This window comes from Globicephala melas, chromosome 1 (assembly GCF_963455315.2).
Source record: "Globicephala melas chromosome 1, mGloMel1.2, whole genome shotgun sequence".
Classification (NCBI taxonomy): domain Eukaryota; kingdom Metazoa; phylum Chordata; class Mammalia; order Artiodactyla; family Delphinidae; genus Globicephala; species Globicephala melas.
This window is the reverse complement of record NC_083314.1, coordinates 72,312,483-72,448,969: the sequence shown is the minus strand read 5'-3', so window position 1 is coordinate 72,448,969 and position 136,487 is coordinate 72,312,483. Positions and strand designations below refer to the sequence as shown.

General features: G+C 48.1%; 4 protein-coding genes and 1 pseudogene across 11 annotated transcripts; 2 read left to right on the top strand and 3 right to left on the bottom strand.

Moving 5' to 3' along the window:
• Positions 1–54,749: 54,749 nt before the first annotated feature.
• PIGM (phosphatidylinositol glycan anchor biosynthesis class M) lies at positions 54,750–68,513 on the bottom strand. 3 transcript variants are annotated; one of them, XR_009563618.1, is made up of 3 exons: positions 67,240–68,513; positions 57,439–58,530; positions 54,750–57,097 (listed from the first exon to the last, which is right to left on the bottom strand). XR_009563618.1 is itself a non-coding variant. In XM_060297609.1 (2 exons), exons 1-2 carry the CDS (start codon positions 68,406–68,408, stop codon positions 58,305–58,307), a joined length of 1,395 nt encoding a protein of 464 aa, XP_060153592.1. In that variant the 5' UTR covers positions 68,409–68,513; the 3' UTR covers positions 57,108–58,304. The 3 variants fall into 3 exon arrangements, 2 of the variants coding, with proteins under 2 accessions (XP_060153592.1, XP_030697801.1); XM_060297609.1 differs by lacking the exon at positions 54,750–57,097 and having other exon boundaries at positions 57,108–58,530; XM_030841941.2 differs by lacking the exons at positions 54,750–57,097; positions 57,439–58,530 and having other exon boundaries at positions 65,056–68,513.
• On the top strand, positions 67,883–123,900 carry KCNJ9 (potassium inwardly rectifying channel subfamily J member 9). Of its 4 annotated transcripts, none has more exons than XM_060297619.1 (4): positions 67,883–68,201; positions 100,413–100,520; positions 117,340–118,246; positions 120,881–123,900. In XM_060297619.1, exons 3-4 carry the CDS (start codon positions 117,397–117,399, stop codon positions 121,210–121,212), a joined length of 1,182 nt encoding a protein of 393 aa, XP_060153602.1. In that variant the 5' UTR covers positions 67,883–68,201; positions 100,413–100,520; positions 117,340–117,396; the 3' UTR covers positions 121,213–123,900. The 4 variants fall into 4 exon arrangements, with proteins under 4 accessions (XP_060153602.1, XP_060153605.1, XP_030698201.1 ...); XM_060297622.1 differs by lacking the exon at positions 67,883–68,201 and adding an exon at positions 97,329–97,455; XM_030842341.2 differs by lacking the exons at positions 67,883–68,201; positions 100,413–100,520 and adding an exon at positions 114,905–115,061.
• Positions 76,821–107,515, bottom strand: KCNJ10 (potassium inwardly rectifying channel subfamily J member 10). The gene is made up of 2 exons (XM_030841942.2): positions 107,345–107,515; positions 76,821–79,961 (listed from the first exon to the last, which is right to left on the bottom strand). Exon 2 carries the CDS (start codon positions 79,959–79,961, stop codon positions 78,822–78,824), a length of 1,140 nt encoding a protein of 379 aa, XP_030697802.1. The 5' UTR covers positions 107,345–107,515; the 3' UTR covers positions 76,821–78,821.
• LOC132594155 (mth938 domain-containing protein pseudogene) lies at positions 90,434–94,524 on the top strand (annotated as a pseudogene).
• Positions 123,901–124,587: 687 nt separating the features above from the next.
• On the bottom strand, positions 124,588–131,730 carry IGSF8 (immunoglobulin superfamily member 8). Of its 3 annotated transcripts, none has more exons than XM_030842339.2 (7): positions 131,470–131,730; positions 128,019–128,396; positions 126,851–127,312; positions 126,113–126,520; positions 125,487–125,900; positions 125,005–125,135; positions 124,588–124,843 (listed from the first exon to the last, which is right to left on the bottom strand). In XM_030842339.2, exons 1-6 carry the CDS (start codon positions 131,519–131,521, stop codon positions 125,020–125,022), a joined length of 1,830 nt encoding a protein of 609 aa, XP_030698199.1. In that variant the 5' UTR covers positions 131,522–131,730; the 3' UTR covers positions 124,588–124,843; positions 125,005–125,019. The 3 variants fall into 3 exon arrangements, with proteins under 3 accessions (XP_030698199.1, XP_060153584.1, XP_030698200.1); XM_060297601.1 differs by lacking the exon at positions 131,470–131,730 and adding an exon at positions 129,669–131,458; XM_030842340.2 differs by lacking the exon at positions 131,470–131,730 and adding an exon at positions 130,189–131,458.
• Positions 131,731–136,487: the final 4,757 nt, after the last annotated feature.

Genomic DNA, 136,487 nt, shown 5'->3' with positions numbered 1-136,487 from the left:
CTACTGAAGCCCACACTCTGAGCCTGTGAGCCACAACTACTGAGCCTGCGAGCCACAACTACTGAAGCCTGCGCACCTAGACCCTCTGCTCCACAACAAAGAGAAGCCACCACAATGAAAAGCCTGCGCACCACAACGAAGAGTAGCCCCTGCTCTCGCAACTAGAGAAAGCCCATGAGCAGCAACAATGACCCAACACAGTCCAAAAAAAAATAATTAATTAATTAATTTTTTTAAAAACAGAAAGAGGTTTAATGTGTGTGTGGGAGGGAGTGTGGGGGGTAAAGCCTGTAAAAGATAAAAGGGAAAGGAAGCAGAAATGCGCAAGGAGAGCCCGGGACCATGATGCTGAGCAGACAGTCTCCGCTAATTCAGCAGGGAGCTCTGCAGCGGAGCTCCCGCACCCTCACTGTGTGCAGTCATTGGCTAGGGCTGCCCAGGAAGTGCATGGGTGCTGCAGGTGCTGCAGATGGAGGCTGTCAGTTAACTGCATCCCTCACAGCTGAAGACAGGTTCTCTCTTGAAAGGAGATCCAGGGGCACCTTCACGGCTGCTGCAGTGAATATGCTGATCAGACAAAAGGTGACTGTGTGCAGATTGATTAAACTTGTCTCCATAAACAGTACATTATACTTATTGAGCAGAGGGAAATAATTTGCATCACTCCCTCCCCAGCCCCTACCCCACCCTCACTAAGCCCTTTCCAGTCCAGTGTGGAGAAAGCCCTTCTCCAAACATGATTTTCAAGTGGTCTGGAAATCTGATTTTTTATTCTGGCTCATGGATTGCGACCCAAATGCAACTCCATTTCCGTCTCTCACTGCCTCTTCAATCTTATTCAGTGGGGTGGTCTTCCCCTGAGGTTTCTGCTCTCAGTTCAGAAATGAGAACTTCTGTCCCATGTATTGGGTTGGCCCAAAAGTTCCTTCCATTTTTAACTAAAAATAAAAGACATATTTTTCATTTTCACCAAGAACTTTATTGAACAACATATTCACCAGTTTGTTCCACTGCCTTATGCCATTTTTCAGGCAACTTCATAATTCCATCTTCTCAAAACTTTTTATCTTTTTGAGCAAAGAACTGTTCCAGGAGACTTTTACAGTCTTCTGGGGAATTAAAATTTTTTCCATTAAGAGCATTTTGTAAAGGCCAAAATAAATGGAAATCCGAAGTTGCAATGTCTGGTGAATATGGTGGATGAATCAGAACTTCCCAGCCAAACTGTAACGGTTATTGCCTGGTCATCATGAAACATGCAGTCTTGCATTATCCTGATGGAAGTTTATGCGTTTTCTGTTGACTAATTCCAGATGCTTTCATCAAGTGCTTCTTTCAGTTAGTCTAATACAGATCAGTACTTTTTGGAATTAATTGTTTGGTTTTCCAGAAGGAGCTCATAACAGAGGACTCCCTTCCAATCCCACCATATACACAACATCACCTGCTTTGGATGAAGACCAGCCTTTGGTGTGGTTGGTGGTGGTTCATTTCGCTTGCCCCACGATCTCTTCTGCTCCACATTACTGTACGGTATCCACTTTTCATTGTCCGTCACAATCTGTTTTAAAAATGGGACGTTTTTGTTACTTTTCAGTAGAGAATCACATGTGGAAATATGGTCGAGAAGGTTTTTCTCGCTTAACTTATGTGGAACACAAACATCAAAGCGATGAACGTAACCAAGCTGGTGCAAATGATTCCCAATGTTTGATTTGGATATTTTAAGTATGTCGGCTATCTCCCGCGTGGTATAACGTTGACTGTTCTCAATTAATGTTTTGCTTTGATCGCTATCAACTTCAACTAGTCTACCCGACCGTGGAGCATCGTCCAGCGAGAAACCTCCAGCATGAAAATCCAAAAACCGCTTTTTACATTTTCGATCAGTCACAGCACCTTCTCCATACACTGCACAAATCTTTTTTTGGTAGAAAGGTTTCTACCTTTCTTGAAATAATAAAGGATAATATACCAGAAATGTTGCTTTTTTCTTCCATCTTCAATATTAAAATGAAATAATAATAATATTCTTTCTTTCTTGAAATAATAAAGGATAATATATATCCTTTATTATTAAAGGTATATAAAGGATAATATACCAAAAATGTTGCTTTTTTCTTCCATCTTCAATATTAAAATGGCTACACAAAAATTCACAAATATTCATAAGATTTTTTTAAATGCACGCTGAAATGACAGCTGTCACAACTGAATCTAACAAAATTGTTTCAAATGAAGTTAAAGACAACTAAGCGCTACTACAACCATCTTACGGAAAAAAAAAAAAAAAATGAAATTTTTGGCCAACGCAATAATATACCAAATTCCAAACTTAAACAGAATCAAGCAATCTCCCCTTGCCCTGGCTTGCGTCTGTTTCAGGCTGGAAGCTTACAGCAGGGCAATGGGGGAGGTCCTGCTCTCTGCTCAGCTTCCCCCTTCCTCCTTCTCCCCTCAGCTTGCCTCCCCAGTTCATGTTCCCCCTCCCCAGGAGGGTGGAGAGCTGGTAGAATTGTTCTTATCTGGCTGAGTGGCTTTGCGCTCTACGGGTCTGGCAGATGGTTAAGATGAACTCTTCTGAGGAGCAGTTTCGTGGGTTTTTACAGGTTTCTGCTGGTTCTTTCTCTCCTACTCTTGACCCAGGAAGGATGCATCTCTCTTCTGGGTGGTCCTTTTTTTTTTTTTTTTTTTTTGCGGTACACGGGCCTCTCACTGCTGTGGCCTCTCCCGTTGCAGAGCACAGGCTCCGGACGCACAGGCTCAGCAGCCATGGCTCACAGGCCCAGCCGCTCCACAGCATGTGGGATCTTCCCGGACCGGGGCACGAACCCGTGTCCTCACCACTGCACCACCAGGGAAGACCCTGGGTGGTCCTCTGAAAGTCCTTCCTCAGCTCCTGGACACCTGGCTGCACGTCTCATCTCCACCCCTCCAACTGTCCCCACTGTATGGTACCCAGGCCAACCAAACAGGCTGTGTCTCATAGGTGGTCCTCGGTTGCCCTCCAAAAACATTCCTGGCCCCTGACAGATTCCGAGATCTACAGCACATCGCCACACTCCTGGCTGCCTCGTGGGAGTCCCATCTCAGTCCACAGTTGTTTTTAATTCTCCGAGCCCTGATTTAGGCTCCGGTCCCCTTACTCTCACCTGCAGGCACACGCCCTCTCTCTGAAGTCCCCTCAGACATAAAATCATCTATCCTTTGAGGGATAAGGTGGGGACTGACAATAAAAGAACAGTTATTTCTAAAGAACTCTCTTTCTGGAATTCCGTGGTGGTACAGTGGTTAGGACTCTGAGCTTCCACTGCAGGGGGCACGGGTTTGATCCCTGGTCAGGGAACTAAGATCCCACAAGCTGCGTGGCACAGCCAAAAAAAAAGAGAGAGAGAGAAAAGAAATCTCTTTCCAATCTCCCTCTCTCAACTCTCCATCCATGGATGAGGGGGTTCCAGGAGAAGTGACACAGGTTCTCCTTCATTCTGGTTGCAAATTTCACAGGGGGAGGTCTCCCTCACGCTGCCTTTGATCTCTCCATTCCTGTCCCATAGACACCTCCGTGGAACCACGGCAGGGAGAGTTCCAGTTAACACATAGGGTCCCCTTACCACAGCCTATGACCCAGCTGACTTCTGCAGTGCTGTGGTGGACAGTTTCACGACTGTGCCCCTCCACCCTGAAGTTTGCACCTCTGCTTTTCTGCTTCAGGGCTATCTCTGCAGCAATGGAAGGGCATCAGCCCGGGTGCAATGCAGCCGGAAAGCGTAGGGAGTGTACAGACCCCAGAGGCAACCCCTGGAGCCCATAGAGTGCTGCGTTGGTGGATAAATGCCCCAGCCTCCCTGACCTTCCATGGGATAATTCTGGGGCTTGTTCTCCAGAGTTCTTCAGCAGACTGAGCCCGGTTGTCCACACCTTTTATGGGCTTTCCTCCCTTCCGCATCTCACGTTCCTCATTCATTTATGTTGGCTTCCTGGATCATCTCCCAGAAAATACTACCTCTACCCAAGTTCTTGTCAAAGGCCCTGCTTTGGGAGGAACCTAGATTAAGATACTATTATATATGATAAAGTAGTTCAGCCAGTCAAAGTTAGATGCCCTGTCTCCTCTGCCTGGGTTTTTAGGGGGCAAATAAGTTAATGAGAAATGAGTCTCGGGACTTCCCTGGCGGTCCAGTGGTTAAGATCCTATGCTCCCAATTCAGGGGACACAGGTTCGATCCCTGGTCGGGGAACTAAGATCCTGTGTGCCGCAGTATGCAGCCAATTCCCACACCAATTCTCCTGAGGTAACAGCCTTGGGAAACAGGGGCCGGTGAAAAGCTGGTCTTGTTCTGATGAAAGGATGGGGGGATAATAAAGGGTCAAACCTTTGATCAGATTTTCTCTTCAGCTTCTCATCAGGAACCGGGACCCACACAGCAGAGCCATTAGCAGATAAGTTCCAAATCAGTCACCTCCCTCCCACAGCAAAGCACATTGAGACCTGCACGTGTCTTCGGTTCCATCAAAGGGGCTGCGCCTGATACGTGGTTTACCTTCTTCCTTTCTTTTTCTTTTTTAAATGTCAGGGTTAAAAGAGTGATTATTCAGTTGAACTATGAAGGTGGCAGGTGAGAACCGAAATAGCCCGCAGACTGCTGAAGGGCACCCAGAGGAACCATTGTGAAACAGAGGAGAAAGGAGTGTTCCTTGTGAGGGACCAGTCTGGGCAGGACCCCCGGGGTGGGAGAGAGCAGAGCACACGGAGGCACAGATGGCAGCCTGACCAAGTGGGGCAAGAGTGAGGTGGCGAGGATCAGAGAGGGGGCGGCAGAGGTGCCCTGGAGACAGCTCACCTTAGAGCCTTGGAGACCTGCTCAAGAGCTTAGAAGTCATAGTCTCTCAAGAAGTTTACTTTGATAGGCAGGAGAAATAAAGGCTGGAGGTGAAGGGAAAACAGGGTAGAGGGAAAGTTTTATTACTGCTGATTTTTTGAAATTTTATTGAAGTATGCCTGCTTTACAATGTTGTGTTAATTGCTGCTGTACAGCAAAGTGATTCAGTTATACATATATATGCATTCTTTTTCCTATTCTTTCCCATTATGGTGTACCATAGATATTGAATATAGTTCCCTGTGCTATACAGTAGGACCTTGTTTTTTATGCTGTTGATTTTTTTTTTTTTTAATGGGAGAGATGTGAACATATTTAAATGCTGGGAAGAGAAGAAGCAAGTGGGGAGTGGAGCTGCAGGAAAGAAAGGAGATGGTCAGTGGAGCAAGGCCTCCCCCACCACCCCCAGAAATCGGGAGGGAACTGGGATTCAGAGGCCAGGAAGAAGGACCAGTCTTCTATTGCAAGATGGTCCTTCATTATAATAAGAAAAGATGATCAGAGATGCAGGTAGCATCTTCTTTGTCTGTGGCAAGAAGTTAAGGGGTGTCCTGTCAGGTGGTTTCAATTTTCTCTGTAAAGTGGAGGCAAAGTTATCTGCTGAAACTGAAGGTTGAGGTGAGTTTGGCAAAGGCAGGTATTTCAGGAGAATGGGCAAAGTCTGAAACAGATGAAGCGAGTCTGGGTCCAGGTGTCTCGGGACAGTCCCAGCTTAAGTCTGTTGTCCTGGCCTAATTATTAATCATGCTCCTTTTCACTCTTAGAAAGTATCCTGGTTTGTAGGGTAAGTTATGTGATTACCCTAAAACAGGAGCAAGATCTTAGAAAAAGAATCACAGTGAAATAGCTAAGCTTTAAGAGTTCAAAGCCACCCTTAGCTTTTCTGGTCAACAAATTGCCCTAAAGATCTGGAGACAGATAGTGGGCTGGGCAGGGGAAACGATGACGTATCTGGAACCAAACTGCTGGGTTTGGAGCCTTCGTCTGCAGAATGGGATCCTCACACCACCAGCTTTGTAGGGCGGTTGTGAAAATGAAGTGAGATGATGCCTGTAAAGTACTTAGCATAGAGCGGCACAGAGCGAGGGCTCGAAGAGTGTGAGTTGTGGTTGTTACGGAAGGTTGGTTAAGTGTCGAGATGGTGGGCCTGGGGATTGTGAAGACCTGGGACCCCTTCGTACTTGGCCAGGGTCTGTGGCTATGGAAGAGAATAGGTGGGAAGTCTCTAACAGAAGATACGTGAACAGGCTGATTTGAGACTGTTCTCTGGCAGCACCAATCAGCCCCTGATCTGAGGACACAGAGGGCTTTGCTGCCGGCAGGTTCAGCCCAGCTCGGTGCTTTCCATGCCACCTGCCTGCTCACCAGATCAGCCCGTTATGTACGCAGAGACGCAGCATGCTGGGCTGAGCCTTATTTTATTTTATTTTATTTTTTTGCCATTTGGCAGCTTGTGGTTTCTCAGTTCCCCGACCAGGGATTGAACCCTTGCCCCCTGCAGTGGAAGCGCGGAGCCCTAACCACTGGACCACTAGGGAATTCCCTGAGCCCCTTTAAAACACACTGCCTGATGACTCATTCCTTATCTTTTTTTTTTTTTTTTCTTTTTTTGCGGTATGCGGGCCTCACTGTTGTGGCCTCTCCCGTTGCAGAGCACAGGCTCCGGACGCGCAGGCTCAGCGGCCATGGCTCACGGGCCCAGCCACTCTGCAGCATGTGGGATCTTCCCGGACCAGGACACGAACCCGTGTCCCCTGCATCGGCAGGCGGACTCTCAACCACTGCGCCACCAGGGAAGCCCTCATTCCTTATCTCTTGGGCATCCAAATCTCAGAGTGGTTCCTATACCCACACCCTTCCCTCAACCTTCCTTGTGAGTACGATGCGTCTGCCCTTCTTTCCTAAAATTGACTCCCCGCCATATGCTCTGTTTATTGTTCTCACAGTGCAGGTTTTGTATCTTCTGCATCAGAATCACACAGAGGGCTGGTTACAATGCTGATTCCTTGGGCTCCACTCCAGACCCAGGGAATCACAACAGGGGTGGGACCTGGTAGTGGCTGTGAATCCACCTACTCATCCAGGTCCCCAGGGGATTCTGCTGTACGCTAAAGGTTGAGAATGCCCCACGCTGCCTGCTCTTGTGTTTTGCTGAAGCAGAGAGAAAGTTCCCCAGCCTGAGCTGCCTTTGTCTCTAATCACAAAATGTTTCTTTCCCAGTGAGTAGAGCTGTGAAACGCTGCCTTCTTGGGCTGGGCTTCCTAGAACATGAGATGGACTCTGGGGCCTCTGGATCTGTCCTCCTGGGAGTCCCCCCGGGCATTAGGAAGCACTGTGTCCAGGACTGCCAAGGGAAGCAGGTCCGGGCCAGAGCTTCAACCCAAGACGTGCGCCTGCATTTATTCCTTGACGTGCAGGATGCTGATGCAGAACTCGTTTGAAAATAGGAAAGAAAAAAAGTTCAGAACCTACTAATCTTGTCCAACCCCTTATTTTACAAAAAAAACACAAAAAACAAAAATAAAAACCAGGGGTCCAGGGGGTGGAGGGACTTCTCCGAGGCCACACGGTTGCCAAAACTCAGGTCCTCTGGTACCTTGGTGGCAGGACTTGATGAAACAAATTTGGGATGTAACACACTCTATCTGTGATGTCCCAACACAGAAAACCCTCAGTAAATGTTAGTATTGCTGGTGTCATTATTAATTTGTATTTGTATTCATTCGTTATTGTTCATTTCTATTTGAGACTGGAGGCGCTCAAAGAGAGCCCGACGGGAACAAAGTGGGGTGGCCTGAGGGAAGCCAGCTGGCCGCCCAGACAGCTCTGCACAGAATGACCCTTTTCTCAGCAAATTCAACACTGATCAGGTTCCAGCTCTCCACACCACCACAGGCTCAAAACTCCAGCTCATCAATGTCCCAGAGTCGATCAGAATCTGGGAGGCTGCCTCATCTTATCAGAGCTGTCATCAACTGATAGATAAAAGTAGCCACTCATCCTACAAATATTTAGGAAGTTCCAACGAAGTGGCAGAAACTGCAGGGCCCAGGGCTGTTTCCCTGAGCAGTCTTGTGACCATAATCTGACGTTACTACCCCCTCAGAGTTGCTGCTGTCAAGTAGAGAGCCATGTGGGTGGCCTCCCATGGCCAGGATAGAACACTGAAGCATGCAATTCGGATAGGACTGTGTTCCTGGCACTGGCTTATCTTTCTACCCTGCTTTCTTCTAATCTCATTTTCCTGATTGGTGTCTTATCTTGCCACATTGTATGCATTTTGTAAAACTTGTGCGAGTTTAGCCAAGCATACAGTTAGAGAGAATAGAAGACCACCCTCACTTCTGACACCAACTGCAAGTTTCAGGGATTTCCCCAAACCATCCTCAGGTTCAAAGATTTGCTAAAGGGATTCATAGAACACACTGAAAGCTTTTATTCTCACAGGTTAAAAATCAGCCTAGGGGGCTTCTCTGGTGGCGCAGTGGTTGGGGGTCCGCCTGCCAATGCAGGGGACGTGGGTTCGCGCCCCGGTCCGGGAGGATCCCGCGTGCCGCGGAGCGGCTGGGCCCGTGAGCCGTGGCCGCTGAGCCTGCGCGTCCGGAGCCTGTGCTCCGCAACGGGAGAGGCCACAGCGGTGAGAGGCCCGCGTACCGGAAAAAAAAAAAAAAAAATCAGTCTAGGGAGGAAGTGCAGAGGCCCAGGAAAAGTACCAAACATGTTCTCTCTCTATGGAATCCTAGGACAGTGTTACTCTTCTGGTCTCAGTGTGTGACAATACACACAGAGAATCTCGCCCAAGCCTTGGTGCCGGTTTTGTTGGGGCTTGATGACATACGGCCCTCATGACTGATCTTTAGCCTCTAGTCTTCCAAAGGTTGCGGGGAGAAGTAATACTGCATGGCCCAAAGCCCTCATCACACATCACATTGTTAGACGGTCTGGTGGCCAAGTCCCCATGCAAACGAAGACATGCTTATCAGACCTGATATTCCAAAGGTCTAAAGATCACTTCCAGTAACCAATGGCAAAAGCCAGACCTCTCTTTGGGAAAGTTAATTCTTCACGACACAATGTGTTAAATTCATTTTTCCAGCAAGGGGAGAAGGAAAGAAGGAATAAACCAACCAGTTAAATCGAATCAGTCCAGTCATGACCAGACTCCTGACTACAGTCCTCTATTGACAATAGGTGAGGGACCTCAGCAGTGACTCTAGCCCACAGCCTGAGCCGCTCTGTTGTGCTTCTTGTGGTACCCAGGGTTGGAAGAGGGAGCCGAGGGTGCTGCTCTGCCCTGAGTGAGGGGAGGAGAGACAGTGTCCTCTGAGGCCAGGGAAGGCAAGGAGATACTGATGAGACTGAGGTGGATTCAGACTTGGCCATCTTCTCACGTTACTAGGGAAGGGATTCCAGACGTAGTAGGCTAAGATGGGCACGTGTGCAGTAGAAGGGTGGGAGTCCTGGCAGCTTTGCAGAACTGTTTGGGAAGGATGCTGAGTCAAGGTCATAGTCGGCACTCAGGGTCCAGAGCCTCAGAGCCACTCTCACGAGCCTTCAGCCAGCACCCGGGCAAAGCAGCTGCCGTTTCTCCCCTGGTGCTCCAGGGAGTCCTGGGAGTTCAGGTTCCTGAAATGCCTCCACGCTGTGTGGTCGCAGGGTCCCCTTGGCAGAAAGGTATGCAGACCGTGTGACTGCCCACCCCAGTAGTCAGGGGAGAAGGCAATGCAGCCAGCTCTGGGGAGAAGGGCATCGGCAGACATGGGGAGAAATGGGGGCCAAGCTGAGGTTGTGGGGCTTCTTGTGGGTCTCTGGAGCTCATCTGCACCCGGGACTCCAGCTTCTGCCTCTCTACTCGTGTCCCTGTGTGTGCCTCGGTCAGGCTCTCCGCCTCTCTGCTCTCTCTCTAACACACACTGTCTTAGCTCGGGATCCCATAAGAAAATGCCACAGACTAGGAGGCTTAAATAACAGAAATGTAATTTCTCACAGTTCTGGGGGCTAGAAGTCCAAGATCAGGGTGCCCAAGGTAGGTTTCATCCTGAAGCCTCTTCTCTTCACTTGTAGGTGGCTGCCATCTCGATGTACCTTCACACGACCTTTTCTTTTTGCATGCCTAGAGAGAGAGAGAGAGAGAGGAGGGGAGGGGGAAGGGGTGGGGGAGGGGAAGGGAAGGGGGATGGGGGAGAGGGAGAGAGAGGGGGCTCTTGGTGTCTCTTCTTACAAAGGCACTTATCACATCATGAGGGCCCCACCCTCATGATCTCATCTAACCCTAATTACCTTCCAGAAACCCCCATCTTCCAATACCACCATATTGGGGGCTAGATCTTCAACTTATGAATTTGGGGTTTACACAAACATTCAGTCTATAACACACACCTTAAGGCCTATCCACAGGAGACAAGTTGCCTGTGTCTGAGGCCACAATCCAAATGGCTCAGACTTAGTGAGATCCCAGAAAAGTGGTTCTCTAAAGGGTCCACAGCATCTGTGACTGTAAAAAGAGGACCCATCTAACTGCTTATTTTCGTGTGACCTGAGGTTCCTCTCCCTCTACACATCTCCCTCCTCCAAGTTCCCCATGCTCTGTACCCAGCCTGGCGGGAGGAACACAGAGGAGTGAGATCTGACCCTGGCCAGCTTGCTGGGGCTCACAGCCCAGTTGGGGGACAAGACTTACCATCCACGGAGAGTGTCTCAGCCTCGCTTGTCTCTTTGGAGACACTGTTCTCAGCCTCGCAGGTGCAGTCCCCAGCATCCTGCTCTGACATCACCGGGAAGAGGAAGGAGACGGCTCCACCATGGGGAGCCACGTGGTTCCGCAGGGTGTCCCCATTGAGGTAGAAGGAGGATCGGAGGGGAGGAGCTCCACAGCTCGGCTGGTGGGTCTCAAGGTGAGCAGAGGACGGGACACAGGAACCGGGGCAGCACACAGTTGGAAGGGTCAGCAGGACCCCCCGGGCTCCTCCCTTAGGAACCCCTCCCCACATTCCCAGGGCGCCCCACTGCCCAGGCCCCTGGGGAGGGTTTCCCCGTCCTCCCCTTACCCCACACCCTGACCTCCAGCTGGGGACTCTGTTTCTGGACCCAGCCACGCTCAAGGGCCGCCTCGCACCAGTAAAGCCTGGAGTCTCCCCCCTCGGCTTCTGGGATGCAGAGTGATGCTAAGGAGATAGTATCTAGAAGACTATAGATATACATACATATATAATATATATAAATATATAAGACTATTTATATATATACATAAAACAGCAAAAGAGTGAAAACAACTAAAATATTTATTAATCAGGGACTGGTTAAATAATTACGGCCCAGCCATATAATGAAATATAACGTAGCCGTGAGAAAGAGGTATGTCCATAAATACCAAGTGGAGTGAGCCCAAAGATAAAGCGTTAGTGAAAGAAAATTCAAAGCAACATGTGAGGGCTTCCCTGGTGGCGCAGTGGTTGAGAGTCCGCCTGCCGATGCAGGGGACGCGGGTTCGTGCCCCCGTCCGGGAGGATCCCACGTGCCGCAGAGCGGCTGGGCCCGTGAGCCATGGCTGCTGAGCCTGCGCGTCCGGAGCCTGTGCTCCGCAGCGGGAGAGGCCACAGCAGTGAGAGGCCCGCGTACCGCAAAAAAAAAAAAAAAAAAAGCAACATGTGAACCCACGTGTACAGTGCACCTCCACCGTGTATAAAAAGGTATACACATATATATTCACACATCTATAAGTTTGCATATGCATATAAGATTTTTAGCATATAGTGGGTAGACTGGGTAACTCGTGGGCTAGGTCTGGGGAAAAACAGTTTTCACAATGCACTTCTTTGTTCTTTAAAAATTTTCTAACGTTTTTATCGCATTCACATTTTTTTTATTAAAAAAACTAGATAAAACAAAAGATTCTAACCTTTGTTTCCCATTTTCCATCCTTTCATAAACCCCTCCTGCCTGAATTACCTGAGTAGGGATCCGCTCCCTGCAGCAGGAGACCCTGAGGAGCTGAGTCTCTCATCGTACAAGGAGGGTGCTCAGGAGAAGGTAAGGAACAGACTCTGGGACCGAGAATCTGGGTGAGGGACTTCCCTGGTGGTCCACGGGTTAAGAATCTGCCTTCCAATGCAGGGGAGGCAAGTACAATCCCTGGTCGGGGAATTAAGATCCCACATGCCATGGGGCAACTGAGGCCACGCACTCTGGAGCCCGCGCGCCACAACTAGAGAGCCTGCACACCGCAAGGAACGATCCCCTAACGAAGATCCTGCGTGCCGCAACTAAGACCTGATTCAGCCAAATACATAAACAAATAAATACAAAAACAATTTTTTTTAAAGGTAAACATTAAAAAAAAAAAAGAATCCGGGCGACCTCAGCTTAGGCAGAGCAGGGTGAGTAAGCGAGAAGACTGACAGCTGACCATAGGCTTGCATTCTTGTTGGTGGCAGAAGACAGGAGAGACACAAAGCAGGGCTGGGCCAGAGTCCTTGGAGTTACAGGCCGAGGTCCCAGGTAATGCTGGAAGACACATAAGGTGAGCAGATACAGTCTTCACTCAGAGACAAAAAGAAGGGTTTTTTGCTGGCGTCATGCTCTCTCTCCAGTTATGGGAAAGATTTGTTCTGTCCTGTATGCTGAGCTGACAGCAGAGCTAGTAACGCATCTTCTAGCTCCTGTAGGCAAGGCTAGGACTTCCGTTGGTGGAGAGGCCTGGTGTGAATGGGAGAAAGTGGCTGAGAGAGAAAAGCAGAATGGGCCCAGGCACAGATGTTCGTCACTGCGCACTGGGAAGGAGGGGGTGGGTTCAAGGCCATTCGCAGGAGGGAAGAGACCTTGAGACCTCCCATGCCTTCAGACCTGGCATACGGCTCAGCACAGACGGGCACACAAGCTCCAGCTCAGCACCGTGAAGCCAGCCTTACGGACGGATTTAGAGTCAGGGGCTGTAGCAACCTCGGCGGGATGGTTGTCCCCTCAGACAGACATTTCTAGTCTGGGTGGTCAGAAGGGGACGTGAATACTGCCACACACACAGAAACAGCAAGGACATGAAACTAAAAACACACCAAACTTTCCATCACAGGGCTCTGCAGTGGAGAAAAGTGATGGGGGTTAGATTCGACCATAAGGACTTCCTGATGGAAAGAGAGATTCAACATGGGAATGGTGGATACAGGAGGATGAGTGGGCCCCCTTACTCCCTCTTCCTACACACATTTGGTAAGTACCAGCCCCCACTGCTTCCCCACCCCCAGTTGGTCATAGTTCCTGAGAAGCTTCATAGGAACATTTCCGCCCAGCATCTGGCCATCATGACTTTAGGGTGTCCACGGAGCCAGCTCATGGCATACCTCTCCCCACTCCCTATCCTCCCTGCTTCAGGAGGAATGAGGAAAGGAAGCCAGATGGGACTTAAATGACAACTGTCTCGTCCTCTAAGAAGCAGCAGGCAGGACAAGACTTGGGGTCGGGGTGGGGACTTTAGAAAGGATAACTGACTTTGATGTCAGTTATGAGGGTAAACGTGGGTCTTCATACAGGACAGCAGATCTGATGAGGTGGCTCTCAGCACGTGGAAAGGACTCTTCATCTCTTAGGAGCCTGGCTCCAACTTGGAGGTAAATGGACGACTGTAGTCACCTGGGTAACAGATGCTAGGATGGCATCCAAACAGACCAGGACCTAAGAAGGGAGGCAGATAAAGATGCCTAAACTATATCTTACAAGACAGATTCCTGGTACTTTTTTCTTTGTTTCCCTTTTGCTTACCCTAGCCTTTAGTAAATAGCTGTCTAAAGGTTTCAGGCCAGCTCAGTCGTGTGTTGAAGAGGAAGCAGAGCTCTCCAAAACCCAGCATGGTAGACACTGGGAGTGGTCACCAAGGAGAGCACCCAAGAGAAGGTGAAACTCAAAAGCCAAAAGAACCTCAGATCTGTGGCCCAGTTGGTCCACTCACCAGGAGATCCTTGTTCCAGGCCCAACTTCAGAGGTTCTGAGTTTTGTTACTATCACAGAAGGCAATATTTCCTTGTAATCTGAGCTGTAACTGGCTCTCTCCTCTTATGGGAAGGGGAGAGTCTCCCATTCCAAACCATCGTTTCCCAAGCTGACCCCAGAAAATACTTCATATGACTGTGTGAAAATACAGATTGCTTTTCGTTTTGAAGGACAGAGGATTCACTTATGATTATTTATCATGAGGCACTACATGAGCCTTGTACATCATTAGATGCATCTCATCAAGGCTGTTGATATTGTTTCCTTTTAACTTCTATTTGATGGTGTTCAATTTTCTGAGTTTTTGTCTCACTTAGTGTGGTCACGAGTAGAAACTCTTGCAAAATTGGTGTGGATAGGCAGAAGTTATAATACTGTTTACAAATCAGAGGGAGTAGAAGGCTACCTAGGTGGTAAAGTTTGAGTTGTTTTAGAGAAGCCCTTCTCAAGCACAACTCTCTTAGACGCACCCCCCGCCACCCCCCTCCCCGCACGCCCGCCACTGATTTCTTTTTGGTTGTCACTACTTTCCCCCAAGTTCTTCTTTAATATGCAAATACTGCTGGGAAGATAAGAGGAAACTACAGCATATCTCTGCTTAAAAACTGTTCTAATATATTTGTAAATGTTTAGGAAAAAAATGTAAATCTCCTTGGGTAAGCAGGATGAGATGAAGCTATGAGCTCATTTTGGTAAATGTGCAAGTTTAAGCATTTCAAGCAAAGAGATTTAAAGCAACCTAAGCTTCCAAGACCAGGAGTTAAGCGTCAAAGTATGGTAGCCAAAAAAATATTTTATCGACTGGAAGAGACTCTCATGGGACTCTTTACCATGAATGACCTAGAGAAAATAACATAAGGCAATTTTTTTCTCCTTCAATTTAACTCAGCAAAGATCTATTTCATTCTACTATATGTAGGACACTGTGCTAGGTGAAACTGGGGACACAAAATTGCATATAACAGTCCCCTTTCCCAGACAGTCTGCCATGCAGGACAAAATACATATGGAGACACAAAGCAAAGTGTCAGAGTACTGGGAGAGTTCAATGAAGGGAGGTAGCCCACCCAGTTGCAGGGCTCAGCAGGCATAGGAGGGATTTAGAGGCAGCTATAAGTAAAATAGATTGTATGTGAAGGAACTGACATAAACAAAGGCACGCAGATGGGAAATCACAATATATTTTAGGAAATGTCAGGTGGTCAGGTCTGGATGAATCATAAGGTAGGAATGGGAAGTTAGTTGAAGATGGGAGAGAACATTAGGGCCTCTGGGCAAGACCAAGGCAAGGGAAGTTTAGAGCCAATTTACAATGAGTCTTCCGTTCTTTCCCATTTCTGCTTCTGAGAGCTCATCCCTAACCACCCACTAGAACCATGATTCCTAGGCACACTTCCAGGATGCGCTTCTGGGGCACAGACGTCTCTCCACAAGGAGCTGAGTCTTTGGTTCTGCTCTTAGAAAGACTCACCTTCTCATGTAGCTTAGTGTTCTTCCTTCAGCCACTCTTCCCAGCCTCCTCCCATCTGCCATATCCCTAACCTCTCCACCAGCCTTGGCTAGTGGAGCAGGGTGGTGGATGCTGGCAGGGCAGGGGTAGGATGGTGAGGCTAGATGAGTTTTTAGGTCCCTTGTAAGAGGATAGAGGTGCCTCCTCTCGTTAGTGATTCTGGTCAGTCTCCTCTCTCCGCTCCCCCAAAATGAGAAGCAAAAGGCAGGAAGAAGGTTCCTCACAAGTCACCAGTTCCCTCAAGGAAGAGACACATGGAAGTCCCAGCAGGGTTATTCCCAGCGGCAAGCGACTAGGACACCAGGAGAAGCATGGCCACACTTGTCCCAGCAGCAGCCAGTGCTTCATATTTGATGGAGCAAAGGAGATGGTCTCTAGGAGCAGGGTGAGCTGACTACACAGACAGTGAGAAGAGGAAGTAGAAGACGTGTGGCCTCAGTGCAGCATTTTCCTTACATGATTATGAAAACAAAGTCCACTCCGTGTGGGCTGAACAGTGTTCCCCCAAGATGCCCACACCTTAATCCCGGAACCTGTGAGTGTTACATTGCATGGCAAAAGAAACTTTGCAGATGTGATTCAATTAAGAATCTTGAGATGGGGAGGTTATGCTGGGATTACTGGGAGGACCTGAGGCAATCACTAGGGTCCTTATGAAAGGGACTCAGTAGAAGTCAGCGTCAGAAGAAGGCCATGTGATGATGGACGTAGAGGGAAGCAGATCAGGGACAGAAGATGCTATATCACCAGCTTTTTAAAGATGCAGGAAGGGGGCCACAAAGCAAGGGATGCATCCATATTCCTTAGCAGATAGCAACTACTTTGGAGTATCACTATGAGGATTCAATGATTTAATACATGTAATAGTAGTTGTGCAATAAATGCCCGCTATTATAAATATCCTTGGATCTCTTAGAACCTCACTGTCCAATATGGCAGCCACAAGCCACATGCGACAACTGAGCACACAAAATGCGGCTGGTCTGAACTGAGGTGTGCCACAAGTGTGAAATATACCCAAATTTCAAAGACGTAGTCCAAAAAAAAAAGAATGTAAAATAATTCAATAATTATGACATGGATTACAGGCTGAAATGATAATATTTTGGGTATAGTGGATACATAAAATATATTATCAAAATTAATTTCCCCCGTTTCCCTTTCCCTGTATGTTACCTTTATATCAAAGTGGCTCTTAGAAACTTTACATTTCTGTGTGTGGCTCGCATTATGTTTCCACCTGACAGAGCGCTCTGAGTCTCTGAACCTTGCTGAAGAGAACACACAAAGGCAAGCCCTGAGCATTCAGGGAAAGCAGTAAGACACACTGACTTCTTTGCAAATGCCCCTGGCACTCATCTGCTTCCTCTTTTTTGTATCTTTATGATGCTGTCCAAGAGACATTCCTGGGAGCACCCTTAATTCTTGACTGCCAGGTCCAGCTAAACCAAGAGAGTAAGTTCAATTAGCCTCAGACACAGTGTGGGTCCCTGCCCCAGGGCAGAAGGAGGTAGTTGTCACTTTCTCTTTGAGACATCCAGTGAGCTCAGAGCACCATCCTCCAGTGTGGCTTAGCAGGAGCCTGTTGCCTCCATACCATACACTATTTTTTAATCCCTGCCATCTGCTCCAAAATGTTTACCCAACAGTCTGCCCCCGTTCTTGAAATTCCACAATTGGGGTGACTCTTTTGAATAGAAAACTTAACTCTGTCCAGAAACGGTGCATGGGTCTTACAACTGTCAAACCTCTGCAACCATCAGGGATTCAGCTTGTTTTCCTTTCTTCACCCTCACCCCAAGAGTGGCCGTAGACCAGAAAAAGGCCTCCCAGCTTCCTTCACCAGTTGTCCCTAAAGACATACACACAGCTGGGACTTCCCTGGTGGCACAGTGGATAAGACTCTGAGCTCACCATGCAGGGGGCCTGGGTTTGATCCCTGGTCAGGGAACTAGATCCCACATACATGCTGCAACTAAGAGTTTGCATGCCACAACTAAGAAGCCTGCAAGACACAACTAAGGAGCCCACATGCTGCAACTAAGACCCAGTGCAACCTAATTAATTAATTATTTTAAAAAGACATACACACAGCTGACCCCCATCCTAAAGGCTCTACTGCCAATCATTACACTGATAGTGATGGCAAAGGATGGCAAAAATAACAAAGTTTGGCAAGCTGCAAGGTCTCCAGAACCTTCCTCAAGTCCCACAGCTAGTCCCTGGATTATGGGGACTCAAGTGGACTCCAGTCCCTGCCCTCATTCATGAGTGTGGAGCTCACCACCCCATGCCTAAGGAGCACGTGGGCTCCTTTTCCCGAGAAGCCCCTTCCCCACTTTGTGGGCCTGAAGAGGCAGCAGGAGCAGACTCAGGGCCAAGTGGGCAGTTTGTACCTAAGAGGCCTTGAGACTGGGTGATGTGCACTTCACAGTCTCTCTGCCCATACCTCTGGATACTCTTCACAATCCTTATCAAATAGAATACCAGAGGGACTTCCCTGTTGAGCCAGTGGTTAAGAATCCACCTTTCAATGCGGGGGACATGGGTTCGATCCCTGGTCGGGGAACTAAGATCCCACATGCCGGGGCTTCCCTGGTGGCACAGTGGTTAAGAATGCAAATGCAGGGGACACGGGTTCGAGCCCTGGTCCGGGAAGATCCTACATACCACAGAGCAACTAAGCCCATGCACCACAACTACTGAGCCTGCGCTCTAGAGCCCGGAAGCCACAACTACTGAGTCCACGTGCTACAACTACTGAAGCCCGTGTGTCTAGAGTCTGTGCTCTGCAACAAGACCACCACAATGAGAAGCCCACACACCGCAACGAAGAGTAGCCTCCACTCGCCACAACCAGAGAAAGCCTGCACACATCAACAAAGACCCAATGCAGCCAAAAATAAATAAATAGAATAAATTAATTAAAGAAAATAAGATCCCACATGCCATGGACCAACTAAACCCATGCACCATAACTACTGAGCCCACGCTATCTGGAGCCCACATGCCACAACTAGCGAGCCTGCGTGCTACAACTACTAAGCCCGCCCGCCGCAATGAAGAGCCTGGGCACTGCAACGAAAGATCCCACATGCCGCCATGAAGATCCCGTGTGCCGCAACTAAGGCCCAATGCAGCCAAATATATAAATAAATAAAATTTTAAAAAAAATTACCATATATCTAGCAATTCTACTTTTGGGTATATACCCAAAAGAATTGAAAGCAGGGACTCAGACAGGTATTTGTTCACCCATGTTCAAAGCATGTGAATTGTGGCATTATTCACAATAGCCAAAAGGTAAAAGAAACCCACCAATGATGAATAGATAAGCAAAACGTGGTATATACATACAACGAAATATCAGTCAGTCTTAAAAAAGGAAGGATATTCTGACACCTGCCACAACATGAATGAACCTTGAGGACATTATGTTTAGTGAAAAAAGCCAGTTATAAAAGGACGACCATTGTATGATTCCACTTATATGGCTAGAGTAGTCAGTTTCTGAGACAGAAATTAGATTATAGGTTTCCAGGGCACAGGGAGGGGGTAATGGGTACTTCTTGCTTAATGGGTACAGAGCTTTAATTGGGGAAGATGAGAAAGTCCTGGAGATGGCTGCCAGCAATGTGAATGCACTTAATGTCACTGAACTGTATACTTAAAAGTGATTAAATGCGTAAATTTTATGTTATAGATATTTTACCACAATAAACAATACCTCTAATTAAGAGAAAAAATAATCTGTATTTCTACAACATCTCTAACCAGAGCCAGATTATGATCAAATATGCCTCCAAATCTCGTCACCTTCCCTAGTGGAGGACCCTCTACCAGAGAATACCCCCAGGCCCCTCTCGGACCCTCCAGGCACTGTGCCCAAGGGTGGGCTTCACTTAGATGTTTCTCTGTCTCTTATTGGAAGTTGTGGGCTGCCTGAGAACACATGTTCTCATGAATCCACAGGGCAAGCCTGAAGCTTGGGGCAGGAAGTTTGGGTCTGGGCATGTTTGCAAGCACATTTGGCTACATACCTGACCACACAGACTTTGTTAGTTATAAAGCTGATATTTTTATCTCCATCTTCTAACTGCTGATACTCTGACTTGGTTGGTTCAGAACTCAAGCAGGGAAGAGAGAGGTGTTACTCATTGACCACCTAAAATCCCAGCACTGCCAGTATTAGACAGGAGGCCAAGGCCAGGATTTTCTACTGGACCTAGGTTTCAGCAGTCTTAGCGAGGGAAGGTATATGCTGGTTATCAAGCTATTGTGTGTAGGTTCCAAATCTACCCTTTCATATTTGTTTTGTGATGCTGAGTACTTTCCAAATTATGTTTCTCCTTTGCTGGCTTGCAGCTGTTAGGTTCTGCCAGGAGGGATGCTAGAGAGAGACTGGAAGGCAGGAGTAGGGAAGATGCTCTTCCTATTGGCTTGCACCTCCTGGCAGGTGGGCCCAGCAACAGCCCTTCATCCAAGCAGCAAGTCAACCTGGTACAGCTTCTTTCCACACTCCCAGGACAAGCCTCATGACTCCACCTCAGAGGTACCAACATGAGCCAGACAGCACCCCCTCCTCAGAGGTCTGAGCCAGCTCTGCTGCTTCCTTGAAAAACAGAGGTAGTCAAAGTGGGACTTTACTCTGAGGTTAAGGCTCAGCACTGTGGGCCTCTCCTCCAAGCTTATAGGTCCTGGTAACACTGACCTCACCCCTCATCCCCCAGCCATAAAGGTAGATGTTTCCTGCACTTATTTTCTTTCTTACCTCACTATTCCTTTTTTTTTTTTTTTTTTTAAATTTTTTTAGTCCTCTAGTAACTATTTGACCAATCTCTTACATTAAATATTTTCTGTTAGGATACCTAGCATGGCTGCTGTTTTCCTGACTGGGCCCTGATTATTTTGGGGGGTTAAGGTCTGTGGCAGATAGACCCTTAGGGTGATCCTTATGACCCCTGTCCCCTGGTGTCCAGGTCCTGCATAATCCCCTCCCCTTGAGTGTGGGCAGGACCTGTGATTTGCTTCCAGCCCATAGAACATGGCAAATTGAAGGAAATTTGCAGAGGTAATTAGGGTCCTCAAACTGCTGACTCTGAGTAAATAAAAAGGGAGATCATCTGAGATGGGCCTGACCTAATCAGGTAAAAGCCCCTAAGAGAGGCCTAGGCCTTCTCTGAGGTCAGAAAGACACTCCTTACTGACTTGATAAAGTAAGAGCTGTCTTAAAGAGGCCCATACGGCAAAGAACTCAGAACGGGGCCCTCAGTCCTATGACCACAAGGTAATGAAATCTGCCAACAAGTGGAATGAGCTCAGAAGCAGATGGTCCCCCGGTTGAGCCTCCAGATGAAAACACAGCCCAGTTGAAACCTTGATTGCAATCTTGGGAGACCCTGAGCAGAAGACTCTGCTAAACCACACCTGGACTCCAGACCCACAGAAACTGTGAGCTAATATATATGTGTGTGTTCTTAAGCTGCTCATGTGGTGATCTGTTATGTGGCCATAGAAAACTAATACCATGTCTTCAGACTTTGTATGCGGCAAATCAAACATAGTGTTAAAATTACCCATGAAAATCCTTTAGGAGAGCTGACACTCGCAGCTAGATTTTTTTCTTCTACCCTGGAATTTATGGTACCAGTTGAAGTAGGTGGCTTTCATTTAGGGACCATGTGGTTCCAAACTATATGTGTTTTTTAAACATGAGAATCACACTCAGCATACTAAGATATTCATGCAAGAAAACTGAGATTTATGAAAATGAAAGCCAATTTGTGTCTCCCTCTCACCCTCATTCTGTGGTACATATTCATTGAATCTGAAATAGCACATGGAAATTCTCTTACTATGTAAAGTATTCTCTTGCTCAGTATATAGTTGGACTTATTTAACTTCAACGAGTATATGATGTAATTCTTCTTTATTTGAGTTTTTGTGTTTGCATGGTTAAATTAATAAGACATTTGTGTTAAATTTTGGAGAAGCTTCTTTTACAATTTAAGACCCCTAGTTTAGCTAAGACTCTACTGAGTAGAGTAGATAATAATCCATTAATAAGAGAAATGAAAACACTCTCTCGGGAGGTAGCTGCAGCAGAACAAGAAATACTTCTTTCGGTGCTCTGTGTAAGACGGCCATATAAAGACCGAGGACACCCTCTACCTCTACCCAGTCCAGAAATAATGATACTGATAAACAGCACGTCTGTCACAAAAACAATCCGTATCTTGGAACTAGGCAAAAGAGATATTTAAAGTGTTCTTCCGGTGCAGTGCTGAGCTTGGTTTCTATTGATTAGGTTATTTTGCAATACTTAAGAAGTTAACTTGTAGTTTTTGTCGACTAAAAACTGTGAAAAATTTATTGTCGAATAGAACAGATAACCCCAAATGTTACAGTTTATTGCCCTATAACACTTTAAAACATTTTGTGTCTAAATTTAACCCAGCAATCTTAACCTAACATTTCTTTATTAAATTGCCTATCTATACATCTGCATATTCAGTTTCTCAAATGTTCTTTGAACAAGCTTTGACATCTTACTGGTTTCCACATTAATTCATGAGATAGTTGAATAAAATTTTTGACATGATTCATTTCATATATGCATGAGAGTTAGGCTTTTATCATTTTGAAAATTATACTTTGACCGGGGTCCAAAGAAGAGTGCCAGCCACACTCCAGAAACTTCAATGCGTTTACAGTAGACGAAGTTCAGTGGGACTAGACTGAAGAAAAACTTCAGGGTGATTTTTCCCCTCTGTTTCCTGAAGAAGAGAACTTCCATCATCACCTAGTTCTGTAACAACAGAAGGGAAAATCTTGAGACACTCCCAGTTTGAGAGGCAAATGCTGGAGACAAGGGCAGGCCCTGGTACAGTCTGGAAAGGGATCAGAGGGAGTACTTCTGAGCTCTGTAGCATAGTAACTTCCTGAGAAGCCAGGCTTAAAAGCCCAGGCATGAACAACTACTTCAAACAAAAAGCAGCAGCAGCAATGAAGAGACATCTTCCAAAGCAACATGAATCCCGTCTGGTTTCCATGTAGCATCACCATCAACAAGGCTGTGTAGGGACGGGTCTGGGCCAATCCCTAGAGTCAAAATAGCAAGTATTTATAAATATTAGCAAACACTTAAACTGAAAGTAGATTTCCATCTTTGCCAAGCATGAGGTTTTTTTCTCACACCAACCAAATCGCTGATTCTCTGATGCCAGCTGGTTGCCCCACAATTCATTACTGACACTAAGTACACAGAGCCCATGCAGACTCCTCAGGTTTCAGGCCTCAGTCCCTGAAACACCAGCCTCAAGACTGGGGTCTGTCCAACACGTCTGTCCAACCTGACCACAAAGTCAGGGGTTCCCACAACCCACCCCCATTCCCACCAGGTTCCATGATTGGCTAGAACAACTCACAGAACTCAGGAAAAATCTACATTTATTATTACAGTTTATGTTGAATTAATCAAACAAGGAGGTCATCAGACTGAGATGGCTCTAATGTCATGGCAGGCTATGTAAACAAACCAAAACCTAAGCCTGGAAATGCCTTCAGGTTACGAAATGAAAGCTTAAGGACACCCGATCACAAACAGCCAATCAGGCTTTAAGCTACAGCCAATCAAATAATTCCCTTTCTTTGGCACCTCCTCTAAGTCACTCCCTGAGCTCGTACAGGCGGAAAGCACCTGACCTCTTCAGGTTTGGCATTGCCCCATTCCAATGGATTTTTTTGCTCAAACTCTTAAAACTTATAAAATGTTTCATTTTATCTTTTATCTTTATAAAGCACACAAATGAACAGTCAGATGAGGGGATACGTAGGATGAGTCCAGAAGATTCCCGAGTACAGGAGCCTCTGTCCCCATGGATTTGGAATGTGCCACCTTCTCTGGTTGTGTTTGCCAACTGGGCAGCTCCCTGAACCATGTAATTAAGGGTTTTTGTGGAGGTTTTATTATACAGACATGATTGATTAATCACTGGCCATTGGTAATTAACTCAACTTTAACCCTTCTTCCCTCCCAGGAGGTTGGGTGGAAGACAGTGAGAGGGGGCAGAGTGGGGCTGAAAGTTCCAAGTGTTTAATCCTGCCTTGTTCTTTCTGGCATCAACCCCCATCCTGAAGCTATCTAGGGGCTGGCCAAGAGTCACATTATTAGCATGAACTTAGTTGAAAGGGGCCCCTTATGATTATGGGAAGATGCTCTTATCACCTCTATCACTTGGGAAATTCCATGGGTTTTAGGTCTCTGCCAGGAATCAGGGACAAACATCAAATAGTTTTTTCTTATTATACCTCAATAAGGGATCCAGATAAATTCATCAGGAAGTCAAACACATTAGTTGTGACATGATATATCTAAATAAGTTATATTTCCCTTTGAAGTGACAAAGATTCTTATATTTGATCCAACTATATATTGTCCACAAGAGGCACATCCAAAACAAAGTGACTCGGTATGTTTAAAAATAAAAAGATGGGAAAAGATATATTTAGAAAAGGAAAATTATAGTCCTAAACTATTAAACAAAATAAAAAATAATTAATGAAGACCAAGATCTGGAATGAAGATATGTTTGTCATAAACCTTTAGTTTCTGAATAATAAGAGGAAAATGACTGAAAAACAATTGCTGTGGAGACTTTGTCAGTTCTTAACTGATCAAGTAAACAAACATAAAGATGTCGAACCTCTGACAAAACGCATTGCTGAGATACATTTAGCAAATATGAAAAAAATAAAAGAGAATACACTCTCTTTTTCAGTGTCTACAGAATATTTTAAAAAATGGATTGTGGGGCTTCCCTGGTGGCGCAGTGGTTGAGAGTCCGTCTGCCGATGCAGGGGACACGGGTTCGTGCCCTGGTCCGGGAAGATCCTACACGCAGCAGAGCGGCTAGGCCCATGATCCATGGCCGCTGAGCCTGCGCATCCGGAGCCTGTGCTCCACAACGGGAGAGGCCACAACAGTGATAGACCCGTGTACCGCAAAAAGAAAAAGTTTTAAAAAAGGATTGTGTGCTGGAGAGGGTGTGGAGAAAAGGGAACCCTCCTGCACTGTTTGTGGGAAGGTAAATTGATACAGCCACTATGGAGAACAGTATGGAGGTTCCTTAAAATCTAAAAATAGAACTACCATACGACCCAGCAATCCCACTACTGGGCATATACCCTGAGAAAACCATAATTCAAAAAGATACATGTACCCCAATGTTCACTGCAGCATTATTTACAATAGCCAGGACATGGAAGTAACCTAAATGGCCATCGACAGATGAATGGATAAAGAAGATGTGGCACATATATACAATGGAATATTACACAGCCATAAAAAGGAATGAAATTGAGTTATTTGTAATGAGGTGGATGGACCTAGTGTCTGTCATACAGAGTGAAGTAAGTCAGAAAGAGAAAAACAAATACCATAGGCTAACGCACATGTATGGAATCTAAGAAAAATGGAACTGATGATCCTAGTGGCAGGGCAGGAATAAAGACGCAAATGTAGAGAATGGACTTGAGGACACAGCAGGGGAAGGGGAAGCCGGGACGAAGTGAGAGAGTAGCGCTGACATATATACACTACCAAATGTAAAATGGATGGCTAGTGGGAAGCTGCTGCATAGCACAGGGAGATCAGCTCTATGCTTTGTGACCACCTAGAGGGGTGGGATAGGGAAGGTGAGAGGGATGCTCAAGAGGGAGGGGATATGGGGATATATGTATACATATAGCTGATTCACTTTGTTGTACAGCAGAAACTAACACAACATTGTAAAGCAATTATACTCTAGTAAAGATATTTTAAAAAATGGATGTGTATTAAACCACCAAAAAACTCTAACAAAATTCCAAACCCAGAAATTACACATGGCTATACCCTTTACCACATACAATAAACTAGAAATTGGAAAAATCTGTAACCAAAAGAATGTCTGACTACTTGGTATGGAAAAAATTTTCAAAATAATCCATGGATCAAAGAGGATACCTAAACCACAATTTAAAGAACGCTTCAAAAATAATGATAATAACAATACCACATATTAACACCAAGAGGAGACAGCCAAATCTGTAATCAGAGGCTATTTCAAAGTAGCCAATAAAAATAGTAATTAACATTTGTTGAGCACTTACTATGTGACAGACACTGCACTAAGCACTTTTACATGTAGTTTCTCAATTATTCCTCATAACCAATCTGAAAGGCTTTTATTAATATTATCAAATAAGAAAGTAAAAATATATGAAGTAAGCACATAATGCAAGAAGTTAAAAAGAAGAACATTAAAGTTTAAAAAACAGAAGAAATAGGGAATTCCCTGGCTCTCCAATGGTTAGGACTCCATGCTTTCACTGTCGAGGGCACAGGTTCAATCCCTGGTTGGGGAACTAAGATCCCATAAGCTAAATGGCGCAGCTAAAAATAAATAAATAAATAAATAAAATAAGATAAAAAACAGAAGAAATAAATTAATAAAGCCAAATGATGACATTAATTAGAAACCTATGAAAGAACAGAATTGATAAATAAGCCCCAGAGGGTGTACAGAACAGAAGCTGTTGTGCCTGTCCCAATGCCCAGGGCATCATCACTTTTGCGTCTTCCAAAGGAATTCCAGTGTCAGTATCTGCATCCCTTTGTATGACAGATTTTTTTTTTTTTTTTTTTGCTGTACGCGGGCCTCTCACTGTTGTGGCCTCTCCCGTTGCAGAGCACAGGCTCCGGACGCGCAGGCTCAGCGGCCATGGCTCATGGGCCTAGCCACTCTGCTGCACGTGGGATCTTCCCAGACCGGGGCACGAACCCGTGTCGCCTGCATTGGCAAGTGGACTCTCAACCACTGCGCCACCAGGGAAGGCCCCTGTATGACAGCTTTTTCTAAGACTGTGGGAGGCCTTTCTGCTTGTGCCCAAGACAGGCTTAAGTGCCAGGGAATGAACACCCTGACACTCACAACCCACCCCATTTCTACACACAGTAACCCTCAACCAATAACGGTCAGGAGCTGTGTGTGTAAATACCTCCACGCCACCGCACGTCCTGCGGGATCCCCCTGAGGCATGCCTTTATTCCCGAATTCCCCAGGGTCACGTTCCCGTCCCCACAGCAGTGGCTGGCTGAAAACTCATCCCTTATTGGCTGACTTCCTTCCCCTGGGTCACCTCCCTGCTCCCCTCTAGTGTTCTCTTGCATCAACCAAATAAACTCCTTGAACTCAAATCCTTCTCAAAGGGAAACCTAAACTGTACATTGAATAAATATCCAAAACAAACAAAGTCTTGTACCCATAGAGGGAGAAAAAATTACACCAAATTAAAAATGATATTTTATAGCCACAGATCAAAACTAAATATTATAACCACACATAGAGAGACTAAATTTTTTTAAAAATCTATATAAAACTTCATGCCAACTTATTTGAAAATCTTCATGAAATGGTAAATGTATGGGAAACTAAAAATTATCAAAATTGGCTCAAGAGAATGTAGAAGGTCTGAAAAGACTAACAAACATGGAACAAATTGGAAATCATTGCCAAAGAATCCATCCTCCAAATGTGGTAGGTCTAGATGTAATCTTTTAACATGACCAAAAAACATATATTTCAAACCAACAGCTAGTTGTTCATGCTAACAAAAAATATCTACCATATTAATAGTAGATGAACTAGATTTCAAGTCAAAAATCTGACTAAAATAGCACCAAAAAGAGAAAATTACAGACTAACTTGATTTATGAATATAGATGCAAAAATCCTGAATAAAATATTAGCCAATTAAACGCAGCAGTGTGTTAAAAGAATAATGCACTGTGATCAAGTAGGTTTATTTTTATAAGACTACAAGGACTAAAATTAGAATATCTATTAATATGTTATTACCCATAAGGAGAAAAATAAAAAGATTAACTCAATACAGTAAAAACATCATTTTCTGATATTAAAAGAGGAAAACCTAAATAGACTGGAGATGAAAATATATGTATTTAATAGAAGAGGGAATATCCATTTCAAACCACTAGACAATGTTGTTATATAAAGGCAAAACATTAGAGACTTTCCCAATAAAGTAAGGAGTAAGATAACAATAGTTGCTATTGTCATTGTTATATGACTTTGTTGCAACTGTATGCAATAGGACAGAAAAAAGATATAAATGTATAGCTATCAGAAAGAGAGAAGTCTTTGCTGCAGTTCACATAGTTGCCTACCTGTAAAACCCAAGAATATTGTGAAAATAAAGACCACCCAAATGAAAACAAATTGGAAGCTATTTATTCAGAGCTTGGTTTAGGGGGGAAGTCAGTCACATTCACTTGGGTTTGGTGGAACTCAAATGCCAGCAGGAAAGCTTTACAGTGAAAAAAATAAAAAAACAAAAACGGGAGAGGGGAGGTTTCAAGTATGCTCAGATAGGAGGTTGTCGGCATGGGGACACTGAAGCCAGGCTAACTAGATTCATCCTATGTGATTGATTTGGGGAGCATATTTGACTTTCTCTGGTTGGTCCCGAGCTGGAATTGTAGCCGAAATTCCACCTCTGTACACTGGTACCAAACTGAACCTTGGAGACAGAGTTTTGGTGAAGTAGAAAAGAATAACTTTATTGTTTGCCAGGCAAAGGGAGTCACAGTGGGCTAATTAATAATGCCCTCAAAACTGACCTGGAGGGTGTAGTGAGGAGTTTTATAGTAATGGTTCAAAGAGGAGGGCATGATCAGCTTGTGGACATTCTTCTGATTGGTTGGTGGTGAGGTAATTGGGAGCCAGCATCATCAACCTGGTTCCAACCGGTCTGGGGTCTCTGTGCTAGTGGGCAGCAGACAGTTAACTTCTTCCAGCCGGTGGGGGTTTCAGTATCTGCAAAACAGCCCAAAGGTATTGTTATGTATCTCCCTTGAGGCAGAACCGGGACCCTGCCCCAAAGCTGCACTATTGTTTCTTGTCTGCTCCTCCCTTGTCTCTGCATCCCCTCCCTTCCCTGATTAGCAACTCTTTGAACCTGCCCTTTGAAATTCAGAGAAGGTCATGGAGGCTGAATGAAGCCTATCTTCTACAAAAAAGAAACAGGGACACAGAAAGGCTTTTGTGCCAAGGAGCCCCACAGGGTCCTGCTCAATTACAGAATCAGGAGCAAAAATTTGGGGAACTGGCCACCATTGACCAAGTCCTGACTTTTCTGGTCTGACTGCTGCAGAGTCTGGCTTGACTTTCCAGGTTGGTTGCTACAAAGGTTATGGGTCAGAGTGTTATGGTCATCTATGGTCTGACCATTTCCATTTGTATATTTTTTTTCTTTTCTTTCCTTTTTTTTTTTTGGCTGCTTCAGATCTTCGTTGCTGCACATGGGCTTTCTCTAGTTGCGGTGAGTGGGGGCTACTCCTCATTGTGGTGCGCGGGCTTCTCATTGCGGTGGCTTCTCTTGTTGCAGAGCACGGGAGCTAGGTGCGTGGGCTTCAGTAGTTGCAGCACATGGGCTCACTAGTTGTGGTGAACGGGCTCTAAGGTGCGCAGGCTTCAGTAGTTGTGGGACACAGGCTTAGTTGCTCCATGGCACGTGGGATCTTCTCAGACCAGGAAGATCCCTGCATTGGCAGGCGGATTCTTAAACACTGCACCACCAGGGAAGTCCCCCATTTGTATATTTAGTCTCTTAATATCAACCAAAAAATAAATGAAAATGAACCACAAAATAAGGTAATGAAGTATAGTTGTAACCTAGATTTCTGCAACCAGAATATCTTGAAGTCATCAGCCTTCTTGGATTACCTTTCTCTACAATTCAAAGAAAACAGTTCTGTCCTCCATCCCATGTAGAAAATCCAGGGTCCCTCTGAAACAGGAGGGAAGGGGGCAGGGCACAATCTTTATAAGAATGACATAGCCCAAGGACATAACGTAAACTGATTAGAACCAAATATGTCCAAGATGGTCCAAGTTGACTTCCACTAGACCTTGAGCCTCAGTATGCACTCAGTGTAACATACCCACAGGCACCTTGGCAGTTCCAAGGCCGACCATCAAAGATCAAAAAGTCTGCAGTGGCCCAATTCCCAGAAACCTCCTCCCCTACCCCAAAATAGCTGGAATACTCCTCCCACTCATTAGCCTGTGAAATTACTCACCCCTATAAAAACTGACAACCCTGTACCCTGGGGCCGCTCTTGCCTTCTGAGATGGCCCACACTCTGTCTGTGGAGTGTGTTTCTCTCTAAATAAATCCACTTCTTACCTATCACTTTGCCTCTCACCGAATTCTTTCTGTGATGAGACATCAAAAACCTGAGCTTCACTAAGTCCTGAGACCAGACGTGTGATCTCAGTTAAAAGACCATGGGTTCAGGCTTCCCTGGTGGTGCAGTGGTTAAGAATCTGCCTGCCAATGCAGGGGACATGGGTTTGAACCCTGGTCCGGGAAGATCCCACATGCCGCAGAGCAACTAAGCCCATGTGCCACAACTACTAAGCCTCCACTCTAGAACCCACGAGCCACAACTACTGAAGCCCGCGTGCCTAGAGCCCATGCTCCACAACAAAAGAAGCCACCGCAATGAGAAGCCCACGCACTGCAACGAAGAGTAGCCCCCACTCACCACAACCAGAGAAAAGCCTGTGCAGCAACAAAGACCCAACACAGCCAAAAATAAAATAAATAAAATTAAAAAAAAAAAAGACTATGGGTTCAAGTCCCAATCTCTTAGTTACACGATTTCACTTCCAATTAAATAATATTCTCAGGGGACTTTGTATTTCTCCTGGTTACCTCTTGCTGTAACTCCTGGACTTCACCAGGTTCTTAGTCTTTGCTGGGGCTTCCCTGGTGGCATAGTGGTTAAGAATCCGCCTGCCAGTGCAGGAAACATGGGTTCGAGCCCCGGTCCGGGAAGATCGCACATGCGCAGAGCAGCTAAGCCCATGTGCCACAACTACTGAGCCTGCGAGCCACAACTACTGAGCCCATGTGCCACAACTACTGAATCCCGCAGACCTAGGGTCCATGCTCCTCAACAAAAGAAACCACCTTAATGAGAGGCCTGCACACTGCAATAAAGAGTAGCCCCCACTCACTGCAACTAAAAAGAAAGCCCACGTGCAGCAACAAAGACCCAATGCAGACAAAAATAAATAAATAAATAAATTTATTTTAAAAAAAGTATACGAACTGATATAAGGAAAAATTATATTGAGGAATATAATAAAAGCTTTGAGAGAGATGTACCATATTTCCTGGATGGTAAAATGCAGTATTGTGAAAATGTCAGTGATTTTATATTAACTTACAAATTTAATACAATTTTAATCAAAATCACAAATGAATTTTTTGTGTGCAAACTGACTGATTTATCATAAATTGTATCAAGAAGAATAACAGATGAGAATAATTAACAAAACATTTTGAGAGGTATATGCGTTGTCACATATTAAAATATGTTACAGTGTTAAAATCTAATTTCATAGCCTTGTTACATGAATATGCAGATACCAGTGGAATCTAATGAAAAGTTCCATCAGTTAGAATTAGGTTCAACTGCAATGACCAATAAAAACAACGTAACAATGATTTATACAAAATAGAAGTTTATTCTTCTCTCGTTTATTAGAAATCTAGAGATAAGCAATCCACAGCTGATAGAAAGTCATCAAGACCCCTTCAGACACCAAGACTCCTCCTATTTTACAATAATGCTCAGCAAGTAACTTCTACTTATGGTCCAAAATGGCTGCCAGAGTGCTTGTCATCACATTTACATTACAGTTGTCAGAAAGCAGGAAAAGATCTAAAGAAGAGCATGGCCCTTTTCATTCAGGACACATCCTGAAATTTACAAACAAAATTCCCCTTATATATCAATGACCAGAACATAGCCACCTGACCACGCCTATCAGGAAAGGATGCTGGGAAACATAGTTTTGATTTAGGGGAATCAGGTGTCCAGCTAAATTAGAAAGTTTTATTACTAAAGATGAAGGGGAAAAGGGATATTGGGGTGTCTCTGGCAGCAAAGCACAGACCAACATACATGTGAGCATTTAATATAATCTAGTATAATGTCGAGGTGGCACTTACAATCAATAGAGAAAGGTGGATTATCTGATAAAGGGTGTTGAGATATTTGGCTAGCCTTTAGGAGAAAAGTTAAACTAAAGCTCCACCTCATTCCTTATATCAAAATAAATTCCAAAAGGAATAAAGAATTGAACATTTTAAAAAATGAAATCATAAAAGGACTAGACAAAAACTCAAAATCATGGTTTTGAAACTTCTTTTAAACTATAACATCAAATGTAGAATCCATAAAGGAAAAGACAGACAAATCTGACTGCATGAAAATTTAAAGCATCTCTTGGTCCCAAAACACCATAGCTAAAAGTAAATGCAAGTGACAAATTAGAACAAAATGTCTGCAATATACAAAATTTTACTTATCAAATGTAAATACCTTTCACTTCATCTTAGCTTCCTTTACCCCTAATGCTCACCAATACATTTAAGGGGAAAACAGATTTATAAATACCTATCATGGGCTTCCCTGGTGGCACAGTGGTTGAGAATCCTCTTGCCAATGCAGGGGACATGGGTTCGAGCCCTGGTCCGGGAATCCCACATGCCATGGAGCAGCTAAGCCCGTGCACCACAACTACTGAGGCTGCGAGCCACAACTACTGAGCCCACGTGCCACAACTACTGAAGCCCACGCACCTAGAGCCTGTGCTCCTCAACGAGAGAAGCCACCACAATGAGAAGCCCGCGCACCGCAACCAAGAGTAGCCCCCGCTCGCTGCAACTAGAGAGAGCCTGTGCACAACAACAAAGACCCAAAACAGACAAAAATAAATAAATAAAATAAATTTATTTTTCAAATAAATAAATAGTTATCATTACAGTATAAAATATGTATTTCAAAGATGTGGACAGGCAAAGGTGAAATAAAAAGCAACCACGAACTAATGTGCAACACTGATCCTTAAGTTCAAAATGTGGATGAAGACTGTCCTGGATTTACACCATGCATTTCCTGGATTTATGCCATGGGTTGCCTCTCAGCAGTGTTCAATCAGACTTGTAGACATTTGACCAGATCATGGCCCATGAATTTTAACCAGAGATAAAATTTGATCAAATCTATCAGTCTTGATTTTCAGTTTTTAAAAAATATTTATGTCAGCCATTTGTCTACATAAAGTACATAAGGAACAGTAGACTGTTAGGCTGAGATCAAATATGTAGATGATATCATATCTGGGGGAGGGCACAGTGAGTTGAATAGTGTCCCCAGAATTCATAGCAACCTGGAATCTCAAAGTGTATCCTCAAAATATGCAGATGTAATTAATTAACTCCTCCATTTATTGTGAATTTAAAAGAAAATAAGTGTAAGACAAAAAGTGTAGTTAATTAGTAGGAGAGATTACACTAAGGTCCATAGATGCAGGAGGTTCTCATTGGGATGTCCTCATCATTAAAGCGGGGAGGGGATGTGAATATCATTGAGTTGGAAGAATTAGCACTTAGGCCTAGGTCTGGGTACTATTTAGCCCCAAACAGTATGGTATTTCCTTAAAGAAAGGAGCAAGAGTCCAACTGCACAGCCTTGGCAGCCCTGGTCAGCTGGATGAGAAGGGCTGAGGCCTCAGGGGTCAGGGTGGATGGGCAACTGAAGATCACAGACTCCCATCACAGAGGAGAAAGCCCAAGAACAGAGAGGAGTCTGGAGGGCATGTCGGTGATGGGAGAGGTGTGTGGATATTGGAACGGTCTAAGAAGCGAGCTCAACAGCTTCAGGGTCCAGCTAGGACGTGATTAATAAGGCATGTGGCAACTTGAAATACTAACCCAAGGGCACATAAATCTGGCCCACCTGTATCACCAGCTGCCTTGCCTGTCTGAAAAAAGATTGTGAATAACTCAGGGTCATACGCAGTTTTTATATTCAATACATTCTGCATGGAAAGTATTCAATTCATAAATGATGATAATGCAAAACCTTCCCACCTTCATCGGAGGCAGAAACCAGTGGCCACAGGACCAGGAGGACTGGGTGCCCAACATTATTAATAACACTAGGCCTGGAAGAGATTTATACCAGGTTCCTAGATTCAGAGAATTTACTTGATTAAGATGGTTCCAATCAAGTCTCAATTAATTCCAGTTGATAATGTGGATTATTCCCTTTGTGGATCACGAAGAGTTTTTTTTCTTTTTTCATTCTAGGCAGACTTTTCCCTATCATCCCAGCAGAACATTTGTGAAATGATGCCTCTGTTCAAGGAACCCAAAGTAATTTAATTAGTAACTAAAAAAATGCAATACAAGAAGTTTAAAAAAATCTGCTGGGAAAAAAGATCTATCTGCTAAAAAGAAAAAATGGAAAGAGAGTATAATAGTGAGAAATGATAATAATATTACTCTGTTTATAGCTTTTGATAGAGTAACTCTACTTTCAAAGCGTGCCTCTCTCACGGTTTGGGTCTTCGAGTCTGTGTGACAGAGATGGGGTGGGGCTTATACTGTTTTCACTCTTTCCTAGCTTTGAATATGGGTTCATTCTCTTTCCGTGAAGAAGCAGTGCTATTGCAGACACCGTCAATTACCCTCCAGTCTTTCTGGGGAATCTCCATTTAATTGGGAGAGTTGTGTGCTTCCCTTTCAGGGACACTGGCTGTAAATTTCTCTGGCTTTGGGACTCTCCAGGACTGGGTAGGGTGAGTGAGACATCACCTTAGGTATTGTCAAATTTAAGGAACTGCCGAAAAACTCAGTAGTCAAGATAAATAATATTTTAATGCAATAATTTTAAAAATCTTATACCAATGCCCTCCAACCCATTGTGAACCAAATATCAAAATTTGGAGACAGGATCAGTATTATTAATTTTCCCTTTGGGCTCCAGGCTCCAGTATGGCTCTATAGGACACTGCTCTGGTAGTCAGCAGCTGGACCCCAAAAGGAGCCTTCCCTCTCTGCCCCCAACCCAATCTAGGGAGTATTTTCTGAGGCCTGATCTCCCATAACATTTGGGGTGTCCAGTTCTCCATGTAAATGTCCCAGCAGATGATTCTGGGCCTGATGGCGGCCCTGTACTTATGTGCTATGACCATGGTTTCTGGTCCCAATCAGGTACATACAATTTCTTTAGGCCCCTCTTCTGAGTTACAGTCATAAAGAGGCACCTGGAAAAGGATAGTTGAACTTGGGGCTGTCTTAGAAAATCTAGACTGAATGGTTTTACTTGGCAGTAGAGATTAAGCTTGAAACTTGGCCCCATGCCCACCGTTTTGACCCCTTTCCTCTAAGTGACAGGAAGATAGAGGTGGAATGGAGATTCCTTTATGCCAGAAGAAGAGGTAGATGGGATCTCCCTGGGAGAGCTCTGGCCTGGTCCTCTCCTCCAGGTTCCACAACACCCCAGCACCCAAATGCCAAGGACTCAGTGGGGAGGTCACACATGCTTCCATTCCAATCCTGGAGAGTCCATAGCTTTGGATGGGTCTTTCTTCATCACTCTATCCCCAGCAAACCCCTCGCACCTCCAGATCTGGTTCTGCTTGAGTCACCTGGACCCTTTGGCATAACAGACCCCTGAGTGTTGATCCTTGAGGACATATGGGACCGTCATCAGTGATGTCAGAGATGTCCATACTGATTGGATGAACAGGGAAAGCCACAGAGAAGAGGAAGGAGTCTTTCCCCTTCCCTTGTTTTCCTTTCTTTCCTGTGCTCACAGTCTTGAGGGGTGTTGCAGTGAGTCAGCAACAGAACTTGAATGGCCCATACCTTCTAGCAGAGCCAAATCCTGGGCAAATCAGTAGTGGATGTCCAACCAGCCCTACCACCTTACCCACCCCTCCCCCAATTTTCCTTTGCCACCTTCTCCTTATATCCAGTAGAATTCGGGTAGCTTCTCCAAACCAGAAGAAAAGTTTGAGGTCAGCATCTTAGGATCTCACCACCAAATACATGTAGTGGCCCAGTGGGAGATGGAAGCTGGGTTCTTAGGACAATGCAGAGCTTGGCTGGCCCACACTACACTCTCCTTTGGTGATTGATGAATGAATGTTTGGCCCTTGCAGCTCTAATCTGCTCTAAGTGAGGCCTAAACATACCCAGATGTGGGCTTCCCTGGTGGCGCAGTGGTTGAGAGTCCGCCTGCCGATGCAGGGGACACGGGTTCGTGCCCCGGTCCGGGAAGATCCCACATGCCGCGGAGTGGCTGGGCCCGTGAGCCATGGCCGCTGAGCCTGCGCGTCTGGAGCCTGTGCTCCGCAATGGGAGAGGCCACAACAGTGAGAGGCCCGCGTACCGCAAAAAAAAAAAAACAAAAAACAAAAAAAAACATACCCAGATGTACCCAGGAGAGGAAGTATTGAGACCCTAAGGAATACCATGTATGGCCTGAGAGACGTCTCCACAACGCAGCAGAGGAAACAGGCCTCCAGTCTCCCCTGCTCATCTATGGGAAATAACCACCACACATGGGTCAACCCTTGCCAGTTTGTGAATTGGTTTCACAACCATTAACACATTTGTTCCTCACAATAATCTGTGAGGTCATCAGTGGCAGAAACCAAGAGGGAAGAGAAGCACAAGCTATTATTTATTGAACTGAACACTTGCTGTGTGCCAGACGCCACGGCTGGCACTGGGAACACAGGACAGGAGACCAAGTCCTAACCCCAGGCAGCTTTAGCCACTCCTCACCTCACCCCAGTCTATCACCAGGTTCTGGCACATTTGCCTCCCAAACACTGCTCAGATCCACCTGCTTCTCATCGCTGCCACCGCCCTGCTTCAGCTAGCAGTGACCCCAACAGGATAAGTGCTAACCCAGTCTCCCCATGGCCACCTTTGCTTGCCCTTGTTGAATTTTCTACTTTGCAGCCAGAGGACATCTATCACCATGCAAATCTGATCATATTATCTACTTGATTAACATTTCAATAGCCTCCCAGTGCTCTTGCAGTATGAACCAAAACTCTTAGTATGACCTCCAGACCCCACAAGGTCATCCCTTCTCCACCTATCCAGAAAAGGCTCACGCCAGGCTCCCTTGGTCTGTTCCTTCTGGCCACATGGGTCTTCTATCAGATCCCCGAAACACCACGCTCCCTCTGACACAGGACCTTTACACAGGCTGTCTTCTCTGCCTGACATGCTCTCTCCTCCTCTTCAAACTCCCCTGCCCCACCACACACACCTTATTTATGTGCCCTGTCCTACCCTTTAGATTATTGCTCTTCTGTCAAAGGAAGCTTTCCTGACCTCCCAGATTAGAGCAAGGGTGCAGTGATGGTAATTTTATGCATCAATTTGGAGGCTGTTTTTGGATGAGATTAACGTTTAAATTGGTGAATTCTAGGTAAAGCAGATTGCCCTCCATTATGTAGGTAAGCCTCATATAATCAGCTGAAGGCCTGAATAGAACAAAAAGACCAGCCTCTCCAAACCAGAGAGAATTCTCCAGGAGTCTGTCTGCAGACTTCACCCGTACATTGGCTCTCCACCTGCCAACCTTGAGACTGGAACTGCACAATCGGCTCTCCTTGGTCTCTAGCCTTCCAGCCCACACTGCAGTTTTGGACTTGCCAGCCTCCATAATCCCATGAGCCAATTCTTGATAATAAAGCTCTTTCTACATATATATTTAAATGTCTATATCTCTATCTATATTACAATTCTAACACCACTTCCAACGTGTGTGGTTTTCTCCATAACACCAAGCGATTTATTCTGACATTATCTACTCAGAGACAGCATCAGATCCCATAGGTCAAGGGCTCAGTCTCACAAGACTGTCCCCCACAACACACACATACACATTTCAGGTACCAACTGCAAGTCCAGATTGTCACCTGTGCTTCTGGTCAACCAGCTATAGCTCAGACGTTCCCACAACTCCTTCCTCAGGTTCCATTAATTTGTTACAGTGCCCCACAGAACTCAAACATTTTACTTACTAGATTACCAGTTTATTATAAAGGCTATAACTCAGAAACAGCCTGAAGAGATGTGTAAGGCAAAGCATGAGGAAAGTATAGAAGCTCTATGCCCTCTCCAGGAATGGAGCATGACACTCTCCCCAAACCTCCATGTGTTCACCAAGCTGGAAGTTCTCAGAACCCAGTACTTTTGGGGTTTTATGGAGGCTTCATTACGTAGTCATGATTGATTAAATCATTGGCCATTGATTGAACTCAACCTCCCTCCCCTCTCCCCTCCCTGGAGGTCAGGAGGTGGAACTGGAAGGCAACCAGGCCCCATCCATAGGTCACCTGGGGGCTTTATCTCATTAACAAAAGACACCTTTATCTTTCTTATCACAGGAAAGTCCAAGGGTTTTAGAAGCTGCATGCCAGGTACAGGAATGAAGACCAAATATCAAGGGGCAGGGGGCTAAATTAGGAGCTTGGGATTAACAGATACACACTACTGCATACATATTTATTTTTATTTATTTATCTATTTGGCTGCACGGGTCTTAGTTGCAGAACGCAGACCTTTGTTGCCAGGTGCGGGATCTTCGTTGCAGCATGCGGGATCTTTAGTTGCAGCAGATGAACTCTTAGTTGCGGCATGTGGGAGCTAGTTCCCTGACGAGGGATCGAACCTGGGCCCCCTGTAGTGGGAGCGTGAAGTCTTAGCCACTGGACCACCAGGAAAGTCCCATACTATATATAAAATAGTCAAACAACAAGGTCCTACAGCACAGGGAGCTATATTCATTATCTTGTAATAACCTATAATGGAAAAGGATCTTTAATATATGTATTTTATATATATATATATATATATAAAACTGAATCACTTTGCTGTACACCAAAAACTAACACAATATTGTAAATCAACTATACTTCAATTAAAAAAGAAAATTTTTAAAAACCACCTATATCTCTATCATTTATCTATCTCTCATCTGTCTATCCATCCTATTGGTTCTGCTTCTCGGAGAACCCCGACTAACACAGAAACCTCCTAGGAGCTCTCATAGTGTAGTGTTTCTATCCATCATAGCACGATTCTTCAGTTAACATAGACTCTAATTTCCATGACTGCACAGCTGGTGCCCATTTTCCCCTTACCTTTGCATCTCGAGTGCCTTACTCTGTTTCCGGCTTACCAAGTTAGGCTCCTGGTAAATATGTATTTAATACCTAATGAATACGAACAGAACTTTCACTCATGGAGCTTACAGTCTAGTAGGAAAAGACGGCAAATGAGACAATTTCAGTGCTCTATGACGAGCAGTTACTTTCAGCTCCAAATGCCATAACAGCTTGGAGGTGCAGGTCCTAACCCAAGCTATGGGGAAGGAATAAGTCGCAAAAGTCTCTCTGAAGGAGGGGACACGAGCTGTGCCTTAAAGGACAAATAAGGGTTAATCATGAGAAGCAGAGAAAGGAAATGTGCTAGGCAGGAGTAACAGCGCGTGCCAAGACTCCAGGCATGAGAGCCCTTATGGGAAACGGACAAGCCTGACGCGGGACCTTTGGATGCAGGGCTAGTGTGCTCGTGTATTATCCCAAAGGTGAGGGGGCTGTCGAGGTAGGCGTGACATGCTCGCTTTGTACTTTAATCAGATCGCGTGGAAGATGGATTGCAGCCTGGGAGGGAATGGAGTCAGGGAGCTCTGCTGGAAGGCTTTGCCCTAACCCAGAGGAGAGGTTGTGACCACCAGGGTTGAGGTGGTGTTAGCGCTGATGCTGAGAAGGACCAATCTGAGCTAGAGGCAGAGCAGATGGGACTTGGGAACCCAGGGGAAACAGGGCAGGAGGAAAGAATGACTCCAATTTCTGGGCTGGGCAGCTGGGAAGTACAGAAGGGGCGAGTATGAGGTCATGGGTGGGGGAGGAGGAGGGAACTGAGGGGAGTTGGGAATAAGCTGTGTTTGAAATTTGAGTCACATGGGAGGGAATTAACATTTGTTGAGCAGCTGCCATATCCCAGATCCTGCGCTGGGTGGTTTTCGTTGATCGTCTCAGTTATTCTCTGTAACTGGCCCTTTAAGAGTCGAGTGTGTGGTTTGGGAGCAAGGTCTCACTTTGAACTCACAACCACACATGGGTCATATCTCCGTCTCACAGAAAGAAACCCGGAAAGGTCAGGTTCCTTCCCCAAGGCCGCAGAGCGGGGAAGTGGCAGAGCCAGGATTAGAACAGAGGCTCCGTCTCCCAGGAGAGGGCTCGTCCCCCATCCCAGGCTGCCAGTTGAACCCCACATTGCCAGTTCCGTAGTGGAGAAGGCCTGAGGCCTGTTCTTGGGAAAACCACAGGTATATGTGGGGTAACTCCCGTCTCTCCTTTCCTGTCCTCCCCATAGGGCTGGCGTCTCCCCGACTGAGCCAATCTTGCTTCCCTGCTGCCCGTGACCTCTGACTTCCCACCCCACCCCCAAGGCTGGATAAAGGCCAGCAGCGATATTCCTCGGAAGATCCCTGGCAGCACATCACACACGCGGGCCTTAAAATGACCACACAGGATTGGAATCTTTTTTTTTTTTTTTTTTTTTTTTTTTTTGCGGTACGCGGGCCTCTCACTGCTGTGGCCTCTCCCGTTGCGGAGCACAGGCTCTGGACGTGCAGGCTCAGCGGCCATGGCTCACGGGCCCAGCCGCTCCACAGCATGTGGGATCTTCCCGGACCAGGGCACGAACCCGTGTCCCCTGCATCAGCAGGCGGACTCTCAACTACTGCGCCACCAGGGAAGCCTGGAATCTTACTCTGTATTTGGAATCAGGAAAAAATCAGGGAAAGTCACCGCTTTGAGCTCAGCTCCAAGGAAAAGGTGTGGTGTTGGGAAGGAGGACATTTGTCCTGGCGGGGTGGGGAGGGAGTTGGGGGGGGAGGTGGGCGGCGCTGGGAATTGGCAATCAATTTCCCAGGCTTTTGGAGCTACGGCCAGGTTATATGATTCCTTAATCTTCTCCTTAACAGCTCCTGGGGGTCAAATGCAAACCGCCCAGTGACTCTGGCCCCAGACCCCCCAGGCGGGCCAGGAGGAGCAGCCCCTCACCATGACAACCCACCTCACCCCGTAGGAAACAGGGGAACAGAAAGTGGTCTCTGAGCCTGGAACGGAAAGGGGAAGGAGAATGCATTCTGTGGAACATACTCACAGAACACCACAGGCCTCACATAACTCAAAACCATCGGCACAGAAGCGAGGCGCCAGAGGCAGGGGCCTCGGGAATGATGAAAGGTGAATGGGAGAACCCTAGAGAATACTTCAGCACTTCCACAGAATGTGAGGGCCTTCAGGGTTCTATTTCTTGTGCAACTCCTTCACTGTGTAGAGGAGAAAAGCAATTCCTAGAAAAGCGAATAGATTTATCCAAGGCCACGCAGCTGAGAACAGAGGCAGGATCAGGCCCAGAACTACAGAGTCCAGGGTCCTAGTCCCTGAGAAGGGTGGATCCCTTCCTCCCACCTGTCGGCTGCTCTGAACCCTGAGCTCTTGGGCCTGCTTGTGCAGGATGCCCACCCCCATCAACCCCAATGAGTCTGGAGTGGGGAAAACAACGACCCAGGGCTGACATTCACTACCATCCTCTGGAGCCTTCCTGGGGGCCAGTGAAGTGCAGGGACCAGAGGGCCAGCCCTTCTTGGAAAAAGGGAGAAGCAGGCACTGAGTGGCGATTAAGGTAATTAAAGCTCTAAGCACATTCCACGCCACACAGAATAAAGGATGCGGGCGTGCGGGCGCCTGGCTGTTCAACCCCCTCCCCAGTCGCACCCCCAGCCTGACTCTGCAGCCTCAGTGACAAGGGTGTCCCTGCCCTTCCTGGAAGCTTGCACACCTGAGTCCAGTCACTTTGGGGTCTGCTGTTCTCTTCCTCTCGCCCCCAGAACAGGCTGATGCCAGGTCCCCAGGCCCTTGGTCCACCTGGCACTAGGATGGTACAGGGGGCTGCACTGAGTGTGGCTCCCCGACCAGCGGTCCCACCAACCCTCTCACCTTCCCAGCCCCACCTGGGAGGTTGGCTATTTGCATTTTGCTGGGGGAGGAACAGAAGCAATTTGAGGACCAGTTCACGGTCCCAGGGCTTGTGAACCAGACTAAAGATTATGGGCATCAGAAAAGGGAGAGAAGGATGGGTGTGTGCAGGAGGGGTCCGAGGTGACTGAGAGGCAGAGGGGGGCTTCTAGTCTACTCTCTTAGCTTATTGTTTCCTACTTGGAATTGCCTCCTAACAGGCTCCCCTGTCTCCGGCTCCCGTGCCCTCACCTCTCCCGACTCAGTCTTTGTATAATTCAAACCTGACTGTGTCGCTACCTTGAGGAAATCTTGCAGTAACTCCCCCACTGTTAGCAGGGGGAGCCTGGCTCTTGGGCAGAGCCTGAAGCCCTGCCTCTCTGCATGCTTAGTTCTCCTCAATCCCCATCCCGTCCCCTAAGCTCAGCCTTACGCAGCGTAGGCAGGCCCCAGCACCCTGTGTTCTATGGCATCAGGGCCACTCACGCCCTTCCCTCCTCACTTGGCTTGCTCCTGCTTGCCCTGGGAGACTCACCTTCCCAGCCAGGCCTGCCCTGCTCTGCCCTGCACACACCTCACAACTCCTGCCACCCTGCTGGGCAGACTTCTAGTCCAGCAATTGTCACTGTGTGCCAATGGTCTATTTGCTTTTTTTTCCCCCACCTTTGAGCTGCCTGAAGGCAGGGACCATATGTTACTCATCTGTGTACCCAGGCCTGGCTCCATAAAGGCTGAAAGATGAAACCATAAATGAACACAGAAATGAATGTGGTAGTAACACTTCCCCCTGCCTCCCACCAGAGCCAGCCTAGTGAACGGACCTAGGAGAGGCCAGAGGGTGAGAGCTGCCTTGGTGACCTCAGTGGTGGTCAAATAACCATCACCGAGTCCTGGGATCCTGACATGATGGATGGACCTGTTCGTTCTCCACACCCCACGAGGCTCACAGTGTTTTCCGGGATGGGAGGGGCTGCTGGCGCCTGCCCAACGCCACCTGGTGGGCAGAATCTGCACTGCATTCCCCACCCAGGAGCCAAGCAAGCTTCCCCCACTACCAGCCTGCCCCACTCCCCTCCCCTCCTGGGGGAACGCCCTCGAAGGCCCCAGCCCCGATCGGGCAGCCTAGAGGGTACAGGCACCACCCCCAGGATGCCAGGCAGTAGGGCGTGGAGTGTCTGAGCACAGTGTCACTGGCTGGAGAGGGAAGGCTGGAAGAAGAACCTCCCCTTCTTGCCCGCCGCCAAGAGTTCCTCTGCGTCAACCAGCAAGGCTTGCAATTCACCCGGGAGGTGGTCTCCTGTATCCTCTGAAGTCCAGGTAGAGACACCTGCTTGGAAACCTCAGAGCTCCTCCAACGGTCACTGCCCGAGGAGGGAAAAGTCGATTCAAGCTACTAGTTTGTCTGAAGCACTGTTCTCCTCTCCGCACCCCCACCCCCAGCCTGTATGAGAGGAAACGTCCAGTTCCCCACCCTGTGCCCACCAGTCCAGATGTGTGATGTCATACAGATTGCAAGGCGTTTTGGAGACCACAGCAAGGGGTAAAACGGTCCATTTATGAAGATTTGGGAGGCAGGTCAGAGGCTAGAAGCTCCTGGCTGTGAGGTCAGGAAGGTCTTTGTATGACCAGTTTTGTCATTTAAAATAATTCGTAGACGCCCACGCCACCTCCTTTACAGTCAGTCCGAGCCCACATGGGCTCAGACTTCTTCACCCGATGTCCACCTCAGGCCCCAGGCCAGTGTTTGCCCTCCGGACAGGGATTCTCCTCCTCCAACTTTCTCCCTCTCACCCAACAGTCAATTTAGGACTCTCAGAATTTGGAAGTATAACTCAGGGTTACATTACAACTTTCGTGGACCCTAGGCAATTTGGTCTTTGTTGGCCCCTTGTTCCGTTAAAAAAAATTGTAAATTATATTTCACAACTGTCAGTATAAAAACAAATGTAATCTAGGCTGGATTCATTATTGTATATTCATTGTAATTATATTTATTTTTTATTTTGATTTCAAAAGAAATTAAATTCAAATCATGTTCATGAGCTCCCCCCCCCCCCCAGCAAATATCGCGGCCCCTAGACACTGTGATTCCCGTGCCTATAGTGGTTAAATCGGGCTCCTCAGGACTGAAGCCCGAACTGCACAGGTGCGCAAACCGGCCTTTTCACCGGGGCGCCCACGCCTGCGCCCTCTGTCGGCAGCGGCCCCAGCGGACATCGAGGAAGCCCAAGTTGCTTTTTTTTAAGGGACCAGTGACCGTGACTCTAATGGCCTCTCTGCTTCTCCCTGAATACCATGGGCACCCTTCAAAGTAGCCAGAACATCATGAGTCTCATCATACCAGTCCTTGAACTGTTTGGTTCCATGATCCAGGGGTTTCTCTGACTCTGGATTATGGAGCACGTGGAGTTGCAATGGGATTCTATCATAATAAAATTGCATCTCCTTGCAAATTACTATTTGAAATCTTAGGAATTCTGAGAAACAGAAGTTAAATGTTAGTGTAAGGTGGATTTCCATAGGAAGGTAAAATGAAATTTACATACATGTGAGGAAGAGATCCACAACACTTTGAATTATTCTTTCAATTAATAATTATCAAAGCAAAGAATATCATAAGGCCACAGATCCATGAATTCCCATTTCATTAAAGCCTCCACTTGGCAGCCTCCACAGCTAGTCAGTGAATGTGAAAGTTCCCAACCAAAATCCTGCCAAATCAGTTGAGTCAAAGCATTAAATCTGTGGCTGAAAAGTTATGAAACCATTTATATTTATTTATTAAATGATGTTTTGACTGCATTAACAGAATCATTAGTTAAGCACATCCTTTGTTTCAATTTGCCAGACTTGTTCTGGATTACTTTTGTAAGCCGAACAAATAGAATGAAAAGTAAATTTAAAAATAAACTGAACTATTTGGCATGATAGATCATTAAGTGAAGAATTGTTTTGCATTTCATCAGTTTTCTAAATTCACATGGTGACATATCAAGTTTCCCCGAGTAGGGAGGAAAGATTAGAACCAGCATGTCCTGTTTTACATAAATAATTATATTGTGTTATGAAATTGTGAAACTCAGAGAACTACTTAGCCTCTTAAGTCCCAGTTCCCACATTTTTTAAATGGAAGCTTGGACTAGTCTGTAGTTTTCAAACGATTTTAGCTATAAAAACATTTCTATCAAGTGAAATAATCATAGTTAATAATAACAGGTAATGTTTGTGTTTTCACTTTTCGTCCTCACAACACCGTATGACCACTGTCCAATTTATATTGCAGTTGAAGAAACAGAGGCCAGAAGAGGTTAGCTAACATACTCAAGGTCACACAGCTAACCACAGAGCTAGAATTCAAACCCAGTTCTCTCAACCTCAAGTCTCATGCTCTTTAATCATTTGAAGCCCTCTCTGTGAAGCAAAGAGGGAGGCTTTGCTGACTGAAGAGCAAGTGGGGGCTCCCCAGAGCCCCACTAACTCTACTTCTCATCCTAGGAGTTCAGTTTAGGAAGTGCCTGTTTTTTTCCTTTAAAAAAAAAAAATTCAACTAAGAGTTTTGCCTTTATATCTGGTCAAATAACTAAAAAAAATTTTCATCATGATTAAAACAGATTTTTAAATTCTCATAGCTCTCTTTGGTCATCCGGTCCCACGTCGTCGCCCCTCCCCCCCAGCTCCCCCATCTGCCTTCTTCAATAGATTCAGGGATTCCCAGGAGTCTGCAGACCCGCAATTAAGAAATTCAAGTAAAATTCAGGTGGAGACCGTATACAGAATATATGGCATATAGTGACATCTACTGGTAAATTGTGGTATTGCATTCAACTTCCTCTTACCGGAAATGAGGATCCCACGGCTAAATTCTACCCAGTTGCAGATGTAAATCAAAATAGGAGAAATTTCTGTCATACAGAGAAAGCAAGGGGGAGAGCTTGGAATTTCCAAGCACAGTTAAAAGTTCGAGTTATGGTCCTGACTTTGCAATCAATACGTTTGGTGCCTTAGCTCCAGGACCTCACCTTGAATCACCTGGGCTTTACCATTGTGCCCCCAAAGCACTAAGGGCACCCCAAGGGGCCATGTCAGAGAGGCAGAGCCAAGAGAGTGTGGCTCCTCTCCTCCTCCTAATCTAGGCACTTCTCTTTTTATCTCTTCATATGCTAATTTTTAAAATAATATTCTGTTTTCAAAAAGAATTCCACATCTCTTTTCAAAAGTTTCTCAAAATTCTGTTTGTACTCTAAAGAACTGGTCAACTTATGTCGGCATTTACTGTGCCTACCACATTTTAAGGTCCTGTACTAACTCTTTATGAGCTACAACATAGGAGTCCCAGCCCGCTTCTCTTAAAGAGCTTACAGGGACTTCCCTGGTGGTGCAGTGGTTAAGAATCAGCCTGCCAATGCAGGGGGCACGGGTTTGATCCCTGGTCCAGGGATCCCACATGCCGCAGAGCACTTAAGCCCGTCCACCGCAATTACTGAGCCTGCGCTCTGGAGCCCACGAGCCACAACTACTGAACCTGCATGCCATAACTACTGAAGCCCGTGGGCCATGCTCTGCAACTGGAGAAGCCCGCGTACTGCAACGAAGAATAGCCCCCGCTCACGGCAACTAGAGAAAGCCTGCGGGCAGCAACGAAGACCCAGCGCAGTCAAAAATAAATAAATAAAATAATTCTTAAAAAATAAAGAACTTACAATACGATTGTGGAATAAAACAAGCACATAATCTGTTCCTTCCTTAACTAAGCATTTTTGTCAAACCAATTAGGATATTTTTTCCATGTGATCAGAGAGAGAATTCTTTTTATAGTCAATCTTGCTGGAAGGCGTCTTTGCTATAAAATGAGTGTTTCAGGAGTCTCTTGGGAAGAAACCGTTATGGACTTGAGATCCACTGTCATTACTATGTAACAGTGTTCCTTCTCATGGGAAGTGTATCAGATTAGAGACTTGGCCAGTAGTGTGTTTTTCTTAAGCAAAGTACATAAGGCTCTGAGGTTCCCAACCCAGACAACAGGCTATATACCTGCAAATTTCCCATTCAAAGTCCATCTTCATTTTGTAATCAAGTTGTTTGATTTTTAAACAGTTCTATTAAAGAATAGGGAGCAATGTACTACTCAATGATCCAAATAAGGTAATAATATTATGAATTATTAGTGTTGATTAAGTACTCACTCTGGCCCAGAAATTGTTCTAAGAGCATTAACTTATTTTATCCTCACAAAATCCCTAAAAACTACATTTTCTTCTTATCATCATTTTACAGAGGAGGAAACTGAGGCACAGAGTCATTAAATAACAAGGAAGTTACCATTGTCTGACACCACTGATCCAGACTTCCTGCCCTTAGGGAAGTTATAAAAGGGAGTCAGACTAGCTCCATCCTCCCCGCTAGCCCACTGGCTACTCTCAGAGGCCTTGCTGTGGGCCCCCTGCTGCACCCAGCTCTGGGCTGTGGTATTATCTGGACAGATGAAGAATCCCTCCTTCTGTCCAGGGCCAGCAGTGGCATGGGCAGTGCCTGAATATTGCTTAGCATTGTGTTCAATAAGGAAAAGGAAATTTAGAAAGAGAGAGTCAAGTTTTTGGACTGTCTCTATCTCTTAGCATCCTGTATAAGTCTATATTCGATAAGATTAGATTGATCAGATCTAATCCTCCTTTAGATTAGACAAAGAGGATTATCTAATCCTTTTCAAGTTGGGTCCCCTTGGATGACATTTAAGGCAAAAAGATGAGCGTTTCAGGACTCTAATGGGCATTAAAAAATCAGAATTATTTTACTTTCCCCTTTTTCCTCTATCGAAGAAAATCCAAGAAGTACTTGACTGTAATATGTATAGTTTCCAGATCTTGGTTGAAGATGAGATTTTCTTTTCGAGACTCTGAGAACTCTCTGCAAGACTACCTTCCCTACTCTACCCTACCCTGGCCTTGCAAGGAAAAAGACCCCCAAACCAACTACAGCCAAGCCCTGTGGGCACCGTAGGATAACTCTCAAAGGGAAGTGTTCTCACCTTTTAATTATCTTCCCAACAGCAGGAATGATCAGCTGGAAACTCCCAATCATAACTCACTGACATCGTAGAGCTGCTGAATAGACAGGTCTGCTCTGATAGATACATTATGTGTCAAGCAAGGAACAAAGAAACCCATCATCACTGTGTTTTCACCCTTCTTGTAATATGTATAATTAATCTTCTTTTGGAAAGGTGCATATAAATTTCAATGCAACTTGCTTAAGAATAATAAAGTCACAGTTCGCTACTCCCATTTGTTTCTCAGGAGAAAGGGGAAAACTTTAACTTCATGATGAGTATTAAGGGGACTTCAGGCCCATAATGAGATCTCCCCAAAGGGGAGGCATCTCTGATATGTTAGGTCCTTAAAACAATAAAAAAAAAAAAATCTATGTGATCCCAAGACAGCCCCATCCTTCACACACTGACTAAGAAGCCTTAGGTGACATTGAACAAGGAGGCACATATCTCAGGATTTCAGGATTAGCGAGATGGATTCCCCTTAACAGCAAATGAAAACAGCAGGCACAGAATTTCTGGAAATGAAGAGTATTAAGGACATTGTCTAACAACCTCCCATCCAGTGTATTTTTCCCTTCCACAATATCCTTGGCATATGGTCGGCCCTCCTTTTTGTTGTCCAGAAACTGAGGAAAAGGCTATCTAACTCAACATTAGAGACAAATGCTTATCTCCTGAGTGACTATAAATCCCAGGCAGCCTTCAGGCAGTAACCTGCTGAATAGGCTACAATATTCTCAAAGTGTGGACTGGAACACAGAAGCTGCCTCTCCATCTCTGTCCTCCACGCCACGGGGCTCTGAGAGACCTCATAGATGCCCAGCAGGCCCACTTTTCAATCTGAGAGTCAATGCAAGTGAAATAGGTAGTGTTTCCAGTCCAAAATGACAGTCTGAGTCAATAAATTTAACACTGTCCCTTCATAATTCCCAGATGAAGTGACTTCTGGGGCAGAAGAGGACACTCAGTGCCTCAGTGTGACATGGACCAGTGATGAGATGAGGAATTTGTGGAGGGTGGCACCAGATTCGAACCCCACAACCTCCTTGAGAAGAGGACAGATGCTGGAGTTACCTCAAGGAGGGGCAGGTAGCCAGAGGTAGGCCCAAAGCTTGTTCGCGGCACAGAAAGCATGAGAATGGAGCAGAGGTACTGATGAGGTCTGCTCTTGGTGCGGGCCACCATGCTAGTTGGAGAGATACAGCTGCCCTTTCAGCCTCAGCGGCCACAGAAGGAGCCCTTGAGTCAGAGGTGAGACTGGCTGCCCTTGGCCACCTCTCTCTCACCCTCACACACCATGAAATGTCTAAGGTGATTAAAGTCAAGAAGATGTAAACTTGTTTCCTTTGCTGAAGGGACACATAATCTCTAACAGAACATCTATCCTTTCCCATATTGGACAAGGACAGACCTTCTTCTTTAAGGATGAGAACATGGGGGGAAATTACCAGATATAGAAATAAAAGGGCCACTATGAGGAGTGCCAGGTAAATTCAATAAAATAAGGCTCATGAGGGTATACTCTAAGCAAACATTGAATGTCAAAGATAAAGAAAAAAGGCCTATAGCCATCCAGGTAGAAAGCAAAACCAACGGGCTATTTATACTGAAAAGCAGCAGATCTCTGCTTTGGAAACTTAAATGCAAAAATGTCATTCGGTAGCTGAACAGATGATTCATTTGTGTAATGGAAGAAGATACTGCAGGGAAAATAAGTGTGCTTCAGCTATACCTTGGGCACAGAGGACTCACACTCATAATATGGGGCAAAAGGGATTTCATAAAAATACAGTATGATTCTATACATGTAAGGATCAAAAATAGTCAAACTAAACACTGTATTATTAAGGATACAAATCTCAGAAGTAAAACTATAAACAAGAAAGTGAGATTACATTAACTCAAAATTCAGGATAATGGTTCCATTTGGGGAACAATTAGAAGGATGCCTGGAAACTTTGGGGTGTTGGTGAAGTTCTGTTGATATTCCTTAGGCCAGTGGTAGCTTCATGGGTGTTTGCTTTATTATTACCCTTTAAATTGTACAAATACATGTTGTACACTATGCTGTATATATAACATGTTTCAAATAAAAATTAGGAAAAAAAATACATCTAAAATAGAAAATAAAGAAAATGTATAAATGAAAAATTAACATTTTTAAGAGTTAAAGAATGTACCAGTTAATGCAATTTTTAAAAATTAAGCATGGGCAGAAGTAGGAATATTATATAAAGTATATGTTAAGAAAAAAATCTGATAGAGCACCAAAAAGAGAAGAGAGGAAGACTACAACGGATGAATCTCATTTGTGAAAACAGATGAAAAATTCCTAATAGTTTTTTTAAAAAATAGGAAATTAGACTAAGAGGCATATTATTAAGGCTAATCTGGTACTGTTAGGTACTGTTAGACTTTATAATAAAAATATGCAAATGGTTTGACACTAGAAAATGTCTTATACTGAATTCAGAGAAAAGTCTCAGGATAATAACAGTAGATGCCAAAAAGTCATTCAGTCAAATTCAACACATTTTACTTATATTAATAAAAAATCAGAACATCACAGAACTATAAAAATATACATCTTTGAAGTCAAACACTAGGGGCATTCCTACTAAAATCCAATATAATATAAAGATGTCTGCTATCACGACCATTATTCAAAATTATTAGGAAGTTTTAGGCAAGTGTAATAAGGTAAGAAAAAAGAATAAAGAAGTATACATATTGGAAAGACAATTATAATTTTTTGCATGATGATATAATTATTTGAAATATCAATAAAGAAAATTAACAGAAAAATGATTAGTACTAATGAGAGAGTTTTTGTGTTGTGTTCAATTGCAAAATAAATGTACAAAAATTAATAGTAACGATCATAACCTCAAACGCCTTCAGGCAGACAATAAAAATGAATGACGCAGACTGGTGGGGACCTTCTGTGACTATAGGAGACAACAGCTTCCCAGCTCCCAGTTCATTTTTTTTTTTTTCCTGGACGCAGGCCTTCTCACTGTTGTGGCCCCTCCCGTTGCGGACCACAGGCTCCGGATGCGCAGGCTCAGCAGCCATGGCTCACGGGCCCAGCCTCTCCGCGGCATGTGGGATCCTCCCGGACCGGGGCACGAACCCGTGTCCCCTGCATCGGCAGGCAGACTCTCAACCACTGCGCCACCAGGGAAGCCCTCCCAGTTCATTTTTATCAAGAAAGAAAGTGACCACAGAGTTGCTAGATATTCTGATTTTTCAAGAGAATTTGGAAAATTATATTTTTGTATAAAATTTTCTGATTTTTTATGTATATAACTAATTCAAAAATTACATGAACCAAATATATCCATAGTCTAGATATGACCATGGGCCTCCAGTGTGCAACTTTTTTTGTTTGTTTGTTTTTGTTTTTGTTTCTTGCGGTACGCGGGCCTCTCACTGCTGTGGCCTACTCCTGTTGCGGAGTGCAGGCTCAGCGGCCATGGCTCACGGGCCCAGCCGCTCCGCGGCACGTGGGAGCCTCCCGGACCGGGGCACGAACCCATGTCCCCTGCATCGGCAGGCGGACTCTCAACCACTGCGCCACCAGGAAAGCCCCCGTGTGCAACTTTTGATCAGCATTTTCCTATATAGCTATTCTGCAAATATAATGGAGGGAAATGTGAAATGGAACAAAAATTGATTTAACTTTTCAATAGCTCACCATTTGAAATAAATAAAACAAAATTTCTACTTCTAACAGCACACCAAATAAAGCCCGGAGGATAAAGATTTAAATGTAACATAAGAAACATAACAAGCACTAGAAAAAATATAAAGCTGAATATTTATATAATCTTGGTGTGGGGAAGGCTTTCTAAAACTAACGATAAATAGAGAAATTATAAAAGAAAAGTCTGACCTTGATTACATGTACTTTTTAAATATTTCAGGTCTCAAAAACTAAAAAGCTGGTGGCAGACTAGGAAAAATATTTAAAACACAAAGGATCAATATCTCTTACATAGAAAGACTGGTCTTACAAATCAGTAACAAGCACCTTCAGAAAATATCAAGCACAGGATGTGGAAAAGCAAGTTGCAAAATAAGAAATGCCAACAGCCGATGAATATATGGTAACATCCCATGTCACTAGTAATCAAAGAAATACAAATAAAACCAGTGACTCAATGCCATTTTCCCCTACTGACTTGACAAAGATTTTTTTAAATTGTTTTTGAGGTCCAGTATTGACAAAGACATTTATTGTTGGTAGAGGTATTTTTGAATACAACTTGTAGAAAAATCTGGCAATATGTGTCAGAATGCTTTAACTCAGCAAGTCCATTCCTGGAGGTTTAGCCTAAGGAACTAAGAATATATACAATAATTCAGTTGCAAAAATGTCATTACTGATATAATAGCAGAACCCCCAAATAAACAAAAAACAGAACAATGCAAACACTAATTGAGAAATAGCTAAATTAGTACATTCACACTGGGAAATTCTTGGCAGTCAATTTAAAGTCTGAAGAAGTCCTGAAAAAATATTTATTATTATTGAAAGATATTCACAATACATTGCTAAGAGTTTTGTTTTTTATTTTTGGTTCCTTTTTGGGGGGGAGGGATATGTCTTTTAAGTCTCCTTTATCTATTTATTTTTTTAAATTTTTATTGGAGTATGTTGTGTTAGTCTCTGCTGTACAGCAAAGTGAATCAATTATACATATACGTAAAGCCACTCTTTTTTAGATTTCCTTGCTAAGGGTTTTTTAAATTTATTTTTAATTACATTTAAAACATAAAATTAAGTCTATTTTTATTTTAGATTAGTGTGACTCCAAACTACACAATGTATGTACAGAGATCAGAAAGGATATATCTCAAGATATCAACAGTAGTACTAACAGAGGTTATCTCTGGATAGTGAGCTTATGATTATTGTGTTCCAAATTTCCTTTTTATTTTTTTATTTATTGTTTTTTATTTTATTATTTTATTTTTTTGGCCGTGTTGGGTCTTCATTGCTGTGCATGGGCTTTCTGTAGTTGCGTTGAAAAGGCTTCTCATTGCAGTGGCTTCTCTTGTTGCAGAGCACAAGCTCTAGGTGTGCAGGCTTCATTAGTTGTGGCATGTGGGCTCAGTAGTTGTGGTTCGCAGGCTCTAGTAGCTCTGGTTCGCAGGCGCACAGGCTTAGTTGCTCCGCAGCATGTGGGATCTTCCCGGACCAGGGCTCAAACCCGCGTCCCCTGCATTGGCAAGCGGATTCTTAACCACTGTGCCACCAGGGAAGCCCCAAACTTCCTTTTTTAACATTTTGTTTTTCTATAATGAATATCTTGTTTTCATAACAAGGGGGAAAGCTTTATTTTTAATTAAAAAATAAGGAAACCTGGGGGTACCAGGTAGACTAATTGATTATTATAGTTACATAGTTATGAGTATTAGAAGGAGCTAGATAGAGTTCACATAGTTCAGTTTGCTGTGTGTGTGTGTAAATATGTATACTGTATATAATCATCAGGCTCACCTTTCTACGTATGTTTTGGTTAGACTGCTTTTTTTTAATAAATTTATTTTATTTATTTATTTTTGGCTGCATTGGGCCTTTGTTGCTGCACGCGCTCTTTCTCTAGTTGCGGCAAGTGGGGGCTACTCTTCGTTGCGGCGTGCGGGCTTCTCGTTGCAGTGGCTTCTCTTGTTGCGGAGCATGGGCTCTAGGCATGCGGGCTTCAGTAGTTGTGGCACATGGGCTCAGTAGTTGTGGCTCGCGGGCTCTAGAGCACAGGCTCAGTAGTTGTGGCGCACGGGCTTAGCTGCTCCGTGGCATGTGGGATCTTCCCGTGCCAGGGCTTGAACCCATGTCCCCTGCATTGGCAGGAGGATTCTCAACCACTGCACCACCAGGGAAGCCCTAGACTGCTTTTAAAATAAAGTCATTTGCTAAACGTTGGTAAAGAGAGCCACCCCAGAAATATGCAAAATGCCATAATAGAGCTTAGGCAGGATTTAATGTAACACTCTGAAAAATTAGAATTTATTGCCAATAATCCACAAAGTGGATTTTCTGCATGTGGTTTATTAGAGTTGCCTATAAGAACCTGGTTTATCCCCAGTAACTTAATGGACCTTAGACAAATATTTACAGGCCCAGAGAGAGATTTACTGGCAGACTTGGCCTTCCTGCCAGGCCTAGTTAACAGTGAATTCCTGCCAATCCCTCAAACACACATAAAGAATCTAGAAATATCTTGCCGATGATTTAGGCAAGGAAAAGTGTGGAGCTGTGAAGGTCTGACATTTACCAGATAAATCTGTAGTGTATTCATAAACAATGCAAGTGTCCAAAATAAACTAAGTGGGACATGTAGAACGTACAAATTAAAAGCCTGCACTTTAAAAACAAAATGGCATTTCTCTGACCTCACCGACCACTCCCTGTCTCCATTGCCTGTTGCTGCTCAGCTAGACTTTCTAATGTGACAGTGCCCAGGGCTCGGTCTTAGGTACCTCCCAAGTGACCTCACCCTGCCCCTTGTTGTAAGTAAAGCCTGTAATCTGGTGGCTCCCAGATGTACATCCAGCGGCCCCCATGCTTCCCCATTAAGACATCTGACCCCTCAAACTTGACACGAGATTGATCGATTGCAAACTCCATCTTCCTCCCTAAATCTGCTCCTTCTCTCAGTCTTCACAGCTCAGTAAAGGACATTACTGCCCTTTTAGTTGCTCCAGCCAAAAGCCTAGGATGTGATTTGGATTTCCCTCTTCTTCTCCCTGACCTCAGTTCCATCAGCAAGTCCTGTCAATTCTCTCTCCAAAATACAAAAATACATGCTGAATCCACCCCCTTCTCACCCTCTCCAGTACCTACCCCTTGATTCAAACCACCATCGCCTCTCATCCGGATGATTGCAATAACGTCCAAGTTGGTCTTTCTAGAATCCTTTCTCTATCACCAAACTGAATTTTTTAAATGTAATTTATATGTGTTTAAATCCCTCCAGTGGCTTTCTATTGTACCTAGGAAGAAAAAACCTGAACTGCCCACAAAGGCCCACAAGTTCTGTGAACGCCCTTCCTCTACTCCCATCTCCTTGCAAATTATTCTCTAGCTACAAGGGCCTTCTTTCTATTTCTGGGATTCCAAGTTCATCCTACCAGAGGGCCATTGCACTGTTTGTTTCCTTTGCCTCAAAGTTCTCCCACCCCATTCCCATTCATCAGTTTTTAAAACAGTAGGAAATTAATAATATGCATTGAGGGCACATAGTGGTAACTGTCAAATAGAAGACCTGGGTACTTGTCTCCCATTAGTTTCAAGGTATAACACCTACCCCAAACCAATAGTGATAAGGACTGCAGTCAGCAATAACTGAGGAAATACCTTGGCTCACGGTTTCCTCTTCTCTAGGACCAGTACCAACAGTTAGCTTCTCTCTTGGAAATTTAAAACCTAGACCCAGAGATCTGCAGACTGGAGGTCACTGGAGCTGGTCACCAGCTGTGGAAGTCCCCAGACTGCCCAGCTTCTTGTGTTCCCAGATTTTCTTGTTCAGCTCTTTCTTTGGAGTTTATGAACTATCCAGTACACTTCAAATAAGTCCCTTGGCTAACATTTGTTTCTGTAACTTACACCTGAATTTTGGCTAAAATAATGAAGGACTCCATCTTAATTGCCTACTCCGCTTCCTAGAACTCAGCCTCACAGAATTCTTCTTTTACAGGTGACTATTGACTAACCCAGGACATCCTTGGAACCCAAAATCAGCACTGATGTTGGCATACTTGGACAAGTTAATATTCATCCTGTCCCCTCTGATACATACGTGCATACACACACACACACACAAACACACACACACACACACACGCTCCTGAATTCTCTCCAGGTCCTCTCATCATTCTTTCGCCGGCATCCCTGAGCATGGACTCTGCTCTGCCTTGATGTTTGCTCACAGCTCATCTCTCCACTGCATGCTTGTACATGTACATGAAGGGGCCTCATGCAAACACAGCAATAAATCTGAACTTTAAGAAGGAAACATCTCTCTCCTAAGGGGAATTCACTTCCCTTGCCTTTTCTGGTTAATCTTCTTTCTATTTCCTTTTCCCCAGTAGTTATATTTTCATCACCAGGGGAGTGGGCTTCACTTTTTGGAGGTCAAGGACCCCTTTGATGAAGTCTACAGACATTTCCCACAAATAAATGCACACCATCCCCCTGCGCACACACACACAATTTTGCGTACAACAAAAGTTATTAGATTCCTGATTGAGAACTTCACTCGGAATAGTACTTCTGTGACATTCCACAACCCCATTCACACACGCACCACTAATTCCTACCCTTCTCTACCAATGACTCATCCATGCCTCTGCTGCCGGAGATACTGATAAATTGAACGTGGTTCCTCCCTTCTAGAGTTTATTCTGCTGTAGGAAAAAAAAGCATGCAAAGCATCCTTAACAATTATAGGCAGTTAAACTCATGAGTCATCAGAAGCTTCCCCCTTTAGAACACTTCCCCACGACAAACATTTTAAAATTTCCTAGATTACAGTTTATCTCACACAAGTTACATTTTAAATGCTTTCCTTCAATGAGGAGGCACTCTTGGACCCTGGCTGAGAGCAGGAAACAGCCATGTCTTATCAGCAGCACACTTAGCAAGAATTTCTTAGATGGGTTATTTCCTGGGAAGATTACCACAGTTATTCATCTCATCCTTTTTTTTTGTTGACAATTTCAGAAGGTGACATTTTTGACCTTGTTCCCAGATTCTAGGGATGTTGTCAGTTTGAAACCTGCAGCTTCTTATATAGTGACTCTACCTTCTAATCAGAAAAGAGGACTGAAAATGTTGGAGTTTTCTGGGTTGCCTTCTCCAAGCTAAATTAGAGTCTGCTGAGGAGACGAAAAGTTGGAAAAGAGAAGAAAGATGGAATGAAGAAAGACTGGGTGAATGCAGTAGAGAAAGAACCATAAGATCGGAGGCAGCTCAGGGACTGGGCAGAAGAGTCTTGTTTTCTCATTAAAGCCGGTAGCTCACGATTGGCTTCAAGCCCCTAAGACATCTCTTCAGCCCGGTTAGCCTCCTAGCAGATGCATTTACTTCGTTTGATTTCTTGCTTTTCAGTAGAGTCAACATGGTCTAGAGTGGGGTTTCTCAACCTCGGCTCTGTTGACATTTGGGGCCAGAAAAGTCTTTGTTGTCAGCACTGTCCTGTACATTGTAAGATGTCTAGCAGCATCACTGGCCTGTACCCAGTACAGTACCCAGTACATGCCCAGCACCCAGTAGATGCCAGTAACATCTCCCAGTTGTGGCCACCAAAAATGTCCCCAGAGTGGAGGGCAAAGCTGCCCCTGGCTGAGAATCACTCAATAGAGGGCAGTTGCAGAGTCAGATTTAGGTTCCAACTCTAGCTCCATCCCTTACAAGCCTATGACCTTAAAAAAATATATATTTACTTGAGTCTGTTTTCTTGTCCACAAATAATACTTATATTAAAAAGTTGTTTTGAGGGCTTCCCTGGTGGCGCAGTGGTTGAGAGTCCGCCTGCCGATGCAGGGGACACGGGTTCGTGCCCCGGTCCGGGAAGATCCCACGTGCCATGGAGCGGCTGGGCCCGTGAGCCATGGCCGCTGAGCCTGCGCGTCCAGAGCCTGTGCTCCACAACGGGAGAGGCCACAACAGTGAGAGGCCCGTGTACTGCAAAAAAAAAAAAAAAAAAGTTGTTTTGAGAATGGAATGAAACGTGTGAAAACCACACATTATTATTATTAAGTTCCCAACAGGTATTCAATTAGCATTTGTTCCCTCCCCATTCCAGCTTCATTTATTTAACAAATATTTATTGAGAATTTATGCTGTATACTAAGGATACAAGCACAAAACAATTCTTGTCCTCCACAAGGTAACCAACTCTGAGAGAAGACAGATACGCAAACAACTATACTAGACCAAGTGCATTACTAAAGTTTACCAATCTTACAACTCTAGCCCTATGTTTCTTTCTTTCCTTGATAGTTAATGTCTCTCCATAAGCTCACCTTGCATGCCTCCTGGTAGAGGAAGAGGCCTGTGAGTTGGGTCTTAAGAAAATGAATGGTAGTTCATCTGAAGAACAGGAGAAGCACACGTGGCAGAGAGACATCATGGGCAAAGGCTTAATAGTGCAGTGATTTCGGGAAACTATGTATTATCCCGCGGGCTGGAGTGAGGCTGAGTAGGAGAAACTGGCACAAGATGGAGGATGCTACAGAATTTAGACTTTTTCTCGCAGGTCACACCTGGAGTCCTCTGGGCTGCTTTTATCGGGATGGTGACAAGATCAGTCTGCTTCGGAAAGCATACTCTGGCACCAGTGGGGAGGATAAATGAGAGGTGCAGTAAAGGGTGGGAGAGATGGGAAGCACGAGGACCAGTCAGGAGCCAGATGAGAGATGATGAGGGCCTGAACTGTAGAATGGCGAGATGCCAGCAGGCTCCAGGTACATTACAAGGTAGAGCTGACAGGAATCAGTGACTGATGAGATGGGAAGGCAGGTGGCAAGGGACGAAGAAGTAATAGGAGGTGATTATAAGATCCTAGCTTAGAAAATCAGGTGGATACCGAGGGCATTGAGAAATGACAGGCACCCAGAAACTGCTCCCTTTCTTTTTCGCAGCTGCCTCCATTGACACTGGGCAAAGAAGCTCACTTTCCCCAGTTCCCACTTGACAGATTCATGTACAACTCAATTCAACAAACCTAGGAAAGTATGTGGCACACCTAGCAGCTTGATGACATGGGTTACTCCCGTTCATCTTTGCTTGGTTCTGGGAAAGCCCGAGGAAAGTAATATCAATGACTAAGAAATAATCACTATCCCTAGGGAACTCACAGTCTAGCTAGCTCAGACACACAAATGGGAAATTACTGTGCAATGTTATCCACTCTATATAATAGAGGTACTAAATTAGAGAATGTTTCATTAAGGTAATCATTAAACTGAACAGGAGGGACTTCCCTGGTGGTCCAGTGGTCAAGACTCCACACTCCCAATGCAGGGGGCCCAGGTTCGATCCCTGGTCGGGGAAATAGATCCTGCATGATGCAACGAAGATCCCGCATGCGGCAATGAAGATCCCGCAAGCCGCAACTGAGAAGAAGAGCAGAAAAATAAATAAATATCTAACAAATATATATAGCTGAATTAGGAGCTGGTAAGAGAGACAAGGGGATGAGAAGGACGTTTTAGCCAAAGAAACGGCAGATGCAAAGGCATGAAGAGGTGATGTGATTTGGTATAACTGTAGGGTGGGGTGAGGTAGATGAAGCTGGAGATATAGGCCAGAGCCCCAACATGAAAGGTCGTGGGAGCTAAGCTAAAGAGGATCAAAAGTATAATCAATCACCTAGTGATTTAAGCAAGGGAGTTTCAAAGAAAGCCCTCAATATTTACTCAGTATAAAGGAAAACAGGTAAGGTAACAAACATCTCAGTACGTAGCGTTAAAAGATAAACCAAAGCATATTAAAACTTTTAAGATTATTTGAGCAAAAATTGATTCGAATTGGGCAGCATCAAACTGGAAGTGGTTAGGAGGGCTCCACCGACAGGAGCTAGGGAAGAGACTTTTATAGGGAAGAGGTAGAAGCAAAGCAAAAATTATTTGATTGGCTATAGCCGTTGCATTATTTAGAAAACCTACTTGGTTGTTCATGACTTGTTGTCCCTAGGTTTCGGTTTCTTAACCTTTGAGAGGTTAAGGTTTTTTTAACCTTTACAAGCTTAGGTTTTGGCTTGCTTATGCAGGCTGCTAAGGTATTGGAACCATCTCGGTCTAATGGCCTCCTTGTTTAATTAGTTTAACACTAGTATGCACCATGTTGTCTGCTAGCTTTGTCAAATGGATGGATTAGTGAAATGCTCCCAATTACTTTATGTATTTGCTCTAGCCATTGTCACACTGAATTATAATCACTTTTCTATCTGTGTCCTCTATTAGACACTGTGAGTTCCTTGAAGCAAGGACTGTTGTCATAATCATCCTCATACCCACAGCCTAGCTGAGTGTCTGGAACAAAGTAAACCCTTAGGAAACGTTTACTAAATGAACGAATGAATGATCTGTTGGAAAACTTTTCCCCAAACTTCCTACCTTCTAGGGTCAGTATCTAAATGACAAGCGTAGTACAGAGAATGGAGTAGTAAATTTTGCTCCAGAAGATATGGGTTCTGGTCCCGTCTCACGTACTAATTCTGACCTTGGGCAGAGTGCATATATTCTAAACCTTAGGCTTCTCATCTGTAAAAATGGATTTAAGACAATCCTCAACATCTCAAAGTAACATGTGAATGTACCTTGTAACACTGCTCAACTTAGTTGTTTATATATATTTCATCTTCCTTACAAATTAACATGTGCTCAAACGTCAGGAAAAACAGGTTGAGCTCAAAGTTATTCTATTACAGGCCAATAAAAATACTAATGTTGATTGTATTTCTCAACTAGCATTCATGTTCTACTGGATACGGTGAATTAGATTCTGGGTGAGCCTTGCTCACTCCAACCAATTATACTCCCCTTCCTGCTGTTCTTTAAACATGCCAAGCTCTTTCCTATCTCACCTTTGCACTGCCTTCCACTCAGTAAGGTATGCTCTTCCCCAGAGAGCTGCATGAATGTCATGTCTTCGTTCTTTCAGGTCTCTGCTCAAATGCCACCTCAAGATGCCGTCCCCAACGGCTTTATCTACAACAGCACCCACACCTCTCCTCACTGCCATCACTACTTCCTTAGCTTACCTTATTTTTCTTTATGGCAATCGCCACAATCATGTGTTTGCTTCTTCTTTGCCTCCCGTGGAAATGTAAGCTCCATGAAGACAGAGTCTTTGCCTCACTCAGAGCTGCATCCACATTGCCCAGAACAATGTCTGCCACATAGAAGATACTCGGGGCCTTTTGTTAAATGATTGACATTTGGTAAACAAATGAAGCCTTTCACTGTGATCACCTGCATCATATGGAATTAAGGAGGACTTGCAAAATATAGAATTAGAATCAGAAGACCTACTCTTTTCTAAGAGTAGGCCTACAAGCTGTGTGGCCTTAGAAAGTCACTTGCTTCTGAGCCTCGATTTTCTTATCTGTAAAATAGGAATAGTAATACCTTCTACTGCCCCATTTTACAAATCACAGGATTGTGGTGGAACTTAATGAGGTCTCATATGGAATTTTATTACATTAATGCTTCTGTCCTTACTGTCAACTCTTCAAGAGCGTGGACCTTTTCTTACTCATCTATTATAGGACTTGGCATAGGCCTGGATTTATAAATAATCACCCAAAGAATAGAGAGCAAAGAAGGTTAAAAATTCCCTTTGTGAAATCACTGAGCTTCAAACATTCATGATCCAAATTATCTTTAAATAGTCACTCTAAGTGTCATTTCATTTTATATGGCAGACATAACAATTAGCAAAGTGTCTGAGCAGCTAGAAATATTCCCATTTAGCCTGGTTTTTTTTTAGGATAATGAATATGAATGCTGTTTTGACGAAATGAATGGTTCCCCTGGATCAGCGCTGAATAAATGCTTGTGCTATTCTGATGACTCTGATCTAGGCAGAGGACATGTGCTTCCATCAACAGAGAACCAACCCTTGAATGACCCCTCAACACAATGGAAAAAAGAAGTGCTGTGTAACTTAGGGGCAAGAGCCAAACCTCCACTGCGTAGAGCCAGCCAATGTATGACAGGAATGCACAAACACAAAATTGTCAAGCCAGAACTAGACATTTAAAAAACCTGTGCATACATTTTCACGTATAACTACTATCTTCTCAGAGAACCAAAGTTTAGAATAAAGTTTATATTAACAGAAGGAATAAAGTTTATATTAACAGGTAGTTAAAACAATTATTTAGAAGGGATAAAGGAATAAAGTTTAGAAGGAATAAAGTTTATATTGACAGGTAGTTAAGACAATTATTTTGCATAAATGCAGGTTCTTTTCCTAAATCCTAGTAAATTGGGAGGAAAAGGCTTAAGCCTAAGTTCCAAAATGAGCTCCTTCCTTAAAGGCTTGTAAACAGATATTAAAGCTGGGGAGGTGATAGGGAATGGCTTGTCCTGGGCCAGCATAAGCACTTTGGGTTTATTAACTCATTTAATTCTTACAAACAGTTCTATGAGTATTACATTATCATCCTCATTTCACAGATGGAATACTATTTCATCTAGATAAAAGAATTTTGTTCAAGGTCACACGCTGGGATTTGAACCTAAACTATATGAATCTGTGTTCTCTTATGCTATACTATCAGTATAGGACATGAGTTTTAACTGTATGAATGCACACTGCAGAAGGTACATTGTAGAGCAAGAGAAATTTAACAATAATCATTTGGAAATCATGGTCACATAATTTCCATAGGTTGATTTACAAATAGATGGGCTAACATGTGGTTCAGCAAATCGGCTTCTTAGACCAGGCTATGGAGGGAAAGGGCATTGCAAAGTCAGCAGTAACAAAAAAATTATACAATTTGGTGAGAGGGTTTGATTGTGGGAGGGGGTTATTAAAGGTCTGGAATTATTAAAGAGAAAAGTCTGGGGATGACAGAAACTTGCACAACTGCAAGGGACTGCCCCTCAAGCAAATACCTAAAAGATTAAGGACAAATTGATTGGCAAGACATTTGTTAGAGTGGTGATGAGTTTCATTTATTTTGCCACAATCTTTAATCACTGCAACTGGGCACTTTAGAAGAATCCAAAACCTAATATAGTGGAAAGAGTATGACATTTAGTAAGGCAAAATTTGCTTCAAATTCTAGCCCTGTCACTTATTTGTGCCTTTGAGCCTCTTTGTTCACCTTTGAAATCGAAATACAAATATCAACTCTAAAGTGCTGCTGTGAAAACAAAATGAAACCATATGTGGTGGAATAGGTACCCCAACTCATATAGTCATGAAAAGCCAGAACTTATAATCAAGATTTAAAATCAGTTAATCACCTGTTGTTGGAGGAGAGGGGTAGGTGTTAAGAATCTAAACGTGGGACTTCCCTGGTGGTGCAGTGGTTAAGAATCCGCCTGCCAAATCAGGGGACACGGGTTTGAGCCCTGGTCTGGGAAGATCCCACATGCCATGGAGCAACTAAGCCTGTGCGCCACAACTACTGAGCCTGTGCTCTAGAGCCCGTGAGCCACAACTACTGAGCCCACGTGCCACAACTACTAAAGCCCGTGCGCCTAGAGCCCATGCTCCGCAACAGAGAAGCCACAGCAATGAGAAGCCCGCGCACCGCAATGAATACCGAAAACAGCCAAAAATAAATTAATTTTTTTAAAAAATGAATCTAAACATGGGGAGTTCCCTGGTGGCCTAGTGGTTAGGATTCCGGGCTTTCACTGTCATGGCCGGGGTTCAATCCTTGGCTGGGGAACTGAGATCCCGCAAGCCGTGCGGTGTAGACAAAAAAAAAAAAAAAAAAGAATCTAAACATATATAATCTTTTATTTGGAAAACTTATTAGGGATGATTACCACCCTGTATTTTCTTAGGAGGGAGACAGAAAGATTTGCACAAAAAAACTGTTTGTTCAACTTTGATGGAAGGTAAATCCCTTTAGTTCTCACTTTGTTCTAAAGATCAGGGAGGGCTTCCCCGGTGGCGCAGTGGTTGAGAGTCCGCCTGTCGATGCAGGGAACACGAGTTCGTGTCCCAGTCCGGGAAGATCCCAGATGCCACAGAGCGGCTGGGCCCGTGCGCCACAACTACTGAGCCTGCGCGTCCGGAGCCCGTGCTCCGCAACGGGAGAGGCCACAGCAGTATACCGCAAAAAAAAAAAAAAAAAGATCAGGGAAAGTTCCAAACTTCTTAATCATAGATTATTTATAATCTCTTTCTTTCATGGAATCTTTGAGATCCAAGAATGTCTATTCTTTAAACACAAAATAATTGGAGAGATTTGAAAATGGACAGGATGTTAAAATTATATTAGATAACAATATACTAGTTTTGTAAGAAAAGACTTTTTAGGAGATGCACGCTGATGTATTTAGTGCCGAAGTTCAATGCTGTTTGCAACATTGCATGGTTCAGAAAAAAATTATATATAAATAAATAAAAATTATATAAATAAAGCAAACATGGCAAAATGTTAATTGTTGAACTTAGATAGTAGGCATATGGGTAATGTTTAAAATTGTTCATAGTAGAGCATTAGGGGGAAAAGAAACAAACAAGAGGTTGCGTTTAGGGACTGTCCCATGTGAAATTTTCCATTTTTTCCGTTTCCACTCATTGCATAGATGGTTGAGGTAAGGGTGGTTAGAATAGAAACAGCTGGAGAAATAACAATATATTCAGCCACAGGTCAACTAACTAAAAGACAAGTCCTACAAAACTTTTGAAACAATGTTATGTCACTTACAGAGTCATTCAGCTATATAAGTCAGTAACTGAAACAACATGGTTTTAACAAAGAGATTAGCCTTTCCAATGGACCTAATCTAGGGACTTTATCTAGGGATATTTAGGGACCACATTTTGAAGACATTAAGGCAAGTACAGAAGAAAATAAGTAATGCAGTCCCTCTGTTTAGAACACAGACCATCTTAAGAACCATGCTTCATATGCTAATAATTAATGCTTATCTGTAAATGGGTATATTGATCTTAAGAGGTGGCATAAGAACAAAAAGAATCATATAGGAAATAAGCCAAAGTGCTATGCAATTTTAAAGTGTTATTACAAGATGAATAAAGAAATCAAAGGACTGCAAGTGAAAAGAAGACAAAAAGAGATTTTACAAAACTGGAACACAAAAATAAATGAAAAAAATTAAAAAACCCAAGAGACCAAATGAAATCATTTCTTGAGTTAATTTACTAAATGTCTCACAGCATATAAGCTATAAAATACTACTCTCTGCATCTTTTTTTTTTTTTTTTTTTTTGGTAGTACGCGGGCCTCTCACTGTTGCGGCCTCTCCCGCTGCGGGGCACAGGCTCCGTACGCGCAGGCTCAGCGGCCATGGCTCACGAGCCCAGCTGCTCCGCAGCATGTAGGATCTTTCTGGACCGGGGCACGAAGCCGCATCCCCTGCATCGGCAGGCAGACTCTCAACCACTGCGCCACCAGGGAAGCCCTCTCTGCATCTTTTAAGAAACACCTGCAGTTCTTTGGTAGAGAATTTCTTGGAAGGCAGGATCTGCAGTTCCCTCCAAATATCCCAACAGAACTCCACCGACTTCTAAGAATGTTAAGGGAGTGATCTAAAACATGCAAAATGTTTAACGTCTTATGACGCATTTACAATGTGAACATCTGTGTGATAGAATATTATTCAGCAATTTCAATGTAAGTAGGAAGAGTAAAGCACAACAAAGAATGTTAAAGTAAAAAAATAATAATAATAAGGAAATGAATAAGTAAGTACACTTGTGACTATTAAAAGACTAGTCAGGGGGGCTTCCCTGGTGGCGCAGTGGTTGAGAGTCCGCCTGCCAATGCAGGAGACACGGGTTCGTGCCCCGGTCTGGGAGGATCCCACATGCCGCGGAGTGGCTGCGCCTGTGAGCCATGGCCGCTAAGGCTGCGCGTCCGGAGGCTGTGCTCCACAACGGGAGAGGCCACAACAGTGAGAGGCCCGTGTACTGCAAAAAAAAAAAAAAAATTAGTCAGGGATACCAAAAAGACAATTATAATGAGATGTTGGAATTCTATTTCTGTTTCCATTTTCCCACTAGTTCTACCAGAAAAATTTTTTTTAAATTATCATTATAAAGGAATGAAGGGAAAAGAATGGTAAGAATGCCTTGGCTGGAAGGCCACTAATGAACAATCACATACAAAGAGCCCTTAAGATAATACCTAAAGTGGGATATGAATAAAGATGTTATAATCAAGGTCACCGTCCTCAACAATTAATTGTCTCTGCTCTTTTCACCCTAACAGCAATCCATGCAAAGGCACCCATTCATCCCTTCTTTCCAATGGTGGGTCCTAAAAGGTATCCATCTAAGAAGTGCTGCCAGTAATAGCATTCTTAATTGTGACCTGCCTACAGACATCTTATTCTCAGAGGCTTTTTAGGCCTGAACTGACATGAAATATACTACTTCTCTGGAGGTTTTTGTTTTTCTGTTTAACTGTGAAAGAACAATGTTGTTAAATTACTCATCTTTTAATATCAAAATCATAAGCTCACTCACTGCTAATGCATTTTAGAGTGTTAGGGAGTCTCCACCTAGATAGGCTATTTTTTTTTAATTTTTTTAACTTGCTTGTTTGAAACTCACAAAGCATTTTTTCCTAGAAATATTATAGTAAAAAGGTAAATGGATCTGGCCACCAAAGCCTCATTTCCACAATCTCTCCCTCAATTTCCTGGTCTAAAAGTCTAATGGCTATTAGGATGCTTCTTATGCTTTCCGGGAGCCTTCTATGCAGGCCTCCATTCCTATCACGGAATTTTCACAAGTAAGGTATTTGTAAGCTGGGAAATGCCTTATTAACAATTTAATACTTTACCACCTAAAACCTACTAATCATTTTTACAACACTGATAACATTTGATTAACTTAAACTCTAAGTGAAAAATGTTTTTTAGCAATCTGCAAATTAAAAACAAAGGGATAAAAGCGAGTTCTAAAATGTCCTTACAGTGTGTGACCTCAAACATATAAAGCAAGATGCTATTTTAAAATATGTTGAAAAGTTTAAAGATGGATGAATTTAAATTTAATCCTTTTTGTAAAAAACCAAACAGCAGTCTATTACCACTGGGACTAAGCACTGAAAAACTAAGTTATAAAACAAGTACATGAAACATGACTACAATTTAAATTCTTTGGATTCTTTATCTTCTAAGCCCCCACTTTTAATACAGAATTAACTTTTCCAACCTAAGCACAGCATCATTATTTAACACTTCATATCTAAAAGCTGTACTTTAGGAACATTTTATGAGTTTTCAGTTATCAAGAAAGCTTCAGAACGAAAAAGTGGGAGTTAAAAGATAAAACAGCTTCAGATAGTACAAAAGATAAGACAGCTTCAGAGAGTACCACAGTATAAATACTGGCTTAGAATTTTATGTTTTTTGACTTTATGTTTCCTCTATTTTCCACAAAAACCTTTTAGCATCTGATAATTTCATCAGCCCTTCTGTTTTTTTAATTGCTTTTTAATTTAGCCTAATAATTTTTTTTGGCTGCGTTGGGTCTTCACTGGGCGCAGGCTTTCTCTAGTTGTGGTGCACGGGCTTCTCATTGCGGTGGCTCCTCTTGTTGTGGAGCACAGGCTCTAGGCGCATGGGCTTCGATAGTTGTGGTTCATGGGCTCTAGAGCGCAGGCTCAGTAGTTGTGGCACACGGGCTTAGTTGCTCCGCGGCATGTGGGATCTTCCCGGACCAGGGCTCGAACCCGTGTCCCCTGCATTGGCAGGCGGATTCTTAACCACTGAGCCACCAGGGAAGCCCCAGCTCTTCTGTATTCAAACTAGTAACCTTTACTTCCCATCATGTCCCAGATAAATGAGTCCTGAGATTTCCTAAAGGGCGGACCTCAGTTACTGAGTCCCCTTTATAAGGCAAATATTCATTTAAATTTGTTGGAATAGGGTTTTATGCTCTAAACCGAAGTTTCACTAGAGTGCTTAGGATGTTCAAAAAAATTCTTTCCAAAGCTCTCTTTGGTCCATTCAGAACAATCAGAATGGAAGTTGCAGAAGAACTGGAGCATCTATCAGTCATATTTGGTTCTGTCTGTCAGGGGTTCCTCCTTGTAATGGGAAATGATTTGAATGAGGATGGAACAGTTGATAAGGAGGAAGAACAAACCAGCTAACCAGATAAGCAGAAAGGTGTTCTTTCCTTGAAACTCAAGAACATAAGCAGGAGCCAGCCATAAGGCCTGCCCTATGAACCATAACATCAGGAGAACCACAGCTCTTCTCCAAGGCATTCTCACTAGTGGCATCACAAGAGGCAGGAGGCAGAGGTACCAAAGAAAGTACTGGGAGGTGCAGACTTTGTTAAATGTCACAAAAATAGACGTATGAAGAAAACAACAAAAGGCAAGGTCTCTGTAATAAGCGAAAGACACTGCTGAAAGCAAGATGAATTGTGGCAGGAATGCAGCAATTCCCAGGGTAAAACTCCACTTGCTCTCTGCGGTCAAATACAGCATGTAGAAGTATGGAGAGAAGTTGTGACGGATATCCCGCCTGGTCAGGTGATAAAGGTAGGTGTGCTCCAAAAACTCCCAACCATATTTGTAGTAAAAACCGAAGCTCAGGGCAAAAAACGTGAGTCCAGCAACGGCTACGAAGAGCAGCACAGCCCGATTACACAGCCTCTTCATGAATTCATACAGACGAGCCTGGGAAGAAGACCGGGATTGACGGAGGCCTTCGTCACTGTCGCGTTCCGGAAGCAAGTGGAGTGCTATGGGAAGGATATAGGTCACCGGATACATCTTCAAATGCACGGCGAAACCATAGAATACAGCGGCACACGCGACGAGCCTTTTTTCTATTAGGTACAGGGTCATAAGCACCAGGGAGGAGACGATTGAGTCCGCATTGCCTCGGCTGGACACCGCCATAGGTAGGGGGTTAAGAAGCCAAAAGACACAGTAACCGCAAGCCTGGCGGCGACCCAGCCCCTTAAGAAGCAGTAGCCGGTATACGAGGTAGGCGGTGAGGAGGTCGAAGCTGACGAAGAGGAACTTTCCAAAGACTTCACTGAGATAGATGTTGGGAGTGAGGAACCACCCCAGCAGCGGAGTGTAACGGTACGTCGCCCTCAGGTAAGGGGAGCGCCCTTCCGTGACGAAACGCGCGGCGTCGGTGAAGACCTGGTAGTCGATGTCTGTATACCTCACGAGCAGGGTCCGGTCCTGGAAGAGCCCATAGAAAACCAGGGCCACTCGGGCAAGGAAGGCCACACCAAATACCCCGGCGGGGGACACCCACAGGTTCAGGAACCACTCTCCCGAGGGCGTGGTCGGGCTCATGATCTGACTGCACCACAGCAGCTCAGTCCCCAGCTCTAAACTGCCTTGGAAGTTCTAACCCTCGCTGCAGTTCCTTGCTTCAGGCTGCCGGCACTACCCCTACCAGCTAGACTGCCAACCGAAACAACTGCGGGACGACAACTTCCGGCAGGAAGGCCCGCCCCCGTCCTGTTTCCGGTCGCACGCAAGGCACTGGGTTCTTAGTGGCCCCAGAGGGAGAATTACCTTCCTTCTGGACAGGCTATCTCGCGTCCTCTCCACCTCCGGCGGGGGCGGGGTTTCCGGTCCGGCGACTTCAGTTTGCCCGGAAGACCGGCGCTGGGAGGTATTTTTACGGAGCCGGGCGAGTGTTACTTGTGGGTGACCCACTACTTCCCCCGCCTCAACTCCAGTTGATGGAGACTGACCCCTGAAGCGGAACGAGCTTCGAGCTTCATCCCTCAGGCCTGGGCCGGTGACCCGAGAGTGAAAAAAAAATAGGAGTGAAGGAAAAATAAACCTGTGATGGTTTCTCATGCTTTACCTCGCCAGCTCGTGCGTAATACCGGGGGGGGGGGGTTTGTGGACTCCGGGGGCGGGGGCCCGAGCTAGGATGAATTGAAGGGGGCCCAGAGTGTGTGCGATATTTGGGACATACTTGTATTTTGAAATTATTCGTTGTTTATCTAAATTTCAATTTTACTGGGCATCCTGTATTTTATCCCGCAAACCTTGATGGAGGGATGGGAAGGGAGAACAGGAAGCTTCGTAGGGTTCCTAAACTATATCACGCCCTCATGCCTCAGTGTCATTGTACTTGCTATTCTTTCTGTCAACGTTACCTTCCCCTCCGCAGTCACTACGTAACCCTTCAGGCCTCGGCTCAAGTGTTAACTCCTAAAAGTATATCCTGGCTCTCAGCTCACTTTTTCATCATGCACTGCGATATAGATGCCTTTCCGCTAACTGAGGGTAAACGAACAGAGGCCGAAGGGCTGTAAGCTCTAGAAAATCACTCACACAGAAGCCCCTGCCCTTCTATGTAAATGTAGAGTCCTGTCTATTGACTGCCCTCCCATTGCTCCAAAATTCCCTTTTGGAATGACCATCCCTATATTATAGCATTTGTCAGTGATAACTTTTTTGTTTCATTTTCCTAGTTTTCTGTCAGGGCATTTTGAGTTCTTTGAGAACAGAGATTATCTTGTTTTCTGTACCTCAGTATATAACACATTACCAGACACAGGAGGCATTCTGTACAAGTTGAATTGATTTTTGAGGTTCCTCTTACCAGGATACCTCTGGAGTGGCATCTTTGGGGTGCTCCCAACTCCCAGTCCTTTCCTCTTTCAAATATCCTTTATCTATTTCAAGTTCTTCCCCCTTCACCTATCCCACTCCAACCATACTCCCATGAATTTGTCACCAAGGACTCTAACCCATTAGCTCTTTCCCTTCTGTGGGCACTTATTGAACTTACAGTCTGCAATTCAGAATTTCATAATTTATTTTAGATTGTATTCATAACCCTTTCAATGAGATTGTAGGGTTTTTGAGGTTAGGGGTTATAGCTTATCCTTAATTTTTAAAAATTACTCATAATTTATTGCAGTCTTAGGCACATGGTACATGTTCAGTAACTACTGACTTACTTGATTTTACAGATTGATCCTGCTTCCTAGGGGACGTCTTCTAAACTAGCATCTACTAGAGTAGATGACTCCATCCAGTCTGAACATGCAGCTCCCAGGACTACCCTCCATTCATCCATCATACAATTTACATTCATCCTTTGTATGAACCAAGTTAATCTCACACATTCCATATTCATATTCTGATATCTCTTTGTCTTTATCTGTACCTTGGTATAAGTATATGCCTTATGTTGATAATTACTTTTAACCATTTTTTTTGCAGTACAGTAGCCATATATACAGTGGCAGCACATCATCATTCAAATAATGATGATGATTTCTTTTTTTTAATGCTATTCTCACATTTAGAAATCAAATCTTAAAGATTCATGAAAGCTATAGTTTTTTTTTTTTAATTTACTTATTTTATTTATTTATTTATGGCTGTGTTGGGTCTTTGTTGCGCACAGGCTTTCTCTACTTGTGGCGAGCGGGGGGGCTACTCTTCATTGTGGTGTGCGGGCACCTCACTGCGGTGGCTTCTGTTGTTGCAGAGCAGGGACTCTAGGCACGAGGGCTTCAGTAGTTGTGGCTCGCGGGCTCTAGAGCGCAGGCTCAGTAGTTGTGGTGCACGGGCTTAGTTGCTCCATGGCATGTGGGATCTTCCTGGACCAGGGCTCGAACCCAGGTCCCCTGCGTTAGCAGGCGGATTCTTAACCACTGCGCCACCAGGGAAGTCCATGATGATGATTTCTAATAGCCAGCTTTGTTGAGAACTTATTTGCAGTGTGTCAGTCACTGTGCTAAATACTTAACCATGTAAGGTAGATATTCCCACCTTCACAAATGAAATCAAGGCTTATGGAGATTAAGTAATTTTCCGAAGTCACATAGTCAACTAGTGGCAGAGCTGGAACTCAAAAGCAGGTCTCTCTGGCCCAGAGTATTCTTAACTACTATGTGGCTAACCTGCAAATAAAATGTTGATGATGAATCTAATTTCCCTCTCTGCCTCCTCTCATTGATCTCTTGTTTGAATCTTTCTGATATTTTCTGTCACTGTGGTTCTATATATTTATTCTTTTCTTCTGCCAGTGATAGATAAGTGAGGGTTAGTCCCAGAAGGTAGAGAATATGGGAGGTAGATATCAGAGGATTAATTAAGTGAGGGTTCCTCTGGTTGGGTTGGTTTAGGTAGTATGACAGAAAGGCCTCAGCTAATTTGTCCCTATAGAGCCTACCTAGTAAATTGGTGAGAGGCACCAAATTTGGGCAAATAAGGAAACAGCAACTAATCAAAAGAAACGAAGCTTGGATCAAAATGAGATGTAGATAGTGTTTGTGGGACTGAAGAGGGGACGGGAGTCCAGTAAAATTAACTGGACGTGGTGTGCCAACTACTGTTACTATTTCTAGGCGAGACAGAAGTATCACGGGGTCTAAGGACGCCATATTGAGCTTTTTGCATTGGGTGTAGGGGTTCTGTTTTCTCACTTCTCCCTGAAAGGGCTGCATTTTTTCAAATGCTCAACTGCTCATTACCTCTTGAATTATTACTTACAGCCCTTCCCCATTCTCCCTTTCACTGTCTGTCTCTAGGTTTCCATTCTTTTAGAGCCCGTGGCTAGGGAAGGCACACACATGCATACCTCATCCCTAGCATCCTTAGCCAGGACCTTGGCCTTGGTCACTATGCCGTATATGCTGTCATTACCTTTTTAGATCCATTCGCCATCTCTTCTGCCCTGTTCTGTGCATCATCACGCAGTCTCCCTTGCCCTCTGGCTTCTCATTAGAACAAGCCAGTGGCAGGCACTAGCAGATCTTCGGCAGTGGCTGAGTTCCTCTACCTAAGGCCAAGGCTCCTGCTAAAGCTGTAGCCGTCTCCCTTCAGAAACTCTCACCAGGTTTCAATGATGGTCCCTTCAGCTTTAATACCGGTAAAGGCTTCCTACCGTTGCAAGTCCCTGGGTGCTTCACAAGCCCTTGTTGGTGTATTGACCCTGCCCACACCTTTGTAAATACTCCCTTCATTAAGTCCTGTCCAGTTAGCTCTTTGAGTGTACCATCTCCTTCCTGCTGGCACTGTAATTCAATCACCTTCTTTTTTCTTTTTCTACATCTTGCTTATATTTCCTGCTTTGTAATTTCTTTTGAATCTATCCCTAATTCTTTTTGGGCTCAGCATCCTGCACCTTAGTCCAGACTTCAACAACTCAATTTGATAACAGTATTGACACCTGTACTCAACTAGGATCTGTGGCAATTACCTTTCCCCTAAGGTTTTGCAAGTCTCTTAACTGGTTTAGTGTCTCATGTCTCTCAGTTCTACTGCCAGATTGTTATTCATAAACTACTATAATTAGATGCTTTCCTTTCTCAAACATCTTCAATAGCTCCCAAGCCTGTGGAAAAAAATAATAATTTAGACTGACATTTAATCCCTCCATGACCCAGCCTTTTCAACCTGTTCACCTAGAAAGCCCTCTGTTCTAGGTTTTTTCAACTTAATTTTTATTTTATATTGGGGTATAGTTGATTTACAATGTTGTGTTAGTTTCAGATGTACAGCAAAGTAGTTCAGTTATACATATACATGGATCCATTCTTTTTCAGATTCTTGTCCCATATAGGTTATTACAGAATATTGAGAGAGTTCCCTGTGCTATACAGTAGGTCCTTGTTGATTATATTCTAATATAATGGTTAGATGGTTAATCTCTTAAATATGCCTTTTGCTTTCTTACTGTGGTACTTTTGCCTGTGCTGTCCCACCTACAAAGAATCCTATTTCTCATCACTTATTTGTATACTGTTTGTCTCTCAATGCTAGGCTCAAACCTGAACTCTCTGGACTCTTCCTAAATCTTAACTAGTGGAAATGATCTCTCCCCAAAAACGTTGGTGTTTATTGTCTGTTCTATTTTTTTAAACAGTTAATTTTGTCATGCCTTATGAAATATGTTGTCTAAATCTTTTACGGTTATTTAACCAAAATACCACCTCCACTGCATACTACCTGTGTGAACTGTAGGGAAATTCCTTCCCTCTCTATTTTCTTCCTTTCCTTCCTTCTACATTTATTGAGCATCATACATGCAGGTGCTGTGCTAAGTGCCCAGCTGTACTGGTGACCCAACACTGACAGGAATCCCAGTTACAGTTACATGGCACTTAAACTCTAGTGAGTGAGGCAGACATTAGTCAAATAAATTCGCAAGTAATATAAACTTGCATCTGTGACAGGTGTAATGAAAGAGGGGTACATGATGCAATCACAGCTTTTAACAGGGTTTGGTCTGAGATGGGCATACTGAGAGTTAACTTGGGAGTTGGCAGGCAGTACAGAGAGCTCCCCAGAAGGAATAGCAGGTATAAAGCCAAAAAAAACCTGTGTGTACCTTGCTGGCGTGTGTCATGTCTTCTGTTTCTTTGTCACTTGAATGGTACATTTCATGTAATAGGAACTCAGTTGATTTTTCTTGAATCCTGTGTCAAATGTGTTCTAACCAGACCTCTTAGATTGATACCATCCCTTGCCTAGTGCCTATCCCTGGGGAATGTTTTCCACAGAGATCTCACTGTTTAGAACATGTTGTTAATGGCATATCTGGCCCTAATGTATGCTACTTGTTATTTTATCTTATTTTCTTCACAAGTTGGCAAGTTTCTTCATATGTTATGGGACTCTATATTTCACATATCTTATATATCTCTCATGTCCTATGACTCATCCCTAAAAAACAGTGTTTCCCAAATGTTGTAGATAAGTATTTACTGATGATGGTAAGAGACCCAATTTTCTCCCTCTGTCCTTTCATTTCTGGGGAACAAGAGTCAGTGACCATAGGGGTCTGTTACTTCAATTCAGGGCTGGATATTGATAGCCAGGCCTTTTTCAGGCTATTGATAGATAAGAGTAGAAGAGAAACCCACTTCTTTGAGAACTGGGCCAGGAAATGCCCAGTGATTAAATGAATAGGCATATAGAGGCTTGAGGATATATAAGGAACGACCTGCACTGTAGTGTGGCAGGGACGTTGGGTGCATGATCACTGGCTGAAAGGGACAGTGCCTGGGTTCCAAAGCAACTTGACTTTCCTGGATTAACCTGAGCCAATTTTCAGATGTCTAGGTCTTAACTTTTTTTGTAATCCTTTAAAAACTGAGTTTAAAAGGTATTTGCTACAGGACTCTGAAGTTAATGGGGGGAGGTGTGAGAAGGGAGTTGGGGGAATGCATGATAGCACCAAAGGGGAAAGGCCTGGCTGTGTGGTCAGAAGCTCTTCCAGCACAGCTCAGTTCCACCCTCCTTTCCCAAAGGTAGGTCAGTGAGTTCAGGCCTTAGTAACAGGATTAGTTTTGTTTTGTTTTGTTTTGAACTTTTTTTTTTTTTATTTTTTTTCTTTGGCTGTGTTGGATCTTCGTTGCTGCGCGAGGGCCTTCTCTAGTTGCGGCAAGCGGGGGCTGCTCTTCATAGCGGTGCGCGGGCTTCTCATTGCGGTGGCTTCTCTTGTTGCGGAGCACGGGCTCTAGGCACGCGGGCTTCAGTAGTTTTGGCACATGGGCTCAGTAGTTGTGGGTCACGGGCTCTAGAGAGCAGGCTCAGTAGTTGTGGTGCACGGGTTTAGCTGCTCCTTGGCATGTGGGATCTTCCTAGACCAGGGATCGAACCCGTGTCCCCCGCATTCGCAGGCGGATTCTCAACCACTACGCTACCAGGGAAGTCCCCAGGATTAGTTTTGATTTCTAAAAGAAGCTAGAGTGAAGAACAGATTCAGCCATTTTATTTAGTAACTTGTTCTGAACAGACAAGAATAAAATAAACCAAAATAACTCACATGTCTTTTTTCCTAGGTCCATTTGACCTGGTTTAGTCTTTAATGCAATGAATGGAAAAACCATCCCTAGATATTTCTGCTTCAGTAGAGTTGGCCATTACTGAGCCGGAGCCCAGGCTAACTTTACAGCAAAGGTAGTGTGTTATTTTACAAATAAGCTAGGTTAACTAGCAAGGGTAAAGGACCATGGTAGCAGCCTTGGGAGGGAGCAGTGTCCCTGGCTTGTAGCAATAGTATAACTGGCTTCCTTTCTCTTCTCAGGCCTCAGAGAGAAATCCCTGGATGGTCTTCTTAGCTGACAGGTTGGGGTAGGAGGTTGGGCAGGTAATGAGGTGAAGCACAGAGTAGGGATTTCAGAAGCCTCTCCCCATCCCCTAGGGCAGCTGGTACCCGCACTCCTCATTTTCATACAGAGATACAAAGCTAAAGCGCCACGCCCTCCCCCATGCTCAGATGCCAGGATTGGGACTCTTCTAGCATAGAGGGCATTCTCTTTGGGCTGCTTGCAACCATACAGAAAGCTGATCCTCTGCCTTGGGAGTATCTTGGGCCCAACAGCTCTTTAGTCCTGGCATTTAGATTCTAGAGTTGAGGCTTCCCTTTAGTGCCTCCCGCACACTGAAGTGTTCAGCTTCTTAGTTGAATAGCCATCACCTCCCGGGGCTGGAGCTGCAGTTGCCCCACCCCTGTGGAAGAAGGGGAAATACAGTGTACCTTAAGAGAGGGAAACAGGATTTTTCTTTTTAAGTGCTACAGTCACAGGACACTGCTGGGGATGGGAGCGCACAGCCTAAGTAGTAGGTTCTCCTAGATTTCCTCAGATGGAGTGTCTCCCTCCTCATGTTCCTCTTATCTCCCCTCTTCCTGGTCCTGTCAGCAGCACAGGGTTTGTCAGAAACCTCATTGGAAGCCTCTTTATTTCTGAAGAGCAGCTTCCACCCCTCCCTTTCCTGTCATCAAACCTGAAAGCCTTAGTCAGGTATCTCACTTCCATGTTGAAACCAGGATCACTGGCTGTAAGTCTGGGAATCTGGGGAGTCCTACCCCCAAACCAGAGCAAGATATCTGCCCCCATGCTAAGCTCTCTGAATACTTTCTTTCTGTACATTCAGTATATTTGGTCCTATATACATCTATATACATCTCTCTACATATATATATATATATATATATATTATCTGTTTCTCTTTCTTAGATAAACCTTTCATTTATATATCATAGCTTAATTCCCTGAGCCTCCACCTACCTCTTACCTGCTAGCCCAAGTAACACTCAAGGGTTTCATTGATTTCACCAGATCCCGCAGCACCACCCTTCCTCATCTGCATACCCTGAGTATCCTCCCCCATCAGTTGTGTTGCCTGTCCTCTGAAATCTCCTCCCTTAAGATCTGTGCCCAGTGCTCTCCTGAATTCCAAGTCCATGGTTGGTGTGGTCAGGGATCCCATTTCTCATCAGACCTGGCTGCTTCGAAAGCTTGCCTGATAGCCTGAAAGATGATTTCAGCTCAGAGGAGAGGGGGGCTGTAGTCTAAAGGACCACTTAGGGTTGAGGGAGGGGGCATTGCTCTCTGATGGGGCTTATGGGAGAATAAGCCAGGTTGTATTAAGAGGAGAGTATGATTTAAAGTGCAATTTAAAGGAAAGTGTGGAATCATGCAGGAGAATCAAAAAGGTTAAGTCAGAAAGTGTTCTCGTTTTGTTATCCAAGAATCTGAGGATTCTGGAGGCTTGGAATAGACAGCAGGGGAATGGGAAGAGAGTGTTTCCCTCAGGAGGGAAGCAGCTCTGTGCAGAAGAAACTTGATGGAAGCAGCTCTGTGCAGAAGAAACTTGATGGAGGATAACTTGCTAATGGATAAGAAGACACACACACACACACACACACACACACACACACACACACACACACACACACACACACACACACACACACACACACACACACACACACACACACACACACACACACACACACACACACACACACGTTGAAAGAAATCAAGTGAGTCTAACATTTGAATAAAGTTGAGAGCCCAGAAGCTGGCTCTTTGCCTTCTGTTCTCTGTCTCAGATTTTCAAGTTGTTCCGGTTCTTGTTTTCTTGAGAGCTAGGTAGTAATGGTGGGGTTTACAGTAAGTAGGGAATGAAGGGTCTTCATCTTCAAGATATAGTTAGTTGAGTTCAAGGAGAGATCAATATAAGAGGATCTTGTGCAGTTGTATAAATGGTGACCATGGGTCCAGCCTCCAAATTTCATGGGTTTCTCTGTGAGGCTCTGCACACAGATGCAGGTACTCATTCTGGATAAATGTGTACCTTATAACAACTGGCTGGTCCACCTTAAATAAACTGCCACTTGATTCATACAGGGACTCTGTGCCAAACCATTTGGGGTGGGGGAGAGTGTCCCTTGGTACCTAAATGAGAACAGGAAGCACTCTTGGGATTTGGAGCTTTAGAGCAAGTTCTGGTGCCCATACACCCTTCCTGACCCCATACCACAGTCCCCATCAGGGAACAAGGAGTGGCCTGAGTCTGATCTCGTAAAGTATGCCTTTTAACTTGCCTGAAACTGGCTTCATAGCAGAGGAGAGGAGAGATGAGACTGATATTCATTTTATACTGTCTCAGGAATGGCTGAGGGAGACCATGGTTATTTGATCAGGAGGTATAATTTCCTTCCCTCCCAGCACTGCCTAACAAAACAGCTGGCACTTTTCAGAAGGGCACTGGGAGGGGTAACAGTGTGAATAGTGTCTGCCAGCCACAGAGTCCTGCCTCTGCCCAAACCTTAACAAAGCACTGCCAATTCCCAGAAGCTCTATACAGCAGTCTGGAAATCGGAGAATGTACTCATCCCATTTGGTTGGTTTAACTTTCCTGGGGACTCTGTGCCCTGTGAGTCTAGTCTTAGTGGTAAGAGAGGAAGGCCCTTGCATTTTCTCCCCCTTCCTCCGAAGTTGGGTTTAGGTGAGAGTGGACTGGGCAGGAAAGAATCATAGAGAAGCCAGGGACAGTGTAATCTGGAACACCATTTCCAGACCTTTCTGTGGGGCCTGGGCGTTGGACTTTTTCCAGGGGAACATATTGGGGAAGGTCATTACTTTCATGGGACACAGGGAAACAGATCCCCCCAGGGCTGCCTGGAGGCCAGGTTCAAGGTTTTAGACAATAGCTCTGCATTAGTCACCCCACAATGAAGAGTTCAGTATTCAGGTCAGGAGCAGGTGTGGTGGCTGTGCCTGTGTGCTTTATATCTCCCGGGTCAACTTCAGTTCTCTGGGAGCAGAGGCATCTATGTGGGAACTGGGTATCCTAAGAAAGTGTCCACTTGAGAAACTAGAAAGAGGAGAACAATGGGGACCAAGGTCCCAGGTTATAGTCAGGAGTTGCCAACAGAAATTAACTACACCATGAAAAACCCTGGCTTCTTTCAACAGGTTTTGGTAGAGACTTCAGAATAAAATGATTCTGGACTCCTATATTTCTGAGGGCACAAACCCCAAAGGGACCATCAGAGAGAGAGTCTAGCCTTAGGGAACTTGCTAAGTGGAAAGATAGGGAGGGGACTCCAGCCTCAAAGCACCAAACTTTCTGGTGGTGGTGGTGAGAGGTGGCGGGGTGGGGGGAGCCTATCCATCCAACTGCATGGTCCTCCTAATGTGAGTCTCCAGGCATGGCTGAGGCCTTCTAAGCCACTTCAGCCTAATCTTCCCTCTCCTTCCCCCATCCTGGCTTAAGGGACGTGTGCATCTTGGGGTGGAAGTGCGGTGAGGTGAAGGGAACAACGGGAGGAAGTCCAGTTGGCCTAGACTACTACAGGCCAACTGGGTTAAAGAAGAGGGAGCGGAGAAGGGTGCTTCTGGGGCTGTCCAGTAAGCCTGGGTAATATCCCTCACCCAGGATGCCAAAAGAGGAAAAGAGACCAGAAGTACGGGGAGGTGGGGAACCAAGCCATCAGACATTGCTGATGCGCACACTAATGGCACTGCCCTCCTTCTCATCCTGCTCCCTTAATGACTCCTCCAACTTGAGCTTTTCAGGGTCTCTGTAGCGTACACTGGTGTCGCGGAGGCCACTCGGAGAGGCTACTTTCACAACTTGGTCAAAAAGGCTAAAGTCTGCTATGTATTTGCCACTGGCTGACAGCGAGATGGCGGGTGTGAACTCGTAGCCCCAAAGGATCTCCTCCGGCAGATAGGAAGTGCGCACCTGGCAGGTGGCGCTGGTGGATTCCACTGTCCCACTTAGGATCAGCACCAGCTCGAAGTCACCCTCCCCACTGCGGAGGGGCAGGTCTTTCAAGGGACTGGTCTCATCCACCACGTGGTAGAAGGTAAGGGGCAGGATGAGGAAGGGGCTGTCAGAAGCCGTGTCCACTTGGAAAGTCACATTGACCTGGTTGAGCCGGATGTTCTCACCCTCCTTTGTCTGGTGGGTCTGAAGCAGCTTGCCTGTCACCTGGCAGCCAATGAGGAGGCTCTTACGCATGTTGGCGACTCGGATCATAAGACAGGGCTTTCCATTGTGTGCAGCTACAACCGCATGCTGGCTGAAACGGATGGTCTCCGCCCGCTTCTTGGGCCGGGCAATCTTTGCCAGGAAGGTACCCGTGATGAAGATTTCCAGGATGGTGGTGAGCACCAGCTGGGCAATAAGAAGCACGATGGCCAGTGGGCACTCCTCACTGATGTAGCGGAAGCCATAGCCAATGGTGGTCTGGGACTCAAGGGAGAAGAGGAAGGCCCCGGTGAGCGTGTGCACCTGTACCACACAGGGGGTATGGTTGGCTGGGGGTCCCAGCTCCAGCAGGTCCCCATGGGCTACAGCTACCAGATACCACACCACACCAAAGAGGAACCAGGTGCCTGCAAAGGTTGCAGAGAAAAGCAGAAGCTTGTAGCGCCACTGCATGTCAATGAAGGTTGTCCACAGGTCCTTGAGGTAGAGGAAGCGCTTGTCAGCAATGTGCTCCATTCTCACATTGCTGCGGCCATCTTTTGTCAGGACTCTCCTCCGTCGTATCCCTGGGCCCATTAGGGGCCGGCTTTCTGTCTGAGTGGTTTGGCTGTAATACACCTTGGCAACCGACGTCATCTGCAGAGAGCAAGACAGCATAATGAGCGGTATTGCAAAAATCCAGCAACTCCCAGCCACCACCCAATGGGAAGGGAGAAGAAACATTCATTTTAGTGCCACTGATTTGTCCTCTTATTAGCAAATGTTTACTGAGCACTTGCTATATGCCAGGCACTGTAGTGCAAGATGCTGGAAGGTCAAAGATGAATCTGACGGCATCCTTGCTCGCCAAGAACTCACAGCATAGTGAGAAAGATTCATGTTCAGTAAGCAAACAATTGCAGTACAGTCTGACATTTGTAATTCTTAGGAGAAGCAGAGAAGAAAGAGTAATAAGCTCACAGTTCCTTGAAGGTGGGAGTGAGACTAATGGTCTACTGGTCTCCATTCACCACAAAACCAGTTCCGTGAAGATCTCTAATTCTGAAATAGGATCCCTCCCCACCCTCAAGAATGGCAGCAGCAAGAAAGACTATCCTGTTGAACTCCTTCCAAGCCAGTCCCCCTTAACACACACATGCCCTTAATTTCTCCATTCTCTCCCCTACCTCCACGTCAGTACTCACTGGTGATACAAAGATATTCGCCTGGCTCAGAAGATAGCAGAAACTACCCATTCTTCTGCCCCTTAAGACGTTCTCTAAGCACCCTGCCCATTTCGCTATTAGTATTATCATTGTCATTATCATTATTATTGTCATCATCTATTTGCATCATCTGGGGAAATTAGGTCCGGGTTAGGGTCTGGGGTGGTGTTGGGAAGAGCACAGACAGAACTGAGCAAAAATAAACAAGTGAGGGTGGGGGCTTCCCTGGTGGCGCAGTGGTTAAGAATCTGCCAATGCAGGGGACACGGGTTCGAGCCCTGGTCCAGGAAGATCCCACGTGCCGCAGAGCAACTAAGCCCATGTGCCACAACTACTGAGCCTGCGCTCTGGAGCCCGCGAGCCACAACTACTGAAGCCCGCGTGCCTAGAGCCCGTGCTCAGCAGCAAGAGAAGCCACTGCAATGAGAAGCCCGCGCACCACAGTGAAGAGTAGTCCCTGCTCTCCGCAACTAGAGAAAGCCCATGCGCAGCAATGAAGACCCAATGCAGCCAAAAATAAATAAATAAATTTATTAAATAAATAAATAAACAAGCGATGGTGGAGGAAAAACATCAAACTGAAGCCTCTTGGCAGCACAGGAACATTTTCCCAAGGACTGGGAGAAATGCCAGGTTGTAGGTGGCAAAATTGTCTTGACTGAGTGAAGTAGAAGAGTTAGGAGTGTATGTTAGTTTGTGGCTATGTCTGCACAAGTTCAAATTCAGGATTGCTATTTACTCTGATAGTAGAAAGTGGGACAAGGCTCTGAAATAGGAGACAACTCACTTAATACAAAGTGCCTGGCACCCCTGCCCAAGGAATAACTTGTACTTTTCCATCAGAGAAAGAATTGCAATCACTTGAGCCCTTGGACTCTGGATCTGATGGCCAGACCTTCTGGGAAGGAGCAGGTGACCTCTGGGGAATTTTAGTTCTTCTTGGAGAACACAGAGTGGCTCATCACGTTCTCCATTCCGAAAAGTCTATACCACTGCATTTTATCATTCTCCTTCACCCTGCCCTTATTCTGTATTCCCATGGCCTTACCCCTGGGAAACTCTAAATTATTTGGGTCCATTCATATATCCACCCAAGCAGACACTAAATTGGAAACCACCAACAGACGAGAATCCCAGAATATTCAGAGGCAACCTGGAGCCCATTTTACACCACGCACTTGGAACTTCCATACACATGAGACTTCTTGGCCAGAACTGGATGCCATCCACTTCCCAATATCCTTGGCTACTTTCAAGCAAGAGGGAGGCTTTGTAATTCTGAAGTTTGAAGAATTCTTATTTAGAGCCCAAGTGAAGCCCCATTCAGTACTCAATAGTAGTAATATTAATAAAAGAAACAACCACCACAAAGCTTGCATCTATGTACCATTCAAAGTTTACACATTAGCATGCCTTCTCCTTTGACCCTCAAACTCGCGAAAAGATGTGAAACCTCTACAGGAGATTTTGAGGAACAGGGGAATCTAAAACAGATTCTAGAGAACAAAGGAAGTGCTGGAAAGTTGTGGATAAGTGAGCATAATTTTAATTTTCAAAAAGAAAAATGAAGTACATTTCACAAACTACAGACAAACAGATAAGGTATCAACCACAGGCAAGATTCTAGAATGGAACATTAAGAAAGTGAATTCTTGGGCAGAGTGGGGGAAAGGTAGTTATCAGTAGGATCCAGTCTGGGGTCACTAAGAACAAGTAACATCACATCACGCTAACTTAATTTCCTTTTATGACAAGGTTACTAAATTGGCAGATCAGAGAAATGCAACAGAGAAAGTGCATCTAAGCAAGATTTTGACAAGATCTCAAGTTAGGTCCTTGGGGATACGACAGAGAAAAATGAACAGAATGCTTCTCTAATTAGGTGACTTAAAAAATCAGGGCTTCCCTGGTGGCGCAGTGGTTGAGAGTCCGCCTGCCGATGCAGGGGACACGGGTTCGTGCCCCGGTCCAGGAGAATCCCACATTCCGTGGAGCGGCTGGGCCCGTGAGCCATGGCCGCTGAGCCTGCGCGTCCGGAGCCTGTGCTCCACAACGGGAGAGGCCGCAACGGTGAGAGGCCCGCGTACCGCAAAAAAAATAAATAAATAAAAATAAAAAATCACTGTTGCTGGTGAGCGGATCATGATAGCCTGGAATCAGTTTTCTAGCAATGTACCACAGAGCATTATCTTTGGCCTTGCCCTAGTCGATGGTCTTAACACTAATTTTATTCAAAAATATGGAACACATGGCCATCAGTTATGCAGATGACACAGAGCTGGGACGGACTGCAAATGAAAGGTCTGAGGCAGAATTAGGATCCAAAAGGAGCAGAGGAGTGGGCCAAATCGAGCAAAAAGGATAAATGTTTGATTACATTTGGGTCCAAAAATTACCTGAGCAAGTTCTGCGTTGGAAAGATGTGATCTCGTAAGCAGAACCATGAAAATGAAATTAGGCATTTTAACAGAAAGTAATCCAGTGTGAGTTATCTACATGTTTTGGTTGCCAAAAAAAGCAATGCAATCTTAAGCTGCTTTAGTTGAATTAAAGTATCTAGAATAAAATAAGGATTCAGTTGATTCTGCTCTGTTGATCCCACATCTGCAGTATTGAGTCTCAAGGAGCAATCAGGACATGAAAGGATTCAGAACCAAATCATATGAGACGTGTTTGAAGGAAACGGGGAACTTTACTTGGGAGGAGAGACGATCTGAGGGATATGAAGGCTATGTGAGAATATTTGGTTTGAAGGGCTGCCATGTGAACAAAGGTTTGGATTTGTTCTTTGAGCTCCAAGGGGAACAACCAGGACCAGTGAGCTCAAACCACTGAAAAAAGATTCCAGACTGATATGAAGAACATTGTAACAAATGTAGAAAGAGCATCTCAAAAGGTAGAGAGTACCCTGTCCCCAGTGGTGTTCAAGGACAGGTTGGACGAGCGCTTTGCAGAGATTCTAGAGAGGAGATTAAAGTTTTGGGTGGGAAGGTTAAAGATTGTTTTTAAGTTTCCAACTACATTCATAGAGGATCAAGATGCCTGCCTCCTCCCCATCTCTACCCCGCCCCTTCTACCATGACATCCAGAGATCCCACATCAAAGCCCTAGCTTTGTTTGTGCCGAAGAGAGACTCTATATCTGGGGAAATGGAAGCTCTTGGGGCCCAAGGAAAGTCTTGCTTATCGTTCCCAAGATAATAGTCTATGATTATATATCATTTTACAGTTTATGAAACATGTAATTTGACCCCCACACCATGAGGTAAGTAGGAAAGGCATCATTAGAAACTAAGGTTCAGAGAGATTTGCTCCAAGTAGTTTTGGAACCAGAACCCAGGTCTTCTGGCTTCTGATCCAGAACTTTTAAATTGTAGCAACTGCTTCTGTGCATCCCAGGTTCATTCTCACAGTCTCTTGTTTTCAGGAGGTGCCTCTGTGGTCCCCTGTATAGAGGATCACAGCTGAGACAGAGAAGACAGAGCCCGGAGCTTCCAGAGCCCAGCGTTAAGGCTACAGATTCGGGGCACTGGAGATTTTGGTACTGGCTAGACCTCTTTGTTGCGATTGCCACCTCCAGCTGTGTGCCTGCTGTTGCCAGCCTTTGTATCTGCCTCCTCCGGCTATTATCTGCTGCACCTCCCAGAGCCAGGCAGCTTTGTTCTCCCCGGTAGTGAGAGTCAGCAGCAGATAAACAATCAGCCACACTCCACCCCCCCGGGCCCCTGGGAAGGGAGCAGGCCCGAGTTCTGGAAATGGTTTGTTGCTGCCCCACCTGAAACACACAAACTCTCTCCTCTAGAGGGTGCTGTTTCCCCCAAAACAGTCCCAGCCAGATACCAGGGACAGGAGCTGAAGAATTCTGAAAACAAAAGCAGCCTCTGAGTGGTCAGAAGAGAAACAGACACAATCACCTTCTTTCTCCTCTAAAAATTAAACTAACGAGTCCCTAAAACAAATGCCAGACACACCTACAGTGATGTCCAGCAGGTTCCCTCAGCAAATACCTCTCCCTCCTTCTGCTTCCTGCCTGCAGACTGACCTAGAGCTTTCTTTACCTGAGTCATTTGTTCTCCAGAATGAATGGATTTATCAGAGCCCTTCTTGAGGACAGGACTGCTCTGCAGTACAGACACTCCTCTTGTGAGTAAAACTGATCCCCGGCTCCCCACTGCTCTGAGCATGGCACTCAAGGCCCTTCATGATTTGGTCTCTGCCTCCTTCTCGGCTTTGGTCTTGCCACTCTTCCACACGTATCGTAGACTCCAGCTCCACAAAGCACCTCGCTGTTCATCCCTTCTACCTTTGGACCCGCTTTTGCACTGGACCCGCTCCGTGCCCACCTGATGACCTCCAGCTTATCTTTCAAAACTCACTCAAGTGTTAGTTGCCCCTTTGGAAGCCTCCCTGACCCTCGAAGAAACAGCTCATCTCCTCTACCTCCCCGCCCCCAGCATGGGTTTACTAAGCATGGTTTGTACACATTCCTATTTTCAAACATCGTCGTGCTTTGCAATGGTTTGTTTACCACTGTTTGCCATCTGTGAGTTCTCAATTTAAGCCCACAGACTGTGAACGTCACCTGTTTCCCCAGTACCAAGTGCAGTTTGTTAAGAAAGTCTGAGTAAAGGGATGACTGGAAGCCTGATTTAGAGAGACAGAGGCCTGAGTCAGAGCTGCAGCCTTGGTCTGCCTCACGGACTCTGCTCATGTGCAAATGTTTGCGATTTCTTTTTTCTGAAGGTGGGAGAGAGCAAGCCCCAAGGCACTGGTCCCAGCTCCCTCTGGGTTCGCTGTCCCCTTTGCTGGAAGATGAAGGAGGAAAACAAGCCTTGCTTGGGAATAGCTGTGGGCATAGGGGCAAACTCTGTCAAATTGAGTGACCAGAAAGGATGCTTCAGCCCCTCCGCGGGGCAGTGGTGGAGGGGGCAGGTTAGAGCTGTGCACCTTCTCCTGAAACCTGTCAGGCTGGGGTAGGGAGGGGTGGTGGGCAGGGAAGCAGCCCTGAGCAGAGAGCTTTATCTGTTCTCTCTGTGGCAAGAGCAACCTGAATGAAGAAGCTTTGGAGCACGAATCCTAAATGCATCCACCTCCACGTGTGAATGAACCCTTTCTTCTCTACCCCTGCCTCTCTTTCGTTTCCTAAATAGTTAACAGTGCCATCATCCTTTGAAAATCTAGGGATTATCTCAAACTCCCCTCCTTCCTCATCTCATCTCAATATTCACTGGATGCCACGAGCTGTGGGTTACTTGTGTCTCTTCCCCTTCATTTCACTGTCTTACTTTAGGTCCTTCACACCTTTTTGCTGAATCATCAGCCTCCTACACATCTCCTGTCTCTATTCTTTCTCTCCCCAAATCCTTCCTACGCTACTACTGGATCACTCTTCCCCAGTTACACCTCTGATCACAAATCAGTACACATGTATCCACTTCACAAAGCACTTTCACATTTTATTCTCACGGAATTCCTATAAGGTATTAAGATGACAATCCTTAGTTTATGAATGAAGAAACTGAAGCTCCGAGAGACGATGTGACTTGGTAAATCGAGACCTTCGGCCTCCCAAACCTCTCTGCCTCCAAACTCCACTTGTCATTATACTGTAACTATCTCCAAAATCCTTCCCCAACTCAATCCCTTCGACCTTTGGGTTTAGGTTTGACAGATAATGTGTCCACTAGCCATCAAAGAGAAGCCAAACTCAGTCTGACACAGTTGCATGGTCTGCTTCTACACCTCATTCCGGCCTTATTTCCTGCCTCATCTCTCCTATGGCAAACTTCAGACAAACCAACTGTCCCCTGCTCCCTGTCGCATACACCCATGCTTTCCTGCCTTCACGTGATTGTTCATGCTCTTCTCTTTTCCCGACCTCCCTTTCTCCTTGTCTCTACATAGCCATGATATCTTTCAGAGCCCAGTTCAAATGACTCCTCTTCCAGGAAGCCTTCTCTGATCCGCATAGCCTTAAGTAAGGCCTCTCTTTTCTGAATATATGTATTATATATATCTCCATCTATATCTCTTACGGCACATCTACTTGGTATAGCATGTGTCTTCTACTACAAAGAAGCTTCTTAAAATAAGGATTCAGCCATAACACGTTTTGATGAGTCTGATATACGACTAACACAATGTATGACACAGAGTAGGTGCTCAAGAAGTAGTTTATGAGTGAATAAATGAGCAGAAGGGGGCTCCCAAATCACTCCAGGTGTAGGGGCCAATCTAAGAGCACTGGGAACGGACTCCATCCTCCAGGAGGACTAAGGATATGTGGAAGCTCTTGGCCTGGGTACAACAGATGGAACTTCACTCTGGTCCAGGGCCTCTCTCCCTCTGGGGCCTTCTCACTCCCCCTTCTTGTTTGTGTCTTCTCTTGATTTTTCTTACGACGTTTTCTCTTTTTCCTTGTATCCACAGAAACCCCACTAACTAATTATAGACACTAATAGATACACAAACAAACCAAATGTCCTCATCTGTAATGATGCTGCCCACCACACAGGAAGATCCATGCAGTCTCAGTTGTGTTTTCATGCATTTATACAATAGACATTTACAGGGTGCCGGATTCTAAACAAGACACTTGAATTATGGAGGTGAATTAGGTGTGGACTCTGGCCTTGAGGACCTTACAGTCTATTAAGGGAGACAACCACATAACAGGCAAGAAGTGATAAGTGCCGTGGAATAGGGACCCATGAAGTGCTGAGGGACTTTGCAAAGGGAAAGGTGACATCTAGCTCAAGGGGGTGGGGCTGAGAAGGTGACGAACGTGTACTGATTGAGAACCTGTTAGGTGCTAGGCACTGGGCTAAGTTGTTGGGGATATTTTAATGTTAGCTCATATAATTCCTCAAACAACCCTGTAGGAATGTTATTATCCCCATTTATTATCCCCACTTATTACTAGGTTGTTATGAGTAAGTCACAACCAGGAGTTGAGTTTTTTCCTCCATACCTGACTGTCTCACTCAGGGGAGATTATATAGAGGAAGGTGGCATTGGGACTGGGCCTGAAGGATAGGCAAGATTTGGACCCTTGGAGACTGGAGTTTGGGGGTGTCAAAGAGCAGGCACCTCCAGGGAAGGGAGCAGTACAAGCAAAAGGTACAGCATTGAGTAGATTCAGGGCCAGCAGGGGATAGGAGCCAATCATTTTGGTTGAAGTGTTGGGAGCACATGAAAGACTTAACAGGACAAATCGGGAAAACAATGATGGGCTCTGATCCCACAACACCCTCCTGCCTTGTGGCCACTAGAATGAAGGGTGAGAGCCACACGGCGTGGGTGTGGAGCCCCATGCCTCCCACAGGGACCAGATGCAGGGACTTGGCCTCCTCTTCATGGTGCTCTAGCCGCATACCCTTTCACAGAGCCACTGGGTGAGTTTTCTCTTTTGACCATGGAGTACTTCTTCCTGATGTTTGGTTCAAGGAAATGGAAGAAGAAAGAAGGAGAGCAACTATCATTTACTGAATGCCTAGTTTAGACCAGCACTTCACATTTTATCTTTGCAACAACTCTGGGGAACAGAGTTTTTATCTTCACAGTTACTTATGAAACTGGGGTTCAGAGAGCCCAGGCAATGCAACATATATGTAGCAGAGCTGAGATTAGTACCTAGTTCTGGCTGCATTACAAAGTCCTTTCCACTGTAGCTTCAGGTTAATACTATATACTGAATTTGCCTTTGATGAGCAAATTCCACACTCAACAAGCAGAGAAGATGGACACCTAGCGCATGATAGGAGTCTAGCAGGAACCAGCCAGGTGTGAAGAATTCACCAGCAATGACACCCAGGGTGCATCTGATGGTTAGCGGTGATACTCTTTTGTTATGACTGTTCCATCTCAGTGCTCCTCTCCTAGGTTGGCATGGCAGGTCTTTATCCTCCCCATTTCCTTCTCTTGGGCTCTGCTCCCAACTCTCTTCTCATCTCTTCTATCATCTACACTGCCTTGCTCGTATTTCATGCTGGCTGTTACCAAAATGTGTCTCCCTGATTCTATCCTCCTTTTCACTGTCCTCTTTGTCTTTTCACTCCCTGCACATCTGTCTGGATCATCCCTTCTTCCCCTAAGAGTTTCTTCAGCCTCCTAGAAATCTGATTTTGGAAGATGGTGATATGGAAGAATACTATGCTATCCATCAAATCGCAGCTCGGACCTTCAAATTCTGCGTCACACTGTATCTCCACCCATAACCCGAAGCCTAGGTGCCCGCATTAGTAAAGGCATTCTAAGCCCCACAACCTTCTATTCTCCCTGCTTCTTCCCTCCAGAAAAGAGCTTCTTGATTTAGGGGTTTGGAAACAGGATCAGAAAGGAAGGCAGTTTCTAGGAAGACAGGAGGCGTTCCCACTATAGCTATGAACTAATCCGATTATTTTAGGTTTGAAGGTACAGGAATACCTGAACCAGTCACTGGGGGGTAGAGATAGAAATAGAAAGTGGTAGTACCAGCTCCTTCTCTGTCCCAGTAACTGCCCATCATGCTCAAGTGCTACGTTTTGAGACAGCCCTGCACACAGAGAGGTTGTGAGCATGACCAGCTCCCGGGCCTGAGGCTGGGCTGGTCTCTAAGCCCACACTCATCTTAGACAGCTGAGCTAGGTACGTGTCCAAGCCTAGCATCCTGGAGACAGAACTAAGAAGGCAGCATTATCTGGTAGAAAGTGGGCTCGACTGGGAAGCAAGAGACTTAGGTGCCAGCCTCAACTCTGCCTCTGACTAAAAGTGACCTTGGGTAGGTGTCTAAAGCTCTTCAGCCATTATATCTTTAATTGTGGAAAAAGGGCATTGGATTAGCTCCACACTTCTCAAAGTAGTGTGCCAGGAGGTGTTCGGAACCACAGGATTAAATTTAATGTATTTTCCTGAGCTATCAATTTTACTCAAGGGTTTTGAGGGAAAATCTTATTTTAATATTAAACAAACGATGTCTGATGGAGTAGAATGAAAAATTTACATAATTTAAAAGACAAAACAGATTTCAAGGATGTCCAGTGTGTGGGAGCTTATGGCCCATCCCTGTGTCTTCTGGGGTAAAATTCCCTCTGCCCTTCACAACCTGTTTCTGGGTCAGGTTGGGAGGCTCTGTGCTTGAGGGTTTTCAAGGTCATTTCCTGTTTTAAATGTCCACATCCAGCCTGTGTCCCTCCCAATACAGATTCGTCTCATCCCTCCCACTGGCCTTGGTGGAGACAGGAGACTGCTACTCAGCCCCCTCTCACCAACCATATTATCTCTGTTTTGGATACCAACTCCAACTTGAATAGCGGCCTTGGAGGCCTCCAGGAGGAGATCAGCTGCACTGGGGACTGAAAAGGAGCATTTCTGGGCTCTCAAGTGTTCTTAATGAGAGAGGGGGGAAGAGAGGAGAAAGGAGACGGGTGTCAAGGAAGGCCTGGAAGAAAAGCACTGCGGGATTATGTAAGCCCTCAAGGTTGGGAGAAGAATGGAGTCGGGTTTGGGGTTCTTTTTCAACTTGATGGCTTTGTTCATTAATCTCCCTTCTGTCCTGCCCCAAAGAAAACAAACAAATAGAAACAGAGCCAGATGTACACAAATCTTGAGGTGGGGAAGAAAAGGGCCGTGTGTGTGTCGGGGGGCCTGCCTTGCCAGCTGAGTCACTGCTGCCTCTGCCTCTCACCCTCCAGTCTCCTTCCCCTTCCCTCCCATCCTCTAGCCTCGGCCTGACACAAGGCCCTGGCCCAAGGAAGAATAGGCTTTTCTTCCCTTGTGTCAACGTTTGGAAAGTTCTCATAGACTGATCAAAAGAAAGGATAAAAGCCTTCAAAGCGTTTCCTGGGAGCCTGTGACCTCCATCTGGCCCTTCTGACCCCCCTGTGTGTTTTCCGGTCAAGAGAGGGAAGAACACAGAGATGGGGCCATGTCAGATGTTCGCCTCTGTCCAGACACCACCCGTCCTGTCAGTGTGGGCTGATTGGGACCACTGCCCCTTCTTCCGCCCCAATCCCCAGGCAGTGCCTCTGTGCCCTGTGAGAAGGGAACAGTGTTCCTGCAGAGAACTGCCCAGAGTGGGGTACCTCAGCGACCCCCCTTTCCCCAGCTGGAGAGGGAGGATGACTTCCTGGCACACGCAGCCCATGGGGACTGCCTCTTTGATGCACCTGCCTCCTCACCCTCCAGCCCCCCCAGCCCCCCAGCACGCTCCCTCTCTGAGTCACCACAGCGGCCACAGCGCCTGCGCCTACCCATTGTGTAGGGCTGCAGGGCTGCACATCCTGGTCCTGTCTGAGAAGCTTGGCACTGTGCAGAGTTCAGCTGAGGACAAAGGATGCACCACTGCCTCCTCAGCCCCAGCTCCAGCCATCCCAAGAGCCTGCAGGCCTGGCCCCATCTGGGTCCTCACCCCAGAGGAACATCTCAGAGACATTAACCCATCCCTCCTCACCTTGACCGAAGAGCCAGAAAAAGCAGTCCAGGTGCTAAGACACGGCTGGAAGCAATGGCATTAGTACAAATAACTTCTGTTGTCATTGTTATTCTACTGTTATCAGTAAGACCTGCGACACTGAAAGGGCTCCCAAGCATACTGGGGGAGATTTCAGAGGGGCTGGGCTGGCGATGATCAAGGGGTCTGTTGAAGACCTCTTATTCGTGTGTCAGCCTGCTCTATTTAATCAGTCACCACCTGGCCTAGGCTCCTGGCTTCTCCATAGGGGAGAACCCAACTGATCCCCAAAGATACTGGTTGAGAGGATCACCCTAGTTGAGAGGTTAGAAGTATTCTTCCAGACAGAGCCCCCTAGGGAGAGTTCACCCCCATGCCCAGCTGGACTTAGTGGAGAGGGTGCTGGCAAGACTATACAGATGGCTGGAGGGGAGCGGAGGAGATGAGAGGGACTCCTGCAAACTTCAAGCCTCACCGATCCTCAGCCTGGGGCTGAAGATTACCTCCTCGCCACCAGGGGGCAGGGCTCCCCAGCCCCATGGGACTGCCCTTGCCCTGGCGGCTTGCCTTCTCCTGTCCTCTCCTGCCCACCAACCCCAGCCCACCCCCTTTTACTGTTAGGTTGAACCATATGAAATCACCAGTTTTAAAGAACGGGTCCCATGTCAGCAATATCAAGTGGTCCAATTTACCAATATTTAATAACAGTAAAAATAACAGCATCAGCCTCCTTCAGACTCCCAGGCTCTGCATTGATATGAAGCACATTAGACGCAATTCCACTTGATCCGCACAGCCAGCTGGTGGCAGTTAGAGCCGCAAGAATCTCTCTCCAAGGTCACAGCTAACCTTCCAATCATCAAAGCCAAGGGCGTTTTCTCAGTCCTCGACCCCAGCAGTCTCTCTGCATCATGTGAGACTGATGGCCAGCCTGTCTGCCCTGGACACTCTGTCCTTCGGTTCTTATTGAGATGTGGTGGGGATCCACTGATTTTGGAGACCTTGATTAGCTCATTAGTGGCCCTGCCACTTCTAGGCTTTGGGATTTGGAGCAAATCACTTAAACTCTTTGAGTTTCCTTTTCCTTTACCTGCAAAAAAAAAGGGGCCTAATGATATCTACCTCACCAGAGTGCTGGGAGAATTAGATAAGTGCACAGACGTACCAAGAGCACTGGGTGGGGTCAGCACTAACGGTGCAGAGTCTCATCTTCACTCTCTGACATGGTCCTCCAGGCTCTCTCCTCCCGGTCTCTTTAGGTTTGGTCCATCTCTCTTGCTGTGGTCTCTCGCGGGCCCTGAATTGTTGGTGTTTCTCAGGGATCCCCCTTGGCATCTCTAACCACTCTGCTCTCCCTTCCTCGGCTGTTTCAACCACTCCCACAGATTCCCCTCACCTCTGCCCTGTACAACCAACACTTACAGGCTCCCTCTAACTGGAGAGTCTAGTTTTAACGTGTTCAGACTGATATCCTCTCTACTCAGAAGGGAGTCTCTCCTGTGCTTCCCCTCTTGTTCCCAGCATCACCGTCCATTCAGTGCCCAGGCTGGAAACCTTAGAGTCGCCCTCGGTTTCTCTCTTGCCGCTCATCCAGCGGGTCACTGGGTCTTATCAATTCTGCCTTTGTGGGCTTCTCTCCAACTCCTTTGAGGCTGCCCTAGTTCTCTTTCACCTGAAGTGCTGCAATGATCTCCTGTCTTCCCACCCCCAGCCTCGCCTCCCTCACCTCCACCCCCTCAGCTGCCGCAGTGCCTTTCAACAACACAATTACATCCCATCGCTCTGGCTCTCAATCCTTCAAGGAGTTCCACAGCTTCTGTAGTAAAACCCAAACTTCTAGACATGGCATTCAGAACCCTCCACCATCTGATGCCACCTTGATTTCCAAAGCCTCTCCTTTTGGTACTTTTCCCTATGGACCCCATCTTCTAGCCATATAGAATTGCCACTGGCTCTTCAAACGCAGTCTGCACCCCACTTGCACGGCCCCATGCTTTTACCAAGCAGGTCTCTCTGCCTAAAATGCCCTCATTACTCTCTCTACGTTCCCGGGACGCTTTGCCACATCATCGATATAGCACGCCTCTGTCCTTGAGAGATGGTGAGCTCCTTGAAGGCAGAGACTACACCTCAGTTCTCTTGTCAAGCTGGTGCCTTTGAATTTAACCTAATTGATTAGTATAGAGGAAAGACTTAGACATGAAATCCCTGGTCTGATTCCAGGCTAGGGATGCCAACCAACTGCGTCTGGGCCGTCATTTACCCCACCTCCTGCCCTTAACAGATATCACTAATTCATCACAGTACTTTTTTCCTCACTGAACCTCAGAATCTTTCCCAGCATGGTGATACAGAGAGCCGTTTTCCATCCAATGCAGTTAGCCTCACAAATGAAACCTATTTGTTATCCTGGCAGGTCTGGGTCACAGCCAAAGTTCCCTATCTATCCTTCTTTCCCACTATTTGCCATCCAGATCTGTGCCATCTACTTGCTATGGGAACTTCAGTCAATCTCTTCATCTCTCTAGGGCTCAGTTTCCTCACCTAAGGAGGCAATAAAACCTTCCATTGTTTGGTTGGGATTACAGGAGATAAAAGTATGTGAAATCTGTAAGGCCTGTATGCAAACATAAGATATTATTATTAGCCTACTTTGCAGATGAAAGAAAAATAACTAGCAAATTAGAGAAACCAAGGCTCCGAGAGGTAAAGTAACTTGCTGATGTTTATTTAATGGCAAAGCCGGACCCTCTGTCTCCAAGTCCCGGGGACCTTCACTCATGCGGCCTCTCCACACCCACGTGGGCTCGGTGACGCTCCAGCTACCTCCTGCCTTATTTGTCCTTTCTCCAGGGTAACAGTGATTCATGCGGTAGGACTTACTACAGCCCTGGAATTGGAGGAGGCTTCCAGCCCACCTCCTTCATCCTACCTCCCTGTAATTCCATCATAATTCCCAAGGTGAAGCTCCCTCCAAAACCCATTCAACCTGCCGAGAGGTAGGAAAGGTGTTTAGTGAGGGATGACACACAGAACTCAGTTCCTACATCATGCTCGTTGGCCCCTTGCCCTCCTGCTTCCCCTTGGGGGCTCCAGCCAGCTGGCAGGCTGCTCAAAGCCCGGGATGAGGGGTAAAACACGGAGAGGTTTGGGATCGTAACTCTGAAAAGAGAGGGCATGGGAGTTCGGTTAAGTTCCTTCTTCCCCTGAAATTGTTTCCCTCTCCTAGGGGGCAAATGAAGGTACCAGGCTCTACTAAAATCTGTAAGGGCTGCAAAGTGTGGCCAGGGGGAAGTCAGGCTTGGGGCTGGAGAGAAACAAGAACTGAGCGTTCTCCTGGTGTGCAGCCTGCAGATGTGCAGGAAGTTGTCGAGAAAGGCGTGCTGACCCTTGTTATTGGCCAGGGGATGAGTGAGGCCTCGAAGGTACCCTCATCAACTGTGGAGTACCTCGGGAAACAAGGCATTGATGTGCGGGTCCTCCAGACAGAGCAGGCACTGAAGGAGGATAATGCTTTGGTTACCCAAGGCATCAGGGTGGGAGGGGTCTTCCATTCCACCTGCTGATGGAGCCTTAAGAGAATAACTCACTAAGAAATGATAAAAAAAAAAAATTAATTTTTTAAAGAGCCCAGGATGGCCAGGCCCCAGAAGATAAGGTTTTTGGGGTGGAGGCCAGGGAGCCACTGAGCTGTCACCAGATCTGCCACCAGAATCTGAGAAACCAGAGAGAGGCCAACCTGATGGGACCGGTTCCTTAGGGTCCTGGAACCAGTGGGGCTCCCCACCTGAGAGAAGAGAGGGAGGCTGACCTACCTCCCGGCTGAAGCCCCCTTCTCTATACCTTTTCTCATCTGTGATCTTAGAAGCTGTGTGGCTGTGATGAGGGAGGCCTTGGACCTAGTCGGTGGACGGTCCAAGAGGCAGTGTAGGTGGCGGGGAGGCAGGAGAGTTACCCCCTCCTGTCAATGATTCTCCTGTCAATCAGGAGAATCATTTCTGAACTGCTTCCTAGCCTGTGTTTTGTTCATCTTTGTGACCTCCTCAGTGCCTAGTATAGAGCTTTGTCTAAGTATTTTTTGGCTTAAAAGAGCCCATAGGATTGATATTGTACATTTCTTTTCCCTCCCTCAGTCTCCCTTTTTGGTATGTGACCTGCTTCATCCTTGGGAAGTCCTTCCTCCGAGCTTCCCATTAAAGCGTCAACCTTCAGACAGCTGCGCGCACTGACTCGGTCTCTCCATCCGCCTTTACTCCAGGCTGAAGAGCTGTCTTCTCTCTAGTTTCCCTCAGTTCTCACTCCACACTGCCCTCAGCCCACTGCCATCAACACTCTCGTGTTTCTCTCTCATGAGGGGCCAGGTGGGGGAGGGGCCAGGTGGGGGAGGGCCCACCGTGGGTACTCAGTGCTTAGCACGGAGCCTCAATGCCAGAAACCCAGAGCCTTCTGCAGGAGGCAGATCCGTCTTTCATCATGGGAAAGGAGAGAGGCGGAAAACTCCAGACCTGGACCCCAAACTGGTCCAGAGTCGGGCAACTGTGGATAGAGCTTCTCCCTGGACCGACCAGGTCCTCCTGGGAAGCCCAGTGCTTCCTGGAGCCCACGTGACCAAAGACAAGAGGACTGAGCTTGGGAGAAAGAAAAGTAGGAAAAGAAAGATGGAGGCGAAGTGGAGGGATCCCAACTCGTAAGCCCCAAGAATGACAGGTGGGACCGAGTATGTAATAAGCTGGCCTCTCCAGCACCAGCATTCTCGGTCCTCCACCCACCCCTCACACACAGCCTCTGCCCGCCAGCTACACTAAGCTTCTCCCAGTGCTTGAACAGGCCATGCCTTCTCTTACCAACAGTTCTTGGCAAACAATGGGGCCTCTTCCGTGAAGCACTCTTCCCCTCCCCACTCCACCTGGTCGATCTCTACCCTTCCTTCAAGCCTCGCCTTAGATGTCACTTTCTCTGAGAAGCCCTTCCAGACGCCCACAGCCCCAGTGTGAGCTGCTGCCCCTCTGTGTCCCCACGTGCTGCGGACTTCCCCACCTCAGCCCTTGTGCTGGGTTTCCACGTACCACGTCATCCTATCCTCCCTGAGAGGTGGGTAATGCCATTGCCTTCATGTGAATGTGTGGAAACCAGACTCAGAAAGGTTAGCTGACTTGTCCAGAAGGACCACGAGTAAGGAAGAGGTGACTGCAAGTTGAACCCAGGCCCACTTAAACTGCACTTTTCATCTGGCCACCATATCATCATGGCATGTCGGCGCTGGGAGGCCCGCATGGTCATCCTGTTCAACCCCTTCATTTCACTGAAGAGGAAGCCAAGGTTTAGCAAAGTTGAGTAACTTTCCCACAATCACACAGCCGGCTTATAGCACCAGAATCAGAGCAATAACCCTGACTTTCTTCTTCATCCCAAAGCTCTCTCTTCCTACCAGATCTTTTCTTAACCCTGGGGTCCTGAAGGGCCAACCTGGGAGCATTATCCACTGAGCTCTTCCCCTCCAATCAAAGCCCCAGCCTAGGGGTGTCCAGTGTGCGCCTCCCATCAGCAGGCCTCAGGAATCTCCTTGCCCCACAGCAGCTGGCCCAGAAATATGACAACAAGAAGAGCTAGAAGAAACAGCAGATAGCGGGCCGTTGGGAAGGGGCAGATTCAATGATGTTCTCTGCTAGGGGCTGTGGAAATGATCAAGGGAGTTATCTGAGACAGCTGGAAGTCCATGGCCCACAGGGGCCCTGAGCCCCTTTGGAAATGTCTCCTAGGCCACCCAACCTCTGTTTAATAGGCGGCTAAGCTGGGCCTCTCTTTCTCATCGGGGGAGTGAGTCTTCCACCTCTTTCCATCCTTCCCCTTTGCCTGCGAATCCCTTATACCCAGGAAATGCTTCCTGCTAAGTCAAAACTTACTTGCTGCTGCCTAAGGGATTTGTTCTTATTTTTACCCTTGGTGGAGATGGAGACCCATAGGCACCCTGTGCTTCTGAGCATATTCAGGGAATTGAGCCACCTTCCCCGACAGGGGTCCTCGCCACTCCCTTTCCTTCTCAGGTTCCACATTTGAAGAGCAACCTCTGACCCTCACATAGAGAAGCCTGGCCTGGGGGTAGGGGCGGCGGGTCTACTGTCACCCTGGGAGGGAATCTCTCTGCCCTTCCCCAACTTTCCACTTATTCCTTATCCACATTTCTCCTTTGACTAGAAGGATGGGGGCAGGGGTGGCCCAACGACACTGACTAGATGCAGAACTAGATTCAGAGGTGGCTGTCTCACTGTCCCCCCCACCCCCACCCCCCACCCCCCCGAGCCTGAGTGCAGCTGGAGGGGCTGAAATTGTCCTTTGGCCAGGCCTCATTCTCCAACAGGGGACATTTGGAAGGGCACTTGGAGTCCGAAGAATACACCAGAGGATAAGGGCTGGGAGAGGAGTGTTCCTGCGTGGAGGAAAACAGATGGATGACGCAGCTTCAGCAGAATCTGGCAGCCAGCGGGGGAGCGTGCTAGGTGAGCAGTGGGGTTAAGGCATAGAAGGGTCCTGCAGGGGGCTTTGCAATTCTGATGTAAGGGAAACATCATGGAGATCGGCATTCGATAACATTTGCAGATGAGCAAACCAACATCAGCTTAGTTCTCCATCTAATGGGGTTTCTGCAACTGTGACCCCATCAACCACCCCAGGCCCCAGCACACCATCGCGCAAGCAGCCCTCAAATCCTCGGGGTCCTGGTCCTGGTAAGCCCTCCATCTCTTCCCTTTTTTTTTTTTTTTTTTTATCTTTTATTATTATCTCTTCCCTTTTTAGGGTACCTGCTCCAGGCTTCCAGAAGATGTCCCAGACCAGAATAGTAGGAGAGGCGTAGACATGCCCTATAGATCCTTATACAGACATAGGATATTAACAGGGAAGGTCAGAGCCGGGTGTTGTGAAGGACTTATAATCAACAGAGATCTCAAACTCCAAACCCTGGCCAAGAAGGCCATGGGGCTCCTCTCTCCAGTGATCCATCAGCGGTGGGAATGGGGCCCATGGGAATGTAGGAGACGAAAGGAGGTAGGCTCACCCTGCCTAGAGGCAGTCAAGGGTCAAGGTGAACTTTTGAGTTTCTTTCTGGATGCAGAATCCTGTTTAAGGTCCCTGTACCCATTGTTCTCCCCCACTCCAACCCCAACATGCCCCCACTCTTCCCAAAGAAGGTGGGCAAAAGATAATTCTGTGAAAATTCCACATGGGTTGGGTCATCTGAGTGAAGCCAAGAGGCATAGTGACCCCTCCCCCGCAAAACACAACCCAGAAAAACACCCAGCAGCAAGAGACTTCCATTCGAGAATGGAGTCCCAGTCTTGCCACCTGGATATGTCATGTCACCTGTCAGAGCCCTACTATAAAACGGGGAAATGATAACGAGGCCATCTACCTCACAGGGTGGTGAGAGGCCGTGACCCTGAGTGCACTGGGCAGATGCAAGGGCTGGTGGCCCTGGGCTGGTGGCCCTGGGCCGGTGCTGGGGCAGGCTGGGGTTGGTCATTCCCGCATGACTCCATTCAGTGTGTTTGGCTCCGCTCTGGGGCGGGGGTCCTGGCTCACCAAACCTCTCTGTGGTCTGTGGGATGGGGGGAGGGGCGGGCGTGCTCACGGTTCAGCAGAGACCGTGTCCGTGGTTAACGTATAAGCAAGTGCGGTCTGGAGCAGCGGGACATTCCCCGCCCCAGGGCCACATTCTTGAGGTCACAACAAGTGCAAACTTGTCATAACCTGTGTTGGAGCAGCAGGGGGCAGCGAGGGCACGGGGTGGGGGGTGGTCGGGGGCTGGGGCGCTGGTGCTGAGCCGCTGGAGGCTGGAGGCTGGCGGAAGGGGTGCAAAGGGGATGGAGGGCGGGTGTGCTGGTGCATATGCGAGTGGCCGGTGCGGGTCTGTGTACCTGAGTTGGCCTGCTGGGTCTGGGCACATCCGCTCCGGCGTGCGTCCGGGAGCCGTGTGTGGGGCCGCATGCATGAGCGTGTGCCTGTGTGTCTCTGCATATATGAGCCTCGTGGTGGGAGGAGGAGGAGAGGCGGGAAGGCACGGGCCGCGGCGGCCGGGCATGTGGAACCGAGGAGTGGGCAGGCTGAGTGCCCCTTCCCCTTGGCCGGCCTCACGGAACCTGCATTCCAAGTCCATCCACAGACCGCCCCACCCCCGCCCCCTGTAAGTCGGGGCCTCTCCCGGCCTTGGGCCCATCTCCCCAGCCTGCCCGGGGAGGAGGGGGGGAGGGGTCGCCTGCCCATCCCCCCTGGCTCTGGCCCCACTCCCCCAAGCTCGCTGGGCCCTCCGGACACTGGGGCGGGTGGGGGTGGGAGCGGGGGGAGGCTCTGAAAGCAGGTGACTGTTTGGGGGAACTCGGGGACAGAGCCCCCATTGTGCCCTACCCGGAGGCGCCTCAATGGAGCTCTGGGGCACAAAGGGGCTTTGACAATGGGCAGGACATTAGTATTCAGAGCCAGCCCCTCGGCCCTCTCCCTGTCCCACAGCCCAGGGGCGGGGGCTGGGGGGATGCTGGCCTGGCGGGTGGAGGCAGGGGGTGGGGCAGGGCTGAGACTTAAGAGATCTCAGCCCCCGGGGGCTCCCCTGGGGACACTGCCCAGGAGACAGGGAAGGGAGACTAGACCAGGGCCCCCAAACCTGCCACAAGCCAAAAAGGGCTTTCCAAATGGAAAAAACCAGGGGGACTGGGAGGGATGGGGGAGGAGGGGCTGTGGGAGGCCAGGCCCCTTCCTCCCAACCGGACTCTGGAAAGAAGCACGTGGTCAGCCTGACCCCACCCACTTTGGGCCTCAGTTTTCCCATCTATTCTAGGGAACTGTGTGGGTGGCAGAGGAAAAACTGAGCAATAGACAGCAAGGTCTCAAACCTAAGCCCGCCCCGGCTCCTCAGGCTCCTCAGGCTCGGGGGCTGCTGGTGGGATCTGACCCTCCAGAATGCTTCTGCTCAGGGTGTGTGCTTGGGGTTTGGGGTATTTAGGCTTCTGACGAGGTGGTACCTGCAGCCCAGCTCAGGGGGGTTTGGCTGACAGGCCAAAGAGCCAGGGCTGGCTCCTCCCACCCTCGCCCCTGGTGTGTTCGTCTGTCTCCCCATCTGCCTCATCCCCACCCCCACTGGCACCCTTCCCAAGGTGCACGCACTGCCCGTGGTGCCACAGCACAAAGGGCAGGGTCAGGAGCCACCGGGAAAGGGACCCGGAGCCTGGAGTGCTGGGAGACTGAGAGGAGGGAATGATCCAGGAAGGGGCTGCAGGCAGTGAGCAGGAAAGAGACACCCCAGGAGAAGCAGTGTTGCCCCATCCCAGACTTCCTCTGCCCTGGGCCAGGAACCCTTAGGAGAGAGGGCTGGGGCCGCTTTACAGAACTGCTCCCCACAAGGCAAGATGGAAAAACTTTCTGGGCTAAGGAATGCCTTCCCCTGGCTTGCTTTCTCCTTTTTCAGTTGCTGTTGAGGTCAGGAAGTCCCTCCCTGCTACCCGCCCTCAACTCAAGGCTTCCTGCTCTACTCCTATTGGCCCTGGATGGTACACTTGGGATTGCTGGGGGAAAGGTAAGTTCTGCTCCCCTCCTCTCAGGACCTTGGGTTTTTTTTCCCCCACTGAAAAAGTCTGGTGGGGAACGTGTAGGGCTAAGAGTTAGAACTCCTGGGTTCAGGGCCCAACATCCCTGTTAACTTTTCCTGGGACCTCACACAAGTCACTTTTCCTCTCTGGTTCAAGCAGCCCGCGTCTGCAATTTGGGAAAGGTCACTTCTGCATCGCACTGCCTCCTGGGCCCGTGGGCAGTGGATTCAGGGGCAAGGCTCTGGTATTTAATAAGAGCTCATATTATTTAGCACTATGCTAGGCCCTTTTCTAGCGTTACATCGTCTAATTCTCAACAATTCTAAAAAGTAGGCACTTTTTTAAAAGCTCCATCTTATAGACGAGACAACCGAAGCACAGAGATGTTAATAATCTGCCCAAAGTCACACAGCTAGTGAGTGGTAGAACTGAGATTCAAGCTCCAGTAGGTAGTCTGTCCCCAGGACCCACATGATTAACCACTACCCCATACTGCCTCCCTAGTGAAAACATTCAAAAGACCATGGGCAGCTAACGAAGATCAACCAGGATGTTCAAATCACCTGGGGCTTTTCCAAACTGTTTTCTGACGTTCCTCTGGACTAGTTAATTCTCAAAGTGTGGTCCAGGGACCCTGGGGGGTCCTGAGACCCTTTCAGAGGCTCTATGAGGTCAAGCCTATCTTCATAATAATACTAATGTTATTTGCTTCTTTTCACTTTCATTCTCTCATGAGTGTTCAATGGAGTTTTCCAGAAGCTACACTGCAATATGATATTGTAACATATTGAATGCAGAAGCAGATATGAAACACCAACTGTCTTCTATTAAGCCAGATATTGAAAAGATTTGTGAAAATGTGAGACAATGCCACTTACTAAACTTTTGTTTGTCTGTTTTTAAATATAGCTATTTTTTCATTAAAGATATGTCATCTAGGGCTTCCCTGGTGGCGCAGTGGTTGAGAGTCCGCCTGCCGATGCAGGGGACACGGGCTCATGCCCCGGTCTGGGAAGATCCCACATGCCGCGGAGCGGCTGGGCCCGAGAGCCATGGCCGCTGAGCCTGCACGTCCAGAGCCTGTGCTCCACAACAGGAGAGGCCACAACAGTGAGAGGCCCGCGTACCACACACAAAAAAAAAGTCATCTAAATTGACATGCAAAACGGGTTTATTGCTGTTATTTTTAAATGCATGAATGCATATTTTAAGTTTCCTCCCATTTCTAACCTATCAATGTAATCCACGTGAACAAAAGCGCTTTTCAGTCTTCAATAATTTTTAAGATGTGAAGGGGTCCTGAGACCAAAAAGTTTGAGAACCACTGCCCTAGACTCAGACATCCTCGCCCTTTCCTCTTGCCATTGCCCATGTCTTTTTTACAGAGGGTCAACCAGGGAGATTTAGATGTGGGAAGAAGGTGTGTGCCCGGGTCTTGTGGTTGGGAAAAGGATGGGGGTGGAGCTGAGGATATATCGCTAAAAGGTCAGGCCAAACCCGACTTGAGAGCTATGCCCACATGTCTCCCAGCTTGCAGGCTCCCACCCAGAGGTATGCTGCAGACAACGGGGCTGTCCCAGACTGGACTCTGGCCTCTGCCCCTTTCCCACTCCAGACGCCCACTGACAAGCCCAGCATCAGGCAGGAGCAGACCTCCCTGGCGAGGAGAGAAAGGTTCTGTGGATACCCACGTGGATTTTTGTGTTTGGGCCAGCAGCGCTTAATCTGCTGCTTATAATCTTAGGGTAAAACTGTCTCCACAGGATGGGGAGTTTAGCAGGAGAGGAGTTTCTCTGGAGGTTCCCTAGAGAGTTGGATAATAGAGTCTTACATATACCCTAGTCTAGGACACTCCTAAACCTCTGAAGTCAGGGTCCTCCCTCAGAATTAGCAACCAGAAAGGTTTCCTACCTAGAGTCAAGCTGGTCAGTAGACAGTCTGTGCCCTGGGGGCAGAGGGGTCCAGGGAGGGAAGAGATGCCTTTGCTTCAGGGAGTCGACAATCTGACAGGGGTGTAGGCCCCACCCTAGAGGAGCTCCTGTTATGGTAGGAGACAGGATGTCCCCTCCAACATTACCACTGTCCAGGTCATCCTGGGCAAATTCATAGACACGAAGGACAAGGAACAGGCAGGATGCTGAGGAGAAGGGGTACAAGATGGCAGAGCAGACAGGGAAACAGAAGGATGGAGATTTGCAGGAGGGGCAGGACTTGGAGGGGTAGGCCTGTGTGAGGGCCCAGGGTGGAAGGGGTGTGGCTCAGGGATTGCCATGGGATATGCTCCCCCAGAACAAGGTCTGAATTGATGGGGGTCCCAAAAGATAGGGGAACTGGAGGGGATGGGAGAAAGGTTGATATAAAGTATCTTGAAGACTGTGATTGGGAGTTTTCATCTGAAAACCCACAGAGACGTCTGAGTAGCAAAGGGGCAAGATAAAACTGATGCTTCATGACGACAGTTCCAGGGATAATTCTGTGTGGAGTAAAGAGGGAATCAAGGAGAAAGAAAGGTGGAAGTTAGGAAGATCATTAAGGAGGCCACCCAGGCTCACGGGATGAACAGGCTGATCAGGGGGCAGAGAAGAGATGGACTCACACACCTGAGCGGAGTTGTGGGGGAAATGCAGGCAGGGAGGAAAGAGGCAGGGCCATGGAGGGACAGGGGTGAGATGTCAGGGTAGAGAGAAGCTGGTGTCTTTGGCTGGAAGACGTAAGTCACCCAGACGGGGAAAGAGACTATTTTAGGGAAGCCCAGCAGCTCGGTTACATTTATCGAATCCAAGTTGGAGACAACACATCTGCTTGGTGAAAACTCATGGAAAGAAGGGCCCAGGGGCGTGGAGACCCAGGCAACACCCAGCTTGTTGGAATGAAGACAGGAACCTCATCTTAAACGACTTGATAATTCTCCCACCTTCCCAAACTCTAGAAGGGCGGAGAGACAGAGACCTAGGACAGACCTCAGAAAAGCCACAGAGAAGGGCTGCAGCAGGCCCAGGAGCCAGGCAAGATGAGGGAGTAGAAAGAGTCAGAGGTGGGAGAACCGTAGCAGCCAACAACTGCACTTTTTATTTTTAACATGTTGAGCACCACTCCAAGCCCTTTACAAATATCGAGTCTTTTAATACTCAACTATAATTAGCCCCATTGTAAGGCTGAGGAGACATTTGTAGCTACTAAGCAGTGAAAGCAGGATTTTAAACCCAGGAAGTCTGACTCCAAGGCTGTGCTCTTAACCACTACGCCTCTGCCTCTCAGACAACAGAAAGGAGCCCTGAGACAGCACTGTGGGGTCGCACTTTCCCTCCAGAAGAAGCCTCTTGACAACTGTTGCAATAATCCGTGCGCTTCTCTGAGCTTCACAGCTCCCCCTCACAAGCCTTAAGGATGGGCTTTTTTTTTTTTTTTTTTTTTTTTTTTTTTGCGGTACGCGGGCCTCTCACTGTTGTGGCCTCTCCTGTTGCGGAGCACAGGCTCGGGACGCGCAGGCTCAGCGGCCATGGCTCATGGGCCCAGCCACTCCACGGCATGTGGGATCTTCCCGGACCGGGGCACGAACCCGTGTCCCCTGCATCGGCAGGCGGACCCTCAACCACTGCGCCACCAGGGAAGCCCCCAATGATGGGCTTTTTTTGTTGGGGGTGGGTTTGTTTTAGTTTGGGTCCAGAAGGTGGTCTGCCTCTCTTTCCCAAACTCCATTTCGGATCTCTTTCCTTTTATGGACCTGCTTCCTGAAATCTAGCCTAAGTCCTTCAAGCTGCAGCCCCAATCCTTTCCCCAGGTCTTCTGCCATTGGAAGGGGAGCAGAATGGCCATATCCACTCCTTCTATGCGACACCTTTTTAGGGGTCTGAAGTGCTAATTCAGTCCTCTGAAGCCCATGCTTGTCCAGCCTCTTTCTCCAGGCCACCCCGTTCAGTTTTCGCTTCTCTCCTGCATTCCAGAGCCAGTCCCTCCCTTCTCCCCCACCTCAAATCCAGCTCCCAGCTGGCAGACACCCACGGGAGACTTTTTCCCATAATCCCTTTCTCTGTGCCCTTTCAAGCTTCTGATGTGGCGAGGGGATGAAGAGGGGCCACTCAGATGCACTGTCTCCATGAAAATGGTGGCAACACGTATATTAAACTTGGATGAAGGGAGAAAAGCATTGAACGCAGACTGTGGAAGAGACAGGGCGATGTGGTAAACTCAGAAAGCTCTGATTCCCAAGAGCCGCCCCTGCCAACCAGCCTTCACTGGGTGCTAAAACACTTGGATTCCAGATCTCCCATCTCTAATCTTTCTGCAGTTTCATCTTAGCAGTGTGCCTTGGACTGTCCCTTCTCTCTGCCCCTTCCAGGGCCTCACCACCATCCTGGACAGTCTGGCATTAACCCGGACAGTAGCACTGACCAGTCAGGCAAGAGAAGAATCTAGGCCGGGGAGGGGAGGGAGACTGGAGCTTTTCTCCTTCCGTCCTAAATAACCCTTGGCAGGAAAGTTGAGGGGCTCCACTGCCCAACATCTCTTTCCCTCGCCACTGACGCCAGGAGGTTCGGCCTATCTTCCATCTTGTGTGCAGAAACCAAGCATTTTGCTAAAAGATGCAGGGGGTCTTTTCTCCTCTGTAGAAGTGGGTCTTTCTGCATGACTCACCCCCCACCCCCCAGAGCCCTAAACCCCTTATTCCATCAATTCGGGCATGACCCCAGAGGACTTGATCTAAGCCCACCCAGATCCAAGTGTCCCAGCCTCTCTGGTCCCTAAGGAGGACCAGGGAAGGAAGCCCCTGGGTCTTCTGCCACGCCCTTCCCTTCTAGCCCAAGCCAACCAGGCTGGAGTTATAGACGAGCTCGTGCACAGAGGTGCAGGTGTGGGGAGGGGGCGCCGTTCAGTGGGGCACAGGGAGGAGGTGAGGGATGCCAGGAGTTGGACAACTAACCCTCCCACACACACGTATGTGTCCACAGACCGCATGTAGGGCAGATGTTGGGCAGACAGATTTTTTTCCCTCAGGGTAGGGGGCAGCAGTGGGATTCTGCATTAGAACCACAGAAGGATTGGGACCCTAACCCTGCCCCCGCCAGCCCTCTCCACTCAGTGGAGTCGTTGCCATTTGATATCCACTGAGACAAGTTGGCTGCTCCACTCGGGGTGGGGGGCGGGGGGATGGCTCAGAAAACAGCAGCTTCTTTCAGGACCCAGGTTGGCAAAGGCTTTGGGAGGCTGGACTGGCCCAGATCACCCCCCAACACCCCCTCTCTCCCTCCCTCGCCACCACCACCAAAGGACTGGAGGGCGGGGAAGAGGAGTTGGCACTGCCTGGGCCATGCCTGTTGCCTCTGCAGATCAGCCCTGGCCCCTCTCCCTGGCATGATGCCTTCCCTCCCCCTCCTCCCTCATTTCCTCCTCCCTGAAGAACTAGCTATAAGCCAGGACACTTGGCTGCTTCTACACTTGGTCCCCTGTACCCAGCCTATACCATGAGGAATTAACAAGCCCTGCACAGGATGGTACCCACCATCATGCCAGGAACGCGTAACAGAACAGAAATCCTTGGAGATTAGCAACAGCATTTCAAGATGAAACTGAATGGAATTCAGAGTAGCTTCTGGTCCCTTCTCAGACTGGTTTCCTGATACCCACTCCAGGCCCTCGTCACGCCTAAACAAGTGTCACTCCTCACAGAAGCGCACCAAGTCTCCCATCATCATCTCCCTCCCATCCAGAAATGCCTAAAGCAGTTCTGGTGGGGAAAAAAATTTCAAGCACCATGGCCAAGGCAGACGGGCCAGAAATCTTTAGCCAGAATACGTATCGATAAGCAACAGAATCAGGCTTTCAGCCTAGGCCCCCTTTGGGGTCCAAATCTGTACTGGCTTCTTCCGCACCCCCACTTCTCCATCTGCCTCGCTGTGCCTGGGGCCCTTCGTTAACAAGCATGAGATCTCAAGATACAAGAGGTCCTACGCGCACGCGTCCCCAGTTTTGTCCTTCCATGCATCCTGGGGCTCAACGCTTCTCCCTCAAATCAGGAAGTTCCAACCGGTCTCTTTCCTAACGCAGGTGCCCTTGGTTAGTTCCTGATGGGGAGAAGGGATGGGATGGGGAAGGGGCGTCTCACCTGGAGGGTGGATGTTATAGAACCCAATCTGCCCTTCTTTCTCTAGCAGAGGTGACCCTGCTGCTCTCCTCCAGGTGATCTCAGTGTGAAACAGCTGTGGCGAGGGGCGGAGGGTTGTAATGGGGAGAGGTGTCTTGAAGTGGGAGGCAAGTTGGAATGAAGGGAAGAAACTGGGAGGGCAGGGGTCCCCGTCACACCAGGCTACTACATCTCCCTAACCTGAGCTGTAGGTGTTTTCTTCCCCTGTGTGAACTAGTGATCAGTGAGTGTCGCTATGTGAATGTCACATCATGGGGAGGGGGAAAAGGGGCTGGGCATGGGAGTGGGAGTAACCTGATGATCCCGGGAAGAGGGGGCACTGTCTGCAGTGCCTGTGAGGGTGCATGGTTATATGTGGTGGTCACTGTATTTAGTTGGAGGGCTGTGATGCAACTGCAGGTCTGCCCAATAGGAAGGAGCATTAGGAAAGCCCCTTTCTTAGCTGAAAGTGCTGAGGTGACCAGTTTGGGAAAGTTTCCTTCTTGATGAGCCCTTCCTATAAGGCTCCGTTTGGGGCCGCTCCGGTGGGAGGCTGGGGAATAGGACGGTACCACTGAGGCAAGTCAGGGTAGGGACCTAGGGGCTGGGGGCCCCGGTATCTCTGGAGAGTGAGGTGGACAGGACCCCCGCTGCGGCGGCAGCACTCCTTCATCAGGGCCAGGGTCTTACCTTGGGTCCGGGGTGGAGTGGCCCCTCGGATGGGCAGCGGGACAGACGGACAGACGGGGCGGGCAGGCGTGAGGAACGGAGCTGTGCGACGGGCAGGGCCAGGACTCTTAAACTCGGAGCCGGGATCAGATAAGGGCTGGTCCTGGGGCCGGGGCCGGGGTCGGGCCGGCCGGGGGCAGAGCTGGGCCGGGCCGGGCCGCCCCCTCCCTCCGCAGCGCAGAGCCAAACTTTGCGTGAACTGAGGGACCTGGAGGGGCCGGGCGGGCGGGGGCGGGGGGCTCCAGACAGGCCAATGGGAATGTGGAGCGCCAGGCCCGAGCTGCCGGGATTGGAGGGGACTGGGCAGGGGGTGGGGCGTAGGGGCAACGAAGCAGAGCCCCAGACAGCTGGAGGAGCAGGACGGAGAGCAACACCCAAAGACAGAGACCCAGACAGACTCAGGGAGAAATAGAGAGACGATAGGCGAAGCGATAGAAGCCGAGCTGGCAAGATGACAGGGGAAGAGAGAAGGAAGAAAAAGGAGGCTGTCGTGTCAGGGATGGGGAACGAGAGCGGGAGCAGGCGGAGGCGGACCTGGGGCCGAGTTAATGAGGTGGAAATGAATTCAGGACCGGCCCAGTTGCCCGACAGGCAGCGCCGAAGGGGCGGGCTCGGGACTACGGGGTTATATCCTTCAGCACCATTTCCATGCTGTTTGCCATTTTCTAAGTGCAGGGTGAGGTCCTGGATGCGAAATGCGCAGACATCATTCCCACTTGCAGTGGCTTGGTCTGAGAGAGGGCAGAACACGCAGCCCAAGTGCCCAGGAGGTGCTGGAGGCAGCAGAAAGGGAAAGATCACTCTACTTAGGGGGTCCTGCAGATGTGGGAGGACAGACGTGACATCCATCCGATAAGGCCCCTAAAGAATGCAGAGGATTCAGGTACGGGGAGACGGTGGGGAGGGCATTTAAGGCAGAGGTAACTGCATTCACAAAGTCCTGGGAGGACAGGAAAAATACAAGTCTGCTTGGGAAACAGCAGCAAAGTGGTCCACTGGACCAGAATACGGAGTGGTGGTTCTCAACCTTTTCAACACGAAGGACTTCTTTCATTATCTGAATCCATGTTTTGAGAGGTTTTTATCCACAATCTCCCACTCTTGGCATGTATTAAGGAAGAAAACATTTATTTCCCCATTTTTGCTCATCGTAGATATTTAACTACTAATCGGTAACCAGTATTATCATATTGAGTTGATATACATAGTGGGGGGAAAAAGAGGAAAGGCACTTGACATTTTAGTTCAGTTCAGCCTCTAGACGCCCTATGATGGGTAAATGTCCATTTCAAATAGCCCCCATGGCGGGGGTGGGGGGCCACTGGGCTGAAGGTAAGCGTAGCGTTTGTGGTGGGGGAAGACCTCTAGTAAGTATAGAGCTGTGCCCATTCATGGTCAGCTCTGAAGGCAATGGAGAGTAAATGAAGTTTTCTTGAGCAGAGGGGAGACAAAGGTAGAGCAGAATTGTAGGAACACTAATCTGCAGGTGAACAAAATGGTTTGACTCAAGAGGAAACATGGCAGCAATCCTAGACTTCATTCTTCCTCACCCCATCTCCCTCATCTAATCAATGCATCTACTTTCTGAATCACATAAATCCCACTCCCTTCCTCTCCATCTCATCATCATGCCAGTGGTCCAGGACCCCATCACCTCTCACCAGGATTACTACAGCAGCCTTCTAATGCCTACCTCTAGTCTTTCTCCACTCTAATAATCTGTCAGATCATGAAATCCTTCATTTAAGAAGAAACACCGATCTCTCTGAAACACCAATCTGACTGTGTCACTTCCCGATTTAAGCTTTCCATAGACTGCCCATTGTCTATAAGTAAAGTCCAAATTCCTAACCATGGAACAGAAGGCCTCTTATGACCTGGACCTGGTGCCATTCCAGCCTCATCTTCTTCCACTGCCCCTATGCACTCCAACCTACAGCTGTTTCCTCCTCCAACACCCAAGGTTCAGTCTTACGTTCTCTTTCCATGTCCTGCTCCTGGACCCTTCGTCACTTACATGGCTCCAACTATCGTTCCTGAGTTATACCCAAATCTCTACCTTCAGCCTTAGGCTCTCTTTAGAGCATTACCTCCACAGTTCCAGTGGCTGGCAGGGGATTTCCACTCCCAGCTGGACAGGCTCCAAACTGAACTCATCCTCTTCCTCCTCAAGGCTGGGAGTTCTCATGACTTCCTTCCTTACTTCTGTGTTCCTCCCAGTTGATCAGATTAAAAAGCTAAAAATCATCTTCACTCTTCACCCTTACCCTATGTTCCATCCACTGACATGTCAACAAAACCACCAAATTCTGTCAAGTCTCCCTTTGTTCTATGTCTCTAGGATATCCTTTCTCCTTTCATGGCTACTGTCAGGATCAGGAAGGTCACTAGCAGCCCAGGACCTTGACCCGCCCTTCACCCTTCTCTCTAGTCTCAAAGGAAGAGGTAACCTGTATTCACAATGTCAGTCCCTGTGCCCTTGGATCAAAACCCCAAACTGGTGGCCCTTGCTTGCAGGTCGCAGTCCAAACTCCTCAGCTCGACATTTGGAGTACTCCTCTGAGAGAGGAGGGAAGAAAGAATCAAAGGGCAGGAGCAGAAAGAGATACCTGGTGGTGAAGGAGTCTCTGCAGAAGTTCCTTCCAAATGGTTTTCACTCTTCTGTAGTTCAAAAGAGCCATTTACTGAAACTCAGGGTGGCAGTGGGACTGAGCAATTAGAAAGCATTTAGAAGTTCCATAACAGCAGGTGTGCAGAGGTTGTGGAAAAAGACACAGATAGCTTGAACGGCACTGTAAGTTTCTAATTTTACAAGAGTGATTTAAATCGAGCTTTTGTTCTTAAATTACGTTTTATAGCATATACACAGATATCCATCATGTATACATTCCTTTCTACATATCAAATGTCAGTTTTTAATTTCGAGGTCTTTTTACAAAAGAAAGAAGTCCTAGAACAGTCACCAGGAGCCCAATAGGAAATCAATAATAAATGGCATAGGACATTCATATTTTTGAGTGTTTACTACACAAGATATACATATTACTTGAGATGGAGAAACTGTGGTTCAGAGAGTTTCAGCAGCTCGCCTATGGTAACATAGCTAGAAAGTGTTCGATTTGGAATTTGAATCCACGCACGTTGAACTCCAAAGCTTGTCTCGAGGTAACACTAGAGTGATTTTGCATAGTTGAAACATAAACTTGTCCATATGAGCACACATCGGTATGAAAAATTTGCCAGGGTTGCGATGTCCAGTGTTCCCACAGAAAATGGCAGTTAGGGGAACCATCTCTTTTTAAGGACACCCCTGTTTCCTCACTTTAGCAAGTTCTGTCTTTCTTATTCTCAGTTGCTCCTTTCTAACTCCCTCCTCCCAACTTTGGCCTCATCTCTTCTTTTACCTCATTTGTAATAGGGCAGGGGCTCCTTCAGAGCACAGAGGACAGTAAGGGGTGAATAACTTGTTTGGGAAGGAGAATCCACAAGTGGGCAGCAGTATGAGGGGCTTCTGCTGGGAAAAGCCAGTGCGGACGGAAGGGATGAGGGAAGCTTTGGGTCAGGAGGCATGAGGAGGCTCAGAATAGGCAACATTTCACAGTCAGAGGGATCGGCTGGAAATAGAGATACTGACAACGCCCACCACAGGATTCCAAGGGGCATTTTAGTATTCGGGCCCCACAAGGCTGAACAATTTCCATTAGTAGTAGGGCACCTAATAGCTGGATAATCGTGACCACAGAGGAGAAATCCAAGAGAGGGACTGAGCTACACCCCCCTACCAAGTCATGAATGGATCATTATTTAGGTATACCACCTCCTTTCAGTAAACGTGATTTACAAGAACTCACATTTATAAGACATAAGTTAGGGGATGCTTAATCACATTACCAAAGGGTTCTATCCAGAATTTCTTTAACTAGGTGGTTTAACTAGGTACCTTTCTAATTGGGTCCAATGGACAGAAATTCTATTGAAACACCCAATATACTGTGGTAGGAGGGAGGCAACAGGGAATAAAGAAACAACCAGGGACCAGGAGCCAGGAGGCCTGGGTCTTAGTTCTGTCTATGCTCTTGGGGCCCATCCCTTACCTGTAAAGTACTTGGGACCCATCCTTGTCTGTAATTTGCCTGGGATGCATCCCTTACCTGTAAAGTGAGGATTAATTCTGGACTACCTCTAACGTCCATGACTTTTAGATCCTGGTCTACTTCCTCCAGTCCTATAAAGCAAGATAGACCTGTGTATGAGAAGGTTCTGATCCTTTTGCTCTCCTGAACTCAGCCAGGAGACCAGCAAAGCCCGCAGCCTCAGAAGCCCAGTGGGGCTCCATGTGTCCTGGATCTGTGCTCTGCTTCTCCCCATTTCACTCTAATATCCAGCCACATTTCACTCCTGCAAACCTATGCTCCCTCTGCTCTGAGTTTTCTAGTGCCCCATCTCCCTTGAATTTATAGAAATTGTTATAATCTACTGATTGGCCTCCCTGCTCCATTAAGTTCATATCCTCAGCCATCTCCTGTATTCCCCATCATGCTTCCTCTCCCACCTCCAACCTTTTACCTAAGAAGTCTCATGATATTGCTCAAGGAAATCTTCCCAGATTGGTTGATCCCAAGACTGCCACATACAGTTGTACAGTTTGTGCACTGCATTAAGGCACCCACTGTGGGGGAAAACTGAGGACTGAACCATGTTCAGTTTGCCGTTCCTTGCATCATGGCTTGGAGCCGTGTCTACTGGAGGGATTCCCCTTTTTATTTTATTCTTATGCCGAAGTACCACTTGCTACATGCCATAAGGAGTGCATCTGCCCAGAGGGGGTTCCTTTTTTCTACCTTGTACCAAGGTTCTTTATAGACCAGCAATGTGGCCCCAGCTGTGCCCATCCTGCCCTCAAGATTCTCCAGTTCCAAACCCAATCTCCCATTGTCACAACTGTACTGACATATTTCATTGACTCCTCGTAAAGTTGCTTTCTTTACTTCATAATACCTGAAAGCTAGGATCCTGCTTCTTTTTCTGTATCCTGGTACCTCAGAAAACATGTTTTTCCCTCACTCTGTTCAAGTTCAATGATAAACAAAGAATTGAGGTTAGATACCAGGCAAAGTCCAGGACCTGCCGGATCCATAAAGCAGGGGAGGGGGTGGTGTTCTCCTTTGTCAGGAAGGCCGCGCTCAAGGCAGCCTGCACTGAGGCAGGGGGCTGGCTGATACATCTTCCGGAGGACGCTGCCAGCCCTGTGATTTCCCCCTCCAGGAAATGGGGCCAGTTCTATGCAAATACGTTCTTGCCCAGGAGTTTGGTTTCTTCTCTCTGAGCTCCTGGCACAGTGGAACCAACGTGAGCAGCTGCTTGGCAGGACAGAGAAGGGCAGGCTAGCAGTCCCAAGGCTCAGGTGACAGGGCCAGGCCCAGGAGACGGGGATGTTGACTGGGGCTTTAACAGCCCTCCTGATGCCAATCTCGGGCTGAAAACTCGATATTTCCACTTGGAACAAGAAACACAGGCGAGAGGGCTGGGAGAGGAGGGCGGTGTACCAGGAGTGCCCCCTGCAGGTCTCACTGGGTGGCACCAGCACAGAGGAAGGTGGCACAGGGTAGGTGGAGATTTCAGGAGATGCCTGGGATGAAGACGATGATGAGGAGAAGAAGGAAGACCATAGCTAGTATCTACTGAGTACTTACAATGTGCCACCACTGCCTCATATAATCCTCATGACAATCCCCCAGAGATGGATAATACAGCTGTTCTCAGTTCTTAGATGAAGAAACTGGTCAGAGAGGTTAAGTAACTTGCTCAAAGTCACCCAGCTGATAGGGGACAGAGTTGGGGGTTGAACCCAGGACACTGCCTCCTGAGACTATATTACTCAGCACCACCTTTTCCACCTTGCCAGGCCATTCCAGGAACTTCTCACCTGCTGGTATCCATTGCTATATCGTCCTGCTTCTCTAGCTCACATCTTCCTGTTCCAACTTTAAGGCAGCTGGAGAACTGATCAATATCTTGGGTATAATAATGCTGATACTAGCAACACCTGGCATTCGTCTACCACTCTCTGCTTTTGATTATTTCCCTGGGGAAAATAAACATTGAAGTATTTCCATTTCTCCAATTTTTTTTTCCTGATTTTTATCAGTATTCCTAAAGCTATTTCTGTACAGTTATGATCAGTTTATAAGAATACTTTGGGGAATTCCCTGGCGGTCCAGTGGTTAGGACTCCACGCTTCCACTGCAGGGGGCACAGGTTTGATCGCTGGTTGGGGAACTGGGATCCTGCAAGACGTGTGGTGCTGCGGGCAAAAATAAAAAAGAAGACTTTCATGTCCTGGTTTTTATGTAACAGTGTACCTGCATGCACATTTACATATATGAACATAGTAACTGATTATATTGCTTTGCCACAAATATTGCATCACCAAGGGAGCGGAGCACGGGGGTGTGACACAGGTGTATGAGTGTGACTACTTCTCTGCCGATATCCAACTCTGTGACATTAGGTAAATCACTTCACGTTTTTCAGTTTTAATTTTCTCATCTATAAGTAGAGAAAATAATACCTGTCTCATAGGGTATCGCCCAGGGTTGTTGAATACGGCGCGTGTCTAGCTCAGAGCTGATGCTCAGTCAGTTCTCAGTAGTAGTGTTAGTATTCTGTGCTTACGGATCTTTCTCCCCCACTGGACCATGAGCTCCTGGCGGCCAGGGACTTATCCACTTCTGTAACCAGCCCCACCTAGCACATTACCTGGCACGTGGGCTCCACAAAAATTTGTTGAATGAAGAGTTAGTAAGCCCTCAACTAGCCTTTTCTCTCTGTTGGACGTTTGGGTTGTTTCTAGACCTTTTGCTGTTAAGAAACCACTCCTCAAAGCCCTTCTATTTACATTCCCTCGTTCGATCTGCACACCCTGTAAAGTAGGCAGAAAGGGCTATTTGCACACGTCCACGTCTTGTGAAAGATGGAGCGACTGTGGCTGAGGGAAGGGAAGTGATTCCTCTGGGTCACATCACAAATCAGTGACAAAGATTAGCACCTCTGACCCTACCTCCCTTCCTTGGGTGGACCTCTTTTCCCTCTAGCTACCTTCTTCTGGATCAGGGTGACCTCTCCAAAAACGGAGACTGTGATGGCAGGCCTGACCGGAGAGCAGCACATGCACCCAGAAGCCCGGCTGGAGGTGAATCCCTAGGAAACCAAATGCCTTATTCCCAAACACATCAAGGCCTGTATTTTCCCAGAGCAAGGAGCTTCTTAGGAAAGAGTCAGCATGCTAGCTTTTCTTTTTTTCTTTTTTGTTTTGTTTTCCTCAGGGGGTGAAGAGGCGAGCTCTGAGTTGTCCAGGAGGAGGAACTTTGGCTAAAAATAGCTATGGCGTATGGATCAGCCTCTAGTGGTACCCAGGACTGGGGAGGGGAGGGGGATGCTCTAGAGCTGTCGCCAGACTGGTTGCTGTGGAAACAGGAGAGGAGCAGGGGAGCCTGGGAAGTGCGGATGACACAGATAGCAAGTCCTAGTCAGAGCTGCCGCTACATTTAGGAGAAACAGCGGTGCCTGCGGCTCCCACCCTCCAAGGGGGCTGGGGTAGGGGGGGAGGCGGTGTCAGGGGCATGGACGCTACACCCCCAGGGGTCTCTGCTGCCGGCTACTCTCCTCTCCACACGCTGTGAGTTGAGTTCCAGGGGACTTGGGTTTGGGCCCCTATTTCCAAGGCAAGTGGGGGTTTGGGAAGAGCTGGTTCCTGAGGGAGTTTTCGCCCGATCCCCTTCCAAAAAATAAGCCCCCTTGCTGGCCAGCACTCTCTAGCCAGAGAAAGGGAGATCCAGGAAAATGCAGCACTGGGGTCTTCTGGAAAGGGGGACAGCATGCACATGAAATAAGGAGGAATAGGCTGGAGGAACAGGACTCTTTGGAGGGAAGGTGTAGAAATCGATGCTCTTGAGATAGAGGCAACAATTTCACACCTTTCCTTACCCATGGAGAAAGTGCAGCCCGAAGACAGGAGATAAAACACAATCAAAGTGAGGCCCACCTAGATTCCCAGGGCAATGGCGGGTGAGAGAGTTCTGGGGGCCATCAGACTCTGGCATTTCTTCCCCACACCTGGGCAGAGGCAGCTCAGCAGCAAGATTGGGGGTCAGATTACCTAAGACCCTGAGAGAACATCTGAAAGCCCACCCTGGCAGAAGCTGGAATAAGTGGGCCCAGGTACTTCTCTGAATGACCTGTGATCTCTAAGCCAACCGAGGACATCGTGGGCTGCAGGAAGAGAAAAAGCAAGCTCATGGTTGGGGGAGGGGAAGACCCTAATCTGCCATTGCATTGGGGTTCCTGGATCCTGTGTCCCCTGATTCCTCCTGGAAATGTAAGGGATGCCCCTAAGCTCCAAGCCGTCTCATTTTTTTCCTCCTGCCCTCTACCCCACCACACCACACACACACACACACACACACACACACACACACACACACACACACACACACACACACACACACACACACACACACACACACACACACACACACCCTCCAAAGGTCTGGCTGCAGAACATCTCACTCCAGAATTTAAATTCGAGAGTGCTGGGTTTGGAGTTCCATACCCAGGCAGTTTCTCCCCAGGACCTGGTCAAACGTCCAGGCCATCTGTGGTCCTTATGTCACACTCTTCCCCTCCATCACCCCACCCGAGCCAGCCCAGGTTTCCTTGGAGTGGGGAAAGAGGCTGATTCCCAAGAAGAAGGGAAAGTTGAAAAGTCCTGAATTCTTAACCTTTCCTCATACGAGCCATACCTCCTAGGGGCCCCTGGGTGCCTAGGGAAGGGCTCTGGGTCTCTCTCTCTCAGGGCAGCCTGCAGCTCAGAGAGCTCCTCACGGGGAAGAACTTAAAACAAAATCAGGTAGGCTTCCCTGGGAATGTGAGCTTTGCGGCATATGGAGGGGGGCCGTTTAAGGATAGTCAAGGGAGGTGGGAGGCTGGGGAGGGAGGGGCGAACTGAAGGGAGGAAGGAGGTAAAGGTGTGTGCTTAAATCACTTATCTGATTTAACGGCTCATGAAGAATAGGATACTAGAGGGCTGCAAGCCTACCTTGAACTTTGTGCTTCCTTTACCCCGGCTGTCCATGTTGATCTCATATTCTCCCGTCCTCCTGCCCATTTGCAGGCTGTCTCCACTGTGGAAATAACCTAGGGGAAATGGGGCTGACGCTACAGCCGCATTGATCATGGTCAGTCCTCAGGGAGGATTTCCAGTAGGAATTTCCCAAGGTGGGAATGTTCAACCCTTGCCCACTGGAGATTTTTCACTCGTTTTCCACCACTTCCATTTCTCCTTCGTAAGCTTGTTGAGAGGAAGAAGATGTGGGAGGGGGTAGAGTAAGCGAGGTTCAGGGAGGAAGGAATGGGAAAGACTTTCTGTGTCAGTCTCCACGTGAACTTCCAAAGAGCCTGGTTAGACAGCAGGTTGAATTGCGGAGACAGGGATTAGGGGATGGCCTGATATCAGCCAGGGCGGAGTGGGGCGGGGGTGGCCTTCAGGCAGGGAGGGCTCTGCACAGGAGAGGAAGATTAAGCACCTGCCTCGAAGGAACCCACAGTCTAAGCGTTTCAGGAAACTCCCTCCTTGCCTGGGCCTCTCGCCTGGGGGTGGCCGTGAGGTGCTGCACAGCCCAGTTAGAGCAGTGGGACCAAGACCTCTGGTACCCCGTTTCCCTGAAAATAGTCGTGCAGAGTGCGATCCAGTTCATACACACTATCCCATTTGATCTTCACGGTGTTGTGAGATGGGGGTGGGGACGGCTAGGGTTGTGTGTATTGTTCCCATTCTACCGATGCGGAAAGCTGAGGCTGACACAGCAAGGGACTCGCTCTGGGCCACTCGGCCCCTGGGCGCAGGCCCGGATGTCTCGGCCTCTCCCGCGGCTCGGCTAATCTGGCCCACCTCTCAGCCCCTCCAGGCCCCGCGCCGCCGCCCGGGCCGTGACCTCCCCGCCGCGGCCACGGCCATGGCGCAGGAGAACGCCGCCTTCTCGCCGGGGCCTGAGGAGCAGCCGCGGCGCCGCGGCCGCCAGCGCTACGTGGAGAAGGACGGCCGCTGCAACGTGCAGCAGGGCAACGTGCGCGAGACGTACCGCTACCTGACCGACCTGTTCACCACGCTCGTGGACCTGCAGTGGCGCCTGAGCCTGCTCTTCTTCGTGCTGGCCTACGCGCTCACCTGGCTCTTCTTCGGCGCCATCTGGTGGCTGATCGCCTACGGCCGCGGCGACCTGGAGCACCTGGAGGACACGGCGTGGACGCCGTGCGTCAACAACCTCAACGGCTTCGTGGCCGCCTTCCTCTTCTCCATCGAGACGGAGACCACCATCGGCTACGGGCACCGCGTCATCACCGACCAGTGCCCTGAGGGCATCGTGCTGCTGCTGCTGCAGGCCATCCTGGGCTCCATGGTGAACGCCTTCATGGTGGGCTGCATGTTCGTCAAGATCTCGCAGCCCAACAAGCGCGCCGCCACGCTCGTCTTCTCCTCGCACGCCGTGGTGTCGCTGCGCGACGGGCGCCTCTGCCTCATGTTCCGCGTGGGTGACCTGCGCTCGTCGCACATAGTCGAGGCTTCCATCCGCGCCAAGCTCATCCGCTCGCGCCAGACGCTCGAGGGCGAGTTCATCCCTCTGCACCAGACCGACCTCAGCGTGGGCTTTGACACGGGCGACGACCGCCTCTTCCTCGTCTCACCGCTCGTCATCAGCCACGAGATCGACGCCGCCAGCCCCTTCTGGGAGGCGTCGCGCCGCGCCCTCGAGAGGGACGACTTCGAGATCGTCGTCATCCTCGAGGGCATGGTGGAAGCCACGGGTGCGGGCGGGCTGAAGGAGAAGGGAGAGGAGGAAGTGCAGGGGGAGGAGGGGAGCGGGTGGGCGGGGAATTGGACCCAGAGGGGCCAGGGCGGAGGAAGCGGGGTGGTGGGGGGGTGGGGGGTGGATGGAGAGGCTGGTGGAGGAGAGCCGAGATGAGATGGTTTGGGAGGGGTGTATGAAAAGAGTGACCCCCCCACCCACCCACCCAGAGAGGCGAGAGAAAGCTGGGAGGAATCCTCCGAAGTGGCCCTGGCCTGGGGCCCTGGGCTGAGAGGTCTGTGTCACTGGGAATAGGAGACAGTAATGATAGTAGACAACACCCAGTGCTTACTCTGTGCCCTGCACGGTTCCAAAGCACTTTACACCTCCTGGTTTATTTAATCGGAGCCCCATGAAGGTAATTTCTTGTTACTGTGCTCATTTTTCAGGGAGGAAATTGCCCCAGTGAAAGGTTAAGTTGTCCACAGTCGTAGGCTAAATAAGTGGCCACGTCTGGATTGGACCCAGGCAGTCTGGCTTCAGCATTTAGGGTGCGGAGTAGGAAGGAAGGGTTAGGTTCCGGGTTTTTCTCAGTACTGAGGGGTCCAGGCCCCTGGAATGTGATGGTGCAGGTTTTCCATGGCCTGAGTTATTCCTAGGCTGGACCTTAGGGAGAGGTTGATAGCTGGGCTCACTTCTGCCTCAGTTTCCCCATCCATCAGAAGATTCGGTTTCCACTGACAAAGGATAGATGATCTGCACATTTCAAGCCCCTTTCCAGAAGGAACTAGCAATGTACCTGTGATGTCAGAACCTCCAACTCAGGCTTATACAGTGAAAGGTTTGGGAGCAGGTAGGATAAGACCAGTGCAGGGGCAGCAAATGAGTCCTTTGGGACTTGAGATCCAGAAGTGGAGAAGAAAACTGCAAGTGGGATAACCAAAGGCCCAGCAGGGGGCCCTGCAGTTCCTGCCACTGTTGCCAGTGTTGCCCTCTGCTGGCTTCTCCCAGACTGGTGTCATCAAACCCTTTTCCTGGCCCTTCATGCTGAGCCTCTACTTCACCGCTCTCTGCCTCAGTGTTCCCCACTCCTTCTCCCCACCCCAATACTCCCCTAACTCCTTCTCCCTCCCCCATGCACCCTACTTCCTTTCCTCTCATCTCACCGGCTGGCACATTTTTGCTGGTGCCTGAGAAGTCCCTGCCCAACCCTCTTCTCCCTTTGTACCTCCAGCCCTTCCCTTCCTTCCTTGCAGCCCCTCTCCCCAGTGTCCCTTTTGCCTCTTCTTCCCCTCCTCTACCGGACATATCCTACGCCAGTCTTCACCAAAGGAACAAAGGAATGTCCCCAAGTTTGCTCAGGGCAGGGCTTTCAATGTTGAGAGCCAGTCTCTGCTTAGCTAATGTTCACTCTTCCGTTCTCCCTTGTTTGGAGGTGCATATGAGCTGTGGGGAACATGAGAGATCTCAGGGTAGAAGGAAAATCACTTGCCCCGGTGGGTGTGCCCACCCCACAGAGGAAACAGGACACAGGCCCACAGCAAGGAGGACAGGGGAGGGTGAGGTGGAGGAGATACGGGGAGGGGAGGGTGGAGGAGATAGGGAGGGGAGCTTGTTGGATTTTTCTAGAGAGACAAAGCTGGAAAGGATGGTAATATTTTGGGTGAGAGAGTCAGTATCCAAAATGCTTCTGAAAAGCAAGTAAAATGAGCCAAAATCCAACAAGATGACATTTAAAACGAATAAATATAAAGTTCTACATTTAGGCTTTAAAAAATCACTTATGTAAGCACAGCATGGAAGAGCTCTGGTGAAAAAAGAATCGGGGGTTTTAGTTGGCCACAGGCAATGTGATACAGCTTCCAAAAATGTTTATGTAATGTAATCTTGGGCCCTATTAGCTAAAGCGTCATGGCCAGAAGAGAGAGGTGGCGAGCCCTCTCTTATGCATGTATCAGGCCACAGTTGGAGTATTTATCACACTCAGAGTGCTCAAAGGATCCTCCTTGGCCACTCTGGTTTGCAGTCAAGAAAGTAAAATTTTTGGAAGCCAGGTCACATCAGGAATGGTGGAGGGAGACAGGGATGTTCAGCCTGAAGGAGAGAAGACATGATGAAAACTGAGACTCCTGCTTTCAGATACTTGAAGGGGTGTCATACAGCAGGAGAGTGAAAATAAGGGTGGCAGATTTTAGCTCTGTATAAAGAACAACCCAAATATTAGAGCCGTCACACAAAGGAGTGGGCTCCTTGTGAGGTGGTGAGCTCTCAATCCTGAGATGTAATCAAGAGCAAGCTAGTTGCCCATTATTGGGAATGCTCCAGTGGGGAGCCCTGTATGGAGAGGAAAATTGGGCTAGATGATCCCCAAGGTCAGTTTCAAGGTTAAACTTCTCTGACTGGCATCTCCAGTGGAGAGGAGGGGAGAATGTGGGCTGGAGGTTAAGAGGAGTTGGGGCAAATGGAGAGGAGGAGGGGGAACTGGACAAGTACAAGAGTTGGGAAGGAAGAGAAAGCGGGCTGGACCAAAGTGGGTGGGTGGGGGTCCTTGAGGAGGGCTCCAGGGAAGGGTTCTAGGAATAGGGTTGTGGAATGAGGCAGGGGAGGAAAGGCTGGGGCCGGGATCCCCCTTGACCCATGCCCTTACCCCCAGGAATGACATGCCAAGCTCGGAGCTCCTACCTGGTGGATGAGGTGCTGTGGGGTCACCGCTTCACGTCAGTGCTGACCCTGGAGGATGGCTTCTACGAGGTGGACTATGCCAGCTTCCACGAGACCTTTGAGGTGCCCACACCCTCATGCAGCGCCCGGGAGCTGGCCGAGGCCGCAGCCCGCCTTGACGCCCATCTCTACTGGTCCATCCCCAGCCGGCTGGATGAGAAGGTGGAGGAGGAGGGGCTGGGGGAGGGGGCGGGCGAAGAGGCTGGGGCTGACAAAGAGCAGAACGGCTGCCTGCCGCCCCCGGAGAGTGAGTCCAAGGTGTGACCAGTTTCCTCCAGATCCCTGTGGCAGGGCCAGACACAGGTACCTGGGGAGCTGGTTATGGAAGGTGGAGGAGGGCGCAGGCAAGGTCCCTGGGAATGCACTAAAGCTGGGGAGCCTCCTCAGAATCTCAGGTCTGGGATCCAACATGGATGGGAGAGATCCTGATTTCAGGAGGACGGAGGGTGGGGAATGGGTAAACTCGCCAGCCTGTCTGTGTTTGACCTTCACTTCTGTTCACGCGTGGATGGATGGACAGAGGATGGACCTATGCGGGTTGGATGAGAAGGTGGAAGCAGAGAGAGACAGCCAGCCAGTGGATAGGTGAATGGGCCAACAGACCAACAGACAGGTGGTGTGCTCAGGGCTGCCGCTGACTCATAGAGCATCTTGGTGCAAATTCTAAAAAGGCGCCTTTTCCCTCCAGACTGACACTACCCCAAACTAGGGTGCATGGCTTGGGAAGCAGAGTGTGGGCTGGAGTTTAGGCCCCACTCACCTCCTCAGCCAGCTTCCCTGAGTCTGGCACACCTGTCTCACTGGACACAGTAGCCCAAGCTGACCCAGAGGTGAGAAAGCTGGACGGAGGCGGGCAGAGATGAGGAGGGTGCCCTCCCAGCTCCACCCCTGCCACTGTGACAGGCTGAGAGGGAGGGCGAAAGGCTGCAGGGCGGCTCAGCAGGGTGTGAATGACCTTGTCCATGTGTGCAGGGAAACCGGCGATGGGGGAGATGCCAGAGCTGGGGCCCTGGGGCAGGGCCTAGGAAAGGGGAACAAGGGATGGCTATTTTCTGACAGTGAAGTGAGGTCTCGTGAGTACCACTGCAGGGGTGGGAGGGGATAGAGAGGTTCTGAGGAGGAAGAAGGGCCGGGGAGAGATGGAGAAACATGAGTTCACTAGAGCTGGGACACGGGGTCCTCAGGAAAGCAGAATCGGTCTTAGGGCACAGTGAGAGGGAGTCATTCACGTGGTTCACTGGGTGCCCGTTGGGTCCAGAGCACTGACCCGGGCATGTGTGGGGAGGACAGTCAGAGACCCGATTCCTATTCTGGGAATACAGTACACGTGGGGAAAACAGAGAAATATGCCTGTGGCAGCTGTTTCAAACTGAGAACCTGGGCGATCTCTCCGAGCACGGGGTGGAAGGGCTTGGTAATCAGAGTTGCGTCACGGATTGCGTCGTCAGGCCTGGAGAGTGACCTGAGCCAGCAGTCGCGAACTTGGGTGGGCATCAGGGTCCCCTGGAGGGCTTGGGAACACATATGGCTGAGTCCCACTCCCAGAGTTTCTGACTTAATGGGTCTAGAGACCAAAACTTTGCATTTCTAACAAGTCCCAGGTCCTGCTGACGCTGCTGGAACAGGGACCACGCTCCGAGAAGCCCTTCCCTAAGCAGACTTGAGGGTCCTGTCAGGAGGTGGGCGTCAAGCTGAGGAGTAGCTGAGGGTCCTCGGGGAGGAGACTGAAATATAATGGGTATGGAGAACTGCGGTGAGGGGAAAGGAGACCGTGAAACCAAGGCTGAAGAGTCCGACTCTGGGCCTAGGGACTCGCCCGTCAGTGGAAATAGGGCTGTGACAAGCTAGAGATGGTGTTTGGGCAAGATGAGTAGGCAAGATAGATGTGACAGAGCAGTCGGGAAGGCTTCAGGGGAAGTGCTGCCAGGGTGGTGCTGAGCTGAAGTAGGAAGGGCATCTGTGGCAAAGGAGAGAATCCCACGTAGGACTTAAGAGGCAGGATTAAATGTGGGAGATGTGAGAGAGAGAAGCGAGAGTCCAAATGTCTGGATGTGACTGTGACCTGCCGTCTGCCCAGCTGGGGCAGGAGCCCCTGGAGAGGTGTTCCCACGCCACGTGTACCCCCTTCCTGGTGTCATCGCGGTCACCAGGGACACCCCCCACCCCAGGATTGTGAAGGAGGAGCAATGGCGAGTCGAGAAGGGGCAGAGGTAGGGGGACCTGCCTCTGGGAGAGATGTGTGCACACAGGCAGACACACCCTCCCACCACACGGGCCCAGCAGTGACCTCCAGCCCTTGGCCCGGGCTGCACCCCATTCCTGTTCTTTAACAAAAGTCTGAGCCCCTTGCGGGGAAGCACCCCAGTGTGCTGCATTCCAGGCTGGGAAGCTGGGGTCCTGGGGGATGCTGTGCCTCCTGGAAGCAGGAAAGGGGGTTGCGGAGGGAGCCCACGCCAGCTTGGGTCCGCTCGGAGAGAACATCTTTGCCTCAGGTCACAGGGTGACTTGGGTCACTATCACCCAAAGATGAGGTCCCTGAACACTGGTGCTGGCTGTTCCCAAAGAACAAATGTTGGGGCATGGGGGTAAGAAGCAGTTCTGGTTTAATTTGCTGAAACATCTAGAGTCCGGACAGGAGGGAGCGGGCTCTGGGTGTCCACACTCACTCACGCGGTAGTTCACCCATTGCAAGTGAACCCACCGTAGAGGAACTGAGGCTGGATGGAAGGCTTTGGGACCCCGCCACCCCTCTCCTTGCCACTCAGCGACCACTCAGGGCCCCACTGTGTGCAGTGCCAGGAGTCTGGGGACCTGGGTTCTAGGCCTGACACTGTCACAAATTAGTTCTATGACTCTGGGCAAGTCGCATCACTTCTCTGGGCCTCAGTTTCCCTATCTGTAAAAACAACACTTGGTAAACTGGTAATGCTCAATAAATGTTTAAATCACTGAGTTGAAAGAGGTAGACTGCGTGCCTCTCGAGGTGCAGTGCAGCTAAGAATTCTAGGATCCGAGAATCCTTAGGCAGAGACAAATGCAGGGAGCCCCGGGGGCACGGGAGGACGGGTGAAGCAAGGGGGCTTGCGCGCAGGTGGTGGGGCGGGTGTGTGCAGGGGCCCCTCTGACTGCTGGCGTCCCCGTCGCCTAGGTGGCTGTGTCCTGGGCCTTCCATTCTGCTGCTGTCAGGCAGAATAATGGAGATCAGGGGGAGAAAGGCTGAGGCCCCAGGGCCTGGGGGGAGGAGTCAGGTCCAAGATCAGCCTGACGGAGAGAATGAGACTGCAGAATAGCATGGGGACTCAGAAAAGGGCACCGGGCCCTGGAAGACCCTGCCCTGCAACCTGGGAGAAGTCTAGGGGCAGAGGCCGTGCTCAACTGGAACTCATCCCCCTTTCTCTCTCCCCACCCCAAGGAGGAATCCCAACAGGAACTGGCTCTGCACTGACAGCTCAGACAGCAGATGGGACCCAGGTTTCCCCTCCCGGGGTAGGTGGCACGGCCCACGGAGGCCAGATGGTGTTTCTGGGGGGGGAAGAGAAGTGCGGGTCGTCCAGAAGAGGCTGTCAGCCCCCAGTAGCCCACCTGCCACGCGCCCCTGCCTCTTAGAGCCTCATGGCGGGGAAGACACAGACAGCCCTGGATTTTATAAAACAAGTTTATTCACATTTTAGAAAAACTAATTCTAGGACAGGGAACGGCCTCCCTTTGGGCTATGTATGAGATCATGAACAGAAGGCCAGAGGGAGGAGCTTGGGAAGGAAGGAGTGGGGCATGGGGGCCGTGTCCCCCACTCTGGGTGGGAGTAGGTCAAATAAATTAAAGGAAGGGCAGGCAGAGGGAGAGGGTATTCAGACACCAGAGGCGGGCTTGCGGCTGGGCTGGAAGATAGTCACACCTGCAGGAACGGGAGAATGCACGTGGAGAGTGTGAATTCCTCCTGGCCCTGGCCCGCAGAGCTGAGAGGGGCTTCTCCTTCTCCAGCTGGGACCAGGGAGGGAGCTGCTCATCTCAGGACTAGGGAAGACAGGGATGGGGATGGGGGTCCTTGCCCCTCACCTGGGGTGTGAGGGATCACCGTTTCTGCAGCCTCTTCATGAAGCAGCAGGTGATGGAGCCCAGGATGGTGGCTCCGATGGCTAGGGCAAGCCCTGCACCCACCAGCAGGGGCACAAACAGGGTGTCCAGGGCTGGGCAAGAGAGGATGGCTGTGTTCAGTCCGGGGTGTCACTGCCCTCCACCCACGTGCCAGTACCTTCTCGGTCAGGCTGTCCACACCACCTCCTCCCGTTCCCACACAGCTTTCCCCCGCCTGCTCCCTGCCCGCTCTGCGCTCAAGCCAGCCCCTACCACCAGGACACCGGGGCAGCCGGGCACTGAAGGGCTGAAAGCTGGACTTTCAGACTTTCCGTGTGAAGCAAAGAGGAAGAGAAAGAGGAACCAGAGGGACCACTGGCAGGAGGATGAGATGCAAAAAGGAGAACAAGAGCATAGGGGTGAGGGGGGCTGGGGGCGCGTGAGCAAGGGGGGGCACCGCTCACCATGTGTGTACGGGTAGACCGTGACAGGCCCTGAGCGGGCACTGCCCGCCTGGTACCAGCTGTAGTCAGCGTGCTGCACCCAGGCGCTGGGGGCACAGTGGTACACGCCTTCGTCCTCGGGCCCCAAGCCGTGCAGTCTCAGCCGATGGCTTCGGGGCCCCACCAGCTCCACGCTGACGGGGCCTCCTCCGGGCCGGACCCCCAGCTCTGCCACACCGTCCTGGCCCACGCCACCCACCAGCTGGGCAGGGGCAGAGCTCAGCTCCCCGTCCTCCAGCCTCTCCACCCACCAGCTGGCAGCCAGCCGCAGCCCGGGGGGGCCGCCCCGCACGGAGATGTTGCAGAGCAGGGAGGCCGTCTCCCCGCGGTACACTGTGCCTCCCGCTAGCCAGGCCACAGCCTCCAGCACCACACCTGCAGAACAAAAGTCAGAAGGTGAAAGGGGCATGGGGTTAGGACTGCTGTCCAAGCAACACCCCAGAAACTCCGGGTGTCCCCACAATCTTAGAAGAGGAGTGTGAGACAGACACGGAGGCAGCCGATGGAGAGGGAGAGAGGCACAGAAACAGAAGGGAAAGGTTCTGCAGACCCCATATCCTGTCCAGGGCCAACCCGCCCCCTCTCACCTTCCTCACGCACGTGCACGGGGAGGGGCCGGGAGCGGGCACTGGCGGCTTCCCGAAGCCGGGCCCCAGACCCTCGGACATAGGCCTTGGCGAGGCAGCGGTAGGTACCCGCATCCCCGGGCCGGGCAGCCTCCAGCCGTAGCCGGTAGGTTCTGGAAGCCACCTTCTCCATGGCAATGTGCCGGCCCTCGTAGCCAGGGCCCAGACTGCCCACACCCTCCGTGTCCAGCTGGGCAACCAGGCGGCCGGGCCCAGGTGCCCCCGCAGGTGCCATCTCCCAGCCCACGGAGTAGGCGGCATGACGGCCCGTTGGGGGCAGGGCCCCTGACACATTGCACAGCAGCTCCAAGGGCTCCCCTGGGCCGATCCGACGTTCCCCAGGCCCCACTGTCACTGCCAGCTGGCTGGCTGAAACACAGGAGGGGAAGGGGTGTCAGGGAGGCAGGAGAGGGCACAGAGCACCTGTCCTTCCTTGACAGCAGCAACTTCGAGGCCACCCGTCTTTGCCACCCAGGGGCCTGGCTCTCACCCCTCAGCCATGGCCCTCCCATCCCCACACCCAATTTCTGAGCAGAGAAAGCCCGTCACGGGTACAGGTGCTGACAGGAAGCGATACTAATGGGACTTCACTCTAGGGAAGGTGGGCTCCCTGGAGTCAGACGATGGCCATCTAGTGCCCATGGTGCCTACTGAGATACCAAGGCTCCCAGCTGGCACCGTGGGACGCGTGGCACTCACACAGCGTCTGCACGTCCACATGGGCCAGGACAGCCCTCTTCTCCGCAATCTGGGCCCAGCTGCCATCGGGATCCTGAATCCACTCAGCGGCAGTGCAGTGGTAGGTGCCTGCGTCGTCCGCCTGGGCGCCCCCCACCACCATGCGGTAGCGCTCAGTCCCCTCCTTGCCCAGCCGCAGCTCCCCTGCCGCCAGCCGCTCAGCGTAGGGAGCTCCGGCCTCCACGGCCATGTCGGGCCGGAGTCCCACCACTTCCTGCAGCGTTGCTCGCCCCACTGGCGCCTCGGGCACAGCTCGCCCAAAGGACACGGCCAGGTGTGTGTGCTTCTCCGTGCTCGTCCGTGCCAGGCAGCCCAGTGCCAGCTCCTGCCCCTCGTGCACCATCAGGCGAGGGGGTGAAGCTGGGGCCTGACGGCCCCGGGGCCCTGGGGGGGCAGCAGACACCTGCAGCATATCTGGAAGAACTGGAGAGAACAGCTGGAGTGAGGGAGGGCTGGGAGCTGTACAGTAACTAACCCTTGGTACTGTTTCCTACCTACAACCTATTTCCCTAAATAGACTGTGAGCTCCTAGAAGGCAGAGACTTCATGCTGTATTATTTCTTCTGTAACCCAATGGTGCCAAGCACAGTGCTGGGCACACAACAGGCACTCAATACTTGTTGAATTTCATAGAACCAGCCCATCGCCTACTGACCCTTATGTTTGAGACTGACCCCTGTTTGAAATACTCAGAAGAGTGGCTCTGTCTTCCTTCTCAGAAGACAAACTTGAGAGCAAGAATGTCATGTGGTCTCACTCCTCCTACCCTGCCTCTATTTCCCCCGCCACCCCCACTCCCCCAGATCTGGATCCTGGAATCTCCAGGAATGGAGTCTGTTCACCCTGTCAGGCTCCCCTACCCCATCAGGGAATGGAAAGGGGCTGGAGAGCTTAGGGACACTTCTCCTCTCCCAGGAAGTAGCTTGACAGAATAAGAGCCGTGGACTGGAATGAAGAGAGTTAACCCAGAGTTCTGGGTTAGAGTCTCAGGCCAGCCACTAACTTGTTGGGTGACTTCATGCAAGTCACTTAACCTCGTTGGGCCTCAGGTTCCTCTTAGGTCCCTGCTGGCCCTGACTTTCTGCCTTTTGGGAGGGCACGGCCCTGACCCCATCCCAGGGCCCAGTACCTCTCAGTTCCACTTTGCCGCTGTAGCTGCCGAGGTAGTGGGCATCAGTGGAGGGTGTGTAGCACTCGTAAATGCCAGCATCCTGGGCCTGCAGGCGGGCAATCTTGAGCACCACGGCATCACCCTGCAGTCGCTGCACCTGTACCTCACCAGCTGCCACTCGGGGCCCAAAGACAGCATAGGAGAATCGGGTATCCCTGGTACTGACAATGCCCAGGGCAGCCTCTGGGGCCTCAGGCCTGTACAGGAACCACTCGAAGTCCTGCTGGGCAGGGCCCTCGTAGCCAGTGACATTGCAGGAGATGGAGATGGCTGTGCCAGCCACGCGATACAGGGGCCCCTGAGGGACTAGCACCTCCCGGGCACAGCACCCGACTCCTAGAGGGAAGGACAGGAGAAGTTAGGGATGCCTGGGTCCCTACTGCAGCCCCCCACCCCCACCCCCACATCACTCTTGACCTCTGCTTGTGAAAGGAAAGGAAACCTGAGGAAAGTTGGTGTACACTTGGGCCCTGTTCCGAGAACAGGCAAAGGATGCTGGGAGGTAAGACACCTGGGTCTCAAGGAGGTGGTGGTATAGAGCCAGGTTTGCCTCAGACCCCAGAAACACCCCATTACTGGCAGGCCAGAAGCAGAGCATCTAAGGTCAGAAAGGAGTGTATCTGCTTCCTGATTTAACCATTCCCGATTCCGGCTGTGCCTTAATTCCCCCTCCACCCCGTCTCCCCACGTTTATGCCAGTTGAGCCTTCTAGCTAAGGGATCCTGAGACCACATGTCCCCCTCCTTTGTTTGAAGGGAGCTGGCCAAATCTTGATCAGAAGGGCTGGTTCGCTCAGCTGTGTCACCTGGGCCAGGGGACTCCAGACAATGGAGCCAGTGGCCCGAGCAGGACAGAGCACAGGCCCAGTCAGTTCTCACCACACAATCCCTCCCCACTCCAGCTGTGCCATGAGCTCACTGCTCCTCTGCCCCACAGCGCTGCCGAGGCAGCTGAGGCTCATGGGGCAAGAACCAGCCTCTGCCCTTTGCCTCTGGAGGCAGAAGCTCCCCTCCCCCACCAGTGCCTGCCAATCTTCCTGGGCAGGCCCAGCTGACAAACAGCCCTCACCCCACCCCCTCCAACTCCCTAACAGAAGCCTTCATTTGCATACGGTGTGCATTTATTTACATCCCCGCTCCCTTTCAGTAGGGCGGCAATAAGCCCCCAGCTGCCCCTTCCCATCCTTCTCTCCTCAAAGAGGCCAACATTCTTCTTCACCCCACCCTCACCCCTACCCTGCCCTCGCAGATACTCCCGGTGGCCTTGGAGGGCTCAGCTTCTTCCTTCTCTCCTTCCATCCTTCCACAGCCCCAGATCACAGAACCTCAGAATGTAAGAAGGGCTGGGTCAGCCCTCTGCCTCCACTTTACAGATGAGAAAGTTAAGGTACAAGAAGTATAATGTCTTGGCCAAGTTCCTACTATCCTTGGCTAGCTTCCACACGCCCCTGCAGAGGGACAAAGCCAGAGAGGCATGGGGAACTCCAAGGAGAGGCCTGAGGGCACTGACCTCACCAACCAGAATGTCCCAGGGGTATAACCGGCTGGAGGAAAACACCTAATCTGTACTCAAACTGTCCTCCAGCTCCTCCAGAAGCACTACCCTTACCTTTCCCTTCTTCCTGCGGCTGAGTCAGAGGGAAAACTTGTGGTTGCTCGGTTAGAGCACAGGCTGGGATCAGGAGGTCGGGTTCCAGCCCCATCCCCATCCCCATCCCCATCCCCAGCTGTACCGCTTGGACCAGCCCCTTCCACTCCCAGGCCTCAGTTTCTGGAAGAGAGCTAAGAGCTTCCACCCTGACAGTGAGTGAGCCTGTGTCTCAGCAGGGCTCTGCCCGAGGCTGTTTCATAATCAGAGCGATGGCGGAGACAAGCGAGCTGACACCTTCCCTGGGCTCCGGGCAGACTCTGCTCAGGAGGGCCCCCTCCCATCTTCCTGCCTCCACAAATGCTGATGCTTGGAGAGCCCCATGGGAAAGTCACCCCCACTGCCTCGGGAAACCAGCTGCCAGGCAGCTCTCTCCCCAGCCAGGTCCCCTCCTCTGTGTTAGCGGAGAGGGAAAGGAGAGCAAAGAGACCTGCTTTGGAGTCACACGGGAGTGGTTTCAAATCCAAGCCCCAACACTCACTAGATATGTTCTCTGGGGCAAGTGACTTCATTTCCTCATCTTCAAAATGAAAGTTAAGCACCTACACCCAGGGCGCTCACATCCGGCAAGCTCTTCTATCTCTGTACCACATTTACCCTGGGCTCCTCTCTGCTCCACGCTGCCCACTGGGGAAAAAGGGCCAAGTACTAGGCAGCCAGGCCTCACAGCTCCTTCCTCTGTACATCCTCCTGCCTCCCATCCAGGGCCCCAAGGACAGGACTCATTCTAGTCCCCCAGGGCCCAGGGACCTATGCAGCACAGGGAGGCTCCTTGGCACCACGATGCAGCTCTGGTCTAGAAACAGGCGGCTGGGGCTACGTCAGCCTCTGCCTTAACTATGGCAGCTCCAAATCCTGGCACCAAAGCCACCCCCTCACCACCCTGTATTCTTATTTCAAGGGTTTCAGTCTCCTGAACATCTGTACAGGCAGTCTCACTGCCTCGATACCATACTCCTCCCCAGACCACCCCTACAGGGAGCCCTCCCATTCACGCCAAAAACATTTCCACCGTCACGGTCCTCATGCATCCATGCAGCGGTGGCCCGGAACACCCACCACAACAGGTACAGGGTGCTTGGAGAGCTCAGCATCAGTCTCCACGGAGCCTGGTTTCTCCTGAGGCAGGGAAGCTGGGACTAAGGGAGTGTGACAACCAGGGAGGCTACAAGCCAAGTGCTGCTATCTGGGAGAGGGAAAGTGGGGGAAAGACCCAGCCCAGGATGGAGCTGGAACTGCCTCCAACTTCAGATGATGAAGCAGGGTGGTAGGGGGGTGCAGTTAGGGTAGACGTACTTCAAAGACTGTGGGCAGAACCGGCCCCTGGGCCTCCAGCCAACTTGGGCAATTATAAAGATGGACAGGCACTGCCCACCAGGGCGAGCACCCAAGGCCGGGCCTTAAGCTAAGTGAGGCAGAGAGGAGTCGCAGCATCTGTGCGCAGCGACCTCAGGACCTGAGTGTGCCGGCTGAGAAGTGGGGCCTGGCGGTTCCTGGGGGCGACTTCCGGTGGGTCCTCACTGTGCCCCAGCCCGGGGCCTAGAACTGGGGAACCTTCACCGCTACCCCACCCCCGCCCGCCCCAAGACTGGCTCGGAGCGCGGCCACAGACAGCAGCTGGGCGCCAGGCCCGGGGAGGCTGGGGGAGCCCCTGACGGAGAAGCGGGTGCGAGGGGCTCCGAAATGCTGGGGAGGAGGGCAGGGCTGGTCACCAGGTGGCAGGCACCTGCCGGGCGGGGCTGGGAGCCAGAGCCGGGCTTACCCAGGATTAACAGCAGCAGCAGCGGCGGCGGCTTGGGACCGAGGGCGCCCATCCTGCGCAGCCGGCTCTGCGAAGGCTCTGGGGGGCGGCGCGGGCTCTGGGTGGCCGGGGGTTCGGGGGGCGCATGCCCGGGTGGGGGGCACGAAGCGGGGCAGCGAGGCGTGGGTGCGCGGAGCGAAGCGGAGCGAAGCTGGAGCTGCCAAGTCACGGCCCTCTTCCCTCTGCCCTCTTCCCTCTGCCCTCCTCCCTCCTCCCTTCTCCCCTCCTCCTCTCCTCCGCCTCTGTTTTCCCTCCCGCCTTGGCAACTCGGAAGACCATTCCCGCCCCGCCTTACCCAGGCCCCGCCCCCGCCCTGGGCTCCCGGCCCCGGCCCCGGCCCCACTCCGGTCCCCAACTCCGCCCTGACCCCTCCAGACCTTGGCCCTGCTCAGGTCCCCGGGTGTGCCCCAACGGGGTCCTGGACCTCGGCCCCGGCTCCCCCCGACCCTGCTCCAGGCTCCACCCGGACTCCAGCCCTAGCCCCGCCCCCTCTTCGGTACCCGGCTCCGCCCCGACCCCCACCCGGGCCCGCCCCCTCAGCCCTGTCTCCGCCCCGACCCCGGTCCGGGGGCGGGCTGCACCTGGTCTTGGCCAAATCCCCGGCTGCTCCGCAGAGGGCACAGGTACCCTGCACCTTCCAGCTTTTCCCTGAGAGTTGGGTGCAGGGGCCCTGGAGTCGGCTAGGTGACTGTGGCTTCTCACTTTGAATCCAGCCATTTGCTCTAGGCCTCTAAGCCTTGCCGCAAACCCTGCTGAAGTGGGAAAGGGCGGGATCTAGGAGTTAAGGAACGAGGAGGATCTGGTCTGAAGGGCGCTTCAGGCCTCTGCAATGTCACTGGAGACCTGTTTGCCACCCCCTCGGGGCAGAACCAGAAGAAGTGAGTTAGGAGGCTGGGCCGTTTGGATGCTGTCACTTCCTGGCTGGCGATCCTGGTCAACTTGCTTAACCTCCTCCAACCTGTTTTCTTGTTGGCAAATTGAGGTGGATGACATCCATCCCAAAGGATTTTTGTGACGTTAATTGAGATAATGTACAGAAAGTGCTTGGCACAGGATACACTAAATAGGAGATGGGACCGGGGGATAAATTATTTAAACTCTTTGCTAAGAGGTTTAGTTAGGACCTAAGGAAAGGGTGAGCCTGGGTTTAGGTGAAGGAGTCTCTAGTTCCAGTGAGGAGAAGTGGACAACACTCTGCACTGGGAGGGGTGGGGTGTGCCCTGGAGGTTGGAGACAGGAAAAGGCATCTTTCCTAGGCACTCTGTTTCTTTCTCAACTGTGGAGAATGTGGGGAGTGGGAAGGAGCTGGAAGGGTGGAACTAGAACCAGGAAAAGGGACAGCCAGGTCTGCAAAGCTAAGCCTGTCAGAGTGGCCATCCGTAGGAGGTGACCCCAGAGCTCATCTAGCACCTTCATCCTCAAACTTCCATCAGTCCCCACTCATTCCCCCAACCCTCCCACTCACTCGTCACTCCCTTTTACAGAGGAGAGAATGGAGGCCCAGAGAGGGGAAGTGACACAGGCCAGACCAGACATTCCCTGACTTTGTCTTCCCAGAGCCTGACACAGTGGCTAGATCAGAGGAAGTGCTCAGTTGAAGCCACATTCAGGAACCCTGGAGAGACTGGAGAAATTCTGAGACAGAACGCTGGGGACAGTTGAGGGAATCAGAGGTCCAACCCTCCCCTCTCAATACTTCCAGTTCTGGCCCAGGAACAGGGCAGCAGGGTGCCTTTTTCCTCCTACTTTGTCATATCCACAGCCTGATATCTCCAGATTCATTCCATCTAAATTCATCCACAGGCCAGATTGAGCTGTGTGAAAACTGAAATGTATAGGGAGGCTTTTGGAGGAAAGCCACTCTCCCTTTATTGGGGAGAGGAGTGAACATGATACCTTCCTGATGCTTGAGAGATGAGAGATGTTGCCAAACATCATCATCATCATCATCATCATCATCATCATCATCATCATCATCATCATCATCATCGTCATCATAGATGCAGTTTATGGGATGTGTTGATCTTAAAAATAACAAGGTCTTAAGCTAGCCAAAATGAGTTTATTCAGGAATAGCAGAGGAATTACAATTTGAGAGAAACAAACTATGGTGAACCATAGGCATGTCAGAGGAGACAAAGGGAAGGTCAGCTTTCATTAGGTTTTAGGAGGAAACTGGATAGGGCTGTGGCAGTTTTCTTTTTTGTTAGCTGCAACTGGTGAGCAGCTTGTTGTTGCTGAGTCAGAAGGAAACCCTTCTTCCTGCTGTGATCTGTAAGCTGCAGTGAGTGATTTGTGTGTGAGAGCCCTCTCTTCATGGCTTCCTGACTCCATTTTGATTTAGGTTTCCTTTGTTCATTTTCACATTTTCCCCTTTTGATCAAAATCTTTCCTTGAAAGCATTGTGTTGAGTCAACATTCTGTTTGGTGCATAGTTTCTGCAGAGGTTGGGCAGGCAAAGGTGCAAAAATTTAAGATTATACAAAGCAAATTAAAAGTAATATGACTTTTTTTGTATGATGGCTTTAAGTCATGATCCTAAAGTAGTCAACTAGCAAGTGCACTTGTTCCCTGTTCTCGTATAATTGAGTTCCTACTTCTCCAGAGGCGTTTACCCATATGCAACAGGTGATATATGCTAATGCCACCTGGTTCAAAATCAAGGCTATTGCTTGTCTACAACTACTTTAGCCAAGGAATCAAGTGATCATTGTTAGGCTGCAGAATCAGCTAGCTCTTCTAATGTTAGGGAGAGATTTATGTTCATATTCTCATTGGAACTTTGACCCAAGGGGGAAAGCGTCTCGCTATGGAGGCAAGCCCGGAGTCATGTATGCCCCAGGTAGTTCCCATTTAAGATGCTTACGAAGATATAATGGGGAAGATCAGTGGGAAGCTTCAGATTTATTATAGATATTAACAGGGATGGTTAAATATCCCAGTAAACACTGGCCTCCCATTTACCAGCTGTCCAAACATTCATAGGCTCATTGAGAGTTTCATTTGCCACAGACAAGGCTAAAGCCAGGGGGTGCACATAAGACTTATTAACAGTGCCACTAACTGGAATTTACCAGTGGGTCCTTTAGAGCCAAGAGTCAATGACGTTTGGGGAATATTTAAGAAGAAACCATTCTGTTCTGTGGATTTTGTCCCTAAAGGCTGCAAAGAGAGGGGTTATTTCATTACATCAAGCAGACTTAATACCAGAGGGTCACCACTGTCATGGACATATCGAGGTTTCTGGTAACATATTCAACAGTCAGAAGGTTTCCCCCTTTGGCAATGGATTAGGAAATATGGGTAAGAGCATTGTCTTTCCGAGAAAGAGTGGGAGAAGATAAGGCAAGAAGTAAGAGTAAGGAAAAGATATACAGGCCGGTCATCATGGGAAAGCTGTTTCCTTAAGCTACTGTATGCTTCAATTCTTGCAAATCTTTACTTTTAGGTCACCAGCTGGGACGTAGGTCCCGTGTGATATATGGATCCAAGAGCCTATTCCTTGGAGTTTCGTGGCACAAGGGTTGGTTAACAGTACCTGATAGTGACCTTTCCAATGGGGTTGAAGAGAGTGATGTCTTTTCCAATAGACAACTCTCCAGGTTGTATGGTATGGTGCTTAAGATCTTCATGTCCTGGGAGCATGCCATGGAAAGATTGTTCTAATATATGGTTAAGCATAGTTTGTGGGTTCCTAAAGGAGTGGCCCTAAGGCTCAGAAGGACCAATGGCAATGCTTTTGGCCAGGGTATTTGAAGGGTCTCTACAGATTTTTCCTGTTGGGTTTTGATGATGCCATTGGTACATTCGACTAGTCCTGGAGACTGGGGGTGATAACTGCGTTGAAAACGTTGTAGAACTGGCCATGTGGCACAGACTTCCTGTCACACTTGACGAGTCAAGTGGGTTCCCCTAACGCTATGAAGTTTAGGGGCGGTTCCCTCAGGTAGGAATGATCTTTTCCAATAGGTTCTTAGCCACGGAGGAGTCAGTAGCCTGTCTACATGGAGAAGCTTCAGTCCAGAAAGAAAACATGCAAATCGTTGCCGAGACATATTTACGCCCGTGAGGTGGGGGAAGCTGTATGAAATCCATTTGCCAAGGCTCACGTGGTCCATCAGGCAACGTAAAGTGCCGAGAAGCAGTGAGGACAGATTTTTCTGGGTTGTATTTTAGGAATAAACATCATCCCTGGATCCAACATCTTCCTAGGCAATGCTGCCTAATATTGGTCTGCTATCATCTGCTGAGAATTCATGACTTGGGAAAGCAACTTTAAAGTCTGCACACTGGTGTTAAAATTCACGACATGCAACACTTTCAACACTGTGTCAACCTACTCTCTCACTTTGTCATCACCAGTCTGTTCAGTCTTGTTCAAAGGGCACTAAGCATTTTTGATGCAATGGTTTTTTTCTCTTGACTGGTTGAAGTTTATCAGAGATCCCCACTATATGAATCATTTTAGTATTCTGAAGCAGGGCCTCTTTAATAGTAGCCCCAGTGGAAAGTCATTCCCAGCCTGGAGAAGGGTTGGGGAAAGCCCCTGTGATTCCTCGGAGTCCCACCATTGGGATGTGGAAGGACATTGGAAAGATTGGTTGGGTGACTGAAGACTCCTGGACCATTTAGTTTATAGCAGCCTTTTTTACAGTGTCCTGACTTCTTACAGTAACAACAGGCCGGGGAGATTTTGCTTAAAGGCCTCCATCTGCTGAAGCTAGAGATTAAGGATTTTAATGGTCTTTTTCTTAGTATAATCATCTAGGGTGTAGGCTAATTAGTTTGCCAAACTAAGTCTGCAGTGGACATGGTTTCCCATTCTATTCTGCCTCTCTTAACCAAGAGAGAAAAGTCCTGGTTTAGCCCATTCATGAACACAGATTTGAAGCCTACCCAATTGGATTGGACATCCAGAGGGAGACCAGAAATCTCAAAAACATTTGGAGTTGACTGTCATAGTTGTGCACAGGTTCACT

Coding starts and splice junctions, on each gene's coding strand:
- IGSF8 (XM_060297601.1), bottom strand. CDS start 129,780: ATGGGGATGGGGATGGGGATGGGGCTGGAACCCGACCTCCTGATCCCA. Junction 127,313..128,018: donor CGGCAAAGTGGAACTGAGAG/GTACTGGGCCCT, acceptor TGTTCTCTCCAG/TTCTTCCAGATATGCTGCAG. Junction 125,136..125,486: donor GGTCTACCCGTACACACATG/GTGAGCGGTGCC, acceptor TCTCTTGCCCAG/CCCTGGACACCCTGTTTGTG.
- KCNJ9 (XM_060297619.1), top strand. CDS start 117,397: ATGGCGCAGGAGAACGCCGCCTTCTCGCCGGGGCCTGAGGAGCAGCCG. Junction 118,247..120,880: donor GGGCATGGTGGAAGCCACGG/GTGCGGGCGGGC, acceptor CCTTACCCCCAG/GAATGACATGCCAAGCTCGG.
- PIGM (XM_060297609.1), bottom strand. CDS start 68,408: ATGAGCCCGACCACGCCCTCGGGAGAGTGGTTCCTGAACCTGTGGGTG. Junction 58,531..67,239: donor AACACCTTTCTGCTTATCTG/GTTAGCTGGTTT, acceptor TCTTCTTCTCAG/TTGCGGCTTGCGGGATCTTC.
- KCNJ10 (XM_030841942.2), bottom strand. CDS start 79,961: ATGACGTCGGTTGCCAAGGTGTATTACAGCCAAACCACTCAGACAGAA.